Source organism: Citrus sinensis, chromosome 8 (genome assembly GCF_022201045.2).
Source record: "Citrus sinensis cultivar Valencia sweet orange chromosome 8, DVS_A1.0, whole genome shotgun sequence".
Lineage (NCBI taxonomy): Eukaryota > Viridiplantae > Streptophyta > Magnoliopsida > Sapindales > Rutaceae > Citrus > Citrus sinensis.
The window spans coordinates 26,203,581-26,347,759 of NC_068563.1; the positions used below are offsets into that span (position 1 = coordinate 26,203,581).

General features: G+C 34.1%; 8 protein-coding genes and 1 non-coding gene across 15 annotated transcripts; 4 read left to right on the top strand and 5 right to left on the bottom strand.

The window, feature by feature from the left end:
• The first annotated feature begins 643 nt into the window (after positions 1 to 643).
• On the top strand, positions 644 to 25,571 carry LOC102630366 (protein argonaute 5). 2 transcript variants are annotated; one of them, XM_052432362.1, is made up of 22 exons: positions 644 to 1,224; positions 1,418 to 1,635; positions 1,724 to 1,873; positions 2,080 to 2,213; positions 2,328 to 2,431; positions 3,120 to 3,223; positions 3,599 to 3,734; positions 3,821 to 3,937; positions 4,063 to 4,173; positions 4,263 to 4,334; positions 22,754 to 22,876; positions 22,980 to 23,130; positions 23,211 to 23,332; positions 23,619 to 23,756; positions 23,829 to 23,971; positions 24,044 to 24,106; positions 24,179 to 24,242; positions 24,369 to 24,504; positions 24,635 to 24,708; positions 24,845 to 24,939; positions 25,043 to 25,074; positions 25,197 to 25,571. In XM_052432362.1, the coding sequence occupies exons 1-22, from the start codon at positions 763 to 765 to the stop codon at positions 25,370 to 25,372; spliced, it is 2,925 nt and encodes a 974-aa protein (XP_052288322.1). In that variant the 5' UTR covers positions 644 to 762; the 3' UTR covers positions 25,373 to 25,571. The 2 variants fall into 2 exon arrangements, with proteins under 2 accessions (XP_052288322.1, XP_006484939.2); XM_006484876.4 differs by lacking the exons at positions 644 to 1,224; positions 1,418 to 1,635; positions 1,724 to 1,873; ... (5 more) ...; positions 4,063 to 4,173; positions 4,263 to 4,334 and adding exons at positions 18,420 to 19,269; positions 19,467 to 19,684; positions 19,773 to 19,922; ... (5 more) ...; positions 22,103 to 22,213; positions 22,303 to 22,374.
• A 7,344-nt stretch (positions 25,572 to 32,915) lies between these two features.
• On the top strand, positions 32,916 to 59,669 carry LOC102630678 (protein argonaute 5-like). 3 transcript variants are annotated; one of them, XM_052432359.1, is made up of 23 exons: positions 32,919 to 33,520; positions 33,718 to 33,965; positions 34,055 to 34,204; positions 34,412 to 34,545; positions 34,662 to 34,765; positions 35,450 to 35,553; positions 35,983 to 36,118; positions 36,205 to 36,321; positions 36,448 to 36,558; positions 36,648 to 36,719; positions 37,107 to 37,226; positions 37,331 to 37,481; positions 37,562 to 37,683; positions 37,968 to 38,105; positions 38,178 to 38,320; positions 38,395 to 38,457; positions 38,530 to 38,593; positions 38,718 to 38,853; positions 38,984 to 39,057; positions 39,191 to 39,285; positions 39,391 to 39,422; positions 39,551 to 39,728; positions 59,437 to 59,669. In XM_052432359.1, the coding sequence occupies exons 1-22, from the start codon at positions 33,062 to 33,064 to the stop codon at positions 39,724 to 39,726; spliced, it is 2,949 nt and encodes a 982-aa protein (XP_052288319.1). In that variant the 5' UTR covers positions 32,919 to 33,061; the 3' UTR covers positions 39,727 to 39,728; positions 59,437 to 59,669. The 3 variants fall into 3 exon arrangements, with proteins under 3 accessions (XP_052288320.1, XP_052288319.1, XP_052288318.1); XM_052432358.1 differs by lacking the exon at positions 59,437 to 59,669 and having other exon boundaries at positions 39,551 to 40,033; XM_052432360.1 differs by lacking the exons at positions 38,984 to 39,057; positions 39,191 to 39,285; positions 59,437 to 59,669 and having other exon boundaries at positions 32,916 to 33,520; positions 39,551 to 39,699.
• Positions 52,595 to 59,669, top strand: LOC102617219 (protein argonaute 5-like). The gene is made up of 22 exons (XM_052432357.1): positions 52,595 to 53,283; positions 53,483 to 53,700; positions 53,790 to 53,939; positions 54,147 to 54,280; positions 54,397 to 54,500; positions 55,190 to 55,293; positions 55,729 to 55,864; positions 55,950 to 56,066; positions 56,192 to 56,302; positions 56,392 to 56,463; positions 56,853 to 56,975; positions 57,080 to 57,230; positions 57,310 to 57,431; positions 57,689 to 57,826; positions 57,900 to 58,042; positions 58,115 to 58,177; positions 58,250 to 58,313; positions 58,438 to 58,573; positions 58,704 to 58,777; positions 58,909 to 59,003; positions 59,109 to 59,140; positions 59,259 to 59,669. The coding sequence occupies exons 1-22, from the start codon at positions 52,765 to 52,767 to the stop codon at positions 59,432 to 59,434; spliced, it is 2,982 nt and encodes a 993-aa protein (XP_052288317.1). The 5' UTR covers positions 52,595 to 52,764; the 3' UTR covers positions 59,435 to 59,669.
• Positions 59,670 to 62,596: 2,927 nt separating this feature from the next.
• Positions 62,597 to 63,911, top strand: LOC102629697 (GLABRA2 expression modulator). 3 transcript variants are annotated; one of them, XM_006484873.4, is made up of 2 exons: positions 62,597 to 63,325; positions 63,438 to 63,911. In XM_006484873.4, the coding sequence occupies exons 1-2, from the start codon at positions 62,920 to 62,922 to the stop codon at positions 63,587 to 63,589; spliced, it is 558 nt and encodes a 185-aa protein (XP_006484936.2). In that variant the 5' UTR covers positions 62,597 to 62,919; the 3' UTR covers positions 63,590 to 63,911. The 3 variants fall into 3 exon arrangements, with proteins under 3 accessions (XP_006484936.2, XP_006484938.1, XP_006484937.1); XM_006484875.4 differs by having other exon boundaries at positions 63,402 to 63,590; XM_006484874.4 differs by having other exon boundaries at positions 62,598 to 63,325; positions 63,449 to 63,911.
• A 3,358-nt stretch (positions 63,912 to 67,269) lies between these two features.
• LOC102629407 (aspartic proteinase 36) lies at positions 67,270 to 72,106 on the bottom strand. Its single transcript, XM_006484872.4, has 10 exons — positions 71,659 to 72,106; positions 71,253 to 71,382; positions 70,879 to 71,129; positions 70,550 to 70,777; positions 69,810 to 69,972; positions 69,646 to 69,719; positions 69,455 to 69,548; positions 68,812 to 68,872; positions 67,936 to 68,007; positions 67,270 to 67,707 (listed from the first exon to the last, which is right to left on the bottom strand). Exons 1-10 carry the CDS (start codon positions 71,883 to 71,885, stop codon positions 67,532 to 67,534), a joined length of 1,476 nt encoding a protein of 491 aa, XP_006484935.1. The 5' UTR covers positions 71,886 to 72,106; the 3' UTR covers positions 67,270 to 67,531.
• Positions 72,107 to 78,833: 6,727 nt separating this feature from the next.
• On the bottom strand, positions 78,834 to 82,177 carry LOC102629117 (uncharacterized). 2 transcript variants are annotated; one of them, XM_052431655.1, is made up of 8 exons: positions 81,949 to 82,177; positions 81,831 to 81,871; positions 81,653 to 81,716; positions 81,308 to 81,496; positions 80,766 to 80,837; positions 79,773 to 79,948; positions 79,565 to 79,683; positions 78,834 to 79,162 (listed from the first exon to the last, which is right to left on the bottom strand). In XM_052431655.1, the coding sequence occupies exons 1-7, from the start codon at positions 82,084 to 82,086 to the stop codon at positions 79,566 to 79,568; spliced, it is 798 nt and encodes a 265-aa protein (XP_052287615.1). In that variant the 5' UTR covers positions 82,087 to 82,177; the 3' UTR covers positions 78,834 to 79,162; position 79,565. The 2 variants fall into 2 exon arrangements, with proteins under 2 accessions (XP_052287615.1, XP_052287616.1); XM_052431656.1 differs by having other exon boundaries at positions 81,653 to 81,721; positions 81,949 to 82,055.
• A 1,095-nt stretch (positions 82,178 to 83,272) lies between these two features.
• Positions 83,273 to 85,863, bottom strand: LOC102616608 (uncharacterized). Its single transcript, XM_006485077.4, has 9 exons — positions 85,455 to 85,863; positions 85,173 to 85,359; positions 84,930 to 85,066; positions 84,702 to 84,814; positions 84,344 to 84,587; positions 84,084 to 84,239; positions 83,890 to 83,969; positions 83,751 to 83,800; positions 83,273 to 83,653 (listed from the first exon to the last, which is right to left on the bottom strand). Exons 1-9 carry the CDS (start codon positions 85,848 to 85,850, stop codon positions 83,487 to 83,489), a joined length of 1,530 nt encoding a protein of 509 aa, XP_006485140.2. The 5' UTR covers positions 85,851 to 85,863; the 3' UTR covers positions 83,273 to 83,486.
• A 13,171-nt stretch (positions 85,864 to 99,034) lies between these two features.
• On the bottom strand, positions 99,035 to 102,404 carry LOC102628854 (uncharacterized). The gene is made up of 9 exons (XM_006484870.4): positions 101,977 to 102,404; positions 101,697 to 101,883; positions 101,453 to 101,586; positions 100,985 to 101,097; positions 100,643 to 100,889; positions 100,152 to 100,307; positions 99,930 to 100,009; positions 99,801 to 99,850; positions 99,035 to 99,393 (listed from the first exon to the last, which is right to left on the bottom strand). The coding sequence occupies exons 1-9, from the start codon at positions 102,367 to 102,369 to the stop codon at positions 99,245 to 99,247; spliced, it is 1,509 nt and encodes a 502-aa protein (XP_006484933.1). The 5' UTR covers positions 102,370 to 102,404; the 3' UTR covers positions 99,035 to 99,244.
• A 22,026-nt stretch (positions 102,405 to 124,430) lies between these two features.
• Positions 124,431 to 124,539, bottom strand: LOC112495758 (small nucleolar RNA R71). Its single transcript, XR_003062090.2, has one exon. It is a non-coding gene; the product is annotated as a small nucleolar RNA R71 (small nucleolar RNA).
• Between the last annotated feature and the right edge of the window lie 19,640 nt (positions 124,540 to 144,179).

Below are 144,179 nucleotides of genomic sequence, written 5' to 3' on the forward strand. Positions count from 1 at the left end.
AATTCATTAATGTAGTTTTCATCTATCCTCATCTTTTGAACGACAATGAAAGTAAATTAAAAATTATCATTCTATCTGGGGGATAAATCGAAGTTGACCCTTCGCAGAATTAAGATTAATCACCGTGAGTTTCTTCATCAGCGGGCAGACTCTTTAGCCAAGGATATTTTTCCTTTGATCAGGGGAAGCAGCAGCAAGCATGCTGCTCAAATATTCATTGGAAGCAGCAGCTCTTTGACTCCCATTTGTCAGGTTGTTGGCAGCAGTTTGCCTTTGCCCGGCCCTCTAAAATAATGGTCATATGAAGTAAACAGTTATTAAGAAGCATTTTGTTTCAAAAAGCAAATGGAATACAATTCATTTGGTATCAAGTAGAAAAGGAAAAAAAGGAAAAAAAAAAAAATCTTGTACACTCTAAAATAATGGAATACAATTCATTTGGTTTCAAAAAGCAAATGGAATACAATTCATTTATTTTAGAGTGGCCCTCTAAAATAATGGCCACTCTCCCTCTCAAATCTTGATCCCTTTTTATATACAGTTGCTGTAAGCTACTTTTCATTTTACTGTTCAAGATGGGCGGTAAGCTAGCCGCCCTGCCCTTTTTATTATTTATACACACGCCTTCTTTTCCTCCCTCCTCCTCTCTGACACTTACTTTCTCCTCAAGCAATCGTTCTCTCTTTCTTTCTCCTCAAGTAATCCATCACTTCGGTTCCTCAAAATTTTTTTGTCTCTCATTTTACCTTTTTGTTTTCGATAATGTCCCGACGTGGCGGCGGCGGTCGTAGGCCGGATTCTTGCAGTGACCAGCCGGCTCAGGCACCGGCGCCGTCTTTCCAGCGCGGTGGTGGCGAAGCCGCTGGACCACCGGGCCGAGGGCATCAAGGTCAACCTGGCGGTACTGGTCGCGGATCGCATTCTGGTTCCGGTGCAGCCCCTTCCTCATCACACGCAGCTTCGACTTCGACAGCGCAGGCTCCTTCATCTCCGTCTATTTCTGCATCTGCTCCTTCTTCGTCTTCAGTTTCTACTACTCTTGTCGACGAAACTGAGCAGAAACTGACATTGGCGGCACCAGCGGCGGCTACTCTTCCGCCTTCGTCGTCGCAGGCAATGAGACTTCCGGTGAGGCCGGGATTCGGAACTGTTGGCAGAAAATGTGTTGTCAGAGCAAATCACTTTATGGTGCAACTTGCCGAGAGAGACATTCATCACTATGATGTAAGTCTACTTTTAATTTTAGTTTTGTTATTTTTGAAAACGTTTTGACTATTTTTATTTTTTGTTTTCTCGTCAATTTTGATTTTATTTAAGATTCACCATTCGTGAGCGTCGACATCGAAGGTGTCGGGGTTTTGTAGATATTTTAAAAGTATGTTTATTGTTTTGCTTATTTATTTATTTATTTTTTAAGGTTTCAATTACTCCAGAGGTGACGTCAAAAAAGATCAACAGACAAATTATTTCTCAGCTGATTAATTTATATCGGCTGACTAACTTGGGTGAACGAATACCTGCCTATGATGGTATGAAGAGCATTTACACTGCAGGACCGCTGCCTTTTGAATCGAAGGAATTCATTATCACGTTACCTGATAGCGATCCTCGTCCCAGCTCATCTACCAGGCCGAGGTATCTCATGCTTTTAACGAGTGTGTTTCTTGAATATTGTTGATTGTGAGTTTTCTTGATTTAATGTGTTGAGTGATTTCTTATGCAGAAGGGAGCGTCAGTTTAGGGTGGTTATCAGATTGGCGTCGAAGCCTGATCTTTACACTCTACAGCAGTTCTTACTCCGTAGGCATTTTGAAGCACCGTACGAAGTTATACAAGTGCTTGATGTTGTTCTCAGAGCAGCTCCATCAGAGAAGTATTTAACCTTAACTGTGTTAATAAAGTTTCACTTTTTGGTGTGTATGATATAGGATGTTCCCTGCCCATGCCAGCATTTGCTTGTTCATGCAACTGATTTAACATTTGATTTCTGAGTAAAAATTTTATTATTGTCTATTTTGTGTCTTGAACAATTTGGGTTTTAGAATAGTTAATTAATGAAATGATGAACTTCTGCATCAGGCATACAGTTGTGGAGAGGTCATTTTTCTCAACTGATCTTGGACCAATGGGTCAGCTTGGTGATGGCGTTGAATATTGGCGTGGATATTTTCAGAGTCTTCGCCCAACCCAGATGGGGCTATCTCTTAATATTGGTATTTCTCTTTATATTTTATATAATTTGATGCTGCTTATCTTCTATATTATGCAAGCTTGATTTTGTTTTGGGTGCAGCACTGCTATATAAATATTTGCTCTTGCTGTTGCAGATGTTTCAGCCTGTTCCTTTTATGAGCCAATTCTGGTTACTCAGTTTGTTCAGAAGTATTGCAGAGACTTATCACATCCTCTTTCTGATGAAGTGCGTCTGAAGGTATTGTCTAGTCTTCTTTGGTTTTGTCTTGGCTATAATTAATTTAGTATCAATTTAATGAGCTATCTATTGGGCGGTTAAAAGTTTTAATTGAGGGCTGCAGCACTGTAATATATTTGTGATAAGAGCCTTTTCAAAGAATGATCACTGATTTGTTAGGCAAACAGTTCAGTAATGTTTTAGATGCTGTGTATAATTTATTGCAAGTTTTTAGTAGTTTAAAATTTCAAATTTCTTGCAAATTTTGGATAGGGTAATTTCTTCATTTGTGGCTGAACTGGTGGGTAATGAGTAGTGTCTGTTGTTCTTGGCCATTGAAATCTAAATAGAATGAGCTACCAAGTCTAAGGGGAATAGAATGTTGATGACAGGGTTTGATGATCAATGTAGGAAGCTGATGTATAATTTAGCCTATAATTCTGATGATAAAGAAATGAGATCTTGAAATGGCGGTTTTAAAAATCTTCCACGCATTCATTTGCAATTGTACAGTTATCTTAATCAACTTATTATCATTCCGTTACGTATATTAGCAATCTTTTGAACTATCTGTAAAAATTTTAGTGTCAATCCATTTTGGCCGCTATTTGACAACTGCCCTTTAATTATTTTCACAATTATTGCTGGGAATTGGATAGAGACACGTGCTCAATGATATTAATATAATTGTTTAATTCTTGACTTCTAGGTGAAAAAGGCATTGAAGGGAATAAAGGTAGTGCTCAGGCATTTGGATTGCAAAATAAGCACCAAGATCACTGGAATATCCAGTCAACCGATGAGCCAACTAATGTACGTGTGTGATAACATAACTTGGTGGTTGGGTTGTGTTTATGTTGGTTGATTTGTTTATGTTAGCTGATTCTTGAGTCCCCCACGCCATTCCAGAAGCATACTTTACGATGCCTGCTTTTGTCGTCATCTGAAATCCACATATGGTTAAATTTGTCTTTTGTGTTGTATTTTATGTACGATTCATGAACTGACTTGGTGGTAAACTGTTTAGCGGCTGTGCGTCAAATCAATTTCTCAAATCTGATTTGTGATAGTAGTTGGCTTCTATGTAGTGCAATGGTGACTTGTTATTGCCTGTAACAGTGATGTATCCATCCCTCCATGTTATAACAGGCATTCATGTCTTATCTTCCCTTTGATTGTATTTGTTAGGTTTACTGATGACAATGCAACAAGATTGTCAGTGGTTCAATATTTTCGTCAAAGATATAATATTGGGCTTCAATTCACGTCATTGCCTGCCCTTCTAGCTGGAAGTGAAGCGAGGCCTATTTATTTGCCAATGGAGGTTCTATGATCAAAAGATTACTTTGATATTTTGTGTTTGGAAAATAATTTATTTAAGACTTATTTATAAAATATTTTCCTTTACAGCTTTCTAGGATTGCCGCGGGACAGAGATATACTAAAAGATTAAATGAAAGACAAGTAACTGCTCTTTTAAGAGCAACCTGTCAGCGTCCTCGCGATCGTGAAGCAAATATACGGATGGTAGAGCATTGTTGTAATTTCTTACGTCTGTGGTGGATCTTTTTGGATGATTAATCTTGGATTTATCTTCTTGTGAATAAAGAGAGTTTCTGATTCTTGCTACTGGGTGTGACATTCTTCTGCAGATGGCTCGGACAAATGCTTACAATGAAGATACTCTTGTGAACAAAGAGTTTGGAATCCAAGTGGCTGATGGTCTTGCATCGGTTGATGCTCGAATCCTACCTGCTCCAATGGTAATTATGTGTCATTTTGTTGTATTTGTAACAGGATTATGGTATTTCCAATCTCCTTATGGTTAACTTTACCTCCTGTAATGCTGCAGCTTAAATATCATGAAACTGGCCGAGAAGCAAGCGTGAATCCTGGTTTTGGGCAATGGAACATGATTAACAAGGTGAATTACTGATTATTATTTTATTCCGTAGTTGTTGGTTTGTGCTTAGGAAGAGCATAGGGAAGCAGTAACCACTTGTTTAAATTGGTTGAGGGATGTTTATTGACTGATGGGTAGGATGGGTTGGAAGTTGATTTGCTACATTTGATGCAATGTGGTTGTGCTGCATTTCTTTTGCAACCATAATTTTTGATTTTTTTTTTCCATTTTAGCATGCTGTAATTTCTATTTAGTTATATACTTTTTCATCTTTGACAAGCATTGTATCTGATATTCACTTAGGTATTTGGATTGTATGTGCTTGGTGTTCAGCTCAATCCCTTTTTTCTTTTGGGGGGTCTGTGTTTATCATGCCAGGTATTTAACCCGCGGCCTGTCATTCCCATAAGTTCATCCAACCCAAATCAAATTGAGTAAATTCAAGGATTTATTTCTTGTCTAATAACCCGAACAATGACTTAATGGCATTGATGGCGTTCTCATTGATAAATGACTCATCAAACCTTTTTCGAAGAACATCAAATTCCTCGGAAGTTCTGAGATTTTCTAAGTCAGGATCTGTCCGGACTCTCTGTTAACCATTTCAATAATTTTAGATACTTTGAAGGCTCAACTAAATTCTAAGCAACGGTTCTATGATCCATAGATTTTCCTTAAAGTCTTCGTATCCCGCCAGCAATGCATCTTCAAGTGCTGAGAGCCCAGCTTTTACCTGGCAGAGTTTCCAAGATATCATGAAATTTCATATATTCAATTAACATAATTGGAAAATCAAAGGCATTTGTCTTCATGATATTATTCAATGTCACTCTATTAATGCTAAAAAGAGCGGTACCTGATTAAGCTTAGAGTAACAACATGCAACATTCCTATAAATAAGATCCAATTATTTTAAATGGGATCCAATTGTCCATCTTTTTCTCAATTCAGTAGAAGCCCAAAGAGGTGAATAGGGTCCCACGAGAGATATGTAAAAAGCAGGTCCGATTACACCTATTCCTAATCCTGAATGGAATGTAACGAAGCAGGAATCCATATGTCAACATAGTATCTATTTAGATACGCTCGAATGACCCCTTCTCATAATGAGAATGTATATAACCCTATTCCGGTCTGGTCCGGTATGGAATGAACTTATAATCATGGAATCGACTCGATCATCAGATTATAGATTATAAGTTCATAACCCTAGCCCATTCCCATTTTGTTCGGAACAGATCTACTAATTCTTTGATTCCAGTTAGTAAAAGGGATCTTGAACTAAGAAATCGATTCTATAAACTAACTAGAAGCTAAAAAAGGGTGTCCTGAGCAATTGCAATAATCGGGTTCATTGATATTATTAGTATAGTAGATGCTATCACACATACAATCATACTCAATTCGATGGAATTGTTTGATCTTAAAGGGAAATCCAATCCACGAAATAATTTGATCTATGGACAGCATCGTTGTGGTAAAGGTCGTAATGCCAGAGGAATCATTACCGCAGGGCATAGAGGGGGAGGTCATAAGCGTCTATACCGTAAAATCGATTTTCGACGGAATGAAAAAGACATATATGGTAGAATCGTAACCATAGAATACGACCCTAATCGAAATGCATACATTTGTCTCATACACTATGGGGATGGTGAGAAGAGATATATTTTACATCCCAGAGGGGCTATAATTGGAGATACCATTGTGGTGGGTATCCTTAACTCTCTCATTTCTTAAATCTATTCGTTCCCAATCCAACAATGAAATGCCCCTTATATATATTGATATTTAACTGGACCAGGGCCTTGAGTCGATTTTGTCGTTCGCCTTACGCTAAATATTCTTCGGATTTTTGTCTTAATTTTTTTTTTTTTTTTTGTTTTGTTTTGTTGATTACTTTGAAGAGGGAAAAGAATCTTCAACTTAATGGAACGTGAGTAAAGAGTAGCGTCAGCAGAAGTTGGTGACCGACCAAATCCCGCCAATGGCATATTGTATTTTTTTTTTTTTTTCTTATACGCAAAGCAGCGAGCCAAGTCCAAAGCCGAAGCGAATCAAGGCAACAATCAGTAGGCAGTAGCTAACATCTGTTATATGATGAAAATCTACAGCTACAGGAGCTTGCGGCCCACGTATCTTGTAATTTTATGGCTGTGTCTTTGTCGAGAGGCTGATTTTGCACGCTTATTTCTTGTTTAACTTTTAATTATTGTCCTTTTGTTGATGAAAACTTATTTATTACTGAAGTTGATGACCGACCAAAATGGTGTATTTTGCGCGCGCCCTGTTATAATTAGTACGTATCAGTATTGCCCATCCTAATTACATGGCACCGTATAAATAACAATTAAAAACTCCTGCGTATAAGACATAATTTAAAATAAAAAAAATTAATTTGTTATGCATGCATATAATGTCGTTCATGTATCTATTAAAACTAAAGTCATTTGAATTTGGTGGTTGACAGTTACGCAAGCAAAGCATGAATCTCAATATTCATTTGGCTACTGAGAGCATATAGTAAGTAGCTAATATTTTGGTAACTGCACTCTGATCTGTGTTTTATTTAATTTGTGGAGATTCATTTTCTGTTACTTCTTCTTAAATAAAATAAAATATACCAAAATTTTGAATTTCATTATCAACACTTTTTTCAAAAGCAAAAAAAAAAAAATATATATATATATATATAAAGTATCTTATATTGTTGTATGATAGCATTCGTTTAAGTTTCTATTACTTTAAATGTTGGTTTATGAGGATATATTTTATGCATGTGCGTTAACCGCACAAACTTTAATTTTCTCTTTCTTTATTCTTTATTACTTTGGGATGCCTACAATACACAGTGATATATGTCGTTACTCTTAATCTCCTAATTATGTAGTTTTTCATATTAATTGTAACATTTTATTCTCCCCTAAACACATGATTTCTTCACTTTCAGTACCCTTATAATTATTAGACTTTTTTGCACTCTAAACAGTATAAACAAAACATTTCTTGCATTAATCATATATATATGTGGATTGGCCTCAAACTTTTGTGATTGCTGCTTTCTATTAAAACCAAAAAAAACCCACAAAAAAAAAAGAAAGAAAGGAACACAATCTTAATAATCAATTTCCGAGCACATCCTCACTTTGAATTAATGTTGAACGATGTGGTCATTATTACATGCCAATCTATTGATATTGCATTTGTATAAAATATCATTATTCATGAAGTAGATATGATCAGCAACAAAAAATTTGTTAAAAGAATAATAATACAAAGTTTGGTAAGCAGTTGGTTTATAAACTAATCGATATATAAAGGACACCATTAAAATAGATAACAATCTTAACTCCTGGATATCGGCCACGAAAAGTAATTTGTTATGACTGTAAGTTAATTCATGTGGCCATAAAAAGTCAAACAGCAGACAAGACGCTAATTTTGATTTTATATATATATATATATATATATATATATATATATATATATATATATATATATATATAATCAAATGTGACTGCATGTTGAATAAAAAATTCTCTTTGGTATAGAGAAAAATTGGAAAAAAAACAACTTTCTTCTTTAGCTTCTGGGTAGAGCAACGGTCACATCACACCTCACCGGTGTTAACATCCGCTAACCAACCACTCCCACGTCACAAATTTATGCAAGCTTCCCTGGTGAACGCAACGCACGAATGCTTTTGACGAATGCGTTAGCAAGTTTAATTCCTATACGTATTAGAAAATTAATGGACATGACTGAACGTGCATCTTCCTAGAAACAGGAGATAAAAGTGTTAGCATTCAATAACCAACCATTACATTAGCCGGTTGAAAAAGAATGTCATCTCATATAAAATACCCATTAGCGCCATAAGCCGGCCAATAGTCGTGTTGTCCTCTGTATTATTTTTTATGATATTCCCGGATGACTGAGAAAAGTTTCAACAAGTTGATGTCAAAACCCCTTTGAAAACGAACAATAATGATAAATAATTTCTCAGTTTTTAAGGGATACATGAAACATTTAAAAAATAAAAAGTAGTTGGCCATCGCCTACAACGTTAACAGTATAAAACAAGAGAGAGAAAGTATGTTCTATACTCTTTTTGCACCTCACAAGTCACTGAACTGTGAAAGTATCCTCCATTTTAGATATTTCACTGTTTCTCGTTTTCTTGTGTTTGTTTGTGTTGGTCTGTTTTGGATAATACGTTCGACACTGGTAAGTCTCCGCCACCTTAACACTTGGTGCACATCACAAGTAAGCATCCTCCATTTTAGATATTTCACTGTTTCTCCTTTTCTTGTGTTTGGTTGTGTTGGTCTTTTTGGATAATATGTCTCCATCTACATCTTAACACTACTGCAATAAATTTCCACCACCACCACTAAACTATTCTCCACCTCAATATGAGTAATATTTCAAGTCTCCACCACCACCATCAAAACCCCAATACTAATGCAAATGATTCCACGAATCTCCACCACCACCTCAAGAGAATTCTCCACATTAGTACTACTACAAATCTCCACCACCACCACTAAAGCCCTAGTACTAATGCAAACCAAAGCCCTAGCACTAATGCAAACGAGTCCATAAATTTCCACCACCACCTCAAGAGAATTCTACACATTAGTACTACTATAAATCTCCACCACCACCACCACTAAAGCCTTAGTATAAATGCAAACCAAAGCCCTAGCACTAATGCAAACGAGTCCATGAATTTCCACCACCATTTCAAGAGAATTCTCCATATTAGTACTACTACAAATCTCCTCCACCACCACCACCACCACCACCACTAAAGCCTTAGTACTAATGCAAACCAAAGCCCTAGCACTAATGCAAATGAGTCCATGAATTTCCACCACCACCTCAAGAGAATTCTCTACATTAGTACTACTACAAATCTCCACCACCACCACTAAAGCTCTAGCACTAATGCAAACGAGTCCATAAATTTCCACCACCACCTCAAGAGAATTCTCCACATTAGTACTACTACAAATCTCCACCACCACCACCACTAAAGCCCTAGTACTAATGCAAACTAAAGCCCTAGCACTAATGCAAACGAGTTCATGAATTTCCACCACAACCTCAAGAGAATTCTCCACATTAGTACTACTACAAATCTCCACCACCACCACCACCACCAAATCCCCAATATTAATGCAAATGAGTCTATGAATCTCTACCACCACCTCAAAAGAATTCTCTACATTAGTACTACTACAAATCTCCACCACCACCTCAAGAAAATTCTCTACATTAGTACTACTACAAATCTCCACCACCACCACCACCACCACCACTAAAGCCTTAGTACTAATGCAAACCAAAGCCCTAGCACTAATGCAAATGAGTCCATGAATTTCCACCACCACCTCAAGAGAATTCTCTACATTAGTACTACTACAAATCTCCACCACCACCACTAAAGCTCTAGCACTAATGCAAACGAGTCCATAAATTTCCACCACCACCTCAAGAGAATTCTCCACATTAGTACTACTACAAATCTCCACCACCACCACTACTAAAGCCCTAGTACTAATGCAAACTAAAGCCCTAGCACTAATGCAAACGAGTTCATGAATTTCCACCACAACCTCAAGAGAATTCTCCACATTAGTACTACTACAAATCTCCACCACCACCACCAAATCCCCAATACTAATGCAAATGAGTCTATGAATCTCTACCACCACCTCAAAAGAATTCTCTACATTAGTACTACTACAAATCTCCACCACCACCTCAAGAAAATTCTCTACATTAGTACTACTACAAATCTCCACCACCACCACGACTAAAGCCCTAGTACTAATGCAAACCAAAGTCCTAGCACTAATGCAAACGAGTCCATGAATTTCCACCACCACCTCAAGAGAATTCTCTACATTAGTACTACTAAAAGTCTCCACCACCACCAAAGTATTCTCCACCTCAATATGAGTACTATTTCAAGTCTCCATCACCACCACCAAAGCCCCAATACTAATGCAAATGAGTCCATGAATCTCCACCACCACCTCAAGAGAATTCTCCATATTAGTACTACTACAAATCTCCTCCACCACCACCACCACTAAAGCCTTAGTACTAATGCAAACCAAAGCCCTAACATTAATGCAAACGAGTCCATGAATTTCCACCACCACCTCAAGAGAATTCTCCACATTAGTACTACTACAAATCTCCACCACCACCACTACCAAAGCCCCAATACTAATGCAAATGAGTCCATGAATCTCCACCATCACCTCAAGAGAATTCTCCATATTAGTACTACTACAAATCTCCTCCACCACCACCACCACTAAAGCCTTAGTACTAATGCAAACCAAAACCCTAGCATTAATGCAAACGAGTCCATGAATTTCCACCACCACCTCAAGAGAATTCTCCACATTAGTACTACTACAAATCTCCACCACCACCACCACCAAATCCCCAATACTAATGCAAATGAGTCCATGAATCTCCACCACCACCTCAAGAGAATTCTCCATATTAGTACTACTACAAATCTCCTCCACCACCACCACCACTAAAGCCTTAGTACTAATGCAAACTAAAGCCATAGCACTAATGCAAACGAGTCCATGAATTTCCACCACCACCTCAAGAGAATTCTCCACATTAGTACTACTACAAATCTCCACCACCACCACCACCACCAAATCCCCAATACTAATGCAAATGAGTCCATGAATCTCCACCACCACCTCAAGAGAATTCTCTACATTAGTACTATTACAAATCTCCACCACCACCACGACTAAAGCCCTAGTGCTAATGCAAACCAAAGTCGTAGCACTAATGCAAACGAGTCCATGAATTTCCACCATCACCTCAAGAGAATTCTCCACATTAATGATACTAAAAGTCTCCACCACCACTACCACCACCAAAGCCCCAATACTAATGCAAATGAGTCCATGAATCTCCACCACCACCTCAAGAGAATTCTCTACATTAGTACTACTACAAATCTCCACCACCACCACGACTAAAGCCCTAGTACTAATGCAAACCAAAACCCTAGCACTAATGCAAACGAGTCCATGAATTTCTACCACCACCTCAAGAGAATTCTCCACGTTAATACTACTAAAAGTCTCTACTATCACCACTAAAGCTTCCCTAAATGGACCTTAAGTCTCCGCCACCATCGCCAAAACGAATCTCCACTTACATCTTAGCACTACTACTACAAATCTCCACCACCACCAAAGCATTCTCCATCTCCACATAAGTACTATTTCAAGTCTCCACCACCACCACCACCACCACCACCATCACCATCAAAGCCCTAGTATTAATGCAAACGAGTCCATGAATTTTCACCACCACCTCAAGAGAATTCTCCACATTAGTACTACTGAAAGTCTCTACCACGATCGCAAAACCTCCTAAACGGACCCCAAGTCTCCACCACCACCACTAAAGGCCCAGTACTAATGCCAATAAGTCCATGAATTTCCACCACCACTTCAAGAGAATTATCCACATTAGTATTATTGAAAGTCTCCACCACGACCACTAAAACTGCCCCAAACAAACCCTAAGTCTCCGCCACCATCGCCAAAACAAGTCTCCACTTACATCTTAGCATTACTACTACAAATCTCCACCACCGCTTCCACTAAAGTATTCTTCACCTCCCCATGAGTACTATTTCAAGTCTCCACCACCACCACTACCATTAAAGCTGCCCCAAACGGACTTTGAGTCTCTGCTACCATCGCCAAAACAAGTCTCTACCTACATATTAGCACTACTAATACAAATCTCCACCACCACCACCAAAGTATTATCCACCTCTACATAAATACTATTTCAAGTCTCCACCACCACCAAAGTATTATCCACCTCTACATAAATATTATTTCAAGTCTCCACCACCACCACCACCACCACCAAAGCCCTAGTACTGATGTAAACGAGTCCATGAATTTCTACCATCACCTCAAGAAAATTCTCCACATTAGTACTACTAAAAGTCTCCACCACGACCACAAAACCTACTCCAAGTCTCCACCACCATCGCCAAAATAAATCTCCACCTACATCTTAACACTACTACTTCAAATCTCCACCACCACCAAAGTATTTTCCACCTCCACATAAGTCCGATTTCAAGTTTCCACCACCACCACCACTACCACTAAAGGCCCAGTACTAATGCAAATGAGTTCATGAATTTCCACCACCACTTCAAGAGAATTCTCCACATTAGTATTATTGAAAGTCTCCACCACGACCACTAAGGCTGCCCCAAACGAACTCTAAGTCTCCGCCATCATCGCCAAAATAAGTCTCCACTTACATCTTAGCATTACTACTACAAATCTCCACCACCGCTATCACCAAAGTATTCTCCACCTCCACATGAGTACTATTTCAAGTCTCCACCACCGCCATCACCACCAAAACTCCAGTACTAATGCATTAATTAAATTCTTTTATACATGTTGGTATCTTAGTTTTTTTGTACTGATATGCATCTCTTTTTTTGTCAAATTTATGTATTAATTATCTAATAGAAGCTATGGATATTGAACCTTACGATGAACAAGATGCAACATGGAGTGTTGTGATGTCCATCCTTATCGAAGTTCGTGAGATGGCCGTGTCCAAGGAAGATGCAGTTCAATCGATTAAAGATAAATTGGGACTCCATGATTCCGTGCTTTCAATGCTCCTGCAATTATGTCGAGATGAAATTACTGTTAATGATGTTAAGGAGCAGTTATTGGCAGCTCTGAGCCTGACATCTTTTGGCCGAGATGGAGCACCAGTTGATGAAGAAGCTATTAACTCTCTTCTCAGCGAAAGACTTAGATCGGCTCAAGTTACTAAAAGGACATTCCAAATTAAGAAAGCTATGGGTGTCGAAGATACTGTCCAAGATGTTGTTGAGGAAATAGAAAGAGGGAACTTGTCTGTCCTGAGTGCTGTTAATCGTCTGAGGGAACTGAACATGAGGACTATTTAGAAGCTTGCATTGGAGAGCATATAACGTAAGCAACTTAATTACATGCCTACTAAATAATAAACCATGTGACACATAATGTATGCATGCGTTGGTTGCTGCAAGAGCTTTGGTTTTTATTTATTTCGTTCATGCTTTTTATTACTGTTGGGTGATGTCTCTAAAGGTTAAATCGATTATCCTTTTGGACAAGTAATGGGGCAATAGTTTTGTTTTGATATAAGCACGAAACAGGAGAAATTCACATTATTCTCTTTACCTTATGTGGTATTCTAACATAACATTCTTATCAAGCATTACCGGCAATGCAGCAGTGGCCAACTGATTGACGATGACGGACCAGCTAGCTTATTCAAAACTAAAAAGATCTTATTTTATTTTTTTAAGTAAAATTTGAAAGAGAACCTAGCTATATTCCATTCCAAGTCACGGAGATATATACATCGGGAATTTAACGAATTTGACAAAATGGGAAGTGAGGAGTTGCTATCAACATTCAACATCCTCATTAGTTCCTGAATCATCTGGATTATAGCCAAAAGGTCATTGACATTAACATTATCCTCCTTTTATAAGTTGCACCACACTAGAGTTATCAATTCCAACTTGGATACATCTATAGCCAAGGTCTCATACCATTCTTAATCCATGCAAAACACCCTAGAGTTCACCTTTATAACAGACCACACTCCAAGATTTGTGCCGAAGCCATGAATGAACCTAGCATGACAGTCTCGCAACAGACCTCCTGCACCTGCATATCCATTTCCTTTCCTTGCACCATCCGTATTTAAGCACACATAAGGCCATGCTGGAGGAGCCTAACAAATCCATTTTTGAATCCTTGTATTTCTTCTATAGACTATGGTTGAGAGGTTAGAACAGATATTTTCAACCCTTGCCTTAATATCACGAACAATCAAGCCGCCATTCCAGCTCCTTGTTATTAAACAACAACTGATTCCTCCAATACCAAATTCTTGAACATATGGAGGAGGATAATTCATACTCATATTATCTCTTCAATCCAAATTATTGTCAGTGTGAATATTGTTTTATTATGATCTTGGTGATATTAGACTATTTTTTGCATTAACTGTGATTTAAACAAAAAAAAAATCTTTTGTTTTAATGATTTTTTGAAGTTAATCATGTCATTAATTAGACTAAGTATTGTTGGCATTTTATTTGCAGTTTTAAATATGAAATTTGTCGAAAACCTTGAATTCATCAACCTTGGTCGAGGATCCATCTTTTTATTTATGTTCATTTGATCCGTGGCTAAAAAGCTTTAAAAAGCATGCGAAAATTATGAAATTCCTCTCCTAAAAATCATTTAAAAAACAAGTTAAATCTCTCAAATTGATTTTCAGAATAATTTGTGAAAGATAAAAGCAAATTATAAATGTTCTGATTAAACAATTAATTTAACTATATAATACTTTTATTTTTACTTTTTAATCTCGATCAATTGGGTCATTAGTTCACTCTTGTATTGACGGTAAAAGATCACGAGTACAATTAAATTTAAGAAAGTATATATTATTTGGGGTGAGTTGGGGATTTTATCAAAATATGAGCCTTATAAAAAGTAGGGAGATTGCCACTTTCCCCCCTACAGTAATTAGCATATACTATTTACCCCCTTAATATTTTTATAATGGCCAAAAACCCCCCTGACAACAGAAGTTTACAATATTACCTTTTTTTTAATTATTCTTTTATTTACATTTATTTTAAATTAAATAAATTACATGAATAGAAACTAAATAAAAAATGAAGTATTAAAAACAAGAAATATATGTTTTGATATGAGAAAAAAATTAATAATAAAATTTTTTTCTTGTAATTATTTATTTTGTGAACATTTTCTTATAATAAATATTGTGTAATATTTTAAAATTAAATGTAAAAAATATAGGTAAAATATTTTATTATTTATCTTATAATAAATTTTTATTTGTCATTCAAATTTTCTTATAATAAGTTTTTTATCATTTTATAATAACTTTCTTATATATTTATTATAAGAAAATTTTCACAAAATAAATAAGTACAAGAAAAAAATTTTATTATTAATTTTTTTCTCATATCAAAACATATATTTCTTGTTTTTAATGCTTAATTTTTTATTTAGTTTCTATTCTAGTGATTTATTTAATTTATAATAAATGAAAATAAAAGAGTAGTTGAAAATAAGGGTAATATTATAAACTTATGCTATCAGGGGGGATTTTTGGCCATTATAAAAACAGTAGGAAAAAAATAGTATATATTAATTACTGTAGGAGGGAAATTGACAATCTTCCTAAAAAGTACTCCATTAATAACATAATAATAAATTTAACAAGTTACTAAAATGAAAGATTCAGCATACATCAAGATAAGTCCGGATATTTATAAATTCTTTATTAAATACTTATACTATTTGATTATAGTGACCAAATAGTCTTTCATCACGACATCATTATCAAAAATAAAGATTTATACGATGATTTTTGAAAATAAACGAAGTTCAGTAATTATTTCGTTGAACCATAAGTGTCGATGGCCTTCTGAAAAACCACCCCCCCCACATAAATTTGTGGTAATCTTGAAACTGAAATCCAGTCAGCAAAGAAGAAAAAACGAAAAAAGTACCATTATCCACCACGCGCAAACTCCTATTCATTTTGATTGGTCGTACGATCCACGTGTCTCCATCTGATTAACTATGATGCATCACATCGTCATGCCGACTAGAGATGGCAAAACCCCGGGCCGGGTCCGGGTATTGCCATGACCGGACCCTGCCCGAAAGTAACCGGTCCGGGTCCGGGTCCGGGTCCGGGTCGGGTTTTAATCCGGGTACCCGAATTTTATATTTTTTAATATTTTATGTGTATATATTTTATATTTTTTTGGTAATTTTATAAGTTTTAAATTTATTTCAATAAAATTTGACATAAAAATATAAATTTTAAGTGTTTAAAACTTTATATATGTATAATAAATAAGTCAAATAAATATAAAATATTTAAAATAATATATATTTTATAATTTTTTTTAATAAAATCCGGATTTCGGGTTTATCAAGTGATGTTCAAGACCAATGCCGACCTTCGAATAAGTCGGGACCCACCTGCCTCCAGCGCGTAACGATCGTACCACATCAGACAGTCTCTCTAATTTGGCTTATCCAATTGGAGCTTGCTAACTTACAGATTCTGTAAGTTACAGCTCACTCACAAACTTGGTTGTGGGTCCCATTCGGACCCACAACCAAACACTATTTAACACTATTCATGTGAGGGCTGTTACTGTAAGTTAGCCCTCTCCTATCCAATTCTGGGTAACAACTAGTCAAACAACAGTATAATAAATCAATGTCTCTACTACTGAGCAGCGACCATTATTGAAGTTTGAAAATCAGGTGGTTTAAACAAAAAAAAAAAAAATTTAACAATTTGAAGTTTGAAATATAGATTGTTGTTTGTTATTTTCAAGTAATGACTTAAATTAATATAAATGAGGCAACCATAAAAAACTTATCATATATAGTAAGAAATCTAGTTGATCAAATAAATCCAACTCAACTATTTAAAAAGCTAAAGCCGGTGACTTTTGTCTTGATATTTATAGAAATTTAAAGTTGTGAGATAGACAATTGTGTCAATCAATTAAGTCATGACTTGAGCACCACTTAAGTCTATAACACATAGAACAAACTAATAAATGGACCAAATATATAACATATTTAAAAGGAAAATTTATAAGCCTAGAAGGGGGTTTAAATTTTTAACAGTAGTGCTACACATCCTAAATTTTTTATCCCAAAAAGTTATGCCAAATGATGTGTCATTAATTGAGTGGTTGATAATTCTTTACAAGATCTAAGTGAATTAATTGTATTATCTCACCAACCAATTAATAAATGACACATCATTTGGGATAACTTTTTAAGATAAAAAATTTGAGATGTGTAGCATTACTCAATTTTTAAATAGGCTAAATATAATATGTTCAAATAAATTTTAACGCCCAATTGCCAATGTGTTTTTGTGTACATATATGCATATATAAGAATGATCAGGTGTGTAGGGTCCACATGTCATCTAATCATTGATTGTGTCACGCACCTAATTAGGTGTAAAAGAAAAAAAAAAACAATAACAAATAAATAAATAAACAACTTGAATAAATATTTAAGTATTTTTAATTTAATAATTTGAATATTCATATTATAAAATTTGTACTTATAAATCTCCTCTTATAAATTAAAAAAAATTTAAATATTCAATAATTAATAAATAAATGTCAATATACTTCATTTCCTTATAAATTAGTTTAGTAAAATTCTATAGTATACCAAACATGAGATGTATCTCATCATATATAATTATATCCCGTCTTATTCCCCATGCTAAGCGTACCAAGATGTATTATATTTTACTATAATCCCATCTTTGACAGAGTGCAAAGGGTATTGCATGTTTAACTATTTTCTTATTATCTATCTAATAAATTAGTATTACTTTTAATTATCATTAAAAGATAAACCTCTATTACTGAGCAGCGACCATTATTAGCTGCCACCGATAGCCTGTTTTCAATATCTATGGAGGGTAAATTTGCAGCGAGTGACAACTCACTCATATTTTGTTGTAATAACAAAAAAAAAAAAAATTATAAAAAATGATTTTAATTCTAGTTATCAACTAAATCAACTTTTAGTCAAATCGAACCGAATGTTCACTCCTAGTAAATTCTCTTACAAAAAAGAAGTAATTTAAGTTCTCATGGTGGCTGGAGCTGGAAACCTGAAAGGCTGAAAGCCCAGCTGAAGATCTTACCTCAATTTCCAACTGAAAATTAATAATTAATGATGAATTGCTCTTAGACATAAAAAATCTCATAAAAATGAACGACCTTCCCTTCGCCCTCCAACGGGAGCAAGTAGTAAGCAGCACGCCAGCAAGCGTGCAGCAGTTACGGCAACAAAAGCGGGTGCTACATTTTAGGCGTCATTAGAATAAAAGGCCAGGGGTAAAACCGTCAGAGAACCAAGCAGTCTCCATACTCCCGCCAAGCAATAAAATAAGAAGAATCTTCCACTGCACGTCTTGCATTCACTTGGATCTCTCTCTCTCTCTCTCTCTCTAATCTTGATCCCTTTCTACACAGATGCTGTAAGCTACGGCATTCTCACAAAATAATCTTGAACCTCACTTGGGCCTCCTTTTCTTTTTACAGTGCAAGAGTTGCTGTAAGGCAGCCACCCCGCCCTTTTTATTATTTAAATACACTCCCTCTTTTCCTCACTCCTTCTCTCTGACACTTTTACTTTCTCCTTGAGTTATGGCTTTCCCCCTTAGTGACTGACTATAAAATGGGAGTCCCTAGTTGAGTGTTGGAGGCGTATTGTACATTTGTAATATAGAGTTGTAGTAATCGCTCTCCCGCTTTATTTGTGTGACCACTCTTATTTCCTTAAAATTTTTTTCGACGATGTCTCGACGGGGTGGCGGTGGTCGTAGGCCGGATTCTCGCCGTGACCAGCCGACTCAGGCACCGGCGCCGTCTTTCCAGCGCGGTGGTGGCGGAGCCGCTGGACCACCGGGCCGAGGGCGTCAAGGTCAACGTGGCGGTACTGGTCGTGGATTGCATTCCGGATCCGATGCAGCCCCGTCCTCACCACACACCGCTTCAACTTCGACGTCGCCGGCTCCTTCGTCTCCGTCTGTTTCAGCATCCTCTCCTTCTTCGTCTTCAGTTTCTACTCTTGTCGAAGAAACTGAGCAGAAACTGGCATTGGCGGCACCAGCGGCGGCTACTCTTCCGCCTTCGTCGTCGCAGGCAATGAGACTTCCGGTGAGGCCGGGATTCGGAACTGTTGGCAGAAAATGTGTTGTCAGAGCAAACCACTTTATGGTGCAACTTGCCGAGAGAGACATTCATCACTATGATGTAAGTCTACTTTTAATTTTAGTTTTGTTATTTTTGAAAACGTTTTGACTATTTTTATTTTTTGTTTTCTCGTCAATTTTGATTTTATTTAAGATTCACCATTCGTGAGCGTCGACATCGAAGGTGTCGGGGTTTTGTTGATATTTTAAAAGTATGTTTATTGTTTTGCTTATTTATTTATTTATTTATTTTTTAAGGTTTCAATTACTCCAGAGGTGACGTCAAAAAAGATCAACAGACATATTATTTCTCAGCTGATTAATTTAAATGGGCTGACTAACTTGGGTCAACGAATACCTGCCTATGATGGTATGAAGAGCATTTACACAGCAGGGCCGCTGCCTTTTGAATCGAAGGAATTCATTATCAAGTTACCTGATAGTGATCCTCGTCCCAGCTCATCTACCAGGCCGAGGTATCTCTTGCTTTTAACATGTGTGTTTCTTGAATATTGTTGATTGTGAGTTTTCTTGATTTAATGTGTTGAGTGATTTGTTATGCAGAAGGGAGCGTCAGTTTAGGGTGCTTATCAGATTGGCGTCGAAGCCTGATCTTTACACTCTACAGCAGTTCTTACGCCGAATGCATTTTGAAGCTCCGTACAATGTTATACGAGTGCTTGATGTTATTCTCAAGGCAGCTCCATCAGAGAAGTATTTAACCTTAACCGTGTTAATAAAAGTTTCACTTTTTGGTTTGTATGATATAGGATGTTGCCTGCCCATGCCGGCATTTGCTTGTTCATGCAACTGATTTAATATTTGATTTCTGAGGGACAATTTTATTATTTTCTATTTTGCGTCTCGAACAATTTGGTTTTTAGAATGATTAATTAATGAAATGAGGAACTTCTGCATCAGGCATACTGTTGTGGGGAGGTCATTTTTCTCAACTGATCTTGGACCAATGGGTCAGCTTGGTGATGGCGTTGAATATTGGCGTGGATATTTTCAGAGTCTTCGCCCAACCCAGATGGGGCTATCTCTTAATATTGGTATTTCTCATTATATTTTATATAATTTGATGCTGCTTATCTTCTATATTATGCAAGCTTGATTTTGTTTTGGGTGCAGCACTGCTATATAAATATTTGCTCTTGCTGTTGCAGATGTTTCAGCCTGTTCCTTTTATGAGCCAATTCTGGTTACTGAGTTTGTTCAGTATTATTGCAGCGACTTATCACATCCTCTTTCTGATGAAGTGCGTCTGAAGGTATTGTCTAGTCTTCTTTGGTTATGTCTTGGATATAATTAATTTAGTATCAATTTAATGAGCTATCCATTGGGCGGTTAAAAGTTTTAATTGAGGGCTGCAGCGCCGTAATATATTTGTGATAAGAGCCTTTTCAAAGAATGATCACTGATTTGTTAGGCAAACAGTTCAGTAATGTTTTAGATGCTGTGTATAATTTATTGCAAGTTTTTAGTAGTTTAAAATTTCAAATTTCTTGCAAATTTTGGATAGGGTAATTTCTTAATTTGTGGCTGAACTGGTGGGTAATGAGTAGTGTCTGTTGTTCTTCGCCATTGAAATCTAAATAGAATGAGCTCCCAAGTCTAAGGGGAATAGAATGTTGATGACATGGTTTGATGATCAATGTAGGAGCTGATGTATAATTTAGCCTATAATTCTGATGATAAAGAAATGAGATCTTGAAATGGCGGTTTTAAAAATCTTCCACGCATTCATTTGCAATTGTACAGTTATCTTAATCAACTTATTATCATTCCGTTATGTATATTAGCAATCTTTTGAACTATCTGTAAAATTTTTAATCTCGATCTATTTTGGCCGCTATTTGACAACTGCCCTTTAATTATTTTCAAAATTATTGCTGGGAATGGGATAGAGACACGTGCTCAATGATATTAATATAATTGTTTAATTCTTGACTTCTAGGTGAAAAAGGCATTGAAGGGAATAAAGGTAGTGCTCAGGCATTTGGATTGCAAAATAAGCACCAAGATCACTGGAATATCCAGTCAACCGATGAGCCAACTAATGTACGTGTGTGATAACATAACTTGGTGGTTGGGTTGTGTTTATGTTGGTTGATTTGTTTATGTTAGCTGATTCTTGAGTCCCCCACGCCATTCCAGAAGCATACTTTACGATGCCTGCTTTTGTCGTCATCTGAAATCCACATATGGTTAAATTTGTCTTTTGTGTTGTATTTTATGTACGATTCATGAACTGACTTGGTGGTAAACTGTTTAGCGGCTGTGCGTCAAATCAATTTCTCAAATCTGATTTGTGATAGTAGTTGGCTTCTATGTAGTGCAATGGTGACTTGTTATTGCCTGTAACAGTGATGTATCCATCCCTCCATGTTATAACAGGCATTCATGTCTTATCTTCCCTTTGATTGTATTTGTTAGGTTTACTGATGACAATGCAACAAGGTTGTCAGTGGTTCAATATTTTCGTCAAAGATATAATATTGGGCTTCAATTCACGTCATTGCCTGCCCTTCTAGCTGGAAGTGAAGCGAGGCCGATTTATTTGCCAATGGAGGTTCTATGATCAAAAGATTACTTTGATATTTTGTGTTTGGAAAATAATTTATTTAAGACGTATTTATAAAATATTTTCCTTTACAGCTTTCTAGGATTGCCGCGGGACAGAGATATACTAAAAGATTAAATGAAAGACAAGTAACTGCTCTTTTAAGAGCAACCTGTCAGCGTCCTCGCGATCGTGAAGCAAATATACGGATGGTAGAGCATTGTTGTAATTTCTTACGTCTGTGGTGGATCTTTTTGGATGATTAATCTAGGAATTATCTTCTTGTGAACAAAGAGAGGTTCTGATTCTGGTTGACATTCTTCTGCAGATGGCTAGGGAAAATCCTTACAGTGAAGATACTCTTGTGAACAAGGAGTTTGGAATTCAAATGGCTGATGGTCTTGCATCGGTTGATGCTCGAATCCTACCTGCTCCAATGGTAATTATGTGTCATTTTGTTTTATTTGTAACAGGATTATGGTACTTCCAATCTCCTTATGGTTAACTTTACCTCCTGTAATGCTGCAGCTTAAATATCATGGAACTGGCCAAGAAGCAAGCGTGAATCCTGGTTTTGGGCAATGGAACATGAGGAACAAGGTGAATTACTGATTATTATTTTATTCCGTAGTTGTTGATTTGTGCTTAGGAAGAGCATACGGAAGCAGTTACCACTGTTTAAATTGGTTCAGGGATGTTTATTGACTGATGGGTAGGATGGATTAGAAGTTGATTTGCTACATTTGATGCAATGTGGTTGTGCTGCATTTCTTTTGCAACCATAATTTTTTTTTTCCATTTTAGCATGCTGTAATTTCTATTTAGTTATATACTTCTCATCTTTCAAAAGCATTGTATTTGATATTCACTTAGGTATTTAGATTGTATGTGCTTGGTGTTCAGCTCAATCCACTTTGCCTTCTGAACGAGGAGCTTTTTTTTTATTCACACTGAATTTTGTGTAATTTTGGTTTTATAGAAAATGTTCAATGGTGGGAGGGTGGAAGTTTGGAGTTGTGTGAACTTCTCCACGCATTTGAATCGGGACGTGCCATTCCAGTTCTGTCAGGGGTTGGTAGACATGTGTAATAGCAAGGGAATGGTATGGTAATGTTATTTATTTTGCGATTCATGTTAGCAATTCAGGTTAATGGCCTCTCTGAACCGACTTTTTTCTTTTGGGGGGTCTGTGTTTATCATGCCAGGTATTTAATCCGCGGCCTGTCATTCCCATAAGTTCATCCAACCCAAATCAAATTGAGAAGGCACTTGTCGATGTTCACAATCGGACTACACAGCAAGGGAAACAGCTTCAGCTGTTGATAATTATTTTACCTGATGTTAGCGGATCATATGGTGAGTGATAAATTTAATCCATGATTAAATTTTTATATCAGCTTTGGTTTTGTTCAACATTATCGGCTTTCTGCTTGCAGGAAGAATTAAGCGAGTTTGTGAAACAGAACTTGGGATTGTTTCACAATGCTGTCAGCCTAGACAGGCATCAAGGCTCAATATTCCGTATTTTGAAAATGTGGCTCTTAAAATCAATGTGAAGGTTTGCTTTGCCCCCTTTTTTTTCCTGTTCGTCATCATGGTTAATATTTACAAATACAAGGGTTAGTGGGAAAACATGTAGGAGATGAATTTTTTTTTTTGGGCAATTTAATTTCAGTCTTGATTTGCTGGAATTATTGTAACTTTTTTTTTCCAAATAATCAAATTCTGATGTTCGAGAATTTTTTTTTTTCGAAGAGTTTGGGAGTGCCAAAATTTCTTGTTAAAATTGATAGGTTGGCTTCCTTGGTACTGGAGATTCAGTTTGCTACTTGTAATTTTATCAGGTCGGAGGACGAAACACTGTGCTCGTTGATGCTGTTCAGAAAAGAATTCCTCTTGTGACTGATAGACCTACAATTATATTTGGTTCAGATGTCACCCATCCACAACCAGGAGAAGACTCTAGCCCTTCAATAGCGGCTGTATGTACACTCATCTTCTGTTTCTGCTTTCTAGTAATTCACTCTGTTAAAAGATTGAATTGACTGAGACAGGTGGTGGCCTCAATGGATTGGCCAGAAGTAACCAAGTACAGAGGACTTGTCTCTGCTCAGGCACATAATCAGGAAATTATCCAAGATCTCTATAAATCTACTCAAGATCCTTTTGGGGGTTCAGTTCATGGAGGAATGATCAGGTTAGTAGACATGGAAAAATTTTTCATATGCCTTAATTAAGAGAACCTTATGCTTCTGTTTGTCTTTTACAGGGAACTGTTAATTGCGTTCAGAAGATCAACAAACCTTAAACCTCATAGGATTATTTTCTACCGGTAATGGCTGTTTTCAATGTTAAACTGTATGTTTTGCAGAATGTTACTGATGTTGTTTCATTTATGTGCCAGAGATGGTGTTGGCGAAGGCCAATTCAGTCAGGTTTTGCTCCATGAAATGAGTGCTATCCGACAGGTAATGCTGATTAGTCCTGAAGTTAACAAATTTTTCTTGTGTTCTAGAGATTTTCAATTCAGTCAGGTTAAGTTAATTTCTTTATGATGACTTTTGTTGCAACATGCTAAATTGACTTATTTCCAGGCCTGTGCCTCACTTGAGGAGGGATATGCGCCACCAGTTACGTTTGTTGTGGTACAAAAAAGGCATCATACTCGCCTTTTTCCTGCTGAGCACAACAACCGCGATCTGACAGATAGGAGTGGAAATATTTTGCCAGGTTCCAAATTTGCTCTGTATTATTCATCGTTATTTTCTATTTGCTTCTTTTGAGTATTCACAATGGCCGGGAACCATGTTGCTGCTTAACCTTGTCTTTGATGAATATTTTTGGGATGTTCTTGTGTTAGGAACTGTTGTTGATACTCAAATTTGTCACCCTACACAATTCGATTTTTATCTCAACAGCCATGCAGGAATTCGGGTAAAAAATAAGTTTGCTTTTTCAATCCAAATTTTATTATCTATCCACACTTACTCTCATTGAACAATGTACACTTATTCTTCCTTTTTTTCCCCTAATTTTGAAAGTGTTGGACTGATTAAGGCATTCATTACAGGGAACCAGTCGCCCAATTCACTACCATGTGTTGTACGATGAGAACCGTTTTTCTGCAGATGACTTGCAAGTGTTAACAAATAACTTGTGTTACACGTAATATGTTTACCTTCTCTATAACTGGATCTAATATTGCATTGCTGAGGAATTTATCTTTCGTATGGTTATTTTGTAAGTTTTGACTCATTGCCATTTTCAGGTACGCAAGGTGTACTCGATCAGTTTCCATAGGTCTGATCCTTGAACTTCTGTTGTTTTGCTAAAAGCATTTTGAATCAATGAATTATTTATCGTTCTGGCAAGCATTGACTTATTATTATTATTTTTTAAAAATGGTTGGTTTCTTATGGCAGTGCCTCCAGCATATTATGCACATTTAGCAGCTTTTCGGGCTCGATATTATATTGAGGATGAAACATCTGCTGGTGGATCCACAGGTGGGAGTAGGAGCACAGCAGATAGGAATTTGGCTATCCGGCCACTTCCCGTCATCAAGGATAATGTGAAAGATGTAATGTTTTACTGCTGAAAGCAGGCTCCAGCCTCTCTTGTTTTAGTCATGGTTTCCATAGTTTCAAATTAGGCATCAAGGGTAGAAACTAATCACCCTTGGCTTAAAACTATAAGCTGCATATTCTCCCAGTTAATGCCTTGTAAATTTAAATGCAAAACGAACTCCATATGTATTTCGAAAGAAAGGTTTTTGTTTATGCTCTTACTTTGCTATAGGTCGGGTTATTTTTTAATTTGGATCCACTGATTTTCGCACTGCTCCTTTTTTTTTTAAATTAACATTTTTATTCTGAAAATAAAATTTGATCAATTATATATTTAGTCTTATTTTCTCTCTCTCTCCATCCCTTTCCTTTAACCAAAATTTATTATGATATATGAAGTAAATATTATATTTTATAATTATTCAAAAATTAATAAATTCAGCTCTATTGTAATTTGAAGCAAGTTGAAAGAGACAATGTTAATCATCTAAAAATAAAAAAATAAGATATTTTACACCGTTCTAAGTTTGTTAGAATTTTCTTTGTCAGATCTTGGACAGAATAAATTTTGAATGATAGTAATGGGCAATAAATGATAATATTATAATGAAAAGTAAGAAAAAGATAAAGTTTGGAGAGAGAGAATGAAAAAGAAAAATTGAAAGAAAGAGAAATTGGTTTAAGCTTTGACCCTTGTTACCGTAGGGAAAGAAGAATTAATTAATCAAGGATTTTTTTTTTTTTTTTGGTGATTTTTGAGATTTAATGAATTAAGATAATAAAATTATAATTAAAAAATGGGTGTCAGAAAGGAAATTAAATTTTGCCTCAATTGTTTGACTGGGTAAATGGTGCGTGTATACAGCCGGGTACATGCAGTTGTTTTAATTAAGATGCTTAAATAGATGAACAAATATTGCAAGAACGAAAGAATTGAATTCAAAAGCAATTACGCAGTCCATAAGAGTATTGAACCGTGCATGCTTCCTTTTTTGCCCCTTCAATTGCTCTTTATTCCTCCTGGACGGTGGCTTCTGAATTACTTTCTTTGCTTCTTCCGCTTTATAGTCTCTATGATTATCGCCAATATATTTCATTATGGTCTTCATAATTATTGGCTTTAACTTATTAATTTTTAATTTGTATATTAATCATTATTATGTAAATAACTTTTAGAATATAGCTTGTTTATAGTCAAGCTTTCCTTTTGTAATTTTCTTCCCTCGTGTATGCATAATGATGAAAAACCATTCAATAAAGTTGAAGCTTTTCATTATTCCTTTTATCTTTTATATCCAACAACACAAGCAGCTCGGAGTGATCCGTTTCCAAAAGCATCTGAGTAATCTTTGGTGAAAGATCACACTGCCCAAAAGTTACATGTAAATAGTACTAAACCAAAGCTGAAAATTACAAGTACATTTGCAGAAAGTTAAATTTCAATTTACTAGAATGACAATTTACTATTTACCTCGAATATATGAAACATCAATTTAGCTCCTTTTACTGTTAAGAAGACAAAAAGAATTCATCAATGCAGTTTTTATCTATCATCATCTTCTGAACGACTGGAAATAAATTGAAAGGTCAACTGAAGATTATTATTCTATCTGGTATAAATTGAAGTTGACCTTTCGCAGAAATAAGATTATCATTGGAAGCAGTAGCTCTTTGACTCCCATTTGTCAGGTTGTTGGCAGCAGTTTGCCCAGCCCTCTACAATAATGGTCATATGAATTAAACAGTTATTAAGAAGCATTTTGTTTCAAAAAGCAAATGGAATACAATTCATTTAGTATCAAGCAGAAATTTAAAAAAAAAAAAAACTACTGATAGCTTGGATAATTGCAAAAAGGCCTCTATAGATTTGATAGCATAAATGGCATTGGAAAATTAGCTTGCCCGTTCATCCTCCCTCTCCAGTTTGCCTTACAGAATTAGGAGACTGTAACTCTAAATCATTCGTCGGCCCACAAGGGCGTGGTCGGATTGGTTACAGTGCAACTGTAGCTTCTATCAAAATTTGGGCTCGATTTTTGGGGGTGGTAACTGGTAAGGGAGTAAAAAATTGTATTTGGACTTACCCACCCCCTCTTACCTTTAAAAAAAAAAAGAAAAAAAACTCTGAATCATTCACCGCAAAGTCAGCAATTCCAATCATAGCCTACACTTGATTGTACATTACCATTCGAAACAGAGGAAGAGGAGGAAGAGACGGAACAAACCCATTAGGAATCATGCCACCATGTCTGAAGTCTGGTGCTTGATACACTTGTAATGCACGTTGATAAAGAGTCGGATACACAAGAAAATTGGTGCTAGCAACTCCCGGCCCTTGCTTTGCATACATCATTTGGGGGTATGAACTTCTTTCTTGCTTTGTTTGAGCAATGGCCAAGTGTAGTGGCTTTTGATGAAACAGGATGCCATTCAAAGTGCTTATGGCTCTATTGGCTTCTTCAGGATTGGAGAAACACACAAATTACGTCCATTGTCTGGTCCTTCTATAGTACTGTAAAATTAAAATTTACTATTAGAATTATCATAAACAATGAAACAATTGCCATGTTTGATAGTTCACTTGGATAGCCTTGCTTTATCTGTTAAAGAACCTTGGCTGATTGGTGGCGACTTTAACTCTATATTGTACGCATCAGAGAAACATGGGGGAGCTGCAGGACAATCAAGAGGGTGTGGCTTGTTTCGGCAGTGGTTTGATGACAACCAAATATTTGATTTAAAGTTCAAAGGCCCTCGCTTCAGACGGTCTCGTGGCTTTCTTCTTAAAAGGCTAGATAGAACCTTATGTAATAATGAGTGGCTTTTAAAGTTTACAGATAACTCAGTTCTCCATCTGCCAAAAGTTGCTTCGGATCACAGACCGGTTCTAGTTCGTTTTGGAAGAATTGTACGGGGACATCATGCTAATAGACCGTTTCGATTTTTGGCTTCTTGGTTAACAAATGATCAGTTTAATAATTTTGTTAAGCAGACGTGGGATCCTAAAGCTTCTTATAGCGATGCGGCATCCAATTTTGTCAAAGAGGTTAAAGTTTGGAATCGAGCGGTTTTTGGGAATATTTTTCAGCGGAAACGTGTCTTAATGGCTCGAATTAACGGAATTCAAGCAGCCTTGGAGAATTATAGTTCGAGGGGGTTAATGCGCTTAGAGGCACAGTTGCGGAAAGAATTGGAGACAGTGATGGGGCAGGAGGAGATTCTTTGGTGGCAAAAATCAAGGAAGGATTGGATTATGCATGGGGATAGAAATACTAGGTTCTTCCACCAAAAAACTATTGTCCGTAGGCGACGGAATAGAATTGAAGCCATCCAGGACAGTTCGGGAAATTGGCTTTATAATGAGGAAGAAATCCGAAATCATGCAATGGGGTATTTTTCAGATCTTTTCACAAGTGAGGTGGTAAACCCCTGCACTTATTTTGTCCCCAATTATTTCCCAAATCTGGTAGCTTTTGATATTGATTGTGCCGCTAAACCAGTTTTGGTAGAAGAGATCAAGAATGTTGTTTTTAGTATGAAGCCGCTTAAGGCTCCAGGCACAGACGGGTTGCAAGCTATCTTCTATCAGTCTCAGTGGGCAGTGGTTGGACCTTCCTTCTGCAAGTTCATTGTTGACATTTTTAACTCTGGTAGGATCCCTAAAGAGGTCAATACTACTCTTTTAGTGTTGATCCCTAAAGTGGAGCATCCTACTAGTTTAAAAATGTTTAGACCTATCAGCTTATGTACGGTAGCCTATAAAACTGTGACTAAAATAATTGCGAACCGTTTGCAAGCTGTACTGCCTGAAATTATAGGCCCACATCAAACCAGTTTTGTTCCTGGCCGCCACATTATCGATAATATTGTTGTTGCCCAAGAAGTAGTTCATTCTATGCGACGGAAGACAGGCAAGCGAGGGCTTATGGCTATCAAGGTCGATCTTGAGAAGGCATATGATCGGCTCAATTGGTCGTTTATCTTCGAAACTCTTCAGCTGGCTGGTTTTCCGATTCAGCTATCTAGGCTCATCATGGAGTGTGTTACTACAGTTAAAATGAGCATTTTGTGGAATGGAGAGGTTACAGAGGAATTCTCCCCGGGGAGAGGAATTCGACAGGGAGATCCTCTATCTCCATACATTTTTGTGCTTTGCATTGAGCGTTTAAGTCATGGTATTTCTAAAGCTGTGAGGGAAGGCTTTTGGAAACCAATCCGGTTGGCCAAACATGGAACTCCCCTAACTCACCTTTTTTTCGCTGATGATTTACTTTTATTTTCAGAAGCCTCAGTTGATCAAGCCTATATAATTGACGAAGTGTTGGAGAATTATTGCCGAAGCTCTGAAGCAAAGGTTAATAAATCGAAAATCAAAGTTTTTTTCTCTAAAAATGTATCAATTAGAGATGGCCAGCTTATTGGTGACGCATTGGGTTTTTCGGCTACTAAGGATTTGGGTTCTTACCTTGGCATGCCTCTAATTCACTCGCGGGTGAATAAAGCTACTTATCAGTCCATTTTGGATAAGGTGAACATGAGGCTTACTGGATGGAATGCCGCGCATTTATCTTTTGCTGGAAGAGTAACTTTGGCGCAATCGGTGGTTCAGGCAATGCCTATCTATGCAATGCAAACAACTTTACTTCCCCCCCCGGTGCGGCAGAAAATTGACACGGCATGTCGCCGGTTTATTTAGGATGGGAATTCGAAGAGGCACAAGCTAAGTATGGTGGGCTGGGACAGAATTTGTAAGCCAAAGACCCACGGAGGTTTGGGATTTAAAAAGTTGGATGTGATGAATCAGGCGTTGTTGATGAAGCTAACGTGGGAAGTTGTTTCGAATTCGGAAAAATTATGGGTAAAGGTGTTTTGTTCTAAATATGGTTTGGATATTGGAAACTTACCGCTTACACTTCCGGAGAAACAAGGGTCTAGGATCTGGATGGCTATCAGGAAAACGTGGGCAGACACCATGCATAGAGCTCGCTGGTCAGTTTGCAACGGGGGGAGAGTCCGGTTCTGGTTTGACTGTTGGGCAACAAAGCACGAACCCTTGATAACGCTTGCCATCCAGCCAATCCCGCACGAGCGTATCAATGATCCGGTGAGTGAGTATGTCACTGAACATGGGGGCTGGAACTGGCCGAGATTTGAGCATTTGCTACCTAACTTTATCCTCATGCAAATTGCATCAGTTATGCCTCCCGCGCCTCAGCTAGGTGTTGATAGAATTTTTTGGAGTTTTGACCACAGAGGCATCTTTACTGTCCGTTCAGCATATGACTCCATCTGCAGCCAAAATCCCGCCATCAAAGAGGAAATGTGGAGCCTTGCATGGTCGTGGAAGGGATCACAGTCGGTTCGGCTTTTCCTCTGGCAGATTATGCATGGTAGCTTAAAAACTCATGGCGAATTAGTTCGACGTCATATTCCTGTGTCAATGGCATGCGATAGGTGTGGGGCTCCGGTTGAAGACATTCTTCACGCTTTGAGAGACTGCCCGTGCATCAAACGGGTATGGTTGTGTCTTGTTTCAGAGGGTGATTATAACTCTTTCTTTCACGCTAATCTCCGGGACTGGATTGTAGTTAATCTTCAGAACAAGTCAAAGCTTGCTTCTCACATTCCTTGGGAGTGTGTTTTTGGGGTGGCCGTTTGGAGGCTATGGTTCTGGAGAAATCATTTCATGGTCGAAGGAAAATTGGTGGATAGCTCAGCAATCATTATGGATGTTATGGCTAGAGCAAATGAAATTCATAGAATTAATTTTTCTCATATGAGTCAGCAACCGAGGAGAAGAGAGATGTTTGTCGGCTGGCAGGTTCCTACATGGCCTTGGTGCAAATTAAATACGGATGGTTCCGTTAGAAATTCATATGAGGCAGGAGCTAGGGGCGTTATTCGTGATTATGTTGGAAATTGGATTTCGGGATTTTGTATGAATATTGGGGAGTGTACGGTGGCTATGGCGGAGCTATGGGGTCTTTATCAAGGGCTAATCTTGGCGTGGGAGGCTGGCATAAAATGGCTATTGGTGGAAGTGGATAGTCTGTATGTTACACAAATGATTTCCAAGCAGGTAGTCGTGCCCAATGTTTCCTATGCTTTAGTGGTTGCAATCCGGGATCTTCTTGATAGGAACTGGCAAGTCTGCCTAACTCACATCTATCGCGAAGCGAATTCAGTTGCAGATTTCATGGCCAATATGGCTCTTTCTCTCCCTAATGGGATGCATTTTTTTACTAGCCCGCCTGTGGGCATTTATTCAGTTATTTTGCAGGACATGATTGGGGTTGCTAAACCCCGTATTGTTCCGATTTAGCTCTTTTTACAGAGCCCTTATTAAACAAAAAAAAAAGAATATAGGCGCACGTTAAGCAGTCGTATAGAGTTGGAGGATTAGACTATTCTTTTTAAAATTAGTCCGGTCTATCGTTTCGTGCCACAGAGAGATCAGAGAAGTGAGGATCATGTATCCTGAGACCACGCTATTTAATCTTGGACCCATACTTTTATGAGGAAAAATTTCATCCCATGAGGACCTTAGAGATAATGTGGGATAATTCTTTTCGTATTTAAAAATAGTTGTCTAATAAGTACATGACGAAGTATCTGTAAATATTATTATATTATATTATCATATTGATTCAATATTTACTTAGTTTATTTTTTTTTAGTTAACTAATAATATGAATGTTATATACATATATGCAGACACATTGATAGGGACGAACCCAAAAATTTTATCTAGGAGAGGTTTAGTATGATACAATTGCAAAAAAACTTTCAACAAAAAATAATAGGTGTCAAATTATTGAATTTCATTGAATTACTGATTTTCAACATAATTACAATTTTTCTCAACTCATTTGCAGTTTTATAAAATTACATACTATAATAACTTCATTGTCAACTTAATTAACAATTTAAAGTTTCAGCTATAGATTGTTGTTTGTTATTTTCAAGTAATGACTTAAAATTAATATAAATATTTGAGGCAAATATAAAAAACTTATCATATATAGTAAGAAATTTAGTTGATCAAATAAATCAAACTCAACTATTTAAAAAGTTAAAACTGATGACTTTTGTCTTGATATTTTTAAAAAGAGTAATGATACAGCCACAAACTCTTGTACAAACTTATTTTGTACAAAATGATGTAGCATGATAAGATTGGTTGAATTAAATATCATTTGGCCCACATGATTTATTTTTATTAATTTATATTTTCATTCAATCAATGAATTAATGTCACGTCAGTTTGTACAAAATAAATTTGTACAAGAGTTTGTGGCTGTATCATTACCCTTTTAAAAATTTAAAGTTATGAGATAGGTAATTGTATCAATCAATTAAGTCATGACTTGAGCACCACTTTCAAGTCCATAACACATACAATAAACTAATAAATGGACCAAATATATAACATATTTAAAAGGAAAATTTATAAGTTTAGAAAGTGGTTTAAATTATTAAATAGGCTAAATATAATATGTTCAAATAAATTTTAATGCCCAATTGCCAATGTGTTTTTGTGTACATATATACATATATAACAATGATCAGGTGTGCAGGATTCTTGCCGTAGCTGTCCAGTCGTAGCTCTCTGACACTTACTTTCTCCTCAAGTCGTAGCTCTCGCGCTTTATTTGCGTGACCATCACTTCACTTCGGTTCCCCAAAATTTTCTCTGATATTTTACCTTTCTGCTTTCGACAATGTCTCGACGTGGTGGCGGTGGTCGTAGGCGGGATTCTTGCCGTGACCAGCCGACTCAGGCACCGGCGCCGTCTTTCCAGCGCGGTGGTGGCGGAGCCGCGGGACCACGGGGCCGAGGTCGTCAAGGTCAACGTGGGGGTGCTGGTCGTGGATCGCATTCCGGCTCCGGTGCAGCCCCGTCCTCACCACACACCGCTTCGACTTCGACGGCGCCGGCTCCTTCGTCTCCGTCTGTTTCAGAATCCTCTCCTTCTTCGTCTTCAGTTTCTACTCTTGTCGAAGAAACTGAGCAGAAACTGTCATTGGCGGCACCAGCGGCGGCTACTCTTCCCCCTTTGTCGTCGCAGGAATTGAGACTTCCGGTGAGGCCGGGAATCGGAACCGTTGGCAGAAAATGTGTTGTCCGAGCAAATCACTTTATGGTGCAACTTGCCGAGAGAGACATTCATCACTATGATGTAAGTCTACTTTTAATTTTAACTTTGTTATTTTCGAAAACGTTTTGACTCCTTTTATTTTTTATTTTCCGTTTTTCTCGTCAATTTTGATTTTATTTAAGATTCACCATTCGTGAGCGTCGAATTCGAAGATGTCGGGGTTTTATTGCTATTTTAAAAACATGTTTATTGTTTTCCTTGTTTATTTATTTTTTAAGGTTTCAATTGATCAAGTCCAAGATCTCGAATCGAATCGATATTCAGAGGTGACGTCAAAAAAAATCAACAGACAAATTATTTCTCACCTGATTAATTTATATGGGCTGACTAACTTGGGTGGACGAATACCTGCCTATGATGGTATGAAGAACATTTACACGGCAGGGCCGCTGCCTTTTGAATCGAAGGAATTCATTATCAATTTACCTGATAGTGATCCTCATCCCAGCTCGTCTACCAGCCCGGGGTATCTCATGCTTTTAACATGTGTGTTTCTTGAATATTGTTGATTGTGAGTTTTCTTGATTTAATGTGTCTGAGTAATTTCTTATGCAGAAGGGAGGGTCAGTTTAGGGTGGTTATCAGATTGGCATCGATGCCTGATCTTTACACTCTACAGCAGTTCTTACGCCGAATGCATTTTGAAGCTCCGTACCATGTTATACAAGTGCTTGATGTTGTTCTCAGAGCAGCTCCATCAGAGAAGTATTTAACCTTAACCGTGTTAATAAAAGTTTCACTTTTTGGTTTGTATGAAATAGGATGTTGCCTGCCCATGCCGGCATTTGCTTGTTCATGCAACTGATTTAGCATTTTATTTCTGAGGAACAATTTTATGATTGTCTATTTTGTGTCTTGAACAATTTAGGTTTTAGAATGATTAATTAATGAAATGATGAACTTCTGCATCAGGCATACAGTTCTGGGAAGGTCATTTTTCTCAGCTGATCTTGGACCAATGGGTCAGCTTGGTGATGACGTTGAATATTGGCGTGGATATTTTCAGAGTCTTCGCCCAACCCAGATGGGGCTATCTCTTAATATTGGTATTTCTCATTATATTTTATATAATTTGATGCTGCTTCTCTTTTATATTATGCAAACTTGATTTTCTTTTTTAGGTGCAACGTTGCTACATAAATATTTGCTTTTGCTGTTGCAGATGTTTCAGCCAGCTCCTTTTATAAGCCAATTCTAGTTACTGAGTTTGTTCAGTATTATTGCAGCGACTTATCACGTCCTCTTTCTGATCAAGTGCGTCTGAAGGTATTGTCTAGTCTTCTTTCGTGATGTCTTGGTTATAATTAATTTAGTATCAATTTAATGAGCTATCTATTGGGCGGTTAAAAGTTTTAATTGAGGGCTGCAGCACCGTAATATATTTGCGATAAGAGCCTTTTCAAAGAATGATCACAGATTTGTTAGGAAAACAGTTAAGTAATGTTTTAGATGCTGTGTATAATTAATTGCAAGTAATTAGCAGTTTAAAATTTCAAATTTCTTGCAAATTTTGGATAGGGTAATTTCTTAATTTGTGGCTGAACTGGTGGGTAGTGAGTAGTGTTGTTCTTGGCCATTGAAATCTAAATAGAATGAGCTCCCAAGTCTAGGGGGAACAGAATGTTGATGACAGTGTTTAATGATTAATGTCGGAAGTTGGTGTATAATTTGGCCTATAATTCTGATGATAAAGAAATGAGATCTTGAAATGGCGGTTTTAAAAATCTTCCACGCATTCATTTGCAATTGTACAGTTATCTTGATCAACTTATTATCATTCCGTTACGTATATTAGCAATCTTTTGAACTATCTGTAAACTTTTTACTTTCGATCTATTTTGGCCGCTATTTGACAACTGCCCTTTAATTATTTTCAAAATTATTGCTGGGAATGGGATAGAGACACGTGCTCAATGATATTAATATAATTGTTTAATTCTTGACTTCTAGGTGAAAAAGGCATTGAAGGGAATAAAGGTAGTGCTCAGGCATATGGGGTACAACTTAAATTGCAAGATCACTGGAATAACCAGTCAACCGATGAGCCAAGTAATGTATGTGTGTGTGTAATTAACTGATATACAAGTGTAAGAACACTGTCCAACTTGTGGTGATAGAGTGTGATAACATAACTTGGTGGTTTGGTTGTGTTTATGTTGGTCGATTTGTTTATGTTAGCTGATTCTTGAGTCCCCCACGCCATTTGAGAAGCATACTTTATGTTGCCTGCTTTTGTTGTCATCTGAATTCCACATATGGTTAAATTTGTCTTTTGTGTTGTATTTTATGTATGATTGAACTACTTGGTGGTAAAAATTTTGGCGGATGTGCCTCAAATCAATTTCTCAAATCTGATATGTGATAGTAGTTGGCTACTATGTAGTGCGATGGTCACTTGATATTGCGTGTAACAGTGATGTATCCCTCCTTCCATGTTATAGTAGGCATTCACGTTATATCTTCCCTTTGATTGTATTTGCTAGGTTTACAGATGGCAGTGTGACAGAGATGTCGGTGGTTCAATATTTTCTTGAAAGACATAATATTGCGCTTCAATTCACGTCATTGCCTGCCCTTGAAGCTGGAACTGAAGAGAGGCGCATTTATTTGCCAATGGAGGTTCTATGATCAAAAGACTATTTTCATTCTTTGTGTCTGGAAAATAATTTATTTAAGACTTATTTATAGAATATTTTTGTTTCCAGCTTTCTAGGATTGTCGAGGGACAGAGATATACTAAAAGATTAAATGAAAGACAAGTAACTGCTCTTTTAAGAGCAACCTGTCAGCGTCCTCGGGATCGTGAAGCAAATATACAGACGGTAGAGCATTGTTGTAATTTCTTACATCTGTGGTGGATCTTTTTTGGATGATTAATCTGGGAGCTATCTTCTTATGAACAAAGAGAGTTTCTGATTCTTGCTTCTGGGTTTGACATTCTTCTGCAGATGGCTAGGAAAAATGCTTACAATAAAGATACTCTTGTGAACAAGGAGTTTGGAATTCAAGTGGCTGATGGTCTTACATCGTTTGATGCTCGAATCCTACCTGCTCCAATGGTAATTATGTGTCATTTTGTTTTATTTGTAACAGGATTGTGGTGCTTCCAATCTCCTTGTGCTTAACTTTACCTCCTGTAATGCTGCAGCTTAAATATCATGAATCTGGCAGAGAAGCAAGCGTGAATCCTGATTTTGGGCAATGGAACATGATTAACAAGGTGAATTACTGATTATTATTTTATTCCGTAGTTGTTGATTTGTGCTTTGGAAGAGCATAGGGAAGCAGTTACCACTTGTTTAATCTGGTTGAGGGATGTTTATTGACTGATGGGTAGGATGGGTTGGAAGTTGATTTGCTACATTTGATGCAATGTGGATGTGCTGCATTTCTTTTGCAACCATAATTTTTTTTTTTTTCCTGTTTTAGCATGCTGTAATTTCTATTTAGTTATATACTTTTTCATCTTTGACAAGCATTGTATCTGATATTCACTTAGGTATTCGGATTGTATGTGCTTGGTGTTCAGCTCAATCCACTTTGCCTTCAGAATGGGAAGCATTTTTTTGTTCACACTGAATTATTTTGTGTAATTTTGGTTGTACAGAAAATGTTCAATGGTGGGACAGTGCAAGTTTGGACTTGTATGAACTTCTCAACGTGTTTGAACCAGGATGTGAGCCGGTTCTGTCAACGGTTGGTAGACATGTGCAAGAAAAAGGGAATGGTATGGTAATGTTCTTTGTTTTGCAATTCATGTTAGCAATTCAGGTTAATGGTCTCTCTGAACCGACTTTTTTCTTTTGGGGGGGTCTGTGTTTGTCATGCTAGGTATTTAACCCGCAGCCTGTCATTCCCATAAGTTCATACAACCCAAATCAAATTGAGAAGGAACTTGTAGACGTTCACAGTAAGACTACTCAGCCAGGGAAACAGCTTCAGCTGTTGATAATTATTTTACCTGATGTTAGCAGATCATATGGTGAGTGATAAATTTAATCCATGATTAAACTTTTATGTCAGGTTTGGTTTTGTTCAACATTATCGGCTTTCTGCTCGCAGGAAGAATTAAGCGAGTTTGTGAAACAGAACTTGGGATTGTTTCACAATGCTGTCAGCCTAAGCACGCATCCAGTCGCAATATGCAGTATTTTGAAAATGTGGCTCTTAAAATCAATGTGAAGGTTTGGTTTGCCCCCATTTTTTTGTGTGTTCATTATCATGGTTAATATTTGAGAACAAATACAAGGGTTAGCAGGAAAACATGTAGGAGATGAGTTTTTTTTTTTTTGGCAATTTAATTTCAGTCTTGCTTTGCTGGAATTATTGTAATTTTTTTTTCAAATAATCAAATTCTGATGTTCAAGATATTTTTATAAGTGTTTGGGAGTGCCAAAATTTCGTGTTAAAATTGATAGGTTTGCTTATTGGTCCTGGAGATTCAGTTTACTATTTGTAATTTTATCAGGTTGGAGGACGAAACACTGTGCTCGTTGATGCTGTTCAGAAAAGAATTCCTCTTGTGACTGATAGACCTACAATTATATTTGGTGCAGATGTCACCCATCCACAACCAGGAGAAGACTCTAGCCCTTCAATAGCGGCCGTATGTGCACTCATTTTCTGTTTCTGCTTTCTAGTAATTCACTCTGTTAAAAGATTGAATTGACTGAGACAGGTGGTGGCCTCAATGGATTGGCCAGAAGTAACCAAGTACAGAGGACTTGTCTCTTCTCAGGCACATAATGAGGAAATTATCCAAGATCTCTATAAATCTATTAAAGATCCTCAGAGGGGTTTAGTTCATGGAGGGATGATCCGGTTAGTAGACATGGAAGTACATATCAGGTGCCTTATTATTAAGAGAATCTTATGCTTCTGTTTGTCTTTTACAGGGAACTGTTAATTGACTTCAGAAGATCAACCAACTTCAAACCTCACAGGATTATTTTCTACCGGTAATGGCTGTTTTCAACGTTAAACTGCATGTTTTGTATAATGTTACTGATGTCGTTTAATTTATGTGCCAGAGATGGTGTTAGTGAAGGGCAGTTCAGTCAGGTTTTGCTCCATGAAATGAATGCTATCCGGCAGGTAATACTGATGAGTTCTGAAGTTAATACAATTTTCTTGTGTTCTGGAGATTTTCAATGTCTAGTTTCAGTTGATTTCTTGTTGATGACTTCTGTTGCAACATGCTAAATTGACTTATTTCCAGGCCTGTGCCTCAATTGAGGAGGGATATGCACCACCAGTTACGTTTGTTGTGGTACAGAAAAGGCATCATACTCGCCTTTTTCCTGCTGAGTACAACAGACGTGATCTGACAGATAGGAGTGGAAATATTTTACCAGGTTCCAAGTTTGCTTTGTATTATTAATCTTTATTTTCTTTTTGCGTCTTTTGAGTATGCACAATGGCTGGGAACCATGTTGTTGCTTAACCTTGTCTTTGATGAATACTTTTGGGATGTTCTTGTGTTAGGAACTGTTGTCGATACTCAAATTTGTCACCCTACAGAATTCGATTTTTACCTCAACAGCCATGCAGGAATTCAGGTTTAAAAAAAAAAATTTAAATTTGCTCTTTCAATCCAGTTAAAAACAAAAAAAAACAAAAAATTAAACAATGTCCCCCCCCCCCCCCCTTTAATTTTTAAATGTGTTGGACTGATTAAGGTGTTTATTCCAGGGAACCAGTCGCCCAACTCACTACCATGTATTGTATGATGAGAACCGTTTTACTGCAGATGACTTGCAAATGTTAACAAATAACTTGTGTTACACGTAATATGTTTACCTTCTCTCTAATCGGATTTAATATTGCATTGTTGAAGAATTTATCTTTCAAGTGGTTATTTTGTAAGTTTTTGACTCGTGGCCCATTTTCAGGTATGCAAGGTGTACTCGATCAGTTTCAATAGGTCTGTCCCTTGTGCTTCTATTGTTTTACTAAAAACATTTTAAGTCAATGAATTATTATTATTCTGGCTAGCATTGATTATTTTTTTTTCTTTTTTATTTATTTTTATTGGCTGTTTTCATATGGCAGTGCCTCCTGCATACTATGCACATTTAGCAGCTTTTCGGGCTCGTTTTTATATCGAGGATGAAACATCTGCGGGTGGATCCACAGGAGGGACTAGGAGCACGGCGGAGGGGAGTTTGGCTATCCGGCCTCTTCCCGTCATCAAGGATAATGTGAAAGATGTAATGTTTTACTGCTGAAAGTAGTCTCCAGCATCAATCCTCTTTGTCATGGTTTTCATCAAAGCTCGACGTGTTTTGGTATATGGAGTACAGTGTGGTGCCGTTTTTGGACAGTACTGTTATTTTGGGAGTAGTTTCAAATTGGACATCAAGGGTAGAAACTGATTCTCCTTATGTTAAAAATGTTAGCTGCATATTGTCGTGGTTAATGCTGGTTAATGCCTTGTAAATTTAAATGCCAACAAACTTCATTTCTTGGTGGGGTTATTTTATCTCACTGCACGCTTTTTTAAATTAACATTTTTGGACAGTGCTGATTATCTCACTGCACTCTTTTTTCAATTAACATTTTTATTCTGAAAACATAATTGGATCAATTATATATTTGATCTTATTTTCTCTCTCGATCTCTTTCCCTTAACCAAAATTTATTGTAATATGTGAAGTAAGTATTGAATTTTCTAATTATTCAAAAAGTAATAAATTCAGCTCAACGGTAATTAGAAACAAGATGAAAGAGACAATGTTAATCATTTAGAAATAAAAAATAAGAGTTTTTAGACTGTTCTAAATTTGTTAGAATTTTGAGAAAGATGAAGTTGATTTTGGAGAGAGAATCAAATTGAAAAGTAGTTTAAGCTTTGATCATTACTACAGTAGTCAAAGAAAAATTAGAGCCAATTTGGGATTGCGAAGTCATATGAAATAAGCAGTTTGTGTTGTGCAGGTGAAATAAGCTGTTGATAAAAAAAGTAGTTTAGTATTTGACAAACTGTACTATTGTGGTTGCTGAGAATTTGAATAGTACAGTACATGTGTTTGGTAAATTATATTACGAAAGTATTGTTTTATTATATAATGAGTAAAATAGATACAAGTTTTAATTACTTTTTATTTTTAAAGTATGTTTAATAAATTATTTATACTTATCTTTTTTCTTATTGTTTTATTATATAATGACTAAGATAGACATAAATTTTAATTACTTTTTTATTTTTAAAGTATATTTAATAAATTATTGAGACATATCTTTTTTTCTTAAATGCGTAAAATTACATTAAAAAACTCAATTAAAAAAATCTATAGAACTTCATAATTTATTACATAAAATATGATAAAAATAAAGTTATGATTCATATATTACGGTTTATAGATAAATAAAATATAATTGTCTTTTTATTAAATTCTAGGGTTATAATAGGAAATTTAAAAATGTATGGTAACTTATTAAATAAGCTGTTTATAAAAAGTAATTTGTTACTTGTTTTTAAAAACTGCTGACAAAATGGAGAAAATTATGAAATAAGTTGATTTTACAAAAAATTTTAAATATTATTTTTATTAAAAATTATGAAATAAGCAGCTTATTAAATTTCAACTACAATTCCAAACTGGCCCTTGGTTAATCAAAGATTTTTTGTGACTTTCGAGAATTAGTGAATTAAAATAATAAATTATAATAAAAAAAATGGTTTTTAGAAGGAAAATCAAAGTTTGCCCCAATTGTTTGATGAGGCGAATGATGCATGTGTACGGTTGGGTACATGCAGTTGTTTTTAACTAAGACGTATAAATTGATGAACAAATACTGCAAAAACGAAGGTATTGAATTAAAAAATGTCATAAAAATTTCTTCAAAGCAACCTAAAAAAGCCGGTGATCGTATACAAGTACATTTAAGCAGTCAGCAAGAGTATTGAACTGTGTATGCCTCCTTTTTTCCTTTCAATTACCCGTTATTCTTCCCGTACGGTGGCTTCTAAATTACTTTCTTTACTTTTTGAGAGCTCAAGCAACTCCGTTGCTTCTTCCAACAGCACGAGCAGCTCGGAGTGATCCATTTCCAAGACATCTCAGTAATCTTTGGTGTAAGACCACACTGTCCAAAAGTTAAATGTAAATATCATTAATCCAAAGCTTAAAACAGGTGAAAATTGTGAGTACATTCGCAGAAGGTTAAAACTTCAATTTACTCCCTTATTTTAAAAGACAATCTACTATTTACCTTAAAAATATAAAAACATCAATTGATGTCTTTTATTATTAAAAAGATAAAAAAAAATTATCAAAACTCTTTTCGTTTGTCCTAATCTTTTGAATGAAAATGAAAATAAACTGAAGATTATCATTCTACCTAAAATGAATCGAAATTGACCTTCAACAAAAATATGAGTAATCACCTTGAGTTTCTTCACCAGCGGGTAGAGTCCTTGGCCAAGAATATCTTTCCTTTCATCAGGGGAAGCAACAGCAAGCATGCTGTTGTTGGCAGCAGCTCTTTGATTCCCATTTGTCAGGTTGTTGGCAGCAGCTTGCCCGGCCCTCTACAATAATGGTCGTGTGAATTAAAGAAACATTTTGTTTAAAGAGCAAATGGAAAAATACAATTCATTGAGTATCAAGCCGGGGGTGGGAGGGGTGGGGGGGTGGGGGGGGGGGGGGGGGGGGGGGGGGGGGAAAAAGAAAAATCACAATTATCTGCTGAGAGATTGGATAATTGTAAGAAGGCTTCTGTAGATTTGATAGCATAAGTGGCATTCGAAAATTGGCATGCCCATTCATCCTTCCTCCTCTATATTGCCTTAACAGAATTAGGAGCCTGTAACACAAAATTATAAATCCCAAAGTTAAGCAGAAGCGCAACAATTCCAAATACATCCTAAACTTGATTTTACGTTACCGTTAGAAACAAAGGAGAAGGAGGAGGAGAAGAAAATCCATTAGGAATCATGCCACCATGCCTGAACCCTGGTGCTTGATACACTTGTAGTGCACGTTGATAAAGGGTCGGATGCACAGGAAAATTGGTGCTAGCAAGTCCTGGCCCTTGCTTTGCATACATTATTCGTAGGTACGAAGTTCTTTCTCGCTTTGTTTGAGCAATGGCCACATACAATGGCTTTTGATGAAACAGGATGCCATTCAGAGTATTTATGGCTCGATTGGCTTCATCAGGATTAGAGAAACACACAAATCCGAACCCTTTGCTAATACCTCGATTAGTTCTCATGATCTTAACAGAGCTGATAATGCCACACTGGCTAAAATATTGTTTCAATTCAATTTCGTCAACGTCATCATTTATGTTCTTCACATACAAATTTTTATCCTACACTTGACAAACATCTTGATTTTAGCAGGATTTAACAAACGAAAATAACGATATTAATTGAGAGAGCAAATAACGAAAAAAAAAACCTTGTATAATTCGGCACGCTCTCTTTGCATTCTCTCAAATTAATATTTTCCAAACTCAAAGAATTTCTCTACCAAAATCTCCTCAGTCACATCATCATCTAAATTCTTGACGTACAGGTTGTTAAATGAAGCACTTTCTTGAATCCTACCAGCCCTTCTGATGAATGGACCAACATAGCTGCCAATTAATGCCGGTGAACATTATTAATGCGACAAATAGTAAATAAATTAGCATATATACAAAGATGGCGCATACAGCTCCATTCCTTCAACGGTAGCAGCATAAAGCTTCTCAATAGCATTGAGTGCAGATTCTTGCGTTGAGTATTGGACAAAGCCATAGCCTTTGCTTTTCCCATCTTGAGACACAACAACCTTGGAGGACTGAATGTCTCCGAATTTGGAAAATATTTGATGGAGCTTCCAATTGTCTATTGTACTAGCCAAGTTCTGCCAAGTGTGTATATATATATATATAGGAAACAGCAGACAAAATGATGATCGAGTAACTAAATGTTTTCATATCCCATGAAAATTTTTTGTAATTAATTACCTTAAGGAACACTTTACCAACTCAATCTGGCTTCAGAATTGGGTGTCGACTGCATTACTCTAATTGCTTTACCATTCAGTATTGTATAATTCAATGCCTCTATAGCCTTTGTTGCTGATAAAAAAATAATAAAAGTTAAAGACGTTCATTAGGAATATATTTCAATTGTTATGAAAGTAAGCCAGCAAATCGTTTCGAATTTAATTAGAAGAACATTGTCGCGTATGGCTTTTTTTTTTTGTTTTAATTGCATGAGACAATTGCTCAAGAGTACAACTCATATTACATTAGATTTATAAATCAGATTATTACTGGGACTAGTTTACATCAATTCTTATGAAACACTGCCCGAATTTTTACTCTCTTTAAGATTCGAATGATGTTTACTCCACTCACATTTCGAAAAGAAAAAACTATCTTTACTCAATTAAAGAAGGAAATTAAATCCCCCACAATACATTGTGGGAGCTTAAATCCATGACTTCACAATTGTAAGGTTTGGGTTCTAATCACTGGCTCGTCCCATGCAAGGGTTTTGATTATCGCTCTTGACCAAGTCCCAAACTTGTAGCCCTAACTCTAATTAACATTTCCTGAAACCCTAGGGTTTAGTCAAGTTGTTTTCAAGTAATTTTATTTAACTGACTAATCATTGCTCTAGTTCAAATTCTGGGAAAGACAGCTGGTTAAGGAATAGATTGGTCATTGGTGTACGTTCTGTTTCCCGTATTATGGAATTATCTGCAATAATTCAGTTTATACAACAAAGAGTTGTACACATATAACTAAAAGTACATATTTGATTCAATTAATTTTACGTAGGTAATTAAAATAGTTTTAGGAAAATATGTATATATAAATTATGAACATGCATGCACGTACCACAGTGAAAGGAATGAAAGTTGGCGTAGCCATAGCAGAGTGAACGTCGATGGAAGCTATCAATGCAGAGCATAGCCGAAGCAAGTCCTTCGAGTTTTGAGAACGAGAAGGTCTGAAGGAGCTGTTGTTCTGTTACTGTGGAGTCGAGGTCTCCAACGTAGAGCGAGAACGGTGTCCCCAGAATTGCAGAGTCATTATTATTAAGAGCACGAAGAGAAACTTCCATGTTTAATGAATGAATCAATATCAGAGATGACACAAGATTAATTGCTTGAGTTCATCAGAGCAACAAACTATGTGTATAGTTAATTATTTATTAAGAACATAATTAAGAAGTTGTGATAACGTGTAATTCCTTTCCTCTTTAGGAATTAGCTTTCTTATTGAATTCTGATTTTATTATATAAGAAACGACTATAAGGGGGTGCCAAGCTTAAGCCCACGCATTGGCGGAATGCAGAAGCTACACTATCTCTCTCTGTATATAGTAGAACCTCTAAATAAAAATACTCTATATAGGAATAATCGCTTCATAATAATAAAAAAAATTATGGTCCGGGATATTAAGGCAAGGGCTGAGAGTATTTGTTCTACTCTTTCAAGCGTAGGCTATCGAAGAAATGAAAGGATTCAGAAATGGATTCACTGGGCTCCTCCACCATGGCCTTTCTTGTGCTTAAATACGGATGGTGCAAGGAAAGGAAATGGAGAGGCGAGTGCAGGTGGGCTGCTGCGGGACTGTCATGGTAATTTTATTCATGGCTTCAGCGCACATCTTGGAGTTTGTTCAGTGCTAAAGGCTGAGCTTTGGGGTGTATTGCATGGGCTAAGAATGGCATGGGATCTTGGCTATAGACATATCCAAGTTGGAGTAGACAACTGTAGTGTGGTGTAAATTATAAAGGAAAATAATGCCCATGTCAACGAAACTTCGAATATAATCGAGATGATTAGAGAACTCATGAGGAGGGATTGGAGGATTCAAATTGGTCACATCTACCGCGAAGCAAACTCGGCAGGTGATTTCCTTTCTACGCATGCTTTGAGTTTACCTGTTGGAGTACATTTTCTTCGTTCTGCACCTTTAGGGTTGAGATCTATTTTATATTTGGATATGTATGGGGTGGCACACCCCCGGTTTGTGCCCCTCTAACTCTTCTCTTTTAGAGCCCTTTGTTTATCAAAAAAAAAAAAAAATTATGGTCACAATTTAAAACCAGTTATAATTAAGAATAAACTCCACATTGTAATAAGTTATATTTTTTGTAGATTCCGTCTTAAATAAACTTACTTTCGCATAGTAATAATATTTCAAAAATATATGTCATGTTACGTTAAATAATTAAGATAGAACAAAATATCTTTTTAAAGTTACAACTACATTTTTCAACTTGTGGGTATATATTAATTGGTCCGCATAGACATTTTCTTGTTAAAACCAAAATATTTCTAATTTCTCAAATATATTAAACTGTCTTTAGTAATAAATTACATTAGAAACATTTTAGTGACATAAACTTTTATTAAAATGTAAATAATCTCACTTGCTACGAATCTTTTTATGTTTGCTCGAAAAGTTTCGGTAACTTTCTTGTCAAAAATAAAAAATAACAACTCGTTTATGTTATTCGATTCCTTTTTTTTTTTTTTTTTTTGAGAGAGATATTCGATTCCCTTTCAAATGCAAACAAAAAAACAAATTCTTGACCAAAGTCAATTAAGTTGGCAGCTTGGTTATTTGAATAGGAGTCTTCACATGCTTCGTTTTTAAGAATTGTCATCATTCTTCTTTCCAAAAAGGAAATAAGGAAAAAAAATAATAGTAGAGCGAAGAAACAAAGAAAACTATGATTCGAAGTCAAAAGAATTCAATTTTTGATGATTAGTATTCGTTTAATCTCTATATTTTAAAATATATCTTAAAATATTTTTGTTGTTAATTATGTTAAACTTTTTAGTATTTTATTTTATTTGTTTTGACAGTAAAACATTAATAAAAATAAATATTAATTTATCGAATTAAACGTAAAGGTAAAATAATGATAATGCTACTATTATTATTTATTTTATTTGTAAACTATTATTATTTTTACTTTTGTGGTTAATTAGATAAATAACATATTTAAATCTTATTATTGTATTGTTACAATAATATATTTTATTATGATAATTTAATATGTTTAAATTAATAAATAATATTAATTATTTTATTTGTAAATTATTATTACTTTTTTATGGTTGATTCAATAAATTAATATATTTATTTTCTTTAATGTATTATTACAAGAGTATTATTATTGTAGAAACAAATAAAATGTAAGAGTAAAGGGTGTAATATAATTAACAACAAAAGTAATAAATTAATATTTTTATATTAATATCTCCAAGATTGTTACAAGGTATTATTGTCAAAGCAAAACAAAAATAAGGACAATAATAAAACATATTATAATATCTAACTATAGTAACTGAACATATACTTAACCTAAAATATAATATCTAAATGAACACTTTACCTACTTGATTAACATAATCATATATACATAATTTATAGTCATGTAATGTGCCGTTGATAAAAACTTATGATATAATATAATAATAATAATAATAATCTTACACCATCTATCAGTTAATGACAAGTCACATGTCGTATTATTTAAGACCCATTAAGCTTTTTTGAATTATGTATTGATAGTATTATTAACAAAACAATTATTATTATTATTTTTCCCCTTCCCCTAGCTTCCACTATTTTATCTATTTATATTTATTTTTATTTTTTGGAATGAAGCTTCCACCTTAAACAAACGAAGAAAGTGCTGACCAGCTGGTAAGATTCCTAAAAAGTGTAAGCAAGACGACGCACTTTCGATTGTTAAAATGAATCAAAAGAGCTAAAGCGGTTTCTTTATGCGTTCCTTAATGTTGTTGTAGATGTAGTTCTCTTTTTTCTTTTTTCATAAACTTTGTACCCACATCACATGGAGGTAAGCGAAACTGGCTTTTTGCCTTTCGTTCGTTCATCAAATTTTTATATCACTTATTACGTCGCTTAATTGAAATCTCATGTATTTATTTAAAAAATAAAAATAAAAAATTTAAGAAGTTGATGCAAATAAATGAGAAGATAAATTAAAGATTTATTGATAATTGCACCTCAAAGTTCAACTCCAATTGCTTCTGAACTACGCAATTTAAGTAAAAGTAAATACAAAGAAAGTCACATCAGCGCGCTTTAAAGAGCCTCGCGGCAGATGCAAAATATCGATTTGACTGAAAAGAAAGCTCAAATTGACAATTCGTTTAACCCAACAGTTTAAAGTACTGAGTGAGATCTTGGCATAAAACAGTGAAAGCTAAAGCATAAAGAAAACAATGTTAAGGAAAAGAGAATGAAGATGCTTTATCTCTCTTTTTGCGTCATTTAGAACGTATGCCAACCACGTGTGTCCACGTCATTTTAATCCACAAAAGTGATAGATAGATCACTAGCAAAGTCAATATTTATTCTTCATGTCAATTATGGTGAGAGCTTTTCCTTTTTCTTTGGGACACATGGTCTATGAGGTATTATGCTCGCGGATAAAATTCAAATTAATTTTTTTTTTACCTCTATCTAAAATATTTAGATAGATTAATCCTCTTATAAATAAGAGAGTCATGTTTACTTTAGGATTTTAGCTAATTTTTTGTTCAATTTTTAATGATAATTGATATTAAAATGATAACATCAAAATAAAATTAGTATTATTATTGTTCATGCTACAATACCATTATTCTGCGTTTACTAAACTGGAATCAGAATGAGCTGGAATCGGAATTGGCATGAATGAGAATGAGCTGGAATGGGAATAAAAAAAATAAATTGTTTACTTGAACTGTAGGAATCGAAATCGAAATGAGCTGGATTGCCATTAATGTGTTTATTTTATCTTGGAATCGGAATCGGAATCAGAATCATAATGAATTAGATTGTAACAAATTACTAAAAAGTACTTAATGGATTATTATCATAATTATTATTAACTAATATATTAATTAATTGTAAATTTTTTTAATTAATTATAATAACTATATTAAAAATTATTATAAAAATATATTAACTAATAATATTAATATTAATTACTTAATTAAAATAATATATTAATTATTGTGATTATTTATTAAAAAATTATAATTATTAATAATTATTGTTAATAATATTAATATATTAATTATTAGTAATAATTATATTATTTATTTATTTAATAGTATATGAATTAATTATAATAATAATTATTATAATAGTATATTAATTAATTAATTAATAATATTAATATTAATTTTTGTGATTATTTATTCAGGAACAATAATTATTAATATATTATTGTTAATAATATATTAATATATTAATTAATAGTCATAATTATATTAATTCATTAATAATAATATATAAATTAATTATTGTGATTATTTATTCAAAAATAATAATTATTAATAATATGTTAATATATTAATTGTTGTGATTATTTATTCAAGAACTATAATTTTTAATAATTATAGTTAATAATATATTTATATATTAATTATTCATAAAAAATTAATTAATTATAATATTATATTAGTTAATTATAAAAGAGGACAAAGTGAGCATTTTTAATTTTAGGGGAGGGCAAAATAGTCAATCCGGGAATGGGAGACTCATTCCCACCTCCCTATGAGAATCAATCTCTCATTCCCCATTCTTAAATAGTGGTGGGCCTCACCATTCCGATTCCGATTCTTGCTCCATATTTACGAAATAAACACCATCAATTATTCTGATTTCTCAATTCGATAAGTAAACACACTATTATAGTACACAAAATGACGACATTGTTCATACTAAAATACTTTCCTTTCCTTGGTGGTTAAATATTATTTTTCCTTTTTAAATGACGACATATTTAAATTTGCACAGAAATCAGACAAATTTCAGATCAATCCCTTATGTTTCTCTGAAATTTATTCCATCCCCCCGACTATCGAGTACAAGGCGCCATCATATCCTCTGTAGCATTTCTAGAATCTTGGAAGTGGTCCCGCGCATTTAGTCCATCGATCTTTGTCACCTGATGGGAGTAAAACTCCTCGGTCAAAAGGATTTGGTATCCTCGCGGGCCCCACAAAGGAAATTAAAAAACTAAAAAGCCAAAAATAGGCTGCGAATAGAATACCATGAAGCGGAAGTCCCTTCCTTCGGAAGTTGTTTGCAAGAGAAGACTTGGAAACTATCTACAACGTGCTATCGCACCGCATCTCCCGTAGACGCCAGCTTCGATTGATCCATCCCAACTTTGTCTTTATCAAATTATAAACGTCCCGAAGAAGCCCTTCTTCGCTCGACACGTGTACTTGCATCAAAGGTTTCGTATTAGCTTTGCGTTATTTGGCATTTTAAAAGAAAGTGCCGTTGTACGGTTCTTCTGTTCCTTTATCGCTTACGTGGAAAGGCCTGCGTGCTGACTCCTCGCAGACAGCCCCACTAATTTCTTAAAAAAATATAAAGTAATGGATACGGACTTGGCAAACCGGATGTGCACATGTGTTTGAGAAATCACACACACACACACACACATATATATATATATATATATATATATATATATATATATATATAGAGGATTCCACTATCTTTATGATACATCCCGGACATAAATAGTGAGTGGATCCTATTTATATATTGTTTATGAATGAGAAATGTACCATATATTAATTGTTAAGTAATATTTGGCATATATATATATATTTTTTTTTTTTCTTTTCTTTTTTTTGCCTCAGTAAAAGCGTGACCAAATACTGTCGATTTTCAATAATTTTTTATTAAAAAAGATATAATTTTCTTTACGTTGTGTAAATGGGGTCCACAGGCGGACTGCCAAACTAGATGCCTGGGGAATCGTCAACCCTTCAGGCTGGAAAACGCCCCAAGGGGCGCCGCCTAAAAGCTATGATTAATTTGTCGTCATACGCGCCCGGGGAAAGCGTGTGTGGGAGCAAATATTCAAACGCCGGGAGGACACGTGTGATAGTTTAAAGAGGCCGTAGCTCTGAGCTTCGCGGGAATAAAAGGCTGATGGATCAGCACGCGCTCATGGAAATTTTTCACTCGTTCCAAATTCTAATCACCTTCTGTTCTTCCACAGCGACTATGTCCATTGACCCCCAGACACCTGATGATTATTTCGGCGGTCTTTTTCATTTCACAAATTTTACCCTTTGCCATCTTCACTTGGTGGGTGAAATTTGATTTTTGGGTACAATACAGAGTGGATTTAACCATAAACTTCTTGAATTAGAAATAGTAAAAATATTTATGGTCCACCTATTTTTTTTAATTTTTTTAAAAATATACAACTCTTTTATTTTTTGTTAGAATCCACCTAAAGTTATATTTTATTTCACTTTTCCACTTCTATTTGGAATCCGTTAAGAAAACTAACGGAAACTTTAAAAAATGACTATTTTACCCCCAAAACGAAAATTAAAATTTCACCCTAAAAAAGGTAAAAAATAATAAGATTTAATGATAAATATCATTATTGGTACGTTAATGAAGTATAAAAAAGTCTTAACTACTAGAGATTATAACTCAATGAATAATAAAATTCTACTTATTTTAAATTTAATTGATGGTTTGCGAGATTGAGCTATTTTTAATACTACTGTTATAATTTAGTATTCTAATTACATACATATTTAAAAAGAAAACCTTGCATTTGATGGTTGTGGAATTAATTTCTTTATTGACCAATGGGAAAAATAATTAGATTTAATTAGATTATTTTTGGTAATTTTTAGGGTGAAATTATAATTTTCGTCTTGGGGGGTAAAATGGTCATTTTTTAAGTTTCCGTTAGTTTTCTTAACGGATTTCAAACGGAAGTGGAAAAGTGAAACAAAATGTAACTTTAGGTGGATTCTAACAAAAAAAAAATTGTGTATTTTTGAAAAGTTGAAAAAAAACGGGTGGACGGTGGATATTTTCTCTTAACAATATTATCCGGAGGGTAATTTTAAGTTTGGTCTTTTTACAAAATGTAGATTTGTAGTGGTATTTTTATTTGTGATGGTTAAAAGAATATAGGCACGCATTAGACAATAGTATAAAGTTAAGAGTATTGGACTATTCTTTTTAAAATTAAACTAGTCTTTTGTTTGGTGCCGCAAAGATAAGTGAGGATTATGTACCCTAAGACCACACCATTTAATCTTGGACACATACTTTTATAAAGTACAATGAAAATTTTTATCCCATGGGGACCATAGGGATAATGCGGGATAATTTTTTTCATGCTTAAAAATAATTGTAGAATAACTACACGATGAAATATCTATAACTATTATTACATTATATTATCACATTGATTAAATATTTATTTACTTTAATTTTCATTTTACTTAACTAATAATAAAAATGTAAGATTTATATTTTGTGTGTTTGTGTGTGTATATGTATGTATATTGTGTGTATACGTATCTAAACATATACAAATGATCAATTACACACATTATTATACGCAATGAGCCATGTGTCATCTAATCATGGATGTGTGACACATCTAATTAGGTGTGTATAATAATAATAATAAACAACTTAAATTAATATTTAGGTTTTTTAATTTAATAATTTGAATATTCATATTATTAAATCTATATTTATAAATTTACTCTAATAAATAAATACTTTTAAATGTTTAATAATCAATATTAATATACTTCATTTTCTTATAAATTATTTTAATAAAATCCTACAGTAAACCAAACATGAGATAATACTAAATATAAATCAAACCCAATCTTATTCTATCCTGCTAAACCCATCTTATAAAAAAAAGTAATTTAAGTTCTAATGGTGGCGGGAGCTGGAAACCTGAAAGGCCGGAAGCCCGGCTGAAGCTCTTACCTCAATTTCCAACTGAAAATTAATAATTAATAATTAATGATGAACGCTCGTAAACAAAAAAAATCTCATAAAAATGAACGATCTTTCCTTTGCCCTCCAACGGGAGCAACTGAGCAAGTGGTGAGTGGAGCCTCGCCACTTTCCTTGCAAAACGGGAGCAAGTTGCAAGTGTGTAGCAGTTACGGCAACAAAAGCGCGTGCTACATTTTACACGTCATTAGTATAAAAAGCTAGGGGTAAATCCGTCAGAGGACCAAACAGTCGCCATACTGCCACGAAGAAATAAAATAAAAAGAATTTCCATTGCACGCCTTGCATTTAATTCGATCTCTCTTTCTCTCTTAAATCTTGGTCCTTATTATTTATACACACACCCCCTCTTCCTCCCTCCTCTCTGTTTCTTCTTAAGTCTGTCGCTCTCTCGCTTTATTTGTGTGACCATCACTTCACTTCGGTTCCTCAAAATTTTCTATCTCATTTTACCTTTCTGTTTTCGACAATGTCTCGACGTGGTGGCGGTGGTCGTAGGCCGGATTCTCGCCGTGACCAGCCAACTCAGGCACCGGCGCCGTCATTCCAGCGGGGTGGCGGCGGAGCTGCTGGACCACGGGGACGAGGTCGTCAAGGTCAACGTGGGGGTGCTGGTCGTGGATCGCATTCCGGCTCCGGTGCAGCCCCTTCCTCACCACACACCGCTTCAACTTCGACGGCGCCGGCTCCTTCGACTCCGTCTGTTTCTGCTTCTGCTCCTTCGACTCCGTCTGTTTCTGCTTCTGCTCCTTCGACTCCGTCTGTTTCTGCTTCTGCTCCTTCTTCGTCTTCAGTCTCTACTCCTGTCGAAGAAACGGAGCAGAAACTGACATTGGCGGCACCAGCGGCGGCTACTCTTCCGCCTTCGTCGTCGCAGGCGATGAGATTTCCGGTGAGGCCGGGATTTGGAACTGTTGGCAAAAAATGTGTTGTCAGAGCAAATCACTTTATGGTGCAACTTGCCGAGAGAGACATTCATCACTACGATGTAAGTCTACTTTTAATTTTGTTATTTTTGAAGACGTTTTGCTGTTTTTATTTTTTATTTTTTATTTTTCGTTTTTCTCGTCAATTTTGATTTTATTTAAGATTCTCCATTCGTGAGCGTCGAATTCGAAGGTGTCGGGGTTTTGTTGATATTTTAAAAATATGTTTATTCTTTTGTTTTTTTATTTTTTATTTTTAAGGTTTCAATTACTCCAGAGGTGACGTCGAAAAAAATCAACAGACAAATTATTTCTCAGCTGATTAATTTATATCGGCTGACTAACTTGGGTGGACGAATACCTGCCTATGATGGTATGAAGAGCATTTACACGGCAGGGCCGCTGCCTTTTGAATCGAAGGAATTCATTATCAAGTTACCTGATAGCGATCCTCGTCCCAGCTCATCTACCAGGCCGAGGTATCTCATGCTTTTAACACGTTTGTTTCTTGAATATTGTTGATTGTGAGTTTTCTTGATTTAATGTGTCTGAGTAATTTCTTATGCAGAAAGGAGCGTCAGTTTAGGGTGGTTATCAGATTGGCATCGAAGCCTGATCTTTACACTCTACAGCAGTTCTTACGCCGAAGGCATTTTGAAGTTCCGTACGAAGTTATACAAGTTCTTGATGTTGTTCTCAGAGCAGCTCCATCAGAGAAGTATTTAACCTTAACTTTGTTAATAAAAGTTTCACTTTTTGGTACGTATGATATAGGATTTTCCATGCCCATGCCAGCATTTGCTTGTTCATGCAACTGATTTAGCATATGATTTCTGAGGAACAATTTTATTATTGTCTACTTTGTATCTTGAACAATTTGGGTTTTAGAATGGTTAATTAATGAAATGATGAACTTCTGCATCAGGCATACAGTTGTGGGGAGGTCATTTTTCTCAACTGATCTTGGACCAATGGGTCAGCTTGGTGATGGCGTTGAATATTGGCGTGGATATTTTCAGAGTCTTCGCCCAACCCAGATGGGGCTATCTCTTAATATTGGTATTTCTCATTATATTATATATAATTTGATGCTGCTTATCTTTTATATTATGCAAACTTGATTTTCCTTTTTAGGTGCAACGTTGCTACATAAATATTTGCTTTTTCTGTTGCAGATGTTTCAGCCCGCTCCTTTTATGAGCCAATTCTAGCTACTGAGTTTGTTCAGTATTATTGCAGAGACTTGTCACGTCCTCTTTCTGATCAAGTGCGTCTGAAGGTATTGTCTAGTCTTCTTTCGTGATGTCTTGGTTATAATTAATTTAGTATCAATTTAATGAGCTATATGTTGGGCGGTTAAAAGTTTTAATTGAGGGCTGCAGCACCGTAATATATTTGTGATAAGAGCCTTTTCAAAGAATGATCACAGATTTGTTAGGCAAAAAGTTCAGTAACGTCTTAGATGCTGTGTATAATTTATTGCAAGTAACTAGTAGTTTAAAATTTAAAATTTCTTGCAAATTTTGGATAGGGTAATTTCTTAATTTGTGGCTGAACTGGTGGGTAGTGAGTAGTGTCTGTTGTTCTTGGCCGTTGAAATCTAAATAGAATGAGCTCCCAAGTCTTAAGGGGAATAGAATGTTGATGACAGGGTTTGATGATCGATGTAGGAAACTGGTGTATAATTTGGCCTATAATTCTGATGATAAAGAAATGAGATCTTGAAATGGCGGTTTTAAAAATCTTCTGCGCATTCATTTGCAATTGTGCAGTTATCTTAATCAACTTATTATCATTCCGTTAAGTATATTATCAATCTTTTGAACTATCTGTAAAATTTTTAGTGTCAATCTATTTTGGCCACTATTTGACAACCGCCCTTTAATTATTTTCAAAATTATTGCTGGGAATGGGAAAGAGACACGTGCTCAATGATATTAATATAATTGTTTAATTCTTGACTTCTAGGTGAAAAAGGCATTGAAGGGAATAAAGGTAGTGCTCACGCATATGGAGTATAACAAAAGTTACAAGATCACCGGAATATCCAGTCAACCGATGAGCCAACTAATGTATGTGTGTGTGTGTAATTAACTGATATACAAGTGTAAGAACATTGTCCAACTTGTGGTGATACAGTGTGATAACGTAACTTGGTGGTTTGGTTGTGTTTATGTTGGTCGATTTGTTTATGTTAGCTGATTCTTGAGTCCCCCACGCCATTCCAGAAGCATACTTTACGATGCCTGCTTTTGTCGTCATCTGAAATCCACATATGGTTAAAATTGTCTTTTGTGTTGTATTGTATGTACGATTCATGAACTGACTTGGTGGTAAACGGTTTAGCGGCTGTGCGTCAAATCAATTTCTCAAATATGATTTGTGATAGTAGTTGGCTTCTATGTAGTGCGATGGTGACTTGTTATTGCCTGTAACAGTGATTTATCCCTCCCTCCATGTTATAGCAGGCATTCATGGCTTATCTTCCCTTTGATTGTATTTGTTAGGTTTACTGATGACAATGCGACAAGGTTGTCAGTGGTTCAATATTTTCGTCAAAGATATAATATTGGGCTTCAATTCACGTCATTGCCTGCCCTTCTAGCTGGAAGTGAAGCGAGGCCTATTTATTTGCCAATGGAGGTTCTATGATCAAAGATTACTTTGATATTTTGTGTTTGGAAAATAATTTATTTAAGACTTATTTATAAAATATTTTCCTTTACAGCTTTCTAGGATTGCCGCGGGACAGAGATATACTAAAAGATTAAATGAAAGACAAGTAACTGCTCTTTTAAGAGCTACCTGTCAGCGTCCTCGGGATCGTGAAGCAAATATACGGATGGTAGAGCATTGTTGTAATTTCTTACGTCTGTGGTGGACCTTTTTGGATGATTAATCTTGGATTTATCTACTTGTGAATAAAGAGAGTTTCTGATTCTTGCTACTGGGTGTGACATTCTTCTGCAGATGGCTAGGACAAATGCTTACAATGAAGATACTCTTGTGAACAAAGAGTTTGGAATTCAAGTGGCTGATGGTCTTACATCGGTTGATGCTCGAATCCTACCTGCTCCAATGGTAATTATGTGTCATTTTGTTGTATTTGTAACAGGATTATGGTATTTCCAATCTCCTTATGGTTAACTTTACCTCCTGTAATGCTGCAGCTTAAATATCATGAAACTGGCCGAGAAGCAAGCGTGAATCCTGGTTTTGGGCAATGGAACATGATTAACAAGGTGAATTACGGATTATTATTTTATTCCGTAGTTGTTGATTTGTGCTTAGGAAGAGCATAGGGAAGCAGTAACCACTTGTTTAAATTGGTTGAGGGATGTTTATTGACTGATGGGTAGGATGGGTTGGAAGTTGATTTGCTACATTTGATGCAATGTGGTTGTGCTGCATTTCTTTTGCAACCATAATTTTTTATTTTTTTTTCCATTTTAGCATGCTGTAATTTCTATTTAGTTATATACTTTTTCATCTTTGACAAGCATTGTATCTGATATTCACTTGGGTATTTGGATTGTATGTGCTTGGTGTTCAGCTCAATCCACTTTGCGTTCTGAACGATGAGCTTTTATTTACTCACACTGAATTATTTTGTGTAATTTTGGTATTATAGAAAATGTTCAATGGTGGGAGGGTGGAAGTTTGGACTTGTGTGAACTTCTCCACCCGTTTGAATCGGGACGTGCCATTCCAGTTTTGTCAGGGGTTGGTAGACATGTGTAATAGCAAGGGAATGGTATGGTGATGTTATTTATTTTGCAATTCATGTTAGCAATTCAGGTTAACGGCCTCTGTGAACCTACTTTTTTCTTTTGGGGGGGTCTGTGTTTATCATGCCAGGTATTTAACCCGCGGCCTGTCATTCCCATAAGTTCATCCAACCCAAATCAAATTGAGAAGGCACTTGTAGATGTTCACAATCGGACTGCACAGCAAGGGAAACAGCTTCAGATGTTGATAATTATTTTACCTGATGTTAGCGGATCATATGGTGAGTAATAAATTTAATCCATGATTAAATTTTTATATCATTTTTGTTTTGTTCAACATTATCGGCTTTCTGCTCGCAGGAAGAATTAAGCGAGTTTGCGAAACGGAACTTGGGATTGTTTCACAATGCTGTCAGCCTAGGCAGGCATCAAGGCTCAATATGCAGTATTTTGAAAATGTGGCTCTTAAAATCAATGTGAAGGTTTGGTTTGCCCCCATTTTTTTGCGTGTTCATTATCATGGTTAATATTTACAAATACAAGGGTTAGTGGGAAAACTTGTGGGAGATGATTTTTTTTTTTTGGCAATTTAATTTCAGTCTTGATTTGCTGGAATTATTGTAATTTTCTTTTTCAGATAATCAAATTCTGATGTGGGAGTGCCAAAATTTCTTGTTAAAATTGATAGGTTTGCTTCCTTGGTACTGGAGATTCAGTTTGCTTTTTGTAATTTTATCAGGTTGGAGGACGAAACACTGTGCTCGTTGATGCTGTTCAGAAAAGAATTCCTCTTGTGACTGATAGACCAACAATTATATTTGGTGCAGATGTCACCCATCCACAGCCAGGAGAAGACTCTAGCCCTTCTATAGCGGCTGTATGTACCACTCATCTTTTGTTTCTGCTTTCTTGTAATTCGCTCAGTTAAAAGATTGAATTGACTGAGACAGGTGGTGGCATCAATGGATTGGCCAGAAGTAACCAAGTACAGAGGACTTGTCTCTGCTCAGGCACATCATGAGGAAATTATCCAAGATCTCTATAAATCTACTCAAGATCCTCAGAGGGGTTTAGTTCATGGAGGAATGATCAGGTTAGTAGACATGGAAATATATTTCATATGCCTTAATTAAGAGAACCTTATGCTTCTGTTTGTCTTTTACAGGGAACTGTTAATTGCCTTCAGAAGATCAACCAACTTCAAACCTCACAGGATTATTTTCTACCGGTAATGGCTGTTTTCAACGGTAAACTGCATGTTTTGTAGAATGTTACTGATGTTGTTTAATTTATGTGCCAGAGATGGTGTTAGTGAAGGGCAGTTCAGTCAGGTTTTACTCCATGAAATGAATGCTATCCGGCAGGTAATGCTGAGGAGTTCTGAATATAATACAATTTTCTTGTGTTCTAGAGATTTTCAATATCTAGTTTCAGTTAATTTCTTGTTGATGACTTTTGTTGCAACATGCTAAATTGACTTAATTCCAGGCCTGTGCCTCACTTGAGGAGGGATATGCGCCACCAGTTACATTTGTTGTGGTACAGAAAAGGCATCATACTCGCCTTTTTCCTGCTGATCACAACAGACGCGATCTGACAGATAGGAGTGGAAATATTTTACCAGGTTCCAAGTTATCTCTGTATTATTAATCTTTATTTTCTATTTGCTTCTTTTGAGTATGCATAATGGCTGGGAACCATGTTGTTGCTTAACCTTGTCTTTGATGAATATTTTTGGGATGTCCCTGTGTTAGGAACTGTTGTTGATACTCAAATTTGTCACCCTACAGAATTCGATTTTTACCTCAACAGCCATGCAGGAATTCAGGTTAAAAAAAAAAAATAAATAAGTTTGCTCTTTCAATCCAAATTTTATCCATCCAGACTTTTTTAAACAATGTACCCTTTTTCCCTCCCTAATTTTTAAATGTGTTGAACTGATTAAGGTGTTTTTTCCAGGGAACCAGTCGCCCAACTCACTACCATGTATTGTATGATGAGAACCGTTTTACTGCAGATGGCTTGCAAGTGTTAACAAATAACTTGTGTTACACGTAATATGTTTACCTTCTCTATAACTGGATTTAATATTGCATTGTTGAAGAATTTGTCCTTCAGATGGTTATTTTGTAAGTTTTTGACTCGTAGCCCATTTTCAGGTATGCAAGGTGTACTCGATCAGTTTCAATAGGTCTGATCCTTTGTACTTCTATTGTTTTACTAAAAGCGTTTTGAGTCAATGAATTATTATTATTCTGGCTAGCATTGATTTTTTTTTTTTTTTTGTATTGGCTGTTTTCATATGGCAGTTCCTCCTGCATATTATGCACATTTAGCAGCTTTTCGGGCTCGCTATTATATCGAGGATGAAACATCTGCTGGTGGATCCACAGGTGGGAGTAGGAGTACGGCAGAGAGGAGTTTGGCTATCCGGCCTCTTCCCGTCATCAAGGATAATGTGAAAGATGTAATGTTTTACTGCTGAAGGTAGTCTCCAGCCTCAATCCTGTTTGTCATGGTTTTCATCAAGGCTTGACGTGATTTGGTATATGGAGTGCCAGCGTGGTGCCCATTTTGGACAGTACTGTTATTTTGGGAGTAGTTTCAGATTGGAGATCAATGGTAGAAACTGATTCTCCTTATGTTTAAAAATGTAAGCTGCATATTGTCCTGGTTAAAGCCTTGTAAATTTAAATGCCAAAAAACTTCATTTTTTTTTTTCTGCTCTTATTTTGCTATAAGTGGGGTTATTTGGGTTCCACTGATTTTCTCACTGCACTCTTTTTGAAAATTAACATTTTAATTCTGAAAATATAACTGGATCAATTATATATTTGATGTTATTTTCTCTCTCGACCTCTTTCCCTTAACCAAAATTTATTGTAACGTGTGAAGGAAGTGGGATCATTCTATGAAGCCGTGATTAATTTAATATAAATTATGTAAATAAAATATAAAATTTGTAAATTTAATATAAAATTCATAAATCAGTATTAATTGTAAAATAAAATAAATTTTTAGAAGTTAAACATAAGAGTTGTAAATGGATGAAAGGTGAAATGAATAAATTAATATAAAATTAATAAATTGAGGTATTATTAGTAAATAAAATAAACATCGACAAATATAGTATAAAATTTATAAATCAACATTAAGTATATAGTATAAAATTTGTAAATCAACATTAAGTGTAAAATAAAATATAATATTTATAAATGAAAGATAAAATAAGTAAATTAATATAAACTTAATAAATTAATGTATTATTAGTAAACAAAATAAAAATGTGTAAATATAATTTAAAACTTATAAATTAACAGTAATTGTAAAATAAAACATAAATTAGAAATTGAAACAAAAGGCTTGTAAGGAAAAGTTAAAATAAGTAAATTACTATAAAATTGATAAATTGATGCATTATTAGTAAATAAAACAAAATCTTAGAAATATAATATAAAACTAATAAATCAACATTTAGTGTAAAATAAAACATAAATTTTAAAAATGGAACATAAGACTTATAAAACAAGTAAATTAATATAAAATTTGTAAATTAATGAATTAATAGTAAACAAAGCAAAAACTTGCAAATATAACATAAAATTAGAAAATCAATACTAATCGTAAAATAAAACATAAATTTAAGAAATAGAATATAAAACTTGTAAAAAGAAGGTAAAACAAGTAAATTACTATAAAGCTGGTAACTTGATGTATTACTGATAAATAAAACGAAAACTTACAAATATAATATAAAACAAGTAAATCAATGTTAAGTGCAAAATGAAACATAAATTTTGTAGATTATACCTAAAACTTATGAATAAAAGGTACAATAAATAAATTAATATATGAGTTACTGTAAAAAAAAAAAAATCGCAACTGTAAAAATAAAAACTAGTTATAATGTTTATTACCTTATATATTTATTGATTTTTATTTAAATTAAATAATACTAGTTTTGTATTTTTATAGTACATGTGATGTTTTTATTAAGGATGAAATTTATTCTCAAAATTAGATTTTGCAAGATGAGGTTATTTTACATATTTCTACATTTCTTCAACAACAACCCTAAATGGTTTCTAATAAGTACAAATAAAATGTTTGAAACTACATGAATTATGCATAAGACTCAAAATTAGATCTAACTTTATTGATATATCATATATGTGTCTAGTAATATAAGAATATATATATTTTTATTTTGTTTTTGCTTTATCCATATCAAGATAAATAATTGTGCTTAATTAACGTGAGTAATAAATATATATTATTATAGAAAATGGAAAAAAGTATACAAATGCCCTATAATAAATATAGAATTTATAGTTAAACCAATTCAAAAAAAATTATTTCACTTTTTTCAGTATAATTTTTTTTGTTTAATTAATGAGTAATTTTTTTAATTAAAGAAAGTATTTTTTTAAATGAATAAAATATTTTTCACTAAAATTCTATAGGAACAATGTTAATTTTTTAAATAATTAATAATTTTATATGAATTTACTGATTTTACTTTGCATTTATTGGTTTTATATATAATTTATAATATTTATGTCTATCATGGTATTGATGCCGTAATTTTCATTACGACATTATAGAATTTTCTGTGGTGAAGTAAATATTGCATTTTATAATTATTCAAAAAGTAATAAATTCAGCTCTATTGTAATTAGAAACAAGATGAAAGAGACAATTTTAATCAATTAAAAATAAAAAATAAGAGTTTTTAGACTGTTCTAAATTTGTTAGAATTTTGAGAAAGATAAAGTTGATTTAGCGAGAGAGAATAAAAAAGAAAAATTAAAAAAAAAAGTAGTTTAAGCTTTGATCATTATTACAGTAGACAAAGAAGAATTAATTAATCAAAGATTTTTTGTGACTTTTGAGAATTAGTGAATTAAAATAATAAATTATAGTTAAAAATGGTGGTTAGAAGGAAAATTAAAGTTTGCCTCAATTGTTTGATTAGGCGAATGATGGCATGTATACAGACACAGTTGGGTACATGCAGTTGTTTTTAACTAAGACGTATAAATTGATGAACAAATACTGCAAAAACGAAAGTATTGAATTAAAAAATGTCATAAAAATTTCTTCAAAGCAACCTAAAAAAGCCGGTGATCGTACTCCAAGTACATTTAAGCAGTCAGCAAGAGTATTGAACTGTGTATGCTTCCTTTTTTCCTTTCAATTACCCGTTATTCTTCCTGTACCGTGGCTTCTGAATTACTTTCTTTACTTTTTGAGAGCTCAAGCAACTCCGTTGCTTCTTCCACTTTTGCAGCTAATGACTCAAAGTGAATCCAACAGCACGAGCAGCTCGGAGTGATCCATTTCCAAAATCATCTCAGTAATCTTTGGTGAAAGATCACACTGCCCAAAAGTTACTTACATGTAAATATCATTAAACCGAAGCTTAAAACAGGTTAATTGTTTATGGGAAAATATCTACCGTCTACCAGATTTTTTTCACTTTTTAAAAAATATACAAATTTTAATTTTTTTAGCTGCGCTCCACCTAAACTTATATTTTTTTTCACATTTCCACCTCCGTCTGCAAACCGTTAATAAAACTAACGGAATTTTGTTCAAATTGCTTTTTTACCCCCAAAATAGAGAAGTTACATATTTGCCATAATTAATAATAATAATAATAATAATAAGTGTTGTTGTTTTTAGAATGCATACATTTTAAATTTAAAAGGCCTTACGGTCACTTAAACTTCATGAAAAATAATATTTACGAGAAAATTGATGAATGACGAGCACCAGCCAAGATAGTCCATTGAATTCTCAATCCCGCTTGGTGCTAAAAAAAGTCATCAATTTGTACAGTGCATGACCATTCTCCCCTCTAAATCCTCTCCACTGTAGCAATCCGAACAGAGACCTCATAACATTTGAAAATCAAACCACTCCCAATCAAGACTCGCCACGCGCCTCCGAAGAACCTTTTGAAACAAAATGGATCAGCAACAAGCGCCCCCGAAGGCCGCAGCAGCAGACACCGACCACAACGAGACAGAGTCCCCCGCTCCGAACCCAAAACCCGATCCGAATCCGAATGGGGACAACGATAACTGGGCGAATATCGTCATGGGATCCGAGTCTGAGAAAGTTTATGAGAACGAGAATCAAGTGCAGCCTCAGAGTCAAATCAAGATCCAATTAGAAAGCTCCACCAATTCATCTGAACCGTCGCCAGCATCATCCGCGTCGAAGAAATCGGTGCACTGGAGCCCCGACTTGGTGACCGAATCGCACGCTCCCAATACTCATAATTACCAAAATACCATGCCCCCAATCGATAGATCCAATCCTTACGTCGCCCACACTCCTGCACTGCCCTCCAATTCATTTTCCTTCAAAGGTCCGTCTCGTATTTGTATTTTTGTTTTCGTTTTTTTTTTGTTATTTTATTGAGACGTGCCTCCTGTAAATGTTAGTTAATTTGGGATAATGATTTGAATCAAACGCGGTAGGGAATGTGAAGGATGTGTTGGGCGATGGGGGAAGAAAGTTGGAGAAGCGACGAAGAAAGCAGAGGATCTCGCTGGGAACACCTGGCAGCATCGTGAAATTCCCATTCTTCCCTATTACGGCTTTGCCCGTCCGTACGTTTGAAGAGGCTTAGGGTTTCCTTATGATTTTTTCTAGTTAGGTTTGTCGTAGTTAAACCCCCTTCGAAGAGGAAGGACGAAGCGAGGTTTTCTTCTCCTTTTGTGTTCCATAATAAACCTGAACTTGTAGCGCCGTCAGCCGCACTTGTTGCTCCATCAACTGTGCTGTCAGAAACTGGTTATAGTTATATCCTCTATCCTCTCTATTTCTAGCCGTTTTGGGTCGGGTTGCCCCTGAAATTAACAGGGAGGAGAACAACTGCATTACTGGTGGTGGTTTATGCTAATGTCATTTATTAGATGAGATACAATGAGTTTAGTATTAGAGTTTACGAATGAGGCGCATGTGAAATTATCATTTTTTTTTTCATTGTTACAGATCTTAAACGACGTGAGCACGTGAAATTATCATTTTATGCTTATGACGTTAGCAACGTCTTGACGGTTTGCAAACGGAGGTGGAAATGTGAAAAAAAATATAAATTTAGGTGGAACGCAGCCAAAAAAATTAAGATTTGTGTATTTTTAAAAAAATAGAAAAAATCCGGTGGACGGTGGATATTTTTCCATTATTTATTAAGAACATGATTAAGAAGTTGTGTTAACGTGTGATTCATTTCCTCTTTAGGAATTAGCTTTCTTGTTGAATTCTGATTTTATTATTGAGGAAACGACCGTAAGGGCGTGCCAAGCTTATGCCCACGCATTGGCGGAATGCCGAAGCTACACACTCTCTCTCTCTATACATATATGTAATATGAATCACTGGGATTGCGCCCCCACTGAATGTCGGACCATGTAAAATCTATCTATTAATTGGTTAAAAGAAATATTTAATTAATTGATAAATTAATAGATATAGAGTGTAGTTACTATATACACATTTAAGGAATTAAAAATCGTTGTATTTCATCACTCTAATCAATTGAATATGAATTAATTCAGGAAATATACTTTAAACTAACTTAAATATAAATTCGTTATACTTGCAATTTGAGAATTCAACCTCAAAATTTTCTATATGTTGTAAGAAAAATTATAAATGAGATTAAACTAAATTTAAATTTTTTAAGGAAAAAAAAAGGTACAATTGAGTTATATTTCATTTTGACAAAATGATGTTCAATTATATATGTAATTTTGACAAATTATTAAGTTATGATATGAATGGGACTATGGAATTTACATACAAGGATTTTCGGAAAAGTTTTATCTTATACACTTATTGAAATATGTAGCCTATTAGCCTAGGGGCTCATTTGGAATTGCATTTTAGAAGTTCAACAGTGATTTTGAAGAGCTCAAAGCTAGTTTTGCTGTTTGGAAATTTTTTTTAGAAATCACTTTTAGTAAAATTAATCTCCCATCCTATAGTAAATTTCAAAAAGTAGGAAAGAAATAGTTTTTCAAAATATGATTTTGAGGAACACGTATACTATTTAATACAATTCCATACATATTCTCATGTATATTATAAAAATCTAAAATTATTATTATTAATTCGGAAATAAAGTACTTAAAGTCTTAAATTTAAAAAGGTTATTATTATTACCAATTATATTGAGATAACAAAATAAAAAATAAAATTAATTATTGTAATCATCAGTTTTTGTATGTACACAATAAAAAAAAAAATATATATATATATATGTTTAAATAAATTTTATTTGATATTATGTCCAACTCGGTCATTTATTTTCTTACAACAGTTTAATAATAAGATTTATCGAACACATGAGATTGCATTTTAAACTCACAACACTTTTAAAAATAAATTTCACCAATTATTTAACTGAATCTTTTTACAACTAATTATTTCTATAGTATATCTAACAATAATTATTTGAAAATATACAACATTACTAAACCGGCCCTAATTTGGGACCATAAAAAATTATTATATAATAGTGGTTATTAATTTATCTAATATTATTTTACTGAGGTTATACTGTATGTATATCCCCTTGAATTTGAACTCTAAGGTGGTGTTTGGCTGGGAGGAGAGAATGGGGGAGAGAAAAAATAATTTAAATTCTATTTTTATTTCCATTGTTTGGTTGGACAAAATATTTAAGAATTTAATTTCCATTAGAATTTAATATTTATCATAATATAGAATTTAAATTCCACACCAAGGACTGAAGAATTTAAATTCCTCTTATGTTGGAAACCACAGCCTCCAAAATTACCCTTCAATTTTTTAACTTGTTTAATGCCATTAATAATTAATAATTTATTATTTATATATTTATTTTATCAATTTAGTATTATAAATAATTTTATATTAATTAAATTTAATGAATGATTTAAGAAACTTAATAAAATAAATAAATTATTTATTTATTTAATATAAAAATATAGAAATATAAATTAACCGTCGTCAAAACTCTACCCGACAGTCATCGGAACGTGGCCGAAACTCTGTTAGAAAGCCGTCGGACCGCCGTCGACCGTCGTTGGAAAGTCATCGGAACTCCACCGAACAGTCCCCAGACTGTTATTGTACGACCGTCGTTGGACCGCCGTTTCATTAATAATAATAATAATAATAATAATAATAATAATAATAATAATAATAATAATAATAATAATAATAATAATAATAATATAACCACAAACTCTTGTACAAACTGATGTGGTATGATAAAATTGGTTGAATTAAATATTTCTTGACCCACATGATCTATTTTTATTATTTTGTATTTTCATTCAACCAATGAATTAATGTTAAATCAGTTTGTACAAGATAAGTTTGTACAAGAGTTTGTGGCTATATCATCACTCATATATATATATATATATATATATATATATAATGAATTGTTTTAGGACCTTTTGACATTAAAAAAATTTGGTATTGATATTAAATTATATTTCATTGCTAATACAAATAATTTAATATTTAAGACAAATGATAAATTTGTCTAAAGAAAAAAATTATAATTCCTTTCCTTATCAAATTTTATTTCAAACAAAATAATGAAATTTAATTTCAATATTCTCCTCCACTCCTTTCTTCTCCCTTCCCCTCCATTCCATTCTTTTCCTCTACTCCCCTTTTCTTCAAACCAAATATGGTCTTAATCTCTCGCTTCCAACTTGGCTAGCAATCCTTTGACGATATTTTAAAACTTAAACATACAGGCTTGCACGATTAATCAATTTTCTAGTAAATTTATAGCTATGCCAATTTTCTAATAATTTATTCATTGCATATTTTTATGCTTATGTTTTAAGTTTTAACACTAACAAAAACGAATATAATTTTAGACAAGTAACACATGTTGTATTTCTTAGCGTAAGAAGACGAGAATCAATTTTGTTGCATCTGTAGATTTATACTGACAATTCAAAATTAGGAACTATTCTGAACCGATAATGGCGAACATTTAAAAAAGGAAATTATTTTCTGGTCCAACACTGCAAGTAGAAATGCTAAATTCATTTTTCATGTTCATATGGTGATAAGCCATATCCGTTTTAGTGATAAAACTTATCCAAAATATTAGAGGAAACTGAATAAGATACAAGTATTGTAACTATGATCACCATGGAGAATTTGAGATAAAATTGCGTGAACTCTAAAATTGTACAGTTCATTTCTTGATAAAAATAATGGCAAAGACAGTGACATTACTTCATTCAAAATAATTTTGTTAATAACCTTTTCTCTTAGTGAAAGAGATCAAAGAAGTAACAAACATATGACAGATTTGTATAAATTAATTCTCCTGTTAAACCAATAATCCTTGTGTAACTGTAATTACAACACTGCCAATGAAGCAAATTCCTAATGGTGCAAAGTGTAGCTCTACATATTCTGAAGAAAAACCAGCTGAAAACGAGATCCACAAAAAAATAACATATGGGACCTGCCGGTTGCTGTAAATATAAACCGGCTAAAAAATATACAATGGAATCGAAAATGGGGGGTCTCAGACCTTCTGCATCTTGTGCTACAAGAACAGGTAACTACCAAGCATGCATATATGCAGAAGGAATGCTATTATGCACTTTGGTATCAATTTCTGAGGAACATTTCGTCGTGAGCTGTTATCACTCAGCTGACCGGCATTTACAAATTCACTTCTACCAGTATTAGAAGTTGTAGAGACATTGACGGACATTGAACCTGCTTAAATAAATTTATAAACAATGGGTGAGCATTTGTTGCAGGAGTAAAAACTCAATACTAACCATTAGGCTGTATACAGCAACTTAACAAGTCTTATTAATTTTCTTGACATTCGAAGTTTTCTAAATGATAACAGTCCATTATTGATTTAATGACAATTTGGGTTCAAAAAACAATTTAAATGATCAACAAATCATGCCTGACTCAAGTGTTATTGAGACTTACAGTCATAGTTAGACCATCCAATTCGTTGACCAGCCAGATCATAAACAAAGATTTTGTCTTTCAGAACTAGATCTGCAAAAAACAAGAGAAACAAGAGTTAGTATCTGAAAACCAAAAGCAGTTCAAAGCTCAATGTATCTTTAAGAGTACATAACAGGATTGAATAATGAGTCGAATTATTAGTCAGGATGACAATTCAGAGAAACTTGTCTGTGTTATGAGAGCAGGAAATGGGAATCAATATATTCCTAATTCCTTTAACTTTCTAGAACTCCATGTATAGGTTACATCTATATTAACCATTAAAGGAATAAGGAATGCTGAAAAACGGCAATAAACAAACTTAAAAGATTGAAAACGCTGAACAGAGAGCTGAATATCAGGAGCATAACAAGGGTTCTTTTCTTTATTCCCCTTACAAAAATTGAAAAAAAAAACTTTATAGGAAAATCTCACAAGAAAACAGTAAGGCAGGGAAGGATTTGATTAACATATCAATGGAAAATAAGATAAAAAGGCCCCTCTTGAATCTCGGAAAATAGGAGCAAAAATGTAAGGAAGATACTAAAAGTGGCCCTGTTTCTAAAGCATATTCAATTAATTTTCTCATCTTTCTCTATCCACTATCCAAACTAAGGCATTAGTATGCAACACAGGACTTGTATGCTAATTAACACATTTAAAATCAAGACGAGAAACAATTAGCAGTGAGGTTTTGATAATACTGACATTAGAGCTTCAGGTCAAACCAAAAATTCAGAAAGAAAGAAAAAAAAAAAAGAGAGAGGACAGTTTGACAGAAAATTAAACTATAAATCCTAGACATGAATCTACTTATGTGTCTAGTCAGAAACATTTTCTGTTTGGTGTGAATACCTCCTAAAATTGTCTGACCCTGAATTTTCTGAATGCCAATGCACCACACTGCAGTACCACCCTGCAAAAGAAAGATCAATGAAAAGGTTTCTTTGAGAAATCGAACTCAAAATGGAAGACTTCAAAAACTCTCTGTTGACTCCAAACATCAGGTTTAAGCGAACACTTTGACAAACATAAACCAACAAGATAAAAAACAGAACACAACCAATATCAGGATAAAATTTTCACAAACCAGGACTGAGGTAATATAAAAAGCAATACAAGGGTAATCATATTGAGTGAATACAAAAAGTTGCAGGCATACAGGCAATCAATTGTCTGAAGAAAGCTTTGGAGAAATAATTAAATACAGTGAATGAAGTTTTCCCAATGCATGAATTATTTCATGGAAAGAGGAGCATGCAAAGCCAAAAAAAGGGGAAAAAGATAAAACCAAAGGGAAAAAAGAAAACCAATAACACGACAAATTTAGTTCAAAACAAATTGATCCTGTTCCAGTTGAGCTGGCACCATATGAACAACAAGTCACACCCTCAACAATTTTTCTTAATGACCAGATATATTCATTTATGCAGTTAATATTTATGTATGTGCATACGTATATCATACACTAATGCTTATATTAAGCTTAGCAACTCACAACAGAATTCTGCTGTATAAGGTATTCTTGAGCGTTCAAAATCAGGGATGCACCTCCAGCAAAGTTGAAGCTAATTTGAGGAAATATTGCAGTACTGAACACAAAATAAACACATAAAAAGGAGTTGATATTATCCCAGAAGAATGAGCACTAGATTAAATAAACTAAGGCAATTAATCAAGAAAGTGAACCTGGAGGTGATTAGAAAACACTGATTTCCCTTGGTAAGAACTGGGCGCACAGACTGAGAGACAGAACTCGTAATCTGCACAACATGAGAGCTTTATACCTCAATCTTTGATAGAGAGTAAAGTGTACTGTTTAGAAAATCAAAACTTTGCTCGCCAAAACCTACTGCATTGATTAAAGGATCATAAGCAGCCTCAGTAAGGTATGCCAAAGTGGTCCCAGTATCAACTATGGTTCCTTTGTTGCTTGAAGTAGAAAATGCTGATGGGTCAATGGACAGAGTTTGGCCATTGACTGAAATGCTCTGCAGATTCAGATTATAATGAGGCCTGAAATTGTGGCAATGCAGTTGATTAGTCAACTTATGGCAGTCAATTATTTTATTTTTCAAATGTTCATTATTTATAGAGAAGTGAATGAAAGTTCCATGGCACTTAACATATCACAATCCAAATAAAATGCATAAAAGTTGTCTGAAAACTAAAGAATAAATTGACATGTTGCCAAATGTAGCTGCTTCTACAATTTTTTCCCCCCATTAACAGAATTATTACTTTCCTCTAGTGTTTCTGTAAAATCACTATTATAGTTACATCTGCTCATGACTCCCCTTTACGTGAAACAAACAATTTGTTTTGTTCTACTGAAAAACTACTTCCATTTCAAACTTAAAAAGAAAACCTAAAAAGGCCTAACAGCACAAAGATGGGTCATTTGGACCTATATAAGCAAGACATGGAGAACTGCAGGCAGAAATGACTGAGGCTATGTAGGAACAAGTTCTAATCTATCAGAAATTTATCAAAGTGAATCAATAGCATGATATCTTTCGGAGGCTGATATGAAAAATGCCAAAGAAACAAAAACGGGGATGAAAAATAGTTTCCTGGAACAAAAATAACATACTGTGATGGGACGAGTGGAGAATAAACTATATTCGGTTCCACAATCTCACCAAGAACCAATATACCCCCGCCATTACTATCCCCTTTTAAACAGTGAGAGAACACTCTTGGTGTTAACCCCTGAGAAGAAAGCTGTGAGATTACAGACATAGACTGTTGGCCAAACCCAAAGATCCCATCAACTGCTCTATCTGACTTCGTCAAGTCTCCAGTCTGCATGGTGCTACACCTGTTCCATAATCCACCTATCAAGATTAGTTTCTAATACCTGAACAACAAGACATAGTTGAAAAAACCACAATGTTAAGCTTGACTGAGTTTCTAGCTCACCCAAACATAATTTGAGCTGTAGAATTTGTTGTCAAAGAACCCTGAAGAATAGTGTCTAAGTGCAAGAAATCTGCTACATAATAGCCTGATGTCCCGCTACCATCTCCATATTGGAACGTGTAACTACACTGATTGCTCTCAGAAGAACAGCCAGAATCTGCCGTATTAAGACCTAAACTGCATCTTTGGTCAGAACAACGGACCAATGAGGCTGTTGATGAGCTACTGGGATCAAAGAAATTGAGCTGAATCTGTTGCAGTAGCAAGTAAAATCAGTCGAAAAATTTCAGACCCAACAACTCCATTTTATGACTCTAATTTTAACAATTTGACAACAAATAGAAAATTTACATATAAGGAAATGCAAAATTTACTTGGAGTCCACTTGTCCCTGGGCAACCATTGCAAGAACTGCAACTGACCCACAAAACATCACTTCCTGTATCAATCTGCACATGAAATTCTCTTGGTGGAGAACCCAATTGCACTTTTGTATAATAAAGCCTAAAAGAACCCAAAAAAAGGAAAAAAAAAAATAAAACTAACAACAAAGCCAATAAAACAACCAAATTTAATCACAATTTTAAACAAATGCTGCATACAAAAGCAAGAAAAATAAAAAAACAGTCAAATGCAAACTAAGCAACAACAATTCCAGAAACCACCAAACAAAAAGCAAATATTTTTGAAAACAAAAACAAACCCATTACTCAAACTTTAACAAACATATATCTATATATATATATATATATATAAGGTTTTTTGACATAGCAAAATTACCCAACAACAAAGGGATCATAGGTCCCTTCGACAGAAAAATCAACGACCCCAGCAGCAGACTGTAACAATCTGCCATGTCTGACCCTGTCACGAGCTATAAGCTGACTCAACTCCACTTTATGACTCGCCGGAATCGCCCTTTCAAGCGTCAGAGTCACCGGAAAATGACCCATCACCGCCGCCACCGGTAACAACAAGACGGCGACTAAAATTCCCAGTGGCGCCATTAATAAATGTTACTGCCTTAAACACACAAACTACAAAGCAACAAGAACGCAGTTGAAACTTGAAAGAATGTTCCAAAGGCTCTAAATCGTTATTCTGAAGAGAATGAGAGAGAAATGAGGAAAGTTAAGACGCAACAGAAAATTTGAATTTTTTTTTTTTTACAATTTCATAAACAGAAGTTTTGGAACAAGGAGTTTGATGATGACAGAGTTTCAAAAAATTATGTATGGATCACGTTTCCGCTATATATATATATATATATATATATAATTAATATTAATTATCAGTTATTTAATGGGACGTGGAACTTTCACTGTGAGATTCTTGTTTGGCTAACAACTACACATCATGTGCGTGATTACTACGCTTTTTTATTTTTCGTTAAAATTTTTTTATCATTTTTTTCCAGGTGTTATTCAACAATTTACTGTAACACGTTAGAATAAGAATATATTTTTGAAGAATATTTTGGGTTTTTTAAGTCAGAAAACATAAGATGGTGTTTTCATATATATATATATAGAAATTAATTAAATGTGCTAATAATGTCCACTTTGGTGTTCCAATCAAAACTATTGGCACACTTTAATTGTGAATGACGTTGCTTAACGAGACATTATTTGTGGACTTGTCAAAAATGAACTTGCCCCAAAAAAAAAAAAGAAAAAAGAAAAAAAAATCCTTCCAGAGCATTTGCACGTTTGTAATTTATTCTTCATTTGTTGATCAGCATTGAAGTGGACAGACTTAATTCTATATTTGTTTTTATTAATCTTTCATGGTTATTTTTTGTTATTTTAAAAAAGGAATAAATGATTATCTTACTTAAAATTATTGTAACAAATGCATGAATCATCACGCCCACTCACAAGTAAATTTCCTAGCCAAAAAATAAATAAAAAGAGGGCGCAGTCCCACCAATTCAATTTCTCAACCGTTCAAATAAACGGCAAAGATTTTGATCTTCGAAAAATTAATCCCACTAATTTGGGCACTTTAACAAAAACCAAGGCACAATTATTTTACATTTTCACTTTATCTGTTTGGTCCGCTTTTTTTTAGTTTTACGTGTGTTAAAAAAAAAAAAAAAGAAGACAAGACAAACACAGATTAGCCTCCACGTCAGTTATCTTTTACTTTTTATCCTATTTTTTTTTAAAAATATATATATATATATCCATGAAGCGAAAGCTGAGTTGGTTTGTCTTTGTCATTAATGACCAATCTACCCCTAGTTTTCAGCTACTTCTTCTAGTGTCATCCGTAGCTGGAAAAGCATAAAGAAGGGTGGACATAGTTGATATTTTCGTAATAGATAAGGGTATATTTGGACTAGTAATTTTTCGTTTCCCGAGGCAGATCATATTGAGTGTTTGACCGGCAGCCGTATGGCCCGTATCTGCTCGATACGGACGTGTACCTTTTTTTTTTTTTTTTTTTACCTGAAAACTCTACATTTAAATTACACCACTATTTTTCTTAATTGACAGTGGCAATACTGTAATTTTTTTCTTTCTTGTTTTGTATAATTATTATTGACGATCAATCAATAATTGCAGTTGATTACAATATTGTGGGCGATTTTTGTTCCAATATTGTGTGCAAGATGATCTTATTAAGCGACTTATATTGTCTCCCCCATAAGCCTTCTGCACCAAATCGAAAGCAAAGAAAGTAAAGAGATGAAAAAGCAAAAGTTAAGAACAGAAGTGCGTGTGGTCTCTCTTCGACCTTGCTTTTGAATCCCTTTTTTCACTTAGTGGATCAAAAATTTAGGTCAAGTTAATAACCTAACACACACATTAATTATTAAAGCGAAGAACGCAGTATGGCACAATTGTCTCACTGGCTTTGCCTCCACTTAGCCTTTTTTAGATTCATCGATGATGTGATGCTCGTATATACAACAACATATACACTGATTTTTTCTTTTTCTTATTATAAAATTTTTATGGTGCCGAGAGTATAGCCTATACGAGACAAGAAAATGCAACCTTATCCCATTTGAGAGGGGCACATGAAAATTTGTCACTTGGCATTAAGAACGCATGGAGCCTGGCGTCTTCGATCATCACTTAACTACAACCCAATACGTCACTGCATGTGTTTGATGGCCTATGTACAAATTTAGCACATGCTGGCATCTAAATGATTGATATAAAAGCTGTAATATTTGGTCTTCGGTGCGAATATCTGCACTAAAAAGAATGAAATTTTAACAATATATGATTGTTTTGCTGTAATACAATCTGTTTTCTTTTTCTCCCTTTTTGTTAAGATGTTTTAATTCGAATTCGTAGCTCGTAAAATTAAAGTAAACCCCCCCCCCCCCAAAAAAAAAGAAAAAAAAGGAAGGCTAGGGCAAATGCTCGATCGACTTTGGTGGGTCTAGTCATCTGTGATTGAAGCAAAACATAATGATGAGAAGATGATCTTTTCAATTATTGTTATAAGGTCTATTGCTTTAGTTTATTCAGCAAGTTGCGGGTACAAATACAATAAAGTTAAGCCATTAACAGAACAGTTGCAAGGACTCAAAAAAGAGTGTTTGTTCAAGTGGATGCAACTTGTTTTTCTTAGCAACAAAGAAAAGTCCACAGACAGCACTGTGGAATCCGAAAAAAGAAAAACTATCACCATAAAACAAGTTCTAATTCACACGCGTCGCACTTTAGTCATTTTCTCGATCTTCAGGAATCAACAAACTAAATCCTAAAATCAGATCATCCGCGATTCATTTGATATGATGTTAAAGATTTATCTTTTAATTAATTGACACTAAGTTTTGGCTCGTGCATGAAACTGATGGGTTTAAAACAGAGAAACCGATGAGCTTTTGATCAGAAGAAATAATTATATAACTGAAATTCTTCACCCCTTTCCCCAACGGGATACAAAAATTATGTGTATTGTTTTTATTGACTGAGCTATAAGATTGAGACAATATGGGAAGAGGAAGACCAAGTGGATGCATGGCACCCACATGCATTTAGAATTGAGAAGGAAGCTTCTCTTTTCCTATCATTACTTTTTTTGGAAAGTGACATAGTCATTATCTTAGGGTCTAGACTATTTTCCATCTAATATAACATGCAGTAAATCCATGAGTATCGCTTATGACAATTCAATTATTTCATATGCTATAATTTTTTGGTTTTGAGTGATAATTTAAGGATTACTGTTTGTTACATATTATGTAACATAATTTGATCATCATCTTAGATAGGGTGAGGGAAGATTTAAAGAAATTATTTAAGAGGGATGATAACTACCCCAGACTGAGTAACATATTATATCACTACCACTTGAAAATGTGAGAGATGAGATGTTGATGCAATATAGTCACATATTCACACATTACTTTGTACAAAAAGGCATTACTCATACGTTTATCCAACGGTGGATATGTGTTGTAAACTTTAAGGGGTAAAAACTCATTTAGTCCCTATATTTTAAGATTAATGTCCGTTTAGTCCCTTTATTTTTAAAAATGCCTCAAAACATCCCTGCCGTTAAAATATTGATACCCCTACCGTTACTTTTTATTTTTTTTGGCTTACTTTTACAATATTACCCTTTTATAATAATTTTTTTGTTTGGACATTAATAAAAAGAAAATAATTAAATTACCAATTTCACCCTAGAAAATAAAAAAAACTTATATTAATTTTTTTGCAAGCACCATTTGCACACTTGGTAGTTTGCATACAATTTTTGACAATTAAAAATTAATATATATTTTTTTATTTTTTAGGGTTAAATTGGTAATTTAATTATTTTCTTTTTATTAGTGTCCAAACAAAAAAATTATTATAAAAGGGTAATATTGTAAAAGTAAGCTAAAAGAAATAAAAAGTAATAATTTAATTTTTGACAATTAAAAATTAATATAATTTTTAGGGTTAATTTGGTAATTTAATTATTTTCTTTTTATTAATGTCTAAATAAAAAAATTATTATAAAGGGTAATATTGTAAAAGTAAGCCAAAAGAAATAAAAAGTAACGGTAGGGATATCAATACTTTAACGGTAGGAATGTTTCGAGGCATTTTTAAAAATATAAGGATTAAATGGATACTAATCTTAAAATATAGGGACTAAATGAGTTTTTACCCAAACTTTAAGTGTGTGTGTATATATATGGTTTTCCAAGAAATTACTTACTTTTATGTAAAATTTATGCTTCAACTCTCTTTATATTTATATTTTTTTCTTATAATCTCTTTAAATTTGTTGTTTCTGTATTATGATCCTGTCGAACTATCCCTAACAAGATGGGATTCCTACGAATTCCACTCGAACTAATGAGAAAAATTGCCGTCTCTACGTCAAACCAAAATCACTGTGCTGTATGTCATTATGTTAATGTGAGTTTGAAGGATGTATATATACCAAAAAAAAAAAGAAAACTATCATTATCGTGACTAAAAAAGACAAAAGTCATATATGAAGTATTGAGACGCGAGAGGTGTATCAATTTGTCTCGTTGAAACTTTCACATTCGAAAGTATTAATATGTGTGTGTGTATTTATATATAATATGTCTTCTTCATACAATAGTATCAAGAATGATTAAAAATTAGCCTATTGAGCCAAAACGTTTGGCTCAAAGGATGGATCTTTGGCATGTGTGAGAGAGTCTTTTCTTTAGTTTGTATACCTTCATTTTTTTTTGTGCGGATATATTGTTAAACCATGTAGTTTGATAAAATCAGTACAAACACGTTATTAAATTGTACAGTTTATAGTGCATTGAAATTGACTCTATTAAATTGCTCGTTTAATAGCATGTTCGCATTGAAAAAAATATTAAGTTGTGATTATTTTGTTACATATTAAGTTATCTAAAATACTTCTCAATGTTAAACTACTTTTTACAAACATACTCTCAAACGCATAATTAAAACTTAGACGAAAATTGTTCTTGCTTGTTAATTAGACTGAGTAATTATATATATATTATGTATGGGTTTGGTGCTTGGTCACAATCAAATAAACAATAAAGATTAATTTTGTGTCCAACTTATTTTTTTGGCTAACCCCATCTCACCAGCAAAGCCTATAATAATAATAAAATAAAAAATTCTTCTTCCCATAACATTTGTATCAATAAATTGAAAAAAAAAGAGGAAATTAAATGATAATACGATATCGTTTAACATCAGAAGATTGATAACCTTATAAAAAATTGGATTAGAATAAATAAATATCTAGAAAATTTAACGTCCGTTTTTAAAATCAAAATATAAAAGTCAACAACACCATCTTGACTTGGCGATCAAGACGAAATATAATGAAAGCAAAATCTAGAAGAAGATGCCATCCGGTTGCTTAAAAAGAAAAAAGCTCCAACCAAAAATATCAAGCGCCTAACCCATATCATGACGATTGTCCTGATGAGTGCGTAAGTTTTTTTTTAAAAAAAATTAACACACGTACTTAGAATTTTTGTGGTGGTTGCTATTAAGAAAGGGAGATCTTAGAAATCTTTGCCCATTTTTTGGTCATTGTCACAAGTCATTCTAATTGAACTTACATATATTTAAAAGAAAAAACAGAACATGAATCGATGAGCATGACAAGTCACAAATGTCAAGCAAATCTTTTGTCGAAGGTCGTTAACCTAAACAAAAATGTTGTCAACTTTTCAAGGTCAGCTTCAAAGGTTATGATGTTTTCAAGATTTCGAACTAACTAATTTCTTAATTGACCAGATATTGTATATAATTATTTTTTATCCAATGAATCATTCAACACTTCGAGATGAATATGAAACTTGCTTAGGATTGTTGAGTTGATTGAGTAAAGGGGTATATGACTTCTGCCCTAGATATGCTTCACCTCATCACCTACTCATGCTCAACTTTTCTTGTAAGGCATGTGGCACAGAATCCTCTTAGTTAATGTGGGTGTCAACTCAAGAGAAAGAAATATCTCTCTTTTTTTTTTGGGGGGGGGGGGGGGGGGGAGGAAAAAAACAGTATAATGAGCACGTACAGAATGAGAGTTTGATAAAATAGCTCTTATCTAATGCCCTTTTTTTTGGTTTGTTTTTGCTGCGTTGTTCGTTGTGCAAGACAGTCCACAAGACAAGTTGCAGGCTTGTAGCAACAAAAAAACACAAAGGGTCTCCAAGAAACTTCCATGTTGTTGCTTTTAAAATAAAGTTGCCTGCCACTGAGGTCTTGGTGGGCTACTTGTACCTTCCGAAGGCGAGTCTCCTTCGAAAGGAGTAGATACTAGTGAGAGTAAGGTATCTTTTAGTACAGTTGCATCGTAATAATGTAGCTACCCCAAACCTGTATTTCTTTGGGACCTTTAGGAACATGCCAAGATTGGCTAACTTCAATTAAGATTTCATTGAGACCTTTAGGAACATGTCATCAAATTGCGAATTTTAATAGGTATAAATTTCGAGCTGTGCTTGATAGACTTGGCTATACTCTGCATAGGTCCCAAATTGTAATATCTGTGAATTGTAACCACTTCAATTTGAAAAAAAGAAAGATTAATAGTTGTCAAGTGGACTTTCTCTTCTCTGGTCCAGCTACCTTACAGCAGATGTTACAATCGCCAACATTTTTTCATTATCAGATACATATTGATTAAAATTAATCTTAGGTTTGTTAAATATGACAAAATTTGTTATTAACAATGAAAAACCAGTGAACGAAAAACATACAAGGGATGTACTACAATTGTAATGTAGTTTCACTCCTTTCCTTGTACGGTTGCTCTCTCACTTTCCCACTCTTTATTCGCATTTTGTTTTTTTATTGTTTTATTAATTCTCAGCCACTTCATTCTAAATGAAAAGGAAGTACTTGAGAATGTTTCAATTACTTAATTAAATATCTTTCCAAATTCTTGTATTGGGGATTTGGGAGTAGCCAACAACTCATCCAACCGATTCTGAAAATGATCAACGAATCTCCTCACATCATGAATGAATATATGTACCTTTACCTTTCTAGTTATTTGATTATTCAACTGAAAGAGTTTATTGTTGAGATGAAATAACGTAAAATGAACTACAACATTCAATTCTTGGGGTTCCGAAGACAAAAGATTGAAAAAGGGGAAAAAAAATTGTAATCTCTGTAGATTACAGATTATTCAACATCAGTTGCTTTGAGAACCTACACCCTGATCTCCTCCTATGACAAAACAGAGGCTGAAAGGGATTTATCCTATGCCTGCGGTGCTAACATCCTTACAGAAAGTGCTATAATCAGCATTACTAATCTTGATCACGCATCTTTATCAAATGATTTAACTGCAAGCAATGGCAGAACATAAATTATATCGCGCTATAAAAGTAAGTGCTCACCAGAATTATCACGAATATATAGAAAACTTGGGTTGATAAAGTTGTCCAAAGAGAAGGATAATTTCTACATGGAGTTTCTATTTTCGCATAAATTCTTTTCTTCATTGATGAATTTGGGATAATCTAAGCTCATTTATGGTTGGAAGAAATAAGAGGAGAGGAGTGGAAAGAAGCGAGGGAGAGAGAAAATGAGGGAAAAAGAGAGTCAATCTCAATTTCTTTATTTGGTTTGACATGGAATTCATATTTCTTTCCCCTTATTCCTTTCCCTCCACCTCCTTTCTTCTCCTTATTTCTTCAAATCAAACATGCCATAAAAGTTAAGAATATGCAATATGATTTGCCTACCTTATTCTCCTTCTAAAAGAAGGGATGTGCAAGAAAGAAGGGATGATAATTCCTCCGGTGTTGCCATTCCAAAGCCTTGCCATCTTATTCTACCGAATTTATCAAGAAGAAAAAAATACCTGTACCAGAAAAATTAGTAAAAATACCTTTAGCTGACTACCATATCTGCCTGACTATCAAATAAAATTAACAACAAAAAGCATCTTACCCAGTGAGAAGGTTTAGTATTTTAAGCTCTTTTCTGAAGTAATAATGGTCACCAAATGAATATACAATCTGCCTCTGGAGCACATTCTCCCCTGCGTCCTTAGATTTCCTCATTATCTTCAGAAGAATTCGCTTAATTGGACTCCGGCATAACAACCACGAGTCTATAAATGACACCTGCAATGGTGGAAATTTTATTGTGAAGAAGCATGTAATAACTTATCTATGATGCTGACATATGTCAAGTCAATAGGTCACTAGAAAAGCTGAAAGCTAAGAACTGGATCAATGATCCTTGGCATTCTAGTATCCCGATATTGTTATAAAAATCAACCAAGAAGGCAAAGTTAACTGCAACAACAATAGGGTTAAATCAGGGGGAAAAAACATGATTTCAAACTCAGCACAATCTCAAGGTAAAATTAGAATGAGCAAGCATGATTATCACTTATCAGTGAGTCTTCATCATACTCTGATAATCAATCTCTAACAACATGATAAAGCATAATAAAATGCAATTACAAAACCATCTAACTTCACATGTTATAAAATGTATTCTTCGGCCTGATAACAAGTGTATTTTGGCCCAATATCAAGTGAACAAGAGTCCGGAATAAGAATAATAATATAACCACAAACTCTTATACAATTTTTTTTTGTACAAACTGATGTGACATAATTTAATTGGTTGAATTAGATATCTCTTGGTCCACATGATTTGTTTTTATTATTTTGTATTTTTATTCAACCAATGAGTTAATGTCAAATTAGTTTGTACAAAATAAATTTGTACAAGAATTTGTGGTTGTATCATCACTCCCGGAATAAATTACTGTGACCGTTTATTTAAGAGCATCAAAAGACTTGCAAGTGAGTTTAATCTATGATTTGAACTACAATAATGGAATACAAAAATTAAGGTACTTTAAGTAGTAAGCCAGAACACAATAAGGAAACTTGAATCAGACTCTGAATGAGAAATAGAGTTAGGTACCTCATACAGGTGCACATTCTTTGAATCACTAAAAGCTTCAAAAAAAGGAGTGCTCCAAGAATCAACCATTGCCTATCAACAGAAAAGAATGTCACTATATTTCTTACCAAAAAGAAAAAGAATGTTATTTTATTACTGCAATAAGAGGAGCAGCAACAATTCTGCCTAAATTCAGTCTCCGATTAAATTTATTAAAATGGGATGCGTATCTTCACAAGCAGGAGCGGTAACAACTAAAGGTACAGGTTTATCCCCAGAAATTTTCATAATTGTACACAAGCCCAAAGTGAAAGGGGGCTGTAAAAAACCAATATCTTAATCCCATAATCTTCCACCACCCAGAATTTTTTAATATGTAACGTTTATGACGGATACAAGTTGCAATATGCAAATTATAAAAGCTGTACATTGCTAATTTAATTTCCTTTTACCTCTTTCACTCATTGCAGTATTAATTCAACTAACAAACGACCACTTAATCATGTTTGATGTGGAAATTGCGTAGAGCATATACCAGAAAAAAGTGCCAAAATCCTTAATACCTGTGAACTCGCACGAAATGTGAGACAGACTAAAGATACTTTAGGAATAGCTGCTTTGTCAGCATTAGCCACATCTCCACTGGAACAAACGGGCAGCTTCAAAGGTGTACCATCGGAGTAACTCACATCTAAATCAGGAAACTTTACAGCAGCCAATGCTGGAATTATGATTTTATTTGCCGTCGCAATCTGCCCACATACCACTTAATCCAATTCCATCAGTAACATAAGCCTCGGAATCATCAATTTTTGTTCTTGGACATAAATTTCACATTTTTCACCAACCATATGAGCCAAAATCAAATTAATAATGCTTATGAAAATTTGACCTAGATTATATGATACCTTGCCACCATGTTTCTTTAGCTCTGCCACGTCGGCGAAGTATCCTCTATTCATCTCATCTGCACTGCCCTAAATCATATCAAACAGTATTAATTTCATTTCAATTTTTACACACTCACTTCTCAACCAAAAAACTACAACCCCCCCCCCCCCTCCCCCCAAAAAAAAAGAAACTTACAGCCGTGCACGTTCTTTCTCTACTGCTTGTTTGTTTCCGAGCTGTAATCACAAATGCCCATTAACAGGATTGCATTGAGAATCAAAAAGTTTAAGCATTTGGGTTTTGTTTAACTTACCTGGTAAATGTCAAGGAAGCGAGTGGAAGATTTTTGAGCATAGTGCTGAGGAAAAAGCTTATGTTCATGAGTTAAGAGTTGCTTTGAAGTGATGAGTGAGGCTCTTGTTTGATTTATCAGTCGATTAATTCTAAACATGTTTGCTGAATCTCTGATTTTTTTTTGTTTTTCCCTTCGATCTCTTGGTACTAAGAATCGAGTTGAAAATTTTCTTTTTGTTAGCGTCACTGGAGCAGCAGAGAGGATCGGGTTGTACAAGCAGCCGGTGAGGCAAGTCTTGGAAAGGCTTGGCCCAAGGCTATTTTTTTTGTAAATTCCAGGTCCACGTTTTGGGTCGAAATCCGAAGCCCAATATTATTTAAGCCCACAAAAGTTTACTATTAACATGTACACATTACAAATAGTTATAAATATAAAAGTTTCTCAAATTGAATTTTTTTTTAATCCCAACTTTCATGAAACATATCATTATTCCACAATATTTGAGACAAAAAAACTTAGAGATTCAAATGAGATGTCTAGTATTACTAAAAAAAAAAAAAGTGTATTGTTAATATTCTCAACTGATTAATCATATTTTATTATCGTATTATGTATGATTAATTACTGGAAATGAGCCACCAACAAAAAAAAAATTCAAAGTTACTATTTAGTCTTATAATTTTAAAAGTAAAAAGTAACAATTATTTGAAAGGAACCCAACTCTCAAGAAGCGATATTATGCATCTTATTAACACTAAAAAGAACTATAGATGTATAATGGCCACTCGCAAATAATTCACCATCATGCTGCCTTTGTAGCCCAAAAACCAACAATCACTTTGCCGGTCGAAGAGTCAAGAGTACTATCATTCAATTCATTCCCCATTCAAATTTTGACGTCAATTAGTGGCTGTTATTTTGAGTGATTGGGGACCTCCACGAGATACATTGGTGGTTGGGTATAAGTGACCTAAATGGCCTACCAATTACAATTTAAAATGATATTATTAATAATTCATAATGGTTGTTTCTGTGGTAACAGGCCATCCAACATGCATTAGTTCTGGTAGCTTAGTGCATGGCAGTCTCATTATCCACCACACAAATTTCTAAGTTAGTAGCTAGGGTTTCTATATGTATTAAAGTTGTGACCCTAGCATCAATTATCTTTTTCTTCCCATTTCCACCCACAAACAAAAACAATGAGTGGTTTGGTATGCTGTTTGTAGCTTTCTTCACCAGTCATTCAGATATAGTGGATTATCCTTGTATTGGGATGTGTAGTTATTCGCGCACAAATGAAAAATATATGCAATCATTTTATAACTAGCTCTCTATTTGATAGCAGGACGTAACAAAAACTGCATAAATAACAAAATTACAATTACAATGTTTCAACATTTTGACATTGGTTATTCAACTCTTCTATTTACTATACTGCTTCGTAGGTAGCTTAGCCTGGTTTCACTCTTGTCATCGAATTTTCCTCACACCTTCCTACTAAGATAGCTAGGGTGGTAAAATTATTAGTGTTATTATTATCATTATTATTATTACTACTCCAATTCTTGGAATCGAGCGCGAGTTTCATCTTCAAACTCAAGAAGATCGGCATGGTACTTTGCAAGCCATCCCTCAATTATTTCAACTTCAGCTTTTCTTTGCATGATCAACCACAGTGGATCACTTTCTTTAGCTGGAAGTATATCCAAGCAATGAGATCCTGCAACATATAGCTACTTGCAATTAGCAAATAAATTACCAATTTTTTCAACTTAGTTAGATTTAGTAGTATATATGATTTGAGTTAATTAAATTACCATTGACTGTATTGAGAGCAACAACAGAATCGGATATGTTCTTCAACACCCTATACGTGCATCAAATGTAGAAGTATTATTAGGCTAGATAATTGGATGCTCATAATGTAGGAGTATTTATGAATCGTTTCGTATTTACCCGCCGCTACTATAAGGATCTCGCAACCCATTGGAGAAAATGATGTTACTGGCAAAGTTATGAAGAATCAATTTTATATCCTGTCAGCCATTTAGCAATATATATGGACACACAATGAGTAATTAATAAAATTCAGTAAAATAAAATAGAAGTTAAAAGAGCTAGCTACTTAATTAGTTAACTATGAAACATACTTGGCCTCCATAATAAGTTGTCACCCAATGAGGCTTAGGCTGGACGCCAAACAAGCCTTCACAGGTCTTGCTGAAGCTGCTTAGGTCAAATGGAGCTAGTGGGAACATTGTGTCATTGTGTCCATGGCCGATGGGAAACACCAGCTCAGTACATACCTGTTCATGAAACAGCAATTTGATCAAAATTAATGAATTTATGGACAATGAATGAAGTTTAATTAATTAATTAAGACTTTTGAAGACAGATTATACTATGTTACCTGCCATGTGAACATATCAAATGTTGAAGTGGGACTGCCGAATTCTTTCATGTCATAGCATGACGTGTTCCCCATATAAGTAACAACTGCTGCAAATATTTTGTCAAGAGTATCGGTTCCTTCAGCTCCATCAATGGCGCCGCAGACTCTACTTACCGGATACTTTGGGGGTTCATCATACTGGGCTGCGTCTGTGTATAGCGAGTCTAGGTAGTCCTTGAGCTCCGAAGTGCTATTTAAAGGGCTACAGCCAGAAGGGGGGAGAAAAGGAAAAAAGGAAAAAGAAGCAATTAATTTTAATTGAGTTTGATTTTTGATAAGCATGAGATTGTTGAAGACTTGTGTTATTGCTATTTACTTGCAAGTTCTGAATTTCTTGCTGAGGATTGAAAGACCATTAGGCCTGGAGCCTACTTCATCAATTTCACCCCATGATTTGCGTATAGTTTCATAACAACTCTCACTAGTTTCCTTCATCACCCATCATGTAAACATGAATTACCAAAAGGGAAACTTAAAGTTTATTCAACCAATTAAGTGAAATTTATTGCACGCGTGTGTGTGTGTGTGTGTCATGTGTTATTACTTTGAAGTCCTTGGTTACAATGGTATAGTAACCAACTTGCGGATCAACGACGCCATCAAAGTAAAGGATTGGAGATGATGAAGCCAGAGCTCCGAGGGCAATGTGGGGATATTTCAGCCGGAACCATGAAGCAAGCACTGCAATATTATTATATTAAGAAACAAAAAACTATATTTTTAGCAACAATTAACAAAGAATTGAATTAAAAACTTGCTGGATAAGGTATTTAATTCAGCGACTTACTTCCACCATACGATCCTCCAATAACAATTACTGGACACTTTTCGGCAGAATATTTTTGCTTAATGTGTAAGAGAACAGCAGCATAATCTGCTATAGCTTGTGCCGAGTTACAGTACCCAAGTGTGCTTGCATTTTTCATTGCTTCTTCCTTTGATCCAAATGGAACAGATTTTCCGTAATACCGATGCTGTAAAGATTTCAATGATAATACATAAAAATTTTATCGAACTTTCGTGCTACAAGTAACTCTGTATCCAAATACAAAAAATTGTAAACTCATACCTCTATATAGACTAGAAGAGCCTTAAAATGAGGTGCATTTTCAGGGAGAAAGCCATTGATGTCTCTATCATAATCTATTGACTCTTCCCCACCAAAAAGCACAAAAATTGGGGCACTAGTATTTGCACCATCCCAGTACTTAAAATTTATCAAGTATCTTTGTTGAAAAGTTTTGTAGCTATCAGGCCTATAGTTGAAGTGATCAAGTGGTTGAGTGTAGAGAAAAGTTTTGTAATCTTTGGACTCGGATGCAGACATAAGTATGGGTTCATTTTGGATTGTTCTTGGACGTGTTCTAAGTCTTGGTATATTGAATTTTGCTGCTGACGATGAGACACAAAAGGAGAAGAGTAAGAAAAAGAGAAGAGCAAGTGATGAGCGTCTTAAAGAATCCATGGCTAAAGGTCTTTTGTTAATCTCTGTTCTGAAAGTAATGAAGTTTTGGGGTTTTAGCACATCTATTTATAATGTTAGATTGTTGGTATATACTATATAATGATATTATGATTGACTTTAGTAATGAAGAGACAAACTAAAAAATTGCTAAAAATTACACCATACATGGGTCATTGGTCAAGATATTTCTGCCGGTAGTTTTATCATACTGGCACCACAATACCTACCATAACACGCATGTGTGTTGTGTTCGACACAATTTAAAGTTTGTTGACTTGAGTCTACGGACCTTTTTTTTTTTTCTTATAGTTTTGTGACGCATGACCTAAACAAATCCAGCAATGAATTGAGACTCTTTTTTATGATTTCATTATCTTTTGTCAGGAGATTTGTTATATAAAATACTGATGGGAACTCGATAATGCATATGAAAGTTCCAACATTAATGTTTAAGTTATGTAATGACCCTAATTGCCTCCCATGAGTAAATCTAAGATTAACCGGTAGGCTTATAGGTATTGAAGCACCTTTGGTTAAACAAGTTTATTGAGATAAATTATGGCTCTATTTTCTATTGAGGTGTTATAACTTTTAATTCACAATTATTGTGTAAAAAACTATAACAATAAAAATAAAAATTTATAGTGTATAGTGAATATGACTTTTGGATAATAATTTTGACAACAATAAGAAAGATATTACATGTTTTTCATCATACAAACGTTTGATCAAATCAATTTATTTTTCAAGATACTATAACTAATGTTTACCAAACACTTTGTACAATAACTTTCAAGTTATAATTATCTAACCTCAATATCATATATGATTATGGGCCCATTTGGGATTGCTTTTGGAAAGCTTAAAAGTAATTTTGAAAATTTTAAAAACTAATTTTAATGTTTGGTTAAAAAAAATCAAAATCATTTTTGTCAAAATCAACATCTCCTGCAACCTCTCGTAGCTTTTATATTCTAATTTTGAGAATCAATTTTATCCTTTAATACAATTTCATAAATATCCTTAAAATTATTATCTAAACCCAAAACTATCCTTATTCAAATTGGGATCAAAGTTAATATGTTAATAAATTTTTATTATAATTCATTAATATAAATTTGTTAATATCAATTTGTTGGTCAAATTACTATTAAATTTTTTTTCACTATATTATAAATTTAATTATCAATTGTTTTAAGATAAAAGAATAAAAGAATAAAATCAATATATTATAAATTTTATTTTTAGTTAAAATTATTATAATACACAATTAAAAATATTGTTTGCACATGTTTTTATATGTATAAGTAGATTTTATTCTACATTATATACATTTTAATCATTTGTTTTCTTTCAGTAGTTTAACAGTAAAATTTATCAAACGCCCATAATTACTTTTAAAACTCACAATACTTCTGAAAATAAAATTTACCAAACACTTAATTGATTCTTTTCACAGTTGATTATTTCTACAGTATAACTAACAATAATTATTTTAAAAACTACAATATTTCCAAACTGGCCCTAAATATACCCTAAATATATCTAGTGCATTTGTAACAATTAGTATCAATGCACAAACTTTTATAAAATAAAATAAAAAGTAAGTTACGAATGACATAACAAAAGTTACAACTGTTTAACCTCAATACCACACATAACTATGTAAATCTAGGTAGTGTTTACTTGTTGGAGTGGGAGTGTGGAGTGTGGATTCCTCCCACTCCAGTGTTTACTTACCTTAAAAAAGGAGGGAGTGGGAGTGGGAATCCGTGGGTCTCACTCAATTTTGGAGTGGGGAGTGGGATTCCCACTCCCATGGGGGGAGGTGGGAGTGGGAATCCACTCCCCCCTCTTCCCATTTTATCCTTATAATTAAAATTAAAATAAATAAATAAAATTTAATAAAATAAATAATATCATATTTATTAAAAATAATAATTATATCATATTTATTTTATTAAATTTAATAAACTAAAAATAAATAAATATTATATTTAAATTAATAATATTAAACATTAATTTTAATAAATATTAATTAATTATTTAATTAATAATAATAAATATTTTATTCTAAAAAAATATTAATTTTGTACTATATAATCAATAATAATATTTCATTTGTGTTGCTATTATTAATAATTTTTATTCACATAATTTAAATTAAAATTAATAAAAAATTATGATTTACATAATTAAGAATATTAGTAATTATTATTAATTTATAAATATAATAAAATATTTATTTTATTTTTCAAATATATTTTTTATTAATTTTTTAATTACAAATTATAATTCTGTACATAAGGATAAAATTGTAATTTAAAACAATTTACTCCCAATCCAAGACAAAGTAAACAAATAATTGGAATTCTGATTGACAATCCATACTTTCATTTAGTCTAAGTAAACACCCTACTCCCACTCCCACTCCACACTCCTAATCCAAGGATTCCCACTCCTCAGGATTTCTACTCCAATCCAAAAAGTAAACGCAGCACTAATGTATTTGTGATGGTTGGTATCAATGCACACACTATTATTAAAGAGGGAAAAGAAAAAAAAAGCTACGAATGTTATAACCTATATTACTATATATAGGATTCATGAAGTTACTCAACCCAATAAATGAGCCACCGTGAATGTCGTTTTTTTTTTAAAAGAAACTCAATGTATTTATAATAATTAGTATTTGAACAAACACCCCTTGAAAAGGATTAGAAACTTGAAAAAGGCCCTCAATGTCTCTTTGATATGACTTATCTAATAGTTATAAATGTTTATTTAATATCATAAGCTCTTATCATAATTTTTTTCGTTGTTTGATTGTCTTTTTATTAGAGTTTTTAAAAATTAAATAAGTATTTTACCCCGGCCTACTACTAACAGTTCAAATTTTGGACTTTTGGGAGTAGGTGTTGAATTTTTTTTTAAATGTTAAAATATCTAAAATATTCTTTATTTATTTGATAATCTTATTTCATTCATTTTATAACATAATTTTAAAAATTTGTCTATTAAAATAATTTTATAATTTTTAATAAAAATTCTCGTTGACAACTAAACAACTAAATTTTTTTAAGTAAAATCTCTACTTATAAAAATATATTAATAAAAACTCTATTTAAATAAGTTTTATTTGTAAAAGTTATAGCAAGCGGAGTTTCAATCCTCTTGAAAAAGGCCCTTGTTACAGACTGAGTAAATTCCAGTAGAAAATTAAGCTTGGCGTGCGTACTTATTAAGCACCGAAGATTGGGCCAATTATTTGATAAGGCATAAACCTCTGGAGCATTTGCAAGACTAACATATAGCTAAAAGTTAAGAGAAAATCAAAAAGAGCAGAAAATCAACTTTATCTCGAAAATTGACACATGAGAATAATTAAGATAATCTTCTATATGGAATAAATAAATGCTGATGCTTTTATTAAAAAAAGAAAAAAAAAAGCTTAAGTGCTTTGTGAACGTCATCATCTACTATAAAAGCTATTTCCTGAAAGTTTTATTGTTGCTGAAAAACTATTGTTGTTTTGACAAGTTCATGCACTTTTTGCCTTTCTGCGATTCGTGGAACTTTTAAATTTAACAAGTGTGATGTGGGGACATGATATTTGAGAATATTTGATTTTTGAAAAATAAAGAAGAATAGGAAGAGCAGTGATATGGGAATTAAATCTTAACAAAACCCTGATAAATAAAAATATTGGAGGGTTTAGTTCAATTATTTTTCGAATAGAAAAGAGATACATTTATTCTTCTTAAGCGATTTCTCCATCGCATTTTAAAGGATTAATTTCAATATTAACATGATTATTCTGTGAACCAATTTTACTTGTCCAAATTTTAATTTGTGAACCAGATTAACATGATTTGTGATAAATCAAAATGAATTGTCTATAATTATTATTACAATTATTATTTTCTGACGAGGAGTGAGTGAACAAAATTATGGGGAGCAATTTTCGGAGATTTTGTATATGACAAAAATACACCATCCGTTTTTCACAAGTAAAAAATATACCTTCTGTTATGCAAAATCCTAGTCAAAAGATTGTCTGTCTATTTCTCGATTAGGCAGGCTGTAATAGTGATTTTGATTCTCGGTTTTAAGAAAAGCTTTTGGGTGCTAATCGTCTACAATTTTTTTTATCAATTGAATTCTTTGTATGTATTTATTTGCATTGTTATAATTCGTTAAAATATAGACGTGATAAGAACTAATATATGATAAGAATGTACATGAAAGTACTCGAACTTTCTCCTAATAGATTTGAGTCTTTGAAATTGGATAATTAGCCTGGTACTTTTATTTTTCTCCAATTACTTTAGATAACTTTACAGTTAATTTATATATGTGATCCCCTTCCCCGCAAAACACCCCCCCCCCCCCCCAACCCCACACACACAAACACAAAAAAAGTCTAAAACAACAGTCTCGGCTAGTGACTTCATAATGTATTTTTTATGTTATCGTGTAATCCGTGAGCACATTGCCACTAGTGGTAGCCTATTTTCATCACATCATCATGGAAATAGTAATATTCTTATATTTACTCATGTAACATGTGCGCACATTCTCTTGATAATAAATTTGTAATAGCTATTGCACTTACAATTTGACTTACAATTTGTCTCTTTGAAATGAATTTTGTACCTTCCTTTTCATTTAATATATCATACCTCTCTTTAGTTTTATTTTAAAAAAAGAAATTTGACTTAAATAACAGGGGAATGTGTTATGGCAAAACGTGTTACTTCCCTTTCTTGAACAAGAATTAAGCAACCCACAAAACCAGAGCTTACAGAAACAAGATTAAGAAAGAAAGGAACAAAGAAGAATCAAGCATTCAAAGACTCACTACACACCAAGAACTAACGTGGTTCAGTTCCACAAAGGAACCTACATCCACGGCTGTAAAAGCCAGCAAGGGCAGAAGCTTTATTGAACTTGAAGATGATGGATTACAATTGAGTCACCACTACAGATTAAACCTTTCTAAGCTTTAGCGTTTTTCTCTCTGTAATACTTAAGTGTTTCTCTCTTGTGTGTACACTCGTAGGCTAGCTTAGAGACAGCTTATATACATGTATGCTCCTCACGTGTGTATCCACTTGCAACAAATCAGTCTGTTATTTAACTAACTAATTCTCTCTGCTTTTGGATCCCACTTATGCCAGCTCACCTGCCACATCATAAAGCCCATAACAGATTATAACTAACTTTGGCTTCACAGAATGTTTACTCTTTTTTTTCCCACCAATCTGCACCTGTTATTTGCTCTCAAATTAAGAAACGTGTTTTCCTATTTCTAGTGGATGCATTGTGGATAAGGACACGAAGGTCAATGTGAAGCACATAGGCAACAATCAGGGGCAATTATTTTTTTTCAATTTTTCTCCAATTACGAAATTAAATTTTGAGAAATGCATGAAACATGCGCCCGGTACCTAAGTGTAGTGGATTGAACTTGAATTTGTCAAAAACATTTTGGCATTTTTTTTTTTTTCAAAAGTTTTAGTCAAAAATTAGGGTTTCGGAAACAATTAAGTTGCTTGGTTCGTTGAATTGGAGTCATCTACGTGTTGATTTTTGATTAATTAATTTGCTTCACAAACGCTACCATCTTTCAAAAATGGTGAAGATTAATCCCAATAGTGACATCGACGTCAACCTTTTTCGGCAAATATAATCTTAACTGATATAGTCAAATTAAGGTCGCATTCTCGCTAATTTACTTGTCTGGTTGGTCATGAAAATGGATGTAAGAATGAGTCAAAGAGTTGATATCCGATTGGACAATCAACCAAGATTTGGCTATCCCCCCAATAAATATGTGGTCCTTAAGGGAAGATCTTTTTTATTCCACATAAGACGTTTTAAACTAAAATGCATGAACTAAAACATTCAAATAAAAAATGAGTTTGCCTGTTTGATGATTTCATGTCCTTTTCATAATGAGGCGACACTGGAGCGATATGGTTCTATTTAGCACTTGATTAGAGCGGCCTGCATGGCTTTTATGAAGGTATGACATGCCCTAAAGTTGTGAAAAAAATTCATCAATAAGTGTTAGGATTCTGACATGAGAAAAAAGAGTGAAATTCCTACTGTTTAACAAAACTAATTAAAATTCTCATAATATTTAAAACACATTTAAATTTTGTTTGTGTAAATTCTTTTGTTGATTTTACTATTTTATTTTTGGTGAGTGTTTGATATTGGGAATATGAATGTGAATAATTTTAACTATTTAATTAATTGAATTTTTTTTAATAACTAGTTAAAAATTAAATGTAAAATAATGGAAAAAAGTAAGGGAATTGTTATAGTTTTTCAATTAATTCTGAAAGAAATTTCAGAATAAAATGCAAAATTTATATATGCACTTTTTTTTTGAAACAATAAGTTAAGGGTACGTATAGATATAATTTTAAGATATAATTTTTTATTTAATTATGAATTTTTTAAAATTAAATGAAAAATTATGGCAAATCCTAACTTTTTCTCATAATTTTTCATTTAATTTTTCAATTAATCTTGAATAAATGAATTACTAATTAATTAAACAATAAAAGGTGTTCATATTCCTAACATAAAAAAACTACCAAGAGTAAAATGGTAAGATCAGTAAAAAAAAAAATTGACACTAAGGGGATTGCAATACGTTTTAAAATATCAGAGGAGTTTCGATCAGTTTTGTTAAACGACAGAAAGATTTTGCTCTTTTTCTCTGGCTGATGTGTCTATAACTTCCAGATGTGGTTAATAAATTAATTTATCTTAATAGTAACTCAATCTCCATCTTAGTCATATAAGTGGGGTTTGTATATCATGAAATCAATACTGAAACAACAAAATACAGCTGCTCTAATTTCAAATTTCTCTTTCTTACAATTTCTTTGTTGACATCAAGAGTTATTAGCCCGAGTTCTAGTAACATGCAAACCTTCCTCGGTGAAACTTCCGATTGATAAATTGAGAAATATCATACATCCATGACTAAATTATATTAGAGTCTAATAGATTATTTTGCAATCAACTAGTTAATGATTCGGATTTTTTTTTTCAAATTGTGATTAACAGTGGTTGCCATATTATCCTAGTGGGATTATTTTGTTTGTTCATGTCCTCGTATGATTTCTTTGTCCTATAAGAATCCAACGCCTATGATTTAATTTGACCCTCACATATCTTTAAAGAAACGATACAGTTACAAGAGCAATTAATGTAATCAATTTTCAGGACCTCTTGAGTTAAAGTCAAGTTTTATATTATGACCCTTTGACTCGAAAAGTATAATAGGAGATTCCAAAATGTCATGGGATGAATATGTTGCGCAGCAATTCGTGCCACACTTAAACAACTTTTAGAATTGTCATAGGTTTTCTTCCCGTTCTAGCCAGCTTCGTTATCGAGGAGGTCTCTCCATTTCACAAAGTACTTATTGTAAGTTTGTACACTCCTTCTTCGAGTGACTCGATCGGCAAGGATGCATTCCACATCTTTGTTGAACACATAGACAATGGCAATTGGGGCACGTCTTGACTCTCCTCAGCTTGGGTCTCTTACATCTCCGTGATACAACTTGAGCAGACTTACATGGAAGACCAGATGAATATTAAGTCTTGGTGGAAGTTGGAGTTGATATAGGACGTTGTCCACATGTCGGACAATTGAGAAGGACCCTTCATATCGCCTTATTAGCCCCTTGAGGACTTTATGCAAAGTCTTAAACTGTTGGGGTAGGAGCTTGATCATGACTTGATTGCCTTCTTTGTACTCGACATGGCGTTTCTTTAAGTTAGCTCACTTTTCATCTTCTGTGTAGCTTTGTCAAGATATGCTCACGCGATGTCGACTTTCTCATGCTATTTACGGGTGATCTTGTGAGCCATAGGGCTTTTCCCTATGTATTTTGAAGCTATGGCATTGCGAGTCATGAGCTAGAATCCCTTTATGATCTCGAACAGACTCTTGCTTGTAGCCTTGCTCCACTGAAGGTTGTAAAAAAATGGGGCAATATCCAGTAATTTTGCGTAATCTCACTGATGAGCGCTCCCATAGTGTCTTAAATATATCTCGAGGAGGCTATTGATATGCTCAATCTACCCATCAGTTTATGGCTAAAAGCTTGTTGAGAACTTAAGGTCAGTTCCCAACAATTTGAAAAGCTCCGTCCAAATGCGTCCAGTGAATTGTGGGTCTCGATCACTTACAATGCTTTTTGGAACTCCTCATACTTTCACAATGTGCTTGATGAAGAGATGTATAGTTTTGTGTGTTTCATAACAAGCAAGTGCAGTGATGAATGTTGCATACTTACTGAAGTGGTCGACAATGACCATGATATTTTCGCACCTTTCAGACTTAGGTAAGGCCGTGATAAAATCCATAGAGACACTCTCCTACAGTCTCCATGCAAATGACAGAGGCTTCAATAATCTTGTCATAAGTTAATGATTGATCTTGTCTTGTTGACATACAATACAAGTTTGCATATATGCATCGATGTCATACTACACGTGTGGCCAAAAGTATGAGGCTTGGACTAGTGCAGTTGTGTGCTTAACTTTGGGGTGGCTAGCTCACTTAGAGTCGTGGCGCACTCCTTGATAACTTCTTCTCTCAAATTTCCTCACATAAATATGAATAGTCGATCTCCTTTGGTGATGAAGATGTATTCATCTCGTCGAAATTGCCTTGTCTTCCTTTTGAGAACTTTCCCCAACAAGTCTTTCGCTAGCAGATCTTGTTAGAGACCTTATTTGATGCATGAATAAGGTCTGACTTTGGTGGGCTCAGTGCATCTGCTACGACGTTGGCTTTCCTAGGCTTATACTTAGGCTAATAGTCAAATTCCGTAAGAAAATCTTGCCATATTGTTTGCTTGAGGTTCAACTTTCTTTGCATTTAGAAGTAACTCGTGGCTATGCTATTTGTTAAGATCACAAAGTGCGAGCCAAACAAGTAGTGCCACCACACTTATAGGCAATGGATGATAATGGCCATTTCTTTCTCTTGGATGGCGTAGTGACATTTGACGTCATTGAGCTTTCAACTCTTAAATGCAATGGGTTGGCCTTTTTGCATGAGAACTCCATTAATGGTGAAGTCGAAGGTCTTCGTTTGTACCTTAAAAGATTTTGTGTGGTTCGGAAGAACGAGGACAAGTTCCTCGGTAATAGCTTTTTTTAAATCTTCGAATGCACGTTGGCATTCTTTGGACCAATGCAATGTTTGGTTCTTTTTTAATAAGTCGGTCAAGGGTACCGCTTGACTAAATATCATTTGATGAAGCGGCATTAGTAGTTTACTAATCCGAGAAAAGATCGTAGTTCAGGCACTTTGATGGGAGGTTCCCATTTGAGAATGACCTTCACTTTGGATTTCTCCATCATTAGCTTCCCATATGTTATCTTGTGCCCATGGAACTCCACCTCTAGTTGAGCAAATGAACACTTTTCCATTTTAAGGTAGAGTTCGTTCTCTCATAGTACTTGAAAGACTTGTTTCAAATATTAGACACGTTCTTCAAGGGTAGTGTTATATACCACGATGTTGTACAATCATATGACAACGAAATTGTCGAGAAATGGTTGGAGAAATTTATTGATAAGGATGCAAAATGTGGTCAATGCATTAGTAAGGACAAACAACATAACAAGGAATTCGAAAGATCTATACCTTGTGACACATGTTGTATTCGATTTATCTCCCTTGGCAATACCCAGAGCACAAGTCAAGTTCGGTGAATACCTTGCTCTGATAAATTGGTCGAAAAGATTCATTATCAAGGGGATCGATTAATTGTTCTTAATTTTGGTATTGTTGAACTCTCGATAGTTGATGTACATTTGAAAAGATCCATCATTTTTCTTTTAGAAGATGACTGGTGTACCAAATAAAGCCTTGGACTCACGTTTAGCAAATTCTTGAGTCGTGTTTGCAACTCTTCAAGCTTACGTAACATCATACGGTAGGTCACCAAGGCTGGTGGTTTAACGCCTTGTTCTAACTCAATCTCATGATCTATCTCTTGTTTCAGTGAGAGATTTTTTGAAAGCTTTTGAGGCATAACGTCTTTGAACTCATTGAGGATTTCATGTATAAGTGAAGGGACTTGACTTGGTAAATTCCTATAATTTTCTTCCTCTTTTAACTCCTTAATAAAGACAAAAAATCTTGGGTCCTTCTGGAAAAACCTTTTTGAATTGCATGGCCGAAAGTGTATTCTCTGCAGCTTTGAGGCGCTCAGCGAGAACATGCATGAGTTAGTGGCTAGTAGTGGGAAGAGATGGATTTGGTTGAAGAATTCCATGCCAAGAACCATATTGAAATCATCCAAGAGACAATAGAGAAGTTGAGATTTTCGGTCCACGTCCGAGTATCACATATAGGCCTTGGCGGTACCCGCAATAGTCTTGGCGAATAAGTTTACTACTATTATGGTACCTCATTCCTTAGTTACCTCGAGGTTTATATGCTTGACCTTATATTTTGAAATGAAGTTGTGTGTTACTTCAGTGTCCAGTTACACACAAATGGCTTGGTTGTTGACGGTCACACTCACGTATATGAACCCATGTTGGGTTGGGGTTTCTTCATCGATGATATGGAGTAGCCCTTGATTTATACGATAAGGGCATTAAGCGACCTTTTTTTTCTGGACAGTCGTATACCTGATGAGGGCCATTATATATGAAGCATGGGCTACGAGACTTGAGCGGCTCTTTCTTTCTGACTAATATACTTGGACCATTTTTGCTGTTAGGAGGCCTTTTTTTACCTTCAATCCTTGTTGTCGTGGCTTTTGTCCTTCTGGCCTTTTCTCATACCTTTACCTTGGTTACGCCTTTTTTCTTTAGGTTGGGTAGAGTAATCAACTAGTGATTCCGCCACGACGATGACATTATTGAGAGATTAGCTGCCTTACCTATCGAGTTCTACCTTGGCTCAATTTTTGAGGCAATCTTGGAAGTAAAAAAGAAAATCCTTGTTGGACATATTGGTGATCTCAAGCATAAGAGTAGTGAAGTTATTGATGTAATTGCGGATGCTACCTATTTGCTTGAGTCGACGAAGGCACGCTCTCGCTTTATTCTTCACATTACTTGGGGCAAATTACTTTTGGAGTTTATGTTGGAAATGTGCCCATATATTAATGGCGCATATGCCTTTTCCCATTTCATTATACTTTATCTACCATCATAGTTGCACGGTGCCTCATAGGAACTTAGGCATTGTGCCTACCTTCAATGCTTCATCTCGAACACTAATGGCATCGAAGTATTGTTCTAGACTAAATATAAAGTTATCTACGATAGTGGTGTTGTGTGCATCATTGTAGGGATTAGGCTTTGGCACGTCGATGCATCACACATTACTCAAGCTTGTGGAAGTCGGGCTAGGTGTTAGTGTGCGCTTGTGCCTAGCCAAATCCGAGCAGACTTTTTCTACCTCCGCACAGATCGCTTGTAGCTCTTCTTGCACGAAGCTACGAAGTTTGAGCAACTCATCATGAAATGCATGAAACTCCCCTCGGAGGGTGTTGGCTTGCTCATAGGTGAGGGCCTAGGTAGCTACCATAAAATCGACATATTTGCTCTTGAGACCATCAACCCTTTCATCTAAACTTTTGAAGGTGTCCTGAGTGGCGGACATTGATGTTTTGAGTGTGGCGACGCGAGGCTCCAAGGCATCAACGAAAATAGCCTTGGATTTACCACAGGTCCTTGCTTGTGAGCAACCTCCTCGCGGCCACGAGTTGGCTCTGGTGGCTCCATATGGACAATGCCCTCTTGTGATGTGCTCAGAATCAGAGGGTTAGTCATTGCTTGTGAGCTAGATTGCGTGGGTGCAAACCTTAGCTCTAGTACCACTTGTCATGGGATGAGTATGTTGCGCAGCAACCCACGCAATACTTATACAACTTTTAGTATAAAAGTTGTTTAGTAAACCTAATGAACTTCTTAAGCTAGTTAAATAAGGATGCTTGCGAGAAAGCTAGAGAAAAGAGAGAGCAATATGGCCAAAAAAGAATTTTATTACTTGTAAGGGAGAACACAAGAGAGCTTTTCAAGTATGATTGAGTTGCTAGGTGTGTGGTGTTGTGTGTGGCATTGTTGTGTTGAGTAAATTAGTAGATGCAATGCCCTACCTATAGAGTGGCTCGTCTAGTCTAGGCAGTTCTACGCCACTTGTGCAACTTACTTAAATATCTACTAATTTCTAGAGAATTCTAGCTATACATAAGTATGAAATTATCTAGACATCTACAAGTTGTAGAGATTTCTAGAATTGGGCCGGACTTATTCACTTTGGCTTGTGAATTTGGGTTGTTCGCTTGCTGAGTACACAACGACTCACTAATTGTATGAGATAGCCCACTACTGAGTGCACCTTACTGGTTAGCGCACTCTACCTTTGGGCAAATTTTTATAGAGCGCACTTTGGTACACCAATTTAGCCTCCATTAGTGGCAAATTGTAGCTGCTTGTGACAAAAAGCTAACTACCTAGGAGTATATATTTAACGGCCACGCCTGCAAATGCATCATTGTATCCTCTTAGTAGCCCAAATAAATACCACGATGAGTATATATATGTTGATCAGTGGACAGAGTCAAGAGCATCATTCATCAAAATTCCTATTCAAGATGACCTAATATGGCTTTCATCATCATATCAGCCATTCTCCTTTTTTCTGTTTGTTTGTTTATTCTTTAACTTGTAACCCAGTTCACATTTAAGTGTGAAAATTGTCATATGCCTTGCAACTTTTTCTCTTTTTAGTGGGGAGATGCTTTTAAACTCACATGAAGAATCAATTGAGTGAAAGTTATTTTGGGTTGAAATAGGCCCTCCACTATGATATTGGATGTTGGATATATATATAAGTGCCATTAATGGCCTACCAAATTGAAGGTTAACTAGAAAATGATATTAATTAATAATAATGGCCGCCATCAAGCATATACTAGGTTTTAAATGAGATATTATGTAGTTATTGCTAACCGTATGACATAATTCTTCTTATCCACCCTACATAATCTAATTTAATTGACAAGGTTTATTTATTAAGATATATTATGAAAATCTTTCTTCCCATTTTCCCCACAAACAAAAGCAATCATTGCTTTGGCATATTGGATGTAACTATCTTCACATGTCACTGAGATTTAGTGGATACTTTTTAAATGAGATATGATGAAGTTATTGCTGAACAGTAAGAGAAAATGGGAAATCATGTTACAAGCTACATTTTAATTCCACACATGCATAGCAGGGTATAATATAGCAAGATAATATCCTTACAAATTTTTATCATTATTCTAGTTATTTAATTATTTAGCTGCTGAAATATATATTTTTTGAGACCTCTGATCATTAGAATCAAGCATGAGTCTCTTCCTTAAACTCAAGAAGATCATTTTGGTACTTGGCTATCCACTCTTCAATTATCTTGATTTCAGCTTTTCTTTGCATGACCAACCACTGCGGATCACTTTTACTTTCCGGAAGTATATCTAAGCAATGAGATCCTGCAAAATTTGTCACACACATTTAAAAGTTATTCGATGCAGATATTCACGATTTAAAAATATAAATTTGCGCTAAACTGTTGCAGCTAGTTATTAAAATTATAAAGATATTGAGTGAACTCACTCGTTCATTAATGAGTTTAGATCTAGAGAAATTTTAGAATACATTAGAGACAATTCAACTAACGAATGTATATATGACATGTGTGATTGAATTTTGAACTAAAAATCATAGAAAAGCTCATGTACTTAATTTATACTCAAAAGTTAGTTAAAAATTCAAGTGTTTGCCTCAAGATAATAGTGTTAGTCTAATAATTATTTTTTGTCAATATGGAATATTTTCCTTATCAATCCATACATTTATCAATGGGGTTTTATGCGGAGAAGAATGTCAAGATGGATACCATTAACCGTGGAGATAGCAACAACACTATCAGAAATGTTCCCCAACACCCTATCAAAGAGAAAAATATGTTAGGTTTGAATGTTCCTTTCACGAGAAGAAAATAAATTCTTGAATTCATTTATGTTACCCGCCGGTACTATAAGGATCTCTCAACCCATTGGAGAAAATGATATTGCTTCCAAATCTATGGAGAATCAATTTCAAGTCCTGCCAATTTAGAAATAGAGTGATTAATGGAAATTTAATTTCAGTGAATTAATTCATATATAAGAGTATTTGCTATTTATTAAAAAAAAAAAGAGTATTTGCTATTTGGAATGTGTTTGGAAGAGCTACTTAAGAAACATACTCGGCCTCCATAATAAGTTGTCACCCAATGAGGTTTAGGCTTGACGCCAAAAGTGCCTTCGCAGTCCTTGGTGAAGCGATTTAGATCAAAAGGAGCAGGAGGGAACATTGTATCCTTGTGACCATGCCCAATCGGCATCACCATCTCACTACATGTCTGCGCATAGACCCGTGTAATAATTATATGATCAATACATATAGATTACTACATAAGCAATAAAGTTTAGTGGAGCTTCCATGTCTAAGAAACTACTGTTACTTTATGATTAATTTAAACCATAAAAATTTTCCCATTTCTGCACTATGAGGATATAAAGTATCCAAGTTCATTCCACAACAATTTATAAATGACTTGGGTTTAATTCAGCCCTATGTGCCATGACTTTTAAGTCACAACTGAGAAATGGTCAGTTGTGCTGTCGAAGTCAAGCTGCAAGTATTTACCGGCAAAGCTGGCAAAAAGCTAAAACAGACGGATCAAGTCTAAGTTACCTGCCATCTCCACCCCACATTTGTTTCAGTGGGACGTATGTATTCATCCATGTCATAGCATGATCTATTCCCCTTATAAGCAACAACGCCTTTAAATATCTTGCCAAGAACGTCAATTCCTTTGGGAGCTCCATCAATGCCGCCGCAGACAATACTTAGTGGGTATGTTGGTGGATCATCATATTGAGCTACGTCAGTATACAATGAGTCTAAGAAGTCTTCAAGCTCACTAGTTTTCTTCAATGGTCTGAAATAACAAGGGGAAAATTAAGAAAGTTATGAAGATATTAATAATTAGTAAATAATATTAAACACGAGGGTGTTGAAGACTTGTTGTATTACTTGCAAGTTCTAAATTTTTTGCTGAGCATTGAAAGACCATTAGGCCTGGAAGCTACTTTTCTAATTTCGTCCCATGATTTCCGTACAGTTTCATAGCAACTCTGACTAGTTTCCTGCAACATCCATCATAGTTGTTATTTGCAGAAAATGATCAAAACCCCATATTTTTTGTTGAAATATATCATTTCGGCCTCATATTTCAAAACAGCATCTTTTAAAAATTATTAACTTTCAACTTTGTTTTCCTCTATTTTACTATTTTCCCTAAAAACATTTTATTGATAAACGGTAGGATTTATTACATCTTCTCAAAAAAATTTAAAATTAACCGTTATGGTCAGGGGTTTAAGAGTTTTGAAAGATGAGGAAGAAATGAAAAATTTATTGGAGGGTTTGATCATTTTCCCTTGTTATTTGAAAAGAAACCGAAAGGAAAACTTAACTAATCAAACTTTTATTGCTTATTACTTTAAAGTCCTTGGTTACAATAGTATAGTAGCCAACTTGCGGAGCTGTGTCATGGAAGTAAAGAATTGGAGCTGATGAAGCCAGAGCTCCAAGGGCAATGTGAGGATATTTCAGCCGGAACCATGCAGCAAGCACTGAAACATATATAAAGAAAAAAAATTAAGAAATTTAATTAATTTGCAAGATTTAATGACAGTGCCAATCAACGTAATTATAATTAATAATGACTTAAATAGTGGCTTACTTCCTCCATATGATCCTCCCACAACAATTGATGGAGACCTTTCTGCAGAATATTTTTTCTTAATGTGTAAGAGCACATCAGCATAGTCTGCTATAGCTTGTGCCGAGTTGAAATAGCCAAGAGTGCTTGCATTTTTCATTGCTTCTTCCCTTGATCCAAATGGAACCGATTTTCCATAGTATCGGTGCTGTGTCAACATCCCAATAACAGAAAAATTATGATAATTTTCAGCATAATATAAAATATTTAAAAGTAGCATGAAATTAATGCAAATTCTTACCTCTATATAAACTAGAAGAGCCTTAAAACGAGGGGCATTATCGGGAAGAAAACCAGCAACGTCAAGATCCTCATCTAGTGACCCTTCTGCGCCAAGGTACACAAAGATTGGTGCACTAGAATTTGAACCACCCCAATGCTTAAAATTGATCACATATCTTTGTTGAAAAGTTGCGTAGCTATCAGGCCTATAGTTGAAGTGATCAAGTGTTTGTGTGTAGAAAAAAGTTTTGAAATCCTTGAACTGATCAGATGGAGACATGGCTTTGGGTTCATTTTGAAATCTTTTTCGATGGGCTCCAAGCCTTGGGATATTGAATTGCGTGGCTGAGACACAAATAGAGAAGATAAGAAAAATCAGAAGAGGAAATGAGTGACTAATAAGAGTGTCCATAATATTATGCAGAATGACCACAACAGAGATTCTAATTTTTTATATTGAGAATGAGGAATAGAGGGTTTTAGTATCTATATATATAGTGGAGGGGTTTGGTCTGTTGTGATGAAATTAATGATGCTGGCTTGAAAAGCAAATTTGAAAAAGCTAAAAGCAATACCTAGCTAATGGTCAAGATGCTGCAGCCAACTTTATCAGGATAGAGTAAGGCAAGAATTGTTGACGAGTCCACAAATTGTGTACCTTTTGTTTTTTTATCCCCCTAGATCCAAATTTTGTGACGCATGAAGGATGACATATGTAACAATTAATTTATTATAAGATACAAGAAACATTATGGAGATTCATTTACAAATGGATGCTCGATTGTTTTTAATTAATATGTTGTTAGAGGATGATCACATTCGTAAAACTTATTCAAATCGTATAAAATGTTGGTCAGCATTTATTGTTATATTAGCAAAATAATTGCTGGAACTTTCATATATAAGACACTGAATTCAAAAATTAACTTTCAATGGAATCATGTTATTTATTTTTAACTCTGATTCTTGAACTTTGTATCTTTCCTAATTTTGGCTTAGCTTCCAGTAACCTATTTGGACGTATATCTTTTCATCCAAATATTCTTTTAAAAGAATTACTATAATACAATGTTTTCCGGTACATATCAATATATCATGCCTCAACAATCAACTCTTATTTACTTAAACAAAAACCTCTTTTTTTTTTCTTTTTTTCTTTTATCACACTAAGGTTTTTTCACAGTTAACTCTATTGATCCCCAACTCTTCGTTCCTATGATATACTAATTAATATATATATATATGAGGTGCTAGTAATAGAAATTTTAGGAATATATGATTAAATAATTTTGGGATATTCAACAGAGATGAAATAGCAAAACAAAACTATATAGCTAAGCAAATTTTACTAGTTAAACTACCATAAAAAGTAACCTTATCATGAAAGGTGACATGTGATCATATTTACGTCTCTTATCCTAAAATATAATTCCCATAGGTCGTAATGGCCAAAGGAATATTGTAGTTTCTTTATTAATTATTCATTCATTTTGTCTTTCTGCGATTCGGTGAACCTTTAACCGAAAAGTAATGATATAGCTATAAACTTTTATACAAACTTATTTGGTACAAATTGATGTGGTGTTAATTTATTAGTTGAATTAAATATCTCTTGGCCCATATGATTTATTTATATTATTTTATATTTTTATTCAACCAATAAATTAATGCCACATCAGTTTGTATAAGAGTTTGTGGCTGTATCATCACTCTTAACTGAAATTGGACCTGATGAATATGAGTAATGATATAGCCACAAACTCTTGTACAAATTTATTTTGTACAAACTGATGTGGCATGATAAGATTTGTTGAATTAAATATCACTTGGCCCACATGATTTGTTTTTATTATTTTATATTTTCATTCAACCAATGAATTAATGCCACGTCAGTTTGTACAAAATAAGTTTGTACAAGGGTTTGTGGCTGTATCATTACTCGATGAATATTTACTAGTCAAAAAGAAAAGGAAAAAGAAAGATAAATGCTTCATTCAAAGCCAAGATACTAGGGATACGGATTCCTGTATATATTAGGGATACGAATTCACTGAAAGTAGTGTTTTAAAGAATGTAGTAGGATTTTTGTATTAGGACTGCGAAATCTTAATCATTATCTACCCTCAACATAACGAGTCCTACTAATAACTATTAGGGGAATAAGGATCATTCTCTCTATTATATATTATGTAATAACAATCATTAGATCGATGAAACGTCAAATATCACATCATTAATTAATTTATAATTTATGTTTATTAATTAAGCCAATGCCATTGCAGTTCTTTTTACCATAGTTTTTGTTTGAGCAATTGATTATTATTATTATTATTATTATTTTGGTTACAGTACGGAGCAAATTCCCACGGTGGCAATTGGGCAATCTATTTCATCATATAATGATGATGTTCATACTTTTATATTTATCCATGTAACATGTTCGCACTCACCCTGATCATAATTAATAGGAACTAATACACTTTCAACTTGATGATTATTGTAGGGAAGCGTTTGTTCATAATAATATGCACCTGTTCACTGGCTTAACAAGAAATGTGTCATCTAATTGTAATGGAGGGCGATGAGGATAAAAGTTGAACGTGAGTCACACACATTAATTAATTGGGTTTTCTGGGCTCTTCGTTTCCTTTTATCTTTTAAAATTTTCTCTTAAGAAATTAAATATAAAGTTTTTGAGAATGACAAGGAAAGCATTGTATATATAATCAAAGTTCATGAAACATGCCCGGATGCCTAATCATAACTTTTTGAACTCTCGTAAGTTTTGCCATCAGTTATTTATTGGACTAACCTCAAAACCGGATTTGAGATGATTATAAAATAATATGTTTATTCTTTATGCTGATTAAAATTAAATAATCAGTTGACAAAAAAAATATAAAAAATTAATTAAATGTTTGGTAAACTGTTCAAGCTACTGAAAGTATTAAAAATTTCATAAGCAGGGTAGTAATTCTTTGGTAGTTCTTAAGCAATAAACAGAAGGGCACATCAAATTTTTGAGTGAATCCATGGATTCATTGGTGTCAATGAGACTGCACATAAAAGGATCCAAAATTTCTATTGGCACCACTTAAATGCTCATCTATGATAATTCCTTTTTCTTCCTCAACTATCTTAATTATCTAGAAGGTCAGCTCTTATCAATGATGATTCCTTTTTCTTAAATATTATAATTTTTCCTTTCAACCTTACGAAATTATTGGGTTCAAAGAAGAATAAACGGGTAGCAGTTATTTTATTTTGACCGAGTGTTCTTCCTGTTGTATGTAACAGGTAGCTGATCGCGGGATAAAAAGCCAACAATAACCCCTTGATTGAATTCTGAAAATCACAAAGTATTTATCTCAAATAGAAAATCCTTCAGCCATACAACAAATTTAGGACATTTAAAAGCAAGCTTTGCCAAGTTTTGCTGCCATTTTGTTTCTAACTAGAAGTGATTCTGCTATATTGCTTTTATATTTAGTTTTCAGATTTTCAATATGGGATGCCTATTAAGAAAAATAAGAAGCGGAAAGTTATCTAATTTTAGTTGATTGGAGGGGAAAGGAATTGATTGTTTAAGTATTCTTTAATTCCTTAATGCTGTTGGCCTTCTCATCTTTTTGTCTAAAGAAAATTAACAAAATTAAAATATTTACAGTGTGTTTTACTGTTAGGTAACAATATATATATTCTAGTCACTTATTCATATTAAAGGATTTTCAACAACCCACCAAGGGTTTTCTGTGGATTCCACATAAGCAGATTTTGAATCCAAATGCACACATGCATGTATCATATTATAACATGTAATATTTAATATTATTTCAATGGATATGGTATAGGCCTTAGGCAGCACTATGTTTTACTTACAGCACAAACCTAATTGTTCTTTATATAAGAACAAATTAAAATTAAACTTACACTAGATATTAGTGTGAGAGGTCATTCGATCCTCATATTGATCTAAAAGTACCTCTTATGAACCGTTAATTATAAATTCTAAATTTTTTGTTCTTTATGTTTCACTGTAAAGAAGCCTTGCAAAAGAAACTAAAATTGATTTGTCACCATAAATGAACGGAACTATTTCAGAAAATTGGGGTTTTAATTTGATAAATGGTTATCAATGGCGTGCAGTATGATGACATTTGAAAGGAGACGTCACCCGACGACGGGTCCTGATGCTGAACAGAAGCTCACCCACTACTTGATAATGCTGTTGAATTAGTTCAAACACATGATCAACACAATATACGAACTAATGATCAAGAAATGCTTCTCTTTACTCACGGGCGGTGCTTTTGTAATAGCGAGCTGCCTTGGCTTCTGTTTCCGAATCAATGCGATGAGAAAATATCATGTATCATGCAGGGCGTTGTACAATAAATTACTCATAGGGTTGGTAAAAGGTTGGGTCGGGCTCAGGCTTTGCCAAGTCCTACCTTACCCAACCCGATCAAAAAAATTTAAAACCCGACCCTAAAAAAATTCGAACACTATTTAGATCGGGACGGGCCCGAATCGGGTCAACATCGGATCGGGCCCAATCCGACCCTACCGAAATAGTTTACTCTCTCATTTCTCACAATTTCAACCAATTCAGCAATTCCTCAACCATTTCAAACACAATTCAATTCCACTCTCCACAACCATTTCTACCCCACACACAAATTAATTCCAAAATCCAACATGAAAAACACACAATGCAATTAAATTAAAAACACATAATGTAATTCCACAACTATTTTAGCCATACACACTTTAATTTAACAACCCAACATAAAAAATAAAAAATAAAAAACTCATGTCTTATACAAATAAAAACACACAAGTTAGTTCCACAACCCAACATTAAAAAAAAATGTCTTATATAAATAAAAACTCATAATTCAATTCCACAACTAAACATTTTTTTAAAAAAGAACTATTCCAACACTTGTGGGCCACTTTCATTTTCATCCACAAATTCCTCTCCACAAAAAATTTCACTTTCGAGAATTTTACCTATAAAAAAAAAGAAAAAGAAAGTGAGAAAAATAATTTAAGTTTATAAAATTATTACTAAACCAATTATTTAAATATTTTGTACATTATTTGTATTCACGATGGGAAGCAATATGTGACTAGCAATGCAATCACCAACACGCACATAGCAATTCCCACCATTATTATCACCACGCAACAAAAAGAAATTAATTGGTCTTCTACTCCCAAAGGCTTGTGATGATGTGTGCGTGTGTTAATTGTTAAGTGTTAACTTGTGTTAGTTTTTTTTTAATAGGGTTGGGTCGGCTTTAAGCCATACCCTAACCCAAAATTTGTTCAGGCCTTAAAATTTTGACCTTAGCCCGACCTAACCTCAAAAATTCGTGTCAAAGCCTTAAAAATTAGGATCAGGTCAATCAGGCCAAAAATAAGGTCGGACTAAATTGCTAAGCCTAATTACTCGCACAAAATTAACTAGATGATGGCCTAAATTAGTTAAAAATGGATAAATTAAAATCTTGTTAACTATAGCTGAAAGTTACAAAACTAAAATAATTGGTAAATATTAACCGTTATAGTTTGAAAATTAAATTGATTTGATTTCACACTTTGTAATAAAATATCTATTATTATATTTACTAATTTTACCAAAATTATTATTTTAAATTGTATTTACTACATAATATTAATTTTTATTTTAAAGTTACATTTTTTTTTCTACAACAACTGTAACTTTTAAGTTACACTACCTCAATACCAAACAAGGCCTAAGCTCTTTTATTCTCTATATATAAGTTGAGCCAATACCTAATTTGTCACTGTATTTTCATAAATTGCTTGACAAGTCCGCATAAGTTTTTTATTTTATTTTTTAAAGTAGGAGTGGAAAAAGGTCAGTGTACATAGTTATGCATATACAAACAAGCATACACATAAATACCAATTTTTCCTTTTTTTTTTTGGGATAGAGTGCTGCTAGGTATCGAGAGGGATGAGAGAAGGACGACAGAAACGACATTCTCTCCTGCCGTTTCTCTTCTCATTCCTCTCACTCATTAAACATTAAAAAAATAAAAAGAAATGAATAAAAAAATGGCGTGAAATCCAGCTTTCACTTTCCTCCCTCTTACTCTTTGCTTATTATCTTCAACCACATTATTGAGCAGTCTCCCTTTACAGATGAGCACCTCATTATTGGCTTACCTAGCTCACTTTTTTCACCGTTTAAAGTGATTGTTAGTTTTCGGTGGAGAATTATATGTGTAATTCATTTTCCTTCAGTCAGTTTTTCTGTGAACTTTTGTTCCGGGTGTTATGTACATGAGAGTAAATCTCTGAGGGTGATTATTGTTGAATCTCACTTAAACTCCACCCATGTGAACAAGATACAATTTGGTTTTAATTTTCATCTAGTGTAATGGTGGAAATCTTCTTCAAATTGAGATTACTTTGCATTCCTCTTGAATTTGCTCAGTTGATAAATTTCAGAGTTGCTTGTATCAACTGCTGTTTAAAAATATCCCGTATGGCTTGCTAAAATTACTAGTGCAGAGCCTTCCTTTTTTGTACGAAGCAAAGGCAATCAAGATTACTAGTGCTAGGGAAAGGACCGTGAGGGATTTGGAAGCGTGAGGGAGAGAGAAGCTGGTGAGGCAAGCCGGAAGCGTGAGGGAGAGATAAGCTGGTGAGGCAAGCCGGAAGCGTGAGGGAGAGAGGAAAGTGAGGGCTGGAGATATTGATAAGATTTCCCTCTGCGCGAAGCGATAAAGCAGTCTTTCTTTATTCGTTTTTTATTCATTCTTTTATTATTTTAAAGTTTTATGTAGCGAGAGTAACGAGAAGCGAAACGGCAGGAGAGAATGCAGTTTCTCTCGTCATTCTCTCGTTCCTCTCGCTCCTTAGCATTTTCCTTTAGGAGAAACCACCTAGATAGTGGGAGGCTTAGAAAGACCCTACTGAAATTTAATTTGAGAGCAACGAATACAAACAGAACCTACAATTCCGCTTCAAGTCTTAAGAGAGTGTGACGAAGGGTACACGGAGAACAGTTTCTCTGCAAATGCGCAAAGTTGAGGAACATTAATTGTGAAACAATCAAGTTGTGTACTATTTAAGAGTGTCTAGAACCACTGTGAAGATCTAAGAGAGATTTCACCATCGATGAGTTTACTAGTTACAATGCTTTAAATGGAGTGTAAAGAAACAGAGTGAGCCTAAGCATACATTCTGAATATATACATACAGGTTTAAAGAGATCTAGAAAGTGCTCCCACTTGTCAGCCTTCAGCTCTGGTTTGTTGAGAAACCCAGAACTTTCCCGCGAATCTAGTAACCCCTAACAACCTTTTGACCAGCCTTGACCACACGTGTCATGTGTTGAGGCTCCTCACTTCCCAAAGCGACAACATAGCTTCTTGTCGTTTCAAGCATATAGTCTTAAGTGATGGCACGTGCTTTGTATGTACAGTTTTTATCAATTACAAAACTAAAAACCTTGTATGTATAATCTTCAATTCAGTTCCATATATGACTGTTCAAGAACTTACAAATAAAGCAAAACTTCTCCCACTCGGAAATGATGTGTTGGACCTCTTGCTTGGCCAACCTGAATTAGAATGTAACTTATGTGATTTAATAAATAAAAGACCAGAATAATTTCATTTCGTGAAACTACATCTTACAAGTTTCCAGCCTAGGAAACTTAGGCATCTAAAACAATGCACATCTATCCACGTGTTACCACGAAATCTCAGATGGATTGCTGGGTTAAAAATCATCAAGTTGACACTACAGGTCATAGAATACATATATAATGTATCATAATTTCCAAGAAAAAGAACAATTCTTACCCATCATCAAGTTATTAAAGACATAACGCATTGTCCAAGACTACGAGTTGGTTCATGCTGCAAAATAAAAACAGGAATTAGAGAAAGGGATTACTTAATGCCTGCTAAAAACAAGATTTGTAAGAAGGGATGTTATTACTATGACAGTTTCTGCTCCTTCCACTACATCAACACAGGTATTACATGGTCGATAGGAAGAACGTGGACTGGGATTCCTGGCATGTCATATAACACAGAAAGGATCTATTAATATTGTTGCTTTCGTTGATCAAAGATCTCTTGACGAACAGTACATAGTTTATGTTGAGAAGAAGCACTCCAAGAAACTGTTTCCAGTTCTTGATTTTTGGCTATAATAAGTTGAGAAGAAATAAAAGAGTGATTTCTTGATTGTGAATTGGAAGAGATAAAGAAAAATCTGAACAAGATGAGAGAGATAGAGGAGGGAAAGTTTGTTTTAGGTTTTCAGATATGACTGCCATCGTCAATAGAGAAAACGACATGTCGACTCTTTGATGGAAATAAATACTAACAGCCAACCGGGGCCCACTCCTTAACGCATTGAATTCTAATAGGCCCCATCCCCATCCCCAACCACTAACCAATTGAAGAGTACCATGTGCACAAGGATATGAGGCTGAATTTGGTGGATTCCGTGCTCATCTTGCGGTAGCTTTTGTAAGATCTTGTTACGTGGTATTTATGATTTTTAATAATTAAAATTTACCTTTACCATTCTCTCTTTTTACTTTAACAAACTCCCTCCCAATTAACTATATTCTTTCTTTTTCTAGCCATCATTTACATCGTCTTTGTTTCCTTTTCTTTTTTTTTTTTTGGGAATTTTTTCTTTTTCTTTTTTAAGTTTCTTAAAATAAAGCATTACTTGCAAATAACTAATATTCAAGTACGGCGGCGCCTCAAATGGTGACATTTTTAGCATGATTTTGAAGTATAAACTTTTAGAGATGCACGATTTTATGATTAATCTTGTATCTTTGCTTTTACTGTACAGGAGGAGCGCATTTTAAATAGCAGCAGCCATCATTTTCGTACTAACACAGCTCTCATATGAGAAGAGACTTGTCAAAGGTTAGCAAGCTTTCTGATGTATAAGAAAATTTATCATGGATGTCTCAATAAAACGAGACTGATTGTATCGGACTGATGCAAATATATCAAGGGCTATGGGCGTGTATGACCCTACAATCATGGAATTATTATAAGGATCTACACCCCTACGCTTCAAGAATCATACGACCCAGCTGCTATGCTGAGCAGAAGACCTCAAGAACATTTGCAGTCCCTAAATTTACAAAATTTCGACTTTGCTTAATAGAATTTAGAAAGTAAAGAACTGATTATTCTTTCCTGCTGTTCAATTTATATTCCCTCTAACTTACATCACAAAGCTATGTAGTCTCAGTGGCACCATTTATTGGCAGCCAAGAAAATGCTGCTTTAAAGAGATGTGTTTTGAAGCTGATAAGAGGGACTCTTGCGCACGATGTATATGGCAAGTATATATTTCGGCAAGTCGATTAACAAATCAATGAGTATAATGATAGAGCTATAAACAAATTGTACAAATTCAGACTCATTCCAGATCAGTTTTCACAGGCTGTACATAATTTAATACAACCTGTTTGTAGCTGACAAAAGATTTAAAAAGGAAAAAAATTGACCAAAATATATAGTACTGTATAATTCGGGCATACCGACTCTGCATGTAATATAAAAGACAATTACAATAATTACTCTAGTTCTCCTTCATGGGAGAGTTGAGTAGTAGTTGATCCTGTGCCTCCACTTGTTGAACTCTGATTATTGCTGCCACTGCTTCCGTCTTTATTTGCACCATTAATGTCTCCAAGATTCCTGCTGCTGTTAGCTTCACAAACTTTACTTCTATCGAGATCAACCAACACAAGTGCCAAGCAAAGTTCATCGGCTGGCGACCTGAACTTCCATAATTGAATTGTATCACCCAATTTCAGATTATTCCGTGCTTTAAGTTGATTCCATTTATTGATGAGCACGTAAGAAAAGCTACTCTTTGCTCTTTCCTTGCAATTCTTTTCATTCGGCTTCACCCATCTCTTAAAAGTCATTTCACATTCTTGAAGCGAAGGCTCAATCAACTTCACCTTCATCTCGGCTCTAGTATTTTCAAGATATGCCTTCTCCTCATCTGTCAAGAAATCTTTTGATATTATTTGATTCCACGGAATTGACAACCGGTAGTGATGATCAGATACGTCCGTTGAAAACAAATCCTTCTGTATAACCAAAGCAACCTTCGAACCATTCAGCTGTTGAATTCTTTCCTTGAATTCTTGGGGCAAATCTGGGATCTCGTCTAGAACAATTTTTGGTTTCTTGTTTGTTCTTGAACAATGTTGGCTAAGTTTTCTTTTCTCCTTCTTTTGCTTTGTGCATTCAACAACCCAATCATCATCATCACCATCTCCCCAGTCAATCGGAAACTGAATCCTTGCCTTCATAGCATCACCCATAAGTTTTTTTGGAGCATTATCATAAAACCCTTGTGGTTTCTTGGAACACAAGTCATTATAGATGATAACAGGTTTCTTGAGAGCCTTCTCTTTCAGCCTTTGATCAGCCAGCCAAGCACCCCACGGATCACTAGTGCTTGGAAAATTCCCATGCCCAAAAACAGCCACATTATTCTTGGAATACGTCTCCATAGGCTTCTCTCTTGAAGAACTTCCACACTCAAAAACTTTGTAACCAGCAAACCCGCAGGATGAAGTACTCTGATGATGATCAATAGCAGGCTTCTTTTGATTTTCTTTCCTAATTCTTTCTTCCTCAAGTTTATGAGAAGCCAAACTGGCAACAGCAGCTAAAGCATCAAGACCAGTCCAATTGCTGTCAATCTTGATTCCTCTTTCTTCAAAATCCTTTAAACTTAACAAGGAAAAAGAATCTCCTTCTTCTTTAGCCATCGTCATCAGTTTCTTCTTCTGGGTTTTGTGAAGTTAATTAGGAACAAGAACGAAGAGGAAAAAGCTGAAAAGCAATTAATGGCGAAAAAAAGTAATCTGGAAGCTATCCTAGTTCAAGCGAACTTGTAGGAGGGCGAATAGTATGATTTTATAGAGGGGGAAATCTAAAAAGAATTAGGATTTAATTAATACCGGGTCGTTTCAGGAGTAATTAAGACTTGGGGTTGGGTTTTTATTTTCTTTATTTTTTCTTTTCCGACGGGTTTGGGGATTCACTTGGCACGGACTCTATTGAGTTTTTTTTTTCTGGGTTTCCTAATTTGGTAACTGGATTTATTTATTTATTTTTAAATTTAGAAAATATGGGGAACCAAAAACGGGATGAAAAGGAGTGTGGACTGAAAAAGAGAAAGAGTTAACTATGAAATGGAACAAGAAAGAAGAAGTTTTGATCTAATTAAATGTCTTGCGAAAACATTAAAATAAATAAAAGTTCCAAAGTAATTAAGGCAAGTTCCGGTAAAATAAAATAAAATAATAATAATAATAATAATAATAATAATAATAATAATAATAATAATAATAATAAAAATAAAATATAAATAATTCATATTACTGACCTGAAAGGAAGAGCATCAGTATAGATTAAAAAACAAATACAAGCTTGTAAACATAAATAAAACATATAAATCGAAGAGTTCAAATGAGAAATATAATTACTAAGTCGATATTCTATTGAGGATATATGTATTAAGTTAGTTGTAGGCCTTGTGGCTGCTGATCAGCCACAAGAAAAATGATATTCTATTACGAAAAATTTAGTCACTAAAGATAATAAATTGGTCACCTTATATTTATTATGACAAAAAATAAATCGTCACACGTTAGTTGTAGAAAGACCGTCTTAAAAAGTTCTAGCGACCAAAATTATTTTTGTCACCGAAAAATAAAGTTTTTTACGACTAAACATTTCGTCTCAAAATAAAGTTTTAAGAGTCATAAATGATATTAAAAATGAAAAAATAGTGATTTGAAAACATTTTTGTAACAATATTTTTTAGTCATTTAATGTTACTTTCAATGACAAAAACTAATTGTCTGCAATTATTAGATTCAATGACTTTTTTCCTTGTTGCAGATTATAATTACTATAGTCTTTTACTCTTTACTAAGATTCTAGGTGACTAATCTTTTTTGTCATTAGAAAATATCATTGGTGACTAAATTTAATAGTCATAAGAAGTTATATCAAATTAAATTTAATGACCAAAATTTTTGAAGGAGAACATATTATTTTTTTGGCATTTATTGTTGTCACCAATTGAGCTTACAATATTAAAATAACAATTAAAAAAAACTACAAACATTGAAATTAAGAATGTACAAATGAACAAATAATTATAAAATTAAATAAACAAAAATAGATTAAACATTTACAATGTAATCACATAAATTCAACTACAAAAAGTCGTTTCTAGTTGTCATGAAAATTAACTTGAACTTGTCTTTCATTGTCTTCTTCAAACGCTTCCAAACTTGTAGATTAAAGACATCGGTCTCAAAGATATCCTACAACAAAATTTTTGACAAATATAACAATCTGTATGAAGAAAATTCTCCAAGTGAAAATTAAAATAATAAATAATCAATTTGTAACAAAAAGGTAGAGCCTTACAAATACTATAATAGCATATTATATATAATTCTTTAGCCAATATGCTTCTCTTATGCTTATCTCTACTTGAAATTTCACAAGTATTTGTTGGCCATAGTAATCGAAATCCGATGCACACAACAAACTAGATAATAATGAAATTAAAGAAGAAAAGAGAAAGTTTAAATAAAACATGTCCTTCTGTTGTAACTTCTCAACTATTATTTTTTTTTTCAATTTATATTTTCTTTTAACACCTATCTCCTTGTTCATGCTTGAAAGAAATCACATGAAATTTGTGCACTTAAGAAACTTGACAAGGTGTCAATCTTAACAAGACACTAGAAGGTGGTCCACATAAATAAACTTTCTTGCTAAATTATTAAGGCTAAATGTACCAAATACAAGATTCTATCGATCCCAAAATTCAATGGAAGAACCAAATGCTTAAATAGAAAAACAGCTCCAACTACAGCCCCTCAAACAAATCCACTCTCAATTTTCTATTCAATTAAAGCTCCAATCATAGCTTCCGAGAAGGTGCCTAGTATATACAATATACAATGCTAAATAAAATCCTTTCTTTTGGACATAATTAAAGTAAAAATAGAATGTCCAAAACCTTTTTTTTTACGCTCAATTTATTCCACAAAAATTAAGATTCCACAAAAATGGCATTTATGATGCATAAATCAAATTTAAAATTTAATTAGATACAATAAAAATATCCGCATTTATGAAATCCCAAATTAAGTAAAATCCCACATTAAGGAACATAATCAAATATAAAAAACATACACCAACCAATAAAGAAAATTAACAACCATTAATGAAAATTCACAAAACAATTACATAAATGAGAATTTTTTTCTTAACAAAAACACCTATTGTAAAATTGCAAAATTCTTTAAGACTTTCAAAGAAATTGTCAGGCAAATACAAAGATGACATAGAAAATGAGATGGTAATGCATCATATTCCATTATTAATTTCTCCCAAGGCAAATAGTTGTAACAATTCAATTCTGTTAGGCTACTGCTTTGAGATAGAATTTAGAAGAGACGAATTGATGAGAAGAATAATGAGAAGAAGTGGCCAGAGGGGAAAAGAGAGTTTTAGAAGCAATTCTTATTATTTATTAAAGTAGCAACAGTTCCTTATATAAGCCAAAGAGATCCTACGAAAATAATAATTCCTAATAACAAATAACTTAATAACTAAACCTTAACGGAAAAGGAAATAATGAAGATCTAAGACTAGGATTCTAACATCCCCTCCCCCTAAGAAGGCAGCTTGTCCGCAAGCTGGAAAGAAGGAAAACGGGCAGCAAACTCAGAACATTCCTCCCAAGTAGCCTCTTCCTTAGACTGACCTTGCCACTGAACAAGGAGCTTAGTAGCAGGGCGATTGTTGCGTTTGAAAATTCCATGATCCAAAATGGCCAAGGGCTGCCATTCCCAAGCAACAACATAAAGAGAATCAGGAAGTTGTTGTGATGGTGTATGAACCCCAAGTTTCCTCTTTAAGCATGAAACATGAAAAACAGGATGAACTTTGCTTGTAGCTGGAAGATCCAATTTGTAAGCCATAGTGCCAATGCGAGAAAGAATCCAGAAAGGACCATAATAACGCAGAGATAACTTATGAGTACCATTAGGATGCAAAGTGGACTGCCGATAAGGTTGAAGACGAAGGTACACCCAATCCCCTTTAGCAAACACTCGTTCTGTACGTTTTTTGTCAGCAAAAAACTTCATTCGTGACTGGGCAGCTTCCAAATTATCTTTAAGAAGACATAAAATCAAATCCTTATCGTAGAGAGCCAAGTCAACAGTATGAACATTAGTTGTGCCAGGCAAATAAGATTCGATTTGAGGGGGGGCCGACCATAGACTGCTTCAAAGGGAGTCAGTTGGATAACAAAATGGAATGTAGTATTATACCACCATTCAGCCCAAGGTAACCAGTTAGTCCATGTAGAAGGCTGGTGACCAGCAAAACACCTCAAATATCCTTCCAAGGAGCGATTAACGACTTCGGTTTGGCCATCCGTTTGAGGATGATAAGCAAAGCTGCGGCATAAAGAACTGCCCTGTAATTGAAAGAATTCCTCCCAAAATTGACTAAGAAAGATAGGATCACGGTCGCTGACAATGGTGTGAGGCATTCCGTGCAATTTAGCAACATCCCGCACAAAAATTTTAGCGACAAGAGCGGTTGTATAAGGATGGGATAAGGCACTAAAATGAGCATATTTAGACAAACGATCTACCACAACAAAAATAGATGTTTTGCCCTTAGAAGTTGGAAGACCATCAATAAAATCTATGGAGATATCTTCCCAAATTTTATCAGGGATGGGCAAAGGTTGAAGCAACTCGAAATGATGCACAGTTTCAGCCTTGTTTCGTTGACAGACATCACATTTAGCAACAAATAATTTAGTAGCCCTTTTTAACCCTTTCTAGTAGAAACTAGCTTTGAGTCTTTTGTAAGTGCGTAAGAATCCCGAATGACCGCCAGTTGGAGAGGCGTGAAATTCGTGTAAAATGTGCTGGCACTTAACAGAAGAAGAAGGAATAACAATTTGACTCTTGTATCGTAAAATGGAGCCATCATAAGAATAATAAAGAACAGATTGGGATGACTGAAGACAGTCGATAAGAAGTGACAGGGCTGGGTCGGCTTTGTACTCTTTCTTGATGTCGGTAAGATGAGAAAATATTGGGGAAGAAATGGCATGGAAATGGGAGTCTTCAAAGCGACGAGACAAAGCATCCGCAACTGAATTTTCAGCTCCCTTCCTATAAATAATTTCACAATCAAATCCTAAGAGTTTAGACAACCACATCTGCTATTCCGGAGAGGAAATGCGCTGATCATGGAAATACTTAAGGTTGCGATGGTCCGTAAGAATTTTGAAATGCTGTCCCATAAGATACGGACGCCATTTTTGTCGTATGTGGACATGGCTAAGTTTTTTCTAGATAAGGCTTTGCTAATATAAGCGAGTGGACGGCCCTCTTGCATGAGGACTGGTCCGATTCCCCGACCGGAAGCATCGCATTCTATAGAAAATGGTTTGGTGAAATTCGGCAAGGCTAAAACGGGAGTGGAAGCCATGGCTTGGCGTAGCTCATCAAATGCTGCTTCAGCAGTAGGACTCCAAGTAAACGAATCTTGTTTAAGCATGTCAGTTAAGGGAGCAGCAATTTTTCCATACCTAACAACAAATTTACGGTAGTATCCCGTCAAGCCAAGGAAGCCTCGTAAAGTTTTGATAGTGGTAGGTTTAGGCCATTCAAGCATGCACTGAACCTTTTCAGGATTGACAGCAACTCTAGTAGCATAGACAATATGACCCAAACATTCAACAGATGACTGAGCAAAAGAACATTTTGTAAGCTTGACATAAAGTCGATTTTGTTGTAAACATTGAAGGATAGCAGAGAGGTGTCGAGCATACTCCTGTACAGAAGTGCTGTAGACAAGGATATCATCAAAGAAAACTAAAACAAATTTGCGAAGGAAGGGTCAAAAAATCTCATTCATCAGGTTCTGAAATGTAGCTGGCGCATTTGAAAGGCTAAAAGGCATCACAAGAAATTCGTAGTGGCCATAATGAGTACGAAAGGCTGTTTTTGCTATATCGGAGGGATGAACTATAATCTGGTGATAGCCCGAGCGAAGGTACAACTTATTGAAAACTGATGCACCATGTAATTCATCTAATAGCTTGTCAACAACCGGAATTGGATAACGATCTTTGATGGTTACCTTGTTAAGAGCACGATAATCGATACACATACGCCAAGAGCCATCTTTCTTTTTAACTAATAAAACCGGAGAGGAATAAGGACTAACACTATGCCGAATAAGCCCAGCATCCAAAAGCTCACGAATCAAGCGGTCAATTTCTTGTTTCTGAAAATGAGGGTAACGATAAGGTCGTACATTAACAGGAGAGCTTCCAGGAAGTAATAGAATACGGTGATCAATTAAGCGTTCAGGAGAAAGTTTGGTGGGTTCCGCAAAGATGCCAGAATATGTCTCTAGGACCTTAGTAATAATTGAAGGTGCTGATATATCAGCTACTGAAGTGGTTATTGCCATAATCTAGAAAAAAAATGCCTTGCTTTTCTTGAAGCAATAACCTATTAATTTCACCATGACTTGCCAAAGCCGGTGGCAGGGAATCATATCCAGTGAGTTGAACAGTTTGGCCTTTCTAAGTGAACTGCATAGTTAGCTTTGAGAAGTCCCACAATATAGCACCCAATGAACGTAACCACTCAGCACCCAACACAATGTCACAACCACTTACTGGAAGTAAGAAAAAATCCAAGTGAAATTGAAAGCCTTGAATATTTACTGAGACGTGAGAACATTTTCCCGAGCTGTTGATCTCTCCACCATCAGCTACAGTAACTTGAAACTGAGTTGTAGTAGTGACAAGGCACCTACATTGCTTAGCCAAAGATGGATTCAAAAAATTGTGAGTAGAATCAGAGTCTATTAATATAGTGACACTATGTTTTTTTAAAGTCCCTTTCAGTCGCATGGTGTTTTGTGGGGTTGCTCTAGTGAGAGCCTTTAAAGAGACTTCTACTGTTTCTGGGAATTCCTCGAAAGTCGCAGCTTGTTCATCTTGATCGTCAATATCTGCATCCAGCAATAAAAGTTGAGGAGCTTTACAACGATGCCCAGGTTTAAATTGTTCATCACAATTGAAACACAATCCTTTGGCTCGTCTTTCAGTTTGTTCGGCAACTGATAGACATCGAAATGGTGGGGATCTCGGAGGGGGTGGGCCTAATAAAGAGGGTTGCGATGACCCCATAGTTTGGTTATTGTGGGAGATGAATTAAGGAGTGGTGGCGATGGCCTGCTCATACTAGGCCGAGGTGGAATCCTTCGATTAGAAACAGCCGTGTATTCTTCTTGGAATCTTGCAAGCTCAAAAGTTTGTAGGAGACTTACAGGTTTCACCATCTGCACTCCAATTTTAATATCCTCTCGTAATCCCGAAAGGAAGCAACTAATGAAGAATGATTCTGGTAGATTCCGAGTTCTATCAGCCAATCGTTCGAATTGGCGTTGATATTCAATAACAGTCCCAGTCTGTCGTAGTTTGGTAATGGACCTGACTGCATCATCGTCTTCGAATATTCCAAATTGAGTAACTAGAGCTCATTTGAATTGGGCCCAAGTCATATTACCCATAGTTTGCTCTAACCAGTGATACCAAGGTACCGCATCTCCATCGAGGTGTCCGATAGCAAGGGACAACACATCTATCTCAGGCAAGGCAGCTAGTCGCTGATACTGTTCATAGCGAAAGATCCAACTTGTCGGTTTTTCCCCGCTGAAAACCGAAAAATCCAGTCGTATATGGCGGGGTTGCACAAGTGCTCCTCCAATACGTCCTGCAGGTTCGGGTTGTTGATTATTGTTTTGTAACAGTTGGTTGTTGTTTATATTTTCTTGAAACCGGATGAATTGATTGCGGAGACTTAAGATTAATTCTTGGAGGTCGTTGGACTGTTGGGATAAGACCTCAACCTTCTCATTGAATTGATGAGATAATTGCTCCACCATTTCTTCCAGTTCCTTAACAGTCATTATGCCCAAGGAAAAAAACTGCTCTGATACCAGATGTTAGGCTACTGCTTTGAGATAGCAATTTAGAAGAGACGAATTGATGAGAAGAATAATGAGAAGAAGTGGCCAGAGGGGAAAAGAGAGTTTTAGAAGCAATTCTTATTATTTATTAAAGTAGCAACAGTTCCTTATATAAGCCAAAGAGATCCTACGAAAATAATAATTCCTAATAACATAATAACTTAATAACTAAACCTTAACGGAAAAGGAAATAATGCAAATCTAAGACTAGGATTCTAACAAATTCTTTGCGCAAAATTAAAAGGCTCAAATGAGGTGCAAGAGACGAATTATTTTAATAAGGATACAAATACTTACAAGAAACTCTATCAATCAACTCCCATATCTTGTACGGTGAGGGTGGGTTTTTCTCACTGGCTTCTACAACTCCCAATTGTGGCCACTGGAATTAAATCGGCAGTGAGGTGGCTGGTTGGCTGCAACGATCGGCTATTAGGTATCTAGGGTTTTTAATTTTTGCACTATTCTTTCCCCTTTCTTTATTTCTTTTATTTTTCTATTCTCCCTTTTTCTTTTTATTGTTTTTCACAGTATCTTTCCTTTCCCCTTTTTGTTTTTTTTTTCAATTTTTTAACTTTTAATTACCGGTGTCATAAAAAAAATCTAAATTATTGTTGTTATTAAAAAAAATAATTACTAATTTCCAAATTTTTTTAATTAATTTTTAAGGTTAATAATATTTTTGTTACTTAATCAACATATTCAAAAAGAAATTACATAATTCAACAATTTTTTAATCCAATTTAATTATTATTTTTACTTACAAAATAGTGTTGTCTTTCTATGGCTTTTTGTCATAGAAGATTATTTCTTAGCCCAAAAAATTAAATTTTGAAGAATTTCTTTTTTATGCGTAAACTTATCTTTCTATGACTAATGTAATTTTGTCACAAAAAAAAAACTTGATTAAGACAATAATTAATACGTCTCAGAAAAAGATTTATTTGTCACAATATACAATATAAATCAAGACAAAATTATTAGCTACTATTTTTTAGTTTAGTCACTACAGGTAATTATTTGTGACAGCAAAATGTGGTCTCTTAATTAGTAGAAATCAAAACAGCTAGGGTGACTGATAGTTTGTGTCTCAATAAACATTTTTTTGCTAGAAAATCGTGTTGTTGCTTATAATTATATTTTGCAACCACATGTTTTGTCACAAAAGATTATGTAACGTCCTAAATTACTTATTTTGAAGGTAAATATTTGGCGCTTAAAAAATTGTATCTTTTTGTGACTAATCTTTTGTTTGTCATAAAAAATTTAACATAAGGACCAATTAATGCGTCTCAAAAAGAGAATTGTTGGTTGTAAAATATAACTTTAGTCAAGACGAGACTATTAGCTATGATTTCAAAAGTTTGTCACTATAACTACTATTTCGTGACCAGATTTTTAAATGTCGTGAAAAAAAATTGTCTTAAAAGGTCTAATTTCTTGTAGTGCATGATAAGGTGGTGTTGGCTAGGGATATTATTGAAGGCAGAGTGATTACAACAACCATACAAGGACAAAAAAATCCTGTATGAAATCTAACGCACTTCTTTCCTGTAATTTATTAAGTTTAATAAATTAAAGTAAGGAGATTTGTCCTTTGATTAGTATTAAAAATTGTTTAATTATCAAGCGATAATATGTTATTTTATGCTTATGTTATAATTTATATTTGTGTTTATGTAATATATTATGAATTATTAATTATGTTTAAAATATATTTAATTTTGTGTATTTTTATGTGTTTATTAGGAAAAATATTAATTTCACATACTTCGAGGCTCCAAACAGATAAACGGAGGTCAAATTTGGATTCCGGAGGTCCGAAAATCTTAAGATCAGTCAAAATCGGCTTAAAATTGGGCTTGTGTAAAAAAAAGTTGACTTTTCCTGTTGACCGAGCACTGATTGGATGATGAAATGAGCTTACAATAGATATGAGTGCATGGGATAACTGGCAATCTTGACCAAATCTCAACCGTTCATGATTCAATGGCCATGATTGTGCCACGTGGCAATGGTTGGTGAAGGAAGTTGGAGGATCCGAATCTTTGTATTCGGGTCGACCCGATCCACCCATTAACCCGCCAAATCTCAACCGTTCTTTGGGTAAATCGGACGAGTCAAATGATGCCATGTGTGATGTTGACTTTTGAAGTTTGACCAGCCATTGGATCTTGATCTAAGGGTTGTGAAGAGCACATGCATGAAGCCTATGATGGACCGCAAAGCACTAGATTATGAATTTATTTTTCTATAAATAGGGCCTCATTTTTATGTTTTAATCATGTCTCTACAACTCTCTTCTTCTCAAATTCTCTCCATTTCCTTGTAATCTTGATTTCCATGTGTGTTTTTAATATTTTGTATAATTATTTTCATTAATAAAATTAGTTTTATTTCTAATTTTAGTTGTTTTATTTCTTTTAATTATAAGTAATTCAATTATACTACTTTTTATTTTAATTATGCTTAACTAAATAATATTAGTTAGGGGAAGGTGAAATTCTTAGGAAATAAATATGATTTAATCAAATTCAATTTTTAATTTTATAAATTAAATTATTTTCTATTTAATTTTATACATGTTTTATATTTTGAAATTTTGATTTATTGTAGACAAACAAATGAATTTGGCACAATAAATTCTTAAGATCTTAATATAAGGCATGGTGAAATGGTATTTTGACTTATTGTAGACAAATTAAATTTTGGCACAATAAATACTTAATCCATCATAAAATTAAAGGGAAAATAATAATAATTTGTATAATTAATCTTTTGGGTAATAAATCTAAAAAATTAGCAAAAAGAATTTATTAAGTTTTATTTACTTCTAAGAGTGGATCCATAACCCTAACTAGTTCAATTTCATAGTTTCATTTAAATTAAGTTGTTTATATTTAAGTTTTAATTTCAATTTTTAGTTAAAATAAAATAAACTAATTAAATCTTTTCTCTGTGGATCGACCTCGGACTCACCGAGTTATAATACAACGAGACACTCTTATACTTGGGAGTTAAAAATTACTTTTAAGTTGTGTTAAGTTTTTGGCGCCGTTGCCGGGGAAAATTTTTTTTTATTTGGTTTGTTTTTCCGTTGTTTATTTTTCTCTTATATGTAAAATTTCATTTGCCCCCTTTTCTTTTCTTAAATTCTCTTTTATCCCCAAATCTTCTTGTAATTACGTTCAACCCCCAACATCTTTCAACTGTTTCACTTTCATCCCAAAAGGCTCAATTCTAAACTTTTAAAAATTACAGTTTGGCCATAAAATTAAAAATAATTTGTAATAAAATCCCTAGACGAAATTCCTCAAAATAATCAAGACTTGGACATACTTTGGACATATTTTGGACATATTTAGACATATTTGGACTTATTTTGGACCAAACTAACTTTAACTACTAACTCTAATTACTAACTCTTAACTTACTAACTGCTAACTGCTAACTTTTTCTTAATTTCAGTTATTTAATTTTCTGTATTTATTTAATTTCGTATTTATTTATTTATTTTTGCTTTATTGGTGGGTTTAACCACCAAACTAACTACTAACTCTTAACTTTAATTTTCAGTATTTATTTAATTTTGTATTTTTTTAATTGGTGGGTTCAACCACCATTTTTTTTCCTCTTTTTTTTTTCTTTTGCATTTATTTTATACTTAATTTATTGTTAATTGGTGGGTTCAACCACCAAAATTGTTATTTAATTTTCTTTTGTATACTTATATTATTTGCTTATTTATTTTTTATTTTATTTTGTTATCAATTTGTGTAAATATTATCTTTATAACATAACCCTTGCATGAGACGTTGGTCTCGATCTTCAAGTGGCAGGTTAATTTATAGATCTCAATCTCCACCACCAATCATGGATGAGAATGAAGGTGAAAACGTTTTGGGCGAACTTAATCCTCAAATTGATCAGGGAGACAACCAATCTCAACATGGGCATGATCAGAATCAACCAAGGACTCTGAGAGACTACATGAATCCAACCAGAACTGGAGCACCGTCGTGTATAGTATTTCCTCCAGAAGCATCTCGATTCAACTTTAAACCAGGTATTATCCAGCTTTTACCAACATTTCATGGTTTAGAATCTGAGAATCCATACTTGCATCTAAGAGATTTTGAGGAAGTTTGTAATACATACACGGACCAAAATTATAGCATGAACATAATTAGATTAAAGCTTTTTCCCTTTTCATTAAAAGATAAAGCTAAAACTTGGCTACAAAACCTTAGATCTGGATCAGTAAGAACTTGGAATAACATGCAAGAACAGTTTTTGAAAAAATTCTTTCCACCTCATAGAACAAATTCTTTTAAAAGGCAAATCACTTCTTTCACTCAAAAAAATGGAGAAACATTATACCAATGTTGGGATAGGTTTAAAGAGTTGCTTAAAATATGCCCACATCATGGTTTTGAAACTTGGCGATTGGTCACTTACTTCTACGAGAGTTTAATACCCTAAAGTAGACAGGTTGTTGAAATGATGTGTAATGGTGAATTTAGGGATAAAAATCCTGAAGATGCACTAGATTACATTGACCAATTAGCTGAAAATGCACAACATTGGGATACTGTTGGAACTTTTGAATTGACAAATAAGCAACAATCATCTCCATTTAGTGGAGGAATCCATAACCTTAGGGAAGATCATGATTTACAAGCAAAATTTGCATCCCTAGTTAGGAAAGTTGAAGCTTTGGAGCATAAAAAGAGCGATCAAGTAAAATCTGTTCAAGAAATTGCATGTAACATATGTAATTCGAATGATCATTTCACTCAAGAGTGTCCCACTTTGCCTGCACTTAAAGAATGTCTAAATGATCAAGCTAATGTAATTAACACTTTCAATAAACCAAACCCATATTCACAGACTTATAATCCTGGTTGGAGAAATCATCCAAATTTCAGTTGGAGGAATAATAATAATGCACAATCTTCACAAGCACCACCTCCACAAAATTTTCAAAATCCTCAGCCTTATGCACCATATTTTCCACCACCCTGGAAAAATCTAGAAGACACAATGCATTCATTCATCAGAAAGCAAGATGTTATTAACAATCAAAATGCACAAACTTTTTCGGATTTGAAAGATACTCTTGCTAAAATTGCTTCTGCACTCACCATTCAAGAAAAAGGAAAATTTCCAGCCCAACCACAACCAAATCCTAAAATTCAACAAAATCCACCCACAGACCAAGTCAAGTCAGTTATAACTCTTCGTAGTGGTAAGGTTGTTGATAGACCTATGCCTGAACCTTATGCAAATGATGAAAATTCAAAGGGTAAGGAAGGACTAAATGAACTTACACCTAGTGAAGAAATAACTAGTGCTCCACCTGAACCACCATTTCCGCATGCATTGAATAAACCAAAGAAATCAAACCACTCTTCTGAAATTTATGAAATCTTTAAGCAAGTGAAAGTTAACATTCCTCTATTAGATGCAATCAAGCAGGTTCCTTCATATGCCAAATTTTGAAAGGACTTGTGCACTCTTAAAAGGAAATTGAAGGTAAGAAAGAGTGCTTTCATGGCCGAACAGGTAAGTACAATTCTGTCTACTAATAATAAGTTGAAATATAAAGATCCTGGTTGTCCTACCATTTCTTGTATTATTGGTAACCACAGAATTGAGCATGCTTTACTAGATCTTGGTGCTAGTGTTAATTTGCTTCCATATTCAGTTTATCTTCAACTTAATCTTGGTGAGTTAAAATCAACTTCAACCACACTTTTACTTGCCGATAGATCAGTTAAAGTACCAAAAGGAATAGTGGAAGATGTTTTAGTACAAGTTGATAAATTTATTTATCCTGTGGATTTTATTGTCTTGGAAACTGAACCTGTTGTGAATAATTACAAACCAATTCCTGTAATTTTAGGTCGACCATTTTTAGCAACTGCTAATGCTTTGATTAATTGTAGAAATGGTTTAATGAATTTATCCTTTGGAAATATGACTTTGGAATTGAATGTTTTCAACATGTGCAGGCAACCTAATGAAGAAAATGAGATTGAAGATGATACTGATGAACAAAAGGAATTGTTTGAATCTTGTATCGAGGAAAATATTCAACAAGGGGATTTTTCTGAACTTTCTAATGTTTGTTTAGTTAATTCAATTGAGTCAAATAAGAAACTTGAACTTGATATTTCTAATATAAATTCGTTGCTTGATTCTGTGCAGACTTTGCAAAATTATGATGACGAGCCAAAATTTGAGGAGCTTGGAAGTATTGAAAAGACAGAACAACAAGAAGCACCTAAAATAGAATTGAAACCTTTTCCCGAAGGATTGAAGTATGCTTTTCTTGGAGAAGAACAAACTTATCCTGTTGTAATTTCTTCTACTTTAACAAGCAAGGTAAGTTACTTACTGTTCTTAAAAAGCATAAAAATGCAATAGGATGGACTTTAAATGATATTAAAGGCATTAATCCCTTAATCTGCATGCATAGAATTAATTTGGAAGAAAATGCTAAAACCTGTCAACAACCTCAAAGAAGATTAAACCCACACATGAAAGAGGTAGTCAAAACAGAAGTCCTTAAATTGCTTGATGTGGGAATTATCTACCCTATTTCTGATAGTAAGTGGGTAAGTCCTACACAAGTAGTGCCTAAAAAATCTGGAATCACTATTGTTAAAAATGAAAAAGGTGAATTAATTCCAACACGAATTATATCTAGCTGGCGCATGTGCATTGATTATAGAAAATTAAATAAAGCCACTAGAAAAGATCTTTTTCCATTACCATTCCTTGACCAAATCTTAGAAAGAGTAGCAGGACATCCCTACTATTGCTTTTTAGATGGATATTCAGGTTATTATCAAATTCCTATAGCACTTGAGGACCAAGAAAAGACCACATTCACATGTCCTTTTGGAACATTTGCATTTAAAAGAATGACATTCGGGCTTTGTAATGCTCCTGCAACATTTCAAAGATGTATGTTAAGCATTTTTTTGTAATGTGGTTGAACATTGTTTAGAGGTCTTTATGGATGATTTGACTGTGTTTGGGAATTCTTTTGATGATTGCCTTGATAATTTGGAGAAAGTTTTAAAAAGATGTGTTGAAAAAGAACTCGTGTTGAATTGGGAAAAATGTCACTACATGGTTACTTCTGGAATTGTTTTGGGTCATGTTGTTTCTATTAACGGAATTGAAGTTGACAAAACAAAAATCGAAGTCATATCTAAATTGCCACAACCAAAAACAATTAGAGATGTGCGATCCTTTTTAGGACATGCAGGATTTTATAGGAGGTTTATAAAAAATTTTAGTGTCATATCTAAACCACTTTGTAACCTCTTATTAAAAGATGCACCGTTTGAATGGAATGATGATTGCAAAAAATCTTTTGAGAAAATAATTTTTCTTTTAACATCTGCACCTATTATGCAATCTCCTGATTGGTCTTTGCCCTTTGAATTAATGTGTGATGTAAGTGATTTTGCTGTTGGTGCTGTTTTAGGACAAAGAAGGGATGGTAAACCTTTTGTGATTTATTATGCGAGTAAGACTTTGGATAGTGCTCAAATGAATTATTCTACAACTGAAAAAGAATTACTTGCTGTTGTATTTGCATTAAACAAATTCCGTTCATATTTGCTTGGCTCTAAATCTGTTGTGTTTACGGACCACGCTGCTGTGAGATATTTGATGAGTAAACAGGATGCCAAACCAAGACTAATTCGTTGGATTTTGTTACTACAAGAATTTGACCTTACCATCAAAGATAAAAATAGTGCTGAAAATGTTGTTGCTGATCATCTATCAAGACTCACATCCGAATTCTGCAATGATATAACACCCATAAATGATTCTTTTCCTGATGAATTTTTATTTTCTGTTACTTCAATGCCATGGTATGCTAACATTGTTAATTTCCTTGTTACAGGTAAAATGCCTTTGCAATGGAATGCTCAAGAGAAGAAGAAATTTTTTGTTGAAGTAAAGAAATTTTATTGGGATGACCCTTATTTGTTCAAATATTGTCCAGATCAAATTTTTCGGCGATGTATTCCTGATAATGAGGTAAGTAGTGTCATTAATTTTTGTCATTCTGAAGCATGTGGTGGTCACTTTTCTTCAAGAAAAACTACTGCTAAAATTTTACAGTGTGGATTTTATTGGCCTAGCATGTTTAAAGACATATGAATTCTGCAAAAGTTGTGAAAAATGTCAAAAATTGGGATCAATTACAAAAAGAAACATGATGCCCTTAAATCCCATACTTGAAATTGAAGTATTTGACTGTTGGGAAATTGATTTCATGGGTCCATTTCCATCATCTTTTGGATTTGTGTATATATTAGTTGCAGTGGATTATGTCTCACAATGGATTGAAGCAATTTCTTGTCGAAATAATGATAGTAAAAATGTGGTTAAATTTTTAAGAGAAAATATTTTAACTCGATTTAGAATCCCTCGAGCCATTATCAGTGATGGAGGTAAGCATTTTTGTAATAAGTCATTTGAGTCTTTAATGAAGAAATATGGAATTACACATAAAATTGCTACCCCTTATCATCCTCAAACAAATGGTCAAGTTGAATTAACAAATAGGGAGATAAAACAAATTTTGGAAAAAACGGTTAACCCAAACCGAAAAGATTGGTCTCTTAGACTTAATGATGCACTTTGGGCTTACCATACTGCATTTAAAATGTCATTAGAAATGTCACCCTATCGGTTAGTTTATGGTAAACCTTATCATTTACCTGTTGAACTTGAACATAAATCATTTTGGGCTATTAAAGCTTTTAATTTAAATTTGGATGATGCTGGTAATGTGCGAAAATTGCAATTGAATGAACTTGAGGAATTAAGGAATGATGCATATGAAAATTCAAGAATTATTAAGGCAAGAACAAAAGCATTTCATGATAAAAGAATTTTTCGAAAAACATTTGAGATTGGTCAAAAAGTGTTGCTTTATAATTCTCGTCTTCATTTATTTTCAGGAAAGTTAAAATCAAAATGGAGTGGCCCATTTGTTGTAAAAAATGTATATTCATATGGGGCCATAGAAATTAAGAATTCAAATAATGGTGTCATATTTAAAGTTAATGGTCAAAGATTAAAACTATATCTGGAACATCACCCACATGACGAGGACACCGAAATTAATTTGGGTGACCCACCAGTTCTTGATTAAGTCTTTAATGATTTTTTTTTGTTTTACTATTATTTTACCGTTTCATTATTTGATTTTTTTTCTTTTTCTCTAGATTGATGCACTGTACATAGTTTTTTTTAACATTGTTTTTCTTGTGTAAGCGTGTTTGTTTGACATTTGTACATTCTCTCATCAATTTTCATTTTACATCATGAGCACCTCAATGAGAAAATTCATGTTCGCACATCTTAAAAGATTTCTGCGCATAAAATTTCACTTAAGAGGCCTGATACAAAGCTGTAAATCACATCCACTTTGGGATCTGCAACCACCAGAATTCGTGTCCTATGTTGAGGATCTAGAGGGACAACTCAGAACAGTAGAGAGTGGCATATATGAATTCCAAATGGAGCTTGAGGTTAACTCAATGAGAGGACAAATGTAAGTTCATTTTCCTTTTATATTGTGTGCTTCTTTTTGCTCGCTTTCACGCTTGATTTGATTTTGCAGATTTGATTTTGGTGTGTTTTGATTTATTTTCCCGTATAAATGGCGGATAACGGCACTCCGTGACTTTTTAAGTCGGTATCTTCAGTTTCCCACAATAATTGAAACCCCAAAATCAAACATGGAAGAAATACAACATAAACTCCATAAGCATTTTCCCTCTCTCCCTCAGAATGCCCTCAGGAAAATTTACAAAGCTCGTTGTGAACGACTGCGTTTGTTAATGATCAATGGCATTCCTTCTGACATTCGTTGGTTAATTGAAGCAAAGGTCCGATTAGCAGGTGAGTTTTCTAGTCAATTTGTTTCTTACATGCCTGGTTTTGGTAAAAGTACGTTTGCTAAGAGAAGGAGAGCTAAACGACTTGGCTCAAAATGTCATAACTGTGTAAGACTTGGTTGCAAACGACCAGATTGTAAATATTTAGAAATGGTTTCTGATACTCATAAAGATAAAATTAAATTCGTTAAAGATGACATGAGTAAAGAATCGTTGGATGATATCTTACGATCTCTTGAGACACATCGAAGCGGATTTGTGCAACGTGAGATTTATAATTTGTGGATACTATTCCAAAAATAAAGTGCACAGTTTAGTCTTGGGAATCTGACTCAAAAAGACCCTGTTTGTCAGTTTATAAGAAAACTGAATGGGAAGCCGATCCTCGACCCATAGAGGGCGTTCAAGCCATTATTGGACGTAAAACCAGAGGAAGATGTGAGCCACAATCACAACTACCAGTAAATAGACTTTCACTTCAATGTTATTTTACTTTACTGTTATTTTATCATTTGCATTTAGCGATGTGATTTTGTATTTAATAAATATTTAGTTTCTTTTACTGTTTGCTTTTTCTAATCATTACTTTCTTTTTACTATTTATTTTTGAATTATTGAGCCACGAGCTTTACTCGTCATTTGACAAATATGCCAACCCATTTACAGCTGTTTCTCATTATTTATGTCACCAAGATCTTTAAATATGAGCTCGTTTTTCAAACACTCACAACTTGTTTTTGAAAAATTAGTCCAATGGCAGCATCTTCGAGTAAACAATTCAAAAACATTTGTGTGCTTTCTGGGTTTCACTATGGAAAGTACAAAGAGTTCGTTCAGGCAGCTGTAGATCTTGGTAGTGTCATAGCAGAGAGGAAACTGCATCTTGTATATGGAGGAGGTGAACGAGGGTTATCAAGACTTGTCTCAGAAGCTGTTTTTACCAGAGGAAGTCAAGTACTCGACATTATCCCAAAACCCATGAAACCGCTAGTGTGCTTGTCTGGCCCACCAATTGGAGAAGAATTAGTGGTATCAAGTATGCAAGAGAGAATATCTGAAATGATGAATCATGCTGATGCTTTTATTTTCTTGCCAGGAGATCTTGCAACTTTTGAGGCACTAATTACATTTGCATCTTGGGCCTACTTGAACATTCATAAAAAACCCATCGGTTTGTTAAATGTTAATAATTTTTATGACGGCTTGCTAACTTTTATTAACCATGCAATAAAGAATCATTTTGTTCCACATTCTGTAAAAAAACTCTTTATCTCTGCTTCTACTGCTAATGAGTTACTTGATCTTTTGCAAGCTTATACACCAAAGCCAGATCCAAAGACTTTTGCACTGAATTAGTCGACTGATGATGGTAGCGGTAACAGTAGCAGTAATAAGAAGTGCGATTTAGATTTAACTCTCTGTCTGTAAATATTTTCTGTTGTAGTGTTCATGTGCTGTCTTCTAAACTCTTTCTCTTTCCTTTTAAAACATTAAGGACAATGTTTTTTTCAGGTTGGGGGGAGGGAATAGTTGATAATTGTGGAATATCTTAGTCCTGGTTATGTGTTTACAAAAAAAACAAAAAAACAAAAAAAAAAATTTTCTGTAAAGACTAACTTAGGACAAATTTGAGTCGAAGATGGCAGGATATAGAGAACGTAGTCTCTCTAGAAACGCATCTTCTTAATTTTAAGGGTGTTGTTAAAAAAATTTTTGACTTTTTCTTCATCTTTGTTATTTGCTTTTAAGCTTCTACATCAAGTTCAGGTGAGATCTCTTCTTCTTCTTCTTTTATTATTCTCTTTTATTTTTATTTATTTTTTTTCTTTTTGCATATCTGTAAAATTATAAAATGTTAAGATAATGTTTAGATTAGATTGTGGGGTGGGGATAATTGACGTATGTTTTAAATATGTGTGTTGTTTTTCTCTTTTCTCTTTTCTTTTCTTTGTTAAAAAAAACAAACAAAAAAAATTTATTTTTTGTCTAAGATGGCCGTGTAAAGAGTCACGACTTTTGAGACGCATCTTAATAGTCTTGTTGTATTATATTTTGATTTTGAGATTCATAGTAAGTTGTTTTTGTTCATTTTTCTTTGAATTACTCAAATTTGTGAACTCTCCACTTGGTTATTAAGTTATTTAATTGTTTACTCATTTAACAGGTATTATTGAATCATTCTTCACACACACATTATGACACATACTAGTGGGTTATAAGTTAAAATTTTACAGCATTTAGTTCTTTTGATTTATTAAGAAACGTATCTAAGGTAGTAGAAAGTGTATATTTCAAAAAAAAAAAGAAGAAAAAAAAATTTTAATTTTGTTATATCTAGAAACCCAAGTAATTAAGTCCGTAGGAGGGTTTCAACACCTAGTGCCCTAATGTCAACTGGTCTGGGAGTCACTGGCCTAAAGCTCGCTACATTGGTAATAGATATATTGTTTGTTTATTAGAAACCCGAGTAATTAAGTCCGTAGGGGTGCTTCAACACCTAGTGCCCTAAGGCCAACTGGTCTGGGAGTCACTGACCTAAAGCTCGCTACACGGGTTAAAAATGTAATATTAAAAAAAATAATAAATAAAAATATGTCTGAATAATCTATTGCCTAAAGATATAATTTCTAATGAATTTTGGAATGAAAATATTGTTTTTCTTTTAATGAAGCCCCATAAGTATTGTGTTATTTACTTGAGCACAAAAGAAGGTTTGATGATATTCTGGATAATGAGTGAACATCAATGTGGTAAAGGAATTTGAGAGAGTTCATTTATTTGGTAATTTAGAGGATAGAAGAACAACTATTAACTTGCATGTGAATTTTATAAATCTTAATTTAATATAACGCTTTAATTGCTAGAGGGCTAGCAATAAGCTGGTTGGAGGGTGTGATTAGTATTAAAAATTGTTTAATTATCAAGCGATAATATGTTATTTTATGCTTATGTTATAATTTATATTTGTGTTTATGTAATATATTATTAATTATTAATTATGTTTAAAATATATTTAATTTTGTGTATTTTTATGTGTTTATTAGGAAAAATATTAATTTCACATACTTCGAGGCTCCAAACAGATAAACGGAGGTCAAATTTGGATTCCAGAGGTCCGAACACCTTAAGATCAGTCAAGATCGACTTAAAATTGGGCTTGTGTAAAAAAAAATTGACTTTTCCTGTTGACCGAGCACTGATTGGATGATGAAATGAGCTTACAATAGATATGAGTGCATGGGATAACTAGCAATCTTGACCAAATCTCAACCGTTCATGATTCAATGGCCATGATTGTGCCACGTGGCAATGGTTGGTGAAGCAAGTTGGAGGATCCGAATCTTTGTATTCGGGTCGACCCGATCCACCCATTAACCTGCCAAATCTCAACCGTTCTTTGGGTAAATCGGACAAGTCAAATGATGCCATGTGTGATGTTGACTTTTGAAGTTTGACCAGCCATTGGATCTTGATCTAAGGGTTGTGAAGAGCACATGCATGAAGCCTATGATGGACCGCAAAGCACTGGATTATGAATTTATTTTTCTATAAATAGGGCCTCATTTTTATGTTTTAATCATGTCTCTACAACTTTCTTCTTCTCAAATTCTCTCCATCTCCTTGTAATCTTGATTTCCAGGTGTGTTTTTAATATTTTGTATAATTATTTTCATTAATAAAATTAGTTTTATTTCTAATTTTAGTTGTTTTATTTCTTTTAATTATAAGTAATTCAATTATACTACTTTTTATTTTAATTATGCTTAACTAAATAATATTAGTTAGGGGAATGTGAAATTCTTAGGAAATAAATATGATTTAATCAAATTCTATTTTTAATTTTATAAATTAAATTATTTTCTATTTAATTTTATACATGTTTTATATTTTGAAATTTTGATTTATTGTAGACAAACAAATGAATTTGGTACAATAAATTCTTAAGATCTTAATATAAGGCATGGTGAAATGGTATTTTGACTTATTGTAGACTAATTAAATTTTGGCACAATAAATACTTAATCCATCATAAAATTAAAGGGAAAATAATAATAATTTGTATAATTAATCTTTTGGGTAATAAATCTAAAAAATTAGCAAAAAGAATTTATTAAGTTTTATTTACTTCTAAGAGTGGATCCATAACCCTAACTAATTCAATTTCATAGTTTCATTTAAATTAAGTTGTTTATATTTAAGTTTTAATTTAAATTTTAATTAAAATAAAATAAACTAATTAAATCTTTTCTCTGTGGATCGATCTCGGACTCACCGAGTTATAATACAACAAGACACTCTTATACTTGGGAGTTAAAAATTACTTTTAAGTTGTGTTACGTTTTTGGCGCTGTTGCCGGGGAAAAATTTTTTTTATTTGGTTTGTTTTTCCGTTGTTTATTTTTCTCTTATATGTAAAATTTCGTTTGCCCCCTTTTCTTTTCTTAAATTCTCTTTTATCCCCAAATCTTCTTGTAATTACGTTCAGCCCCCAACATCTTTCAACTGTTTCACTTTCATCCCAAAAGGCTCAATTCTAAACTTTTAAAAATTACAGTTTGGCCGTAAAATTAAAAATAATTTGTAATAAATAACATTATTTCAACTATCAAATACATCTCCATAAATAACTAGAAAACAAGAAAATAAGAAAAAGAATTGAGTTCTGCTCGGTCTCTGTGATTTCTCCTTTATTTACTCCTTGAGTCCTTTATTACAACCTTCAATCTCTCTCTTAATTTTTGTTTTCATGCGTGCTCTTTTTATAACTTAGGATTAAGGTAACCGAAAGTGTGTAGCACGTATACTCCATTTTTGGAAACTTCATATCAAAATCTTTTAGTTGTTGCGTGCGAAATCCAATCTGTCAGTGCTCCAAGATTGCTACAACATCTTCACTGTTCTAGATTTGTTTTAACTCCTCTGTAGCCAAGTTTTTTCATTATCTATGCAAATACATTGAAGCAACATTCCATCCCTAAAACTTGAGCTTTCAGTCACTTATAATTATATACATAATCTAAGCTCAAAATAGTCTAAAACAACTAAATTTATTAAAAATAAGTTAAAATGAATGCTCATGCAAAATGTAACTAAAATGCAATAAAAACACATTATTTACTCTCTAAGTAATATTGATTTAAGTTTAAAAGTATCATGATAACTCTTATTTCATAGAATTATCAACAACATAGCTATCTTGCTTCACACCCAACTCTTTTAGGAAATTCTTCATCCACAAGGTTTCTTTGCAACCTTCAGTAATTGCAATATACTTTACTTCTATGGTAGACAAGACAACACGCTACTGAAGTCTGGATTGCCATGAGACTGCTCTCCCTGTAAAGGTCAGTAAATATCCTAATAGGGATTTTCTAGAATTAACATCTCTAGCCATATTTGTATTTGTGTACACTTGTAACACATGTTTGTCACCACTAAAATATAAACATGTCTTAGAAGGGCCACTGAGATATTTGAGAACCCGCTTCATTGCTATCTAGTATTCTTTGCCCAGATTGGAGAGAAACCAACTAACTATTCTAACTGCATGAACAATATCTAGTCTTATACGAACCATGGTGTACATCAAACTACCAACTGCTGAAGCATAAGAAACTCTTCTCATGTCTTGCTTCTCTTTCTTGCTTGCAGGACAATGCTCAGAACTAAACTTAAAATGGCTTACAAGTGGAGAATAAACAAATTTTACCTTGCCCATATTAAATCTTTCAAGCACCCTCTCAACATATGGTTCTTGAATAACCATAACTTTCTAAATTTTATATCATAGAAAATCTTCATGCCAATAATCTGTTTTACCGATCCCAAGTCCTTCATTATAAAAGACTTGCTACGCTCTTTATTCAGATTGTCAATCTTACTAGTATTCTGGCCAACGATCAACATGTCATCTGCATAAAGCAAAAGAATGATGAAATCATTATCAACAAACTTCTTCACAAAAACACAATGGTCGCACATTGTCTTGTTAAAACTATGATTCTTCATGAAAGAATCAAACTTCTTATACTACTATATTGGTGCTTGTTTTAGCCCATACAAACTTTTTTTCAACTTGCAGATAATTTCTTCTTTACCTTTGACACTGAACCTCAAGTTACTCCATGTATATTTTCTCCTTTAAGCCACGATGTAAGAAAGTTGTCTTTACATCAAGTTGTTCAATCTCCAAATTCAAGCTAGTTGCTAATCCCAAAACTACTTAAATAGAAGACATCTTCACCATAGGAGAAAATATTTCTTCAAAGTCAATATCTTTCTTATGACCGAAGCCCTGCACAACTAATCTAGCCTTGTACCACTGTTGTGAGTTATTTTTAGTTTTCAACCTGTAAACTCATTTGTTCTTCAATGCCCTCTTTCCCTTAGGCAACTTTACTAAGTTATAAGTATGGTTCTCATTCAATGATTTCACCTCCTCTTTCATGACTTTAATCCACTGATTTTTATTTGGTAAGATATAGCTTTTTTAAAACATTACGGCTCCCCTCCATCTGTAAGTATCACATATTCATGGGAAGGATATCTAGTGGAAGGTCATTATTGTAATAAATTCAAATGTTATTGCTATCAATGTTCAAGTGTACACAACAAGTAATATAATGATAAGTATTCAAGACCGTCTCTACATGGATTGATGTTATTAGATTTGCTATAGCAATCTCAACAATGTAGTTTTGGTTTAATTGAAAATAAAACAAATAATAAAATTAGTAACTTAATTAATTAAAATAAAATGCAATAAATAAAAATGTAAAATAGTAAATTCTCACATTACACACAATGATAAAGCCAATGGGAATAGAATAGTCGAGTGATTAAACTCTCTTAATGATTTTGACTATTTCTTTTAATTTTAGGTTTAGTTGCTACAGCACTGGACAGAATCTTTATGTATCTTCAACTGTCGCATGTTGGATGTCTTATATCTATATGGAATCTAATAGTGACCAATTGTTATGCCAACATAAGATATAACATTACACGCTTAGGTTCTAATTATACTATAAGGTGAATCCTCATGTCTCGTTCATCACTAGTTTTAGATTAAGAATGACCCTTTTAGAATAAAGTAAAACTCAACTCAGGAAACCCAATATAAAACGAAGTATTACTCTGATATGTTCCACTAAGATAGGCCATTTTGTGGCTTTTTCTTAGCTAGTATTATTAAATGGGAGGTCGACCGAAATAATGAATAGAAATAAGTATTATCAAAACAAAGCGCTATAGCAAACATGCAGCAACACATATAATCAGTCAATGAACCATTAAAATTGTTTATCACTCAACCACAAATAAATTTAGTTCTTGATTTGTGAAAGAAACATAAATAAAAGAGTTTTAGCCATCAAATGCATCTCCAAGATTAAAGAGTAAACGAGAAAACAAGAAAAAAAAAAGAGGGATTGGTTTCCCGATTGATCTTTGTAATTTTCTCCTTTGATGTAGCCCTAAATCTTGCTCTTGAATTCTATTTTGCTCTTGTTTCTTTTCGGTTTTTGTTCTTGGTTTCACGACCTCCTCTTCCTTTGCATGTGTGCTTCTTTTATAGTTGAAAATTAGAGCAACCACAAGTCTAAGGCGCACATCTTCTAAATTTGGAAACTCCAGATCGCAATCTTCTAAGTATCTTACGTAAAATTTTGTTTATCAATGCTCTAGGATTGCTACAGCAACGACTACAACATCTATACTGTTCCAGATCTATTTTAATTCTTCTGTAGCCAAGTTCTTTCTTTATTTTTGCAAGCTCGTTGCAACAACATTCTTTTATTAAAATTTGAGCTTTCGGTCACCTACAATTATGCATGAGATTTAAGCACACAGATTATTCTAAATCAAATAAAATTGATTAAAGATAAACTAAAATAGATGTTTAAGGGAAATATAACTAAAATGCAATGAAAACATACTTAAGCAGTATTGCATTTACATATTATTTCTTGATCTTGGCTTCTGTTACATCGAGAGAGTTTGCTTTCCTCCCCTTAGCTACGTTAGGGAGCCTTTAGTGAGCTTCCATTTTCTTTCGCTAAATTAGTTGGTATAACCATCATCATCAAGCTTGCCTGTAGAGATCAAATTAAGGAGAATATCATATACATGTTGGACATCTTTAAGCAATAACTTACAGCCAATGATGGTTTCCAAGCAAATATCTTTTATGCCCACAATCTTAGATACCCCTTCATTTCCCATTCGAACATAGCCATAATCACCACTAACATAGGATGTGAAGTAATCACGATGTGCAGTATATATGAAATGAAGCACTTGAATCAATTACCCAATCACTAGTATGGCAAATGAGATTTACTGAGCTCTCATCATAAACAATACCCAAATCACTGTCAACTATGACTGCAGTGTTCTCTTGTCATTTTTCTAAGCATCACATTTTCTTTTACCTGTTCCCTTTTCACAATCTATACTTCCTTTTAACGTGACCCATTTTTTGACAATGAAAACACTTCATGTTTCTCCTCTGAGACTTCGATCTTCCTTTGGAGTTATCATTGTTCTGTTGGCAGGAATTTCTGCTTTAGCTTCTACCCCACCATTCTTGCTTTTGCAAAACAAGTGCATCTGACTCAGAGGGAACTGCTTCAACACTTTTTCTTCTAGATTCGTGATATAGTGGTACACACTCTGGTCAATCCATGACCTAATAGTACCTACAATCTTCTGATTTAATTAAGTCAATTTCTTATCATCTAAATCAGCAAGTCTAACTTATTTGCCTTCAATGGGTTCATGTAAGTTTTTCATGTACAACAAATCTTTCATCCTAAACTTCCAAATACTATAATTTCATGATTTTAATTTAATCATGCATGTCAAGGACTCCTCCATCTCAACCACACAAGTAATAAAATAAAATAAAACACAAAACCTGACGCTCTGATACCACTCTGTTGGGAAAGGGATTCATACAAGCAGGTGCAAATCAAGCGAAAATAAAATTATTTCCCTTATTGTGTAATTACAATAGGATGTGTACCATAAATAAATAGGTAGAAAAATAAACCAACAAATCCAAAGCAATATATCAACCACAAGAGATGTAGATTTTTTTTGTAGAAAACCCAAAGCGGGAAAAACCACGGGACCGTAGTCTGATAAAATCTTTCACTATATTAATGGGATTACATCACAAATTCTTCTCCTAATGACACTAGAGGCTAACAATATCAAGAATCTCAATGTTTTTGGCTTACAGTAACAGCCTAATATCTATTTCTCTAACAAGCGGGCATTTTAAATAATAACCAAAGAGAGGATTAGGGATGGCAATTGTGTCCGCAAACCCACCCAAACCCGCCCGCTATGGATAATTTTGCGGGTTATGGGTGGGTTTGGTATTACAAATTGAAATCCGCACTTGGATGCGGGTGAGTTTGGTATGAGCCCAATATCCGGCGGATACGCGCATAGATATCTGCTAGACCCGCAATGTTTTTTTTAAAATATTTTTAATTGAAAAAATTAAATCTAAAAAATATATAAAGAAAATAATGCAATTATGCAAAGTGCCAAATAACCAAAGTGTTTTTATATGGACTATTTTTCTTTAACTTAATGCATGAATTATTTCATTATTATAATTTTTTTCTTCAGATTATTATTTGAAAAATATTAATCTTAATCATTATTGTAGGCATCATGTTGGATGGATGCTAATGATGGTGAATGAAATGAAGATCTTCTCTTTGAACTTGTGTTGAATGATAATATGAAATGTAACTGTTATTTTTAGATGCTAGTTTGTGGTTTGTTTTAATGAATTTGTGTATTTTATACTTAAATTTGAGAATTTGTGTTAGATTGATGTTGAAATTTTAATTTTTCATTTACATTGGCTAAATTTAAAATTGAGTATGTTATGTGGAATTTGAGATTATTATTGTAAATTTAGATATTGAACATTTGTGATTTTAAATTTACAAACCCATAAAAAATCATCCAGATACTATTGCGGGTTTGGTAATTGTCAAAACCCGCAGCGGGTGGGTTTTCTTAAAAAAATTAAAACCCGCTGCGAGTTGTTGGTGGGTTTGACAATTTAAATTTTTTGTTGGTTTGGGTTTAGTAATGGCAAACCCACTGCGAGCGGTGCCCATTGCCATTCTTAGAGAGGATAAAATAAAAATTAAGACCAAAAGAATTGTAGAGGGCAATGCCATGAACTTACCTTCAAAATTTGTGAAAAAACAGAGTTGATTTCGCCTTCCCGTCTAATCAAAGATTGAAATCCAAACCCCCAAATCTAATCTCACGCTACTATCCTCTCCCTCTTCTTTTCTTCACTCTTCTTTTACGATTGTGAAACTAGGGCTGCCGCTTGCTTTTTAAAGTTAAATTTCATAACAAATTTTATCCAAATCCAAAATTTAATTTTAATTATACATCAAACAAGTCATTTTAAACTTTAAGTTTTTAGACCCCCAAATGAGATGAACCCAAAAAAGAAGACCTATTGAAAGTTAGAGCACTGATATTTGAACCAAATCTTTACTTTTACACACTAAAAATGGCTTTATTTTTTGTGAGTTTAATTTTTATTTTTGGACACAAATCCAAAAAGACATTATTTTGACTTTTGAGTATGTTTTTGTCAGTTTTTTGTTAAAGCTTTAGTTCTCCGATCATCTTTCTAAAAGTTAATAATAAAATAGTGGATTCTATTGTAAGATCCACTGCTCTACCCAGGTGTAGACCGTTCCTACAGAGATACTTCTTCAAAGGTTGACAGCCCTCACTCACTCTCCAAGACACTCATGTTAGATAGCTGAGGAGAAAAAGGTGCTGCACCATCAATGCAGACCTGCCATAGTGCCATTTGAAAGGTTTGGTGTCTCTCATAATAGAATTTGTCTACAAATTAAATTTAAAATAAAAGTTATAAGTCCTTGGGACCCATCAAACTTGGCAAATATACAATGCTCAATTGGTGTGCCCGAAGTTTCTCTCCAAATTGAGGTCAATTGTGTCTTTTACATTTATGATCAATTTGTTTTGTAGCAGTAAATATTGTTTTTGAGTTTTGATTTCATTTCTGGTGTATGAGTGAGAGTATGAGAAAAGTATTACGTAAAAGAAAAAGGAACTTTGTACATCGAACTCAACAATTAATTATGATAACAATAACGCTTGAAGTTAATGAACTATGTATTCATAATATTGGTGCCAATCACTTTGCCTCATTTACATATTTGAAATGAAAGAAAACAGGTCAGAAGAACGTTGATACTTGAGAGAGACTTGTCTAGCAGAGTTTTCAAAAGGACAGAAATAGGATACTAGAAAGTTGATGCAGAAGTAAAAAACTTCACGCATATTTTTGTGCGTCCTTTCTATGACTCCTGAGAGCTGACTCAAATACAATATAAACGTATTAATAAAAACCTTAATTCACCCTGATCCTACGAATGTCTCCACCGCTGCCATTACCACTATCGTTACTAGCATTTGCACAACCATCTCCATTGTTAACTGCATGGTTATTCCCATCAGCAGCAGCTTAATTCTGAGACTCTTCTAACCAATACAAGTGCTAAACAAAGTTTTTCCTCTGGGTTCCTGAACGACCATACTTGAACTGTATCACCCTCTTGAAGGCTGTTCTTATTTTTAACACTTTTCCAACCGCTAATCAGAACATAGTTATAGCTATACTTTCCTCCCCCCTTCGGCATCTTCCATTTCGTAAAACGCAATTCAGATACTTGAAGCGACGGCTCAATCAACTTTACATTTATCTTGCATCCTTCTATTCCTCTCTTCTCATCATCAGTCAAGAACTCAGTTGATACTACTTGATTCACCGGAATCGACAAGCGGGCGTGAGTGTCAGATATGTCTGAATAGAACAAGCCCTTCTGGATCACCAGATATATCTTAGAACCATTCATCTGTTCAATTCTTGCCCTAAATTCTGTGGGCAAATCCAGCCTCTCCTTTAGAACAATCAGCTGTCTCCCTATCTTAAGTTTCTTATAATTGGATTTTGAAGTACCCAGTTGTTCACCGTGATTATCCCTTTTTGACTTCTTCTTTCGCCTCATAAACTCACCTGCCCATTCTTCATCATCACCATCACCGAGAAGCTTGTTCCGAGAATAAGTAACAAACCCTGATTTTTGCTTGGAATATAAGTCATCCAAAATTGAGTTTGTCACTGGTTTCTTGAGAGCCTTTTCTCTTTGTTTATCAAAAACCCTCGGCAGTGGTGTCCGCTGGTCACTATTTCTTGAAGAACTTTCATTCCCAAAAGCAGCAGCAGCAGTATCAATCTTTTTTACATTCTTGAAATCCATGTCCTCATCAAGAACTGGGGAAAATGAGATTCTGATAGGTTTTTTACTTTCTTCGTTATTAGAAACCCTAACAGGATACTTACCCGTATCACAAGTTCTTGAAGAACTTCCACGCTCGAAATTACCAAACCTGCAATCCCAGTTACTACTCTTAACAGTATTCTTTTTTATCCTTTCTTCTTTTTCTTTCTCATAATCCAAAATTGCAACCGCCGCCAAGGCTTCAAGACAATTCCATTGTCGGTCAATCTTGATCCCTCTTTCTTTAAAATCCCTCAAAGTCACGAAGGAGAGACGCTTTTCTCCTTCTTCACCCATCTTCATTTTTTCCCCCATCTTCAATTCAACAAGAAAAAAGAATGGCAAATTAAAGAAAAATGATAGCTTGAACTTTTTTTTTTCAATTGTTCAAGCGTAATTTAAGGGGAAACGAGAATCTATTGGATTTAGAGAGAGCCAGAAGAATTTAAATTATATTGAAGTTTCCTTTATTTCCTAATATATATACTGTATCTATGTTACTTTCTGAGCAAGTCACTGTTTGATGTATAGTAGTTGTTGTTGATTACGATTTTGGGACTTTTTGCTTTTATAAAGAGTAACAGTATTTCTCAAAAAAAAAAAAAAAGAGTAATAACAATTTTTTACATATCTATAATGATGTGAGATAATTCTATTGGTTGGATGAAATCACTACATAGGAGTTTGAATTCTATCATTAGTCGGGTAATTTACAAGTCAGGGCGGGTTACGGAATCCGACCTCCATCCATGTTCAACCGATACTGTATTGTTAATCTCTGAAAATTTATTGACTCCATAATAAGTAAATTTCACACCAGTCCTTTAAATTTAGCTGGACATTTATAGGTGTGACAGTCACTCAATGTGCTTCTCCATTATGTGAAATAAGAGAATATATATATGTATAAAATTGAAAATGTGAAAAAAAAAATCTTCAATTTTTTTCGTTTTTCATACTTGAATGACTAAGTGCATGAGCCTATTTGCTTTGAACAATAAATACGGTCAAAATAATCATATATATCTCAGTAGTTTAATTTAAATGACTTTGTTTTTTATCTTGACATTAAGAACCTGATGAATAATGTGTTTGAATAAATTAAGTTAAATTAATTTTGTAACTTGATAAATATGTAATAAACTTAAGATAATTTTTCTAACTTCACGAATATGTCTAAATAAAAATCAAGTAAATATTTTATTCACTTAATAATAACCGAATGTAAACTTATTTAATATAGGTGATGTTAATTGCACTCTAATTTATATTTTATACTTTGTACACTCTAATTTTCATAAAAATTTGCACTCTAATTGAATTTAATATTAAGGACATTAATATAATTTGAGAAATACCATTTTACTCTTAACACACATATAGCATGAGATGTTTGCATCCTCGTAAAAGACTGAGAAGCTAACAACATTACAAAAATTTTCTTCGTAGGAGCCAACGTTAGAGTTGTTCACAGAAAATATAACAACCCATTTGGTGATAATGCAAGAACTATAATCACACTGAAAAACATTAGAAAATATAACACAAGATATAAAACACGATGAATTTTATTGTTACATCATAAGAGATGTATGACCCACTTTCTCTTTCTTTTAAATTGGCGTAACCCTTTTAGAAAATGATACTTGTCCCGAGTCAAACCCCGGGTCAGACCTCAAAATTGCCCTAAACGGCGTCGTTTCATCAATGTCTTTTTTATGCTTTGATTCTCTGTAAAACGACACCGTTTGACTTAGAAAAGATAAAACCAACGAG

Bases quoted from the DNA above. Each gene is read 5' to 3' on its own strand.
- LOC102630366 (XM_052432362.1), top strand. From the start codon at position 763: ATGTCCCGACGTGGCGGCGGCGGTCGTAGGCCGGATTCTTGCAGTGAC. The intron at 23,333-23,618 runs GTTTGCTTTGCC...TAATTTTATCAG, and splicing joins CTCTTAAAATCAATGTGAAG to GTCGGAGGACGAAACACTGT. The intron at 24,505-24,634 runs GTTCCAAATTTG...TTCTTGTGTTAG, and splicing joins GAGTGGAAATATTTTGCCAG to GAACTGTTGTTGATACTCAA.
- LOC102630678 (XM_052432359.1), top strand. From the start codon at position 33,062: ATGTCTCGACGTGGTGGCGGTGGTCGTAGGCGGGATTCTTGCCGTGAC. The intron at 34,546-34,661 runs GTATTTCTCATT...TTGCTGTTGCAG, and splicing joins GGGGCTATCTCTTAATATTG to ATGTTTCAGCCAGCTCCTTT. The intron at 36,720-37,106 runs GTGAATTACTGA...TTGGTTGTACAG, and splicing joins AATGGAACATGATTAACAAG to AAAATGTTCAATGGTGGGAC.
- LOC102617219 (XM_052432357.1), top strand. From the start codon at position 52,765: ATGTCTCGACGTGGTGGCGGTGGTCGTAGGCCGGATTCTCGCCGTGAC. The intron at 56,976-57,079 runs GTATGGTGATGT...TTATCATGCCAG, and splicing joins TGTGTAATAGCAAGGGAATG to GTATTTAACCCGCGGCCTGT. The intron at 58,574-58,703 runs GTTCCAAGTTAT...TCCCTGTGTTAG, and splicing joins GAGTGGAAATATTTTACCAG to GAACTGTTGTTGATACTCAA.
- LOC102629697 (XM_006484873.4), top strand. From the start codon at position 62,920: ATGGATCAGCAACAAGCGCCCCCGAAGGCCGCAGCAGCAGACACCGAC. The intron at 63,326-63,437 runs GTCCGTCTCGTA...CAAACGCGGTAG, and splicing joins CAATTCATTTTCCTTCAAAG to GGAATGTGAAGGATGTGTTG.
- LOC102629407 (XM_006484872.4), bottom strand. From the start codon at position 71,885: ATGGCGCCACTGGGAATTTTAGTCGCCGTCTTGTTGTTACCGGTGGCG. The intron at 69,973-70,549 runs GTATGTTATTTT...CCACAATTTCAG, and splicing joins TCTCCACTCGTCCCATCACA to GCCTCATTATAATCTGAATC. The intron at 68,873-69,454 runs GTGAGTTGCTAA...TTTCTTTTGCAG, and splicing joins TTATACAGCAGAATTCTGTT to GGTGGTACTGCAGTGTGGTG.
- LOC102629117 (XM_052431655.1), bottom strand. From the start codon at position 82,086: ATGTTTAGAATTAATCGACTGATAAATCAAACAAGAGCCTCACTCATC. The intron at 79,949-80,765 runs GTACCTAACTCT...CCACCATTGCAG, and splicing joins AGAATGTGCACCTGTATGAG to GTGTCATTTATAGACTCGTG. The intron at 79,684-79,772 runs GTAAGATGCTTT...TTTCTGGTACAG, and splicing joins ATACTAAACCTTCTCACTGG to GTATTTTTTTCTTCTTGATA.
- LOC102616608 (XM_006485077.4), bottom strand. From the start codon at position 85,850: ATGGATTCTTTAAGACGCTCATCACTTGCTCTTCTCTTTTTCTTACTC. The intron at 84,815-84,929 runs GTAATAACACAT...TGGGTGATGAAG, and splicing joins TTGTAACCAAGGACTTCAAA to GAAACTAGTGAGAGTTGTTA. The intron at 84,240-84,343 runs GTAACATAGTAT...TTTCATGAACAG, and splicing joins TTGATATGTTCACATGGCAG to GTATGTACTGAGCTGGTGTT.
- LOC102628854 (XM_006484870.4), bottom strand. From the start codon at position 102,369: ATGGACACTCTTATTAGTCACTCATTTCCTCTTCTGATTTTTCTTATC. The intron at 100,890-100,984 runs GTAATACAACAA...TTGTTATTTCAG, and splicing joins AAAAAATTTAGAACTTGCAA to ACCATTGAAGAAAACTAGTG. The intron at 99,851-99,929 runs GTAACATAAATG...TCTCTTTGATAG, and splicing joins GATCCTTATAGTACCGGCGG to GGTGTTGGGGAACATTTCTG.